General features: G+C 38.0%; 2 protein-coding genes and 1 pseudogene across 2 annotated transcripts; 1 reads left to right on the top strand and 2 right to left on the bottom strand.

The window, feature by feature from the left end:
* Window positions 1-1,350: 1,350 nt before the first annotated feature.
* LOC129250448 (uncharacterized) lies at window positions 1,351-11,515 on the top strand. The gene is made up of 3 exons (XM_054890069.1): window positions 1,351-1,428; window positions 4,569-5,028; window positions 10,029-11,515. Exons 1-3 carry the CDS (start codon window positions 1,351-1,353, stop codon window positions 11,513-11,515), a joined length of 2,025 nt encoding a protein of 674 aa, XP_054746044.1.
* A 35,740-nt stretch (window positions 11,516-47,255) lies between these two features.
* On the bottom strand, window positions 47,256-47,439 carry LOC129250999 (U2 spliceosomal RNA; annotated as a pseudogene).
* Window positions 47,440-58,542: 11,103 nt separating this feature from the next.
* LOC129250824 (E3 SUMO-protein ligase ZBED1-like) lies at window positions 58,543-134,972 on the bottom strand. The gene is made up of 2 exons (XM_054890407.1): window positions 134,659-134,972; window positions 58,543-59,706 (listed from the first exon to the last, which is right to left on the bottom strand). Exons 1-2 carry the CDS (start codon window positions 134,719-134,721, stop codon window positions 58,630-58,632), a joined length of 1,140 nt encoding a protein of 379 aa, XP_054746382.1. The 5' UTR covers window positions 134,722-134,972; the 3' UTR covers window positions 58,543-58,629.
* Window positions 134,973-144,179: the final 9,207 nt, after the last annotated feature.

The following is a 144,179-nucleotide window of genomic DNA, read 5'->3' as shown; positions in this document are numbered from 1 at the left end:
ACTATCTGAAATTGCAGTAATAACACAAGTTTATACTGAACTAAATAATATTAATTAATTTAGCAAAAAAAATTATAATTTTTTGTCTAACTCACTAAACCTAAACGATGTAAGAAGTATTATACGTCACGAAAAAACAGATGTAACTACAATAAATATTTTAGAATATTCAGATATATATTCAATATGAAAATAACATAATTCTGATGTCTAAATACCAAATAGTAGATAAAAATGTACAGGATATGAAATACCTACTCTATCTTCATATAAATGAAAAATATTAATGGACAAAAGAATCGCAAAATGTAAAACTAAGTTTATTAGAATAAAAAATTAGTCTCTCAAATAATATGTGAACAAAATTCAGAATATTCTTGCATTACTCAAATATTGGATAAAAGAAATGCTGAGTGTAAATTTATAAAGGAAAATAATGTACCGATACAGATATTTGAAAAAGGAAATATTCTAGTAACGGGAAAACATATAGTAGAAGGAAATGAAATAGAAGGTATAAAACTTATTCAATTTAACGAAAAAAATAACAATAGATAATATAATTTACAAAAATCAAGCCAAGATCCTATCTAGACTTATACATGAACAACATGAAGAAAAACTAACGGTATTAGAATTGTTAGAGTCAGTATCAATATACATATTTAATAATATAGAAGAATTATCTACAATATTTATACGTATTGAACCGCATCCTGTAAAATATACATTAATAATTACTATATTAACTACCACTTGTATAGGATTAGTATTCCTAACACTAAAAATAATCAAGATCAGGAACGAAATGGCAAGAACAAGAGTAACCGAAAGAATACAAAAAAGTTATGAAGCAGAACTTTTAAGATTACAAAGATTGTGAATCGAGGGCGATACATTTTTAATGAGGAGGGGGGTTAATAGTATACACTCACTGTATCCATGATAACGTATCACATTCCATAGAAAGTAAGTAGTAAACAGAAATAACAATGAGGCGATAAGTTAATCCTTGATAACGTATCACATTCATTGTTATGAAGTCATTATAAATAGATCTATTATTTAATAAATCGACAGTCGGGATACAACCGCTGTGTAGAATATAACTCAATGTACACTTTTGATACGAATAAAAAATATATTTTTATTAATACATTAAAGGTATATACATATTTAATTAACTTGTAAGGCTTGACTTGTAAGGCTTGACTTGTAAGGCGAGCACAAGCTAATGCATCGCAGCGTGAAGGTAATGCACGAAATAGATCTGTTGTACCTGAAATTATGCGTCCTGCTTTTAATTACAAAAGTCAAATTAATTACAGTATGTACGGATATATTGGAATAATGGACGCAATATGTCCACATTGTGATGCGGCTAAATTTCCAGGTGAAACGCCCGGCATGTGTTGTTCTAATGGCAAAGTGAGATTGCCACCATTAGAAACTCCACCCGAACCATTGTCTTCATTAATTTTAAGGACTTCTGAAAATTCGAAGCACTTTTTGAGTCATATTTAACAATACAATTCGGCATTTCAAATGACTTCTTTTGGTGCTACTAACATTATTAGAGATAATTTTATGCCGACGTTTAAGGTAAATACTTAAACAGGATTGTCCCAATCAATCTGAATCATAAAAGTATTCTATAGTTTTAACCCTAGAACACACACCCAGAAAATACCACGTAAACACACACCCGGGATACGTTTGTACCCGGGACCTTATTTTGCGGTTTTTTTAATGCTTATTCAACCGATTTCTATGATTTTTTTTTGTTTTGAAATGTATATTTTAATATATAACAAGTATTTTGTCTTTTGTTTCATTCGAATATTCCTACTGGTTCCAGCGATATGGGCAAATAAAGTCAGGACATGCAACAGTGGATTTTTGTTTTTGTTGTTGTCCTGATAAATGCAAAACAAAATAATATAATTTATAATAACATACTTGTAGAGTAACAACGAATACACATTTTGGTTTTTATTTCATTGAAATATTCTACCTGGTTCAAAAGATATGTGCGAAAAGGTCGCGCAAGGTATGGGTACGTAGGTAGCAAATACACTGGTATAACTGGTTTTTGTATTTTATATGCAGCTGCAAGGGTTGTTTTCACAAGAGGTGTTGTAATAAATGCTGCCTGTTGATATTTTCCTTATTGTATTGGTGCTCAAAAGTGTAAGAAGTGAAAATAAATATAACTGAAACTACAAATAACTGCATACGAAATGACTTCAAGAAGAAACGAATATTTATCAAGTGCAGCATATAGAAGGTAAAAAATGTAAAATAAGCAACAATGTAAACATATACTAATTTTTTTGCAGGCTAACTGAGGAACAGCGAGAATCATATATGCAATCTTTATTTGATGAAATTTTTGACGATGACGCTCCCTATGACTTTGACTCAGAAGATGAAGAAGAAATTCAATTCAATGACATTGAAATTGCTGATGACGATGCTGAAGTTTCGCAAAGTGCCGCAGAAGTATTACCTGATTATACGGACTATGAGGATGATGAAGAAGACGATGAAGAAGAAGAAGTAGAAGAAAATAATGAATTACCTGCTAGTGGCGAAAAATTTGTTGCACGTGATGGTACTGAGTGGATGAAAGAACCAAATGTAAGTCGTCAGGTACTCAGACAAAATATTATAAGAGAACGTTCTGGACCAGCTAGATGCACTGAAATGTTGTCAATAGAGCAAACATTCAAATGTTTCATTAACGTTGAAATGGCTGATATAATTATGCGCCACACAAATAAGTTAGCAAAAGAAACTTATAATGCTTACAACAATGCGCATCCAAACACAACTCCTAAGTCATGGACGCCTGTGTCAATAACATAGCTGTATGCATTTTTTGGCATACTTTTTATGACTGGTGCGAACCATAGCAATGGAGAACATGTTCGAGATTTATGGAGCGTCAAAAACTATCCTTTATATCGCGCCACAATGGGAGTCAACCGTTTCTGTTCGATATTGCGGTTCCTAAGATTTGACGATAAAAACACTCGTGCAACACGCTTACTAACTGATAAAGCAGCACCGATCAGTGAGTTGTGGACGATGATGAACAATAATCTTGCTGCACATTACAAGCCCAGCTCATGCTTGACGATTGATGAACAATTATTTCCTTACCGTGGACGCACACGGTTTACGCAGTACATACCGTCAAAACCTGCTAAATATGGTGTCAAGGTTTGGTGGATTTGCGATGCCACAAATGCATATCCACTGCATGGACAAATATATACTGGCCAAACAGAAACTGGTAGGGAAACGAACCAAGGCGAACGAGTGGTGAAGGATTTGTCTGCCAAATACCAAGGAAGTGACCGAAACATTACAATGGACAATTTTTTTACGACCTTGCCAGTTGCAGAACTGCTTCTCACCTGGAAACTCACGATCGTTGGAACTTTGCGCAAAAACAAATCATATATTCCTCAAGAAATGAAGCAGAACAAAAACAGGACAATTGGTTCAACGACATTTGGCTTCAAAAATAATGTGACAATGTGCTCTTATGTTCCCAAAAAAAAATAAAGCAGTAATTTTGCTTTCGACCATGCATAATGATGCTGAAATAGCTGACAGTGGGAAACCTGAAATAATTGAATATTATAATCGTACCAAAGGTGGTGTTGATCGAATGGACCAAATGTTTGCGGAATATCCAACACAAAGACAAACAAAACGATGGCCACTAGCGATGTTCTTCAACATGTTGGGCATTACAGCTCTTGCAGCCTACATTGTCTACGATTTGAATAACACTATGTTGCCTTGGAGAACAAACAACAAGCGTAAGCAGATCCTGCGCAGCTTGGCTGAAGCATTGTGTATGCCCATTATTGAAGCCAGAGCCATAAATCGTCAAGTGACGCGAAATTTTTCGACTAAAATTGCTATTGAAGCATATTTCAACCGACCGCTGGAATCAATGGTGTCAACAGCAGCATCAACATCTGCCGCAGCGGGCACGCCAAAACCTGTGCCCGGATCTTGCTATTTATGTTACGCACAAGAGGAAAAACGCCGTAGAAAAACCAGAAAGCTGTGCGCCAAATGTAAGAAGCCAATGTGTCTTGAACATTCGGTCACATCAACAAATTGCTCTATTTGCCATGATTTTCCTTAGATATAAGATGCATTTTTATAATTTTTATAATAAAAGTCAATAATATAATGTGTGAAATGAATATTTTTAATTTTTCAAATAAAAAAATTATATAAAAAATGTTTTTTTTTTGATTATTATGAGGATTTTTACTATTGGGGTACAAACGTATACCGGGTGTGTGTTTACGTATATAATGTGTTTGGAAGGCTCCTGAACCAATGGTCCGATCTGGTTCAAATTTGGAATTTGAACTCAAAACTAAATATTCTTCCTATATCCGAAGTAAGCGGTATAGAGGTATAGCGGTTCAAAAGTTACAACACTTCAAAGTTGAAGTGGATACATTTGTACCCGGGTGTGTGTTCTAGGGTTAAAAACTATTATGCAACATATACCTAAAATTGCATACATGTTGCAGATTCAGGTCCAAATTTGTCATCAAGCTGGTTCATTATTGCCATACGCCGACGCTGATTATCAATTTTTGCAAATTTATTTTATTGGTGATGAAAATCGAGAGTTGGATCAACGTTGTGCAATTGCTTTGAATACAAGACGAGAAATTATTTGTGAGCTACAAAGGTTTTTCCATCAGCATAACGCATTAGTTCAATTGTTCAAAATTGCTCTCGATCGTATGCCATCTGATAATAACAAAATCGTAATAAGGGCACCTTTTGGAGAGTATGATGAGGTTGCAATTGTAATTCGTGGTGATCAGTTTCAATCGCGTGATATTATACTTCATCGTAGAAATGAGCAATTGCAACGTGTTTCGGAACGTCCTCGTAGTTACGACGCATTAGAATACCCAATATTGCTTTGGAAAGGTGACGATGGCTACCATATCAATATACCAGTGATTGATCCACGAACAGGTAAATAATATTTTCAGTGTGTTGACATTTCATCATCTGTAGAAATTTCTTAAGGGGGAAGTCTACTGTGACAAGGGAAAAAACAGGCTTATTTTCCGGATTTTATTTCTAACAAAATATTGCTCGTACATAAAATCTATTTAAACTCTTATCTTTATTACATATTTAAGTTTTTGAAAAAAAAATTTTAAGTCAAAATATTCAAAATGGCCGCTGTGACACTTCTGCAAGCGCAGGTCCGCTTTTCTATACGGTGTACACGATATCTCGAGTTCTGATAAATTAATCAGCTTAAAAATTTAATTATATATTCTCTGTAATAGTGTCTCTCGTCTGACATAGGATTTTTTTGATATCGTTATTTGTTAAATTGTTATAAACAATAGTAACATCAATTTTAGGCAAAAAAAAAAGAAAAAAATTTCAAGAATTTTTTTTTCAACGCCAAAATTTTTTATCGACATAACCCTACCTAAAAAGTTTGTGCCATGAATTTTTATTCTTATCGATTGATGGTTCGCCCACAAGAACAAAATTATATCTTGAGATGTCGTAAACTATATCATCAGTACATCGTTGATATGTATGCCAAAATAGAAACAGCACGTCTTAATTTTATTCGTTTCAACCAAGCAAAATTAAGATCTGAACAATATATGCATTTACAAGATGCCATAGCGAATGATGCTAATATTAATGACATCGGACGTTTAACTATATTGCCATCTTCGTATATTGGTAGCCCACGGAATACGAACGAATATGCACAAGACGCAATGTGTTATGTACGAAAATACGGTCGACCGGATCTGTTCATTACATTTACATGTAATCCGCAGTGGGATCAGAGAATGTTAATGCAATGAGAAGGTGCAAATGTTACTGTAAGCTTTTTTTAGTACAATTGAGATCTGAAAGATTTGTAATAAGGTCATTTAGCACACCGAGTTTATAGACACCTCACTGACTTTTGCCCACACAAAAATTAGAAACACCACACATCTTTCACCTCAACACACAACACATTTCTCACCTCGACATTAAACCAATTAAATTTGTACTATTTTCGTATTTTTGAAATAATAAGCGAATACGTAAAATTTATTACATAATTTTTTTTTTTCAATTACATTAAAAAAAAAAAACGATTTTAAAAAATAAAATTTATAAAAAAAAGTTTGCACCGGGAATTGAACTCGAGTCTAACATGTGGCGAGGAAAAATAGGCGGTGCGTTTATTTCTTCGACTGTTTATTTTTTGACCATTTTGTTACTTTTGAAATGATAAGCGGATACATAAAATTTATTACAAATTTTTTTACGATTACATTAAAAAAATAAAAATTAAAAACGAAAAAAAAAATTCCACCGAGAATTGATGGCGAGTCACGTGGGGAGGATAAATACATTAAACTAATTAAATTTTTACTAATATATTTTCGTATATTTTTAAATAATAAGCGAATACGTAAAATTTATTACATAATTTTTTTTAATTACATAAAAAAAAAACGAATTTAAAAAAAAAAATTAATAAAAAAAGGTTTGCACTGGGAATTGAAATCGAGTCTAACATGTGGCGAGGAAAAATAGGCGGTGCATTTATTTCTTCGACTGCTTATTTTTTTACCATTTTGTTACTTTTGAAATGATAAGCGGATACATAAAATTTATTAAAAAATTTTTACGATTACATTAAAAAAAAACACATTAAAAAAAAAAAAAAAAAAAATTGGCGCCGAGAATTGATGCCGAGTCACATGGGGAGGATAAATACACAGTGCGTTTATTTCTGCGCCTGCGTTGTGAACCAAGGTTTTGTACATGCGTACATGCGTACATACATTCTGAAAGTAATTCATGAAGTTTTTCATTACATACATTCATAAATGAACGTATACTTTATATGTACATAAATGATGGTATATGACAATATACATACATAATATGTATGTACATGTCAATAGGAGGTATTTGCATTAAGAAAAAAAAAACGGTTTAAGATAAATCAACACTTATTTTATATTGTATGTCAATTTATAGTTTATGTATTCGACAGCATTTACATACATATGTAGGTATGTACATTTGTATATGAAAAACAATAATGCACAAGCGCAAGAACATCATCTTCCTTTCATACATATGTACATATGCATGTATGCCCAGTCCTCCAAACACCCCCGGCAGGCCGATTTGTATTCTCTTTGATCAGTGCGATGGCGCGTTATCATCATACAAGATCTGAGAATTGTTTGCTCACATTTCCGGCGGTTTGCAACACACAGCATCTCTCTAAGGTTTCAAAACGAATAAATAATATTCTCTATTGACTGTCTGGCCCGATGGAGGACTATGCCTTGGCAATCGAAGGAAGCAGTCAACATCACCTTCCCGGTTCTTTTTGCTCATAGGGTATACATATCCCATGTGTCAAGTGTGCGCAGAAGCTTGTGTTCTGGGTTTGTTAGAATGGTGGTAGTTTGTACATATATTTAAACACATATGTGAGTATGCGCGTTAGGCTTCCTGGATGGATATTAGAATATTTTCTCATCAATATGTGTATGTAAGTAGTTCAGATTTGACTGAAGAGATTCAATATAGGAATGCATATTCATATGATTGACTTTATGGCTGTTTTACATATAAATCAATTCTAATCAATAATGTTATATAGAAAATAAATTTCTAAATAAATTTCTAAATAACTGGTATTAGAAAAACCTGAATACACTATTTTAAATCAATTTCAATTAAACCAAATATAAAAAATGAAATAAAAATATTGAACAAAAAACTGTGCACAGGATTTGAACCTGAGTCAAATATGAGACGATGTACTGCATACGCGACGCGTCTTTCACGATTGCGCTAAACTACAATCATTAATGATCTTCTCTAAATCACTCATTTATTCGATTCGCAGTTTTATATGCACATATTCTGCGTTAGTTGAAAGTTTGTATGCGTAATTATATGAATATGCATGTGTGTATGCGCGTTTGGCTTTCTGGACGGATATTAGAATGATATTTTCTCATCAATATAATTTGGATTTGATGAAATAGATTATAGATATATGTACATATTTTCTGTTTTGATTGATTTATATAAAAGTTAGGTCATATCCAGTATGAACTATTTTATACCGAAAAGAAATTTCCATTTATAAAATACAAAAAAAACAGTATTTTAAAGAAATTTTAATTAAAATAAACTCAAAAATTTTACCAAACTTTCCTGGTTTGAATTGTAAAAAAAAAAAAAATGTGTAAGAAAAAAAAAATGTCTTCAGGACTCGAACCTGAATTATATACGTGCCAAAAAACAAAACGAATAATTCCGCCGACTTTAGCTTCTGCACCACAAACTAACTGCCGCGCGGCCTTCTTAATCGCAAATTTATTCGCTTCGATTTCCTTAGTAGTGTGCCGAAAAATCTTATGAACGTCCTCAGTAGTATGGTAAACGCAGAAAATATCTGAATTACTGTCCAAGCGTGGTAAGTAAATATAGAAACCCTCCACTCGCGTGGTAAATATCTGCAATTCCGACCTCTTCAGGAAAGTTGAATTTGAAATGACCTTATTATGAATCTATAAATTAGAACTCGAAAAAAGCTCTTTTAACATTTGCTCCTTCTCATTGCATTAACATTCTCTGGTGGGATGACATCAAAAACAATTTATTTGCAGGACAGTCGACAACCGATCATCATGACATTACTGCGCGTGCTTTTCGGCAAAAATGTAAAGCACTTATGGATTTAATTGTGAAATTATATGTATTTGGGGAGGTGCGTTGCCATATGTACTCCATCGAATGGCAGAAAAGGGGATTGCCGCACGCACATATACTAATTTGGCTGGTACATAAAATAACTCCGGATCAAATCGATAACCTTATATCAGCTGAAATTTCTAATCACACTGCTGATCCTGAGTTATTTCAAGTTGTCGTTAAAAACATGATACATGGACCGTGCGGTGAACTAAATGTGAATTCACCATGTATGATTGATGGAAAGTGTTCGAAACGATACCCAAGGCAATTTTCTTCAAACACAATAACGGGAAATGACGGATATCCGTTGTATCGACGTAGATCACCTAATGATAATGGCAAAACAGCAACCATTAGAATGCATAACCAGGAAGTTGAAGTTGATAATCGTTGGGTGGTTCCGTATTGTCCATTATTATCGAAAATATTCAACGCTCATATAAATGTGGAATATTGTAATTCTGTCAACTCCATTAAATATATTTGCAAGTATGTAAATAAAGGGAGCGATATGGCTATTTTCGGTGTTGCTGGTGATAATAGAAATGATGAAATTACTCAGTATCAAATGGGTCGCTAGCAATGAAGCTGTCTGGAAGATTATGTCGTTTCCAATGCACGAAAGACATCCTGTGGTTGTTCACTTGGCTGTACATCTTGAGAATGGCCAACATGTTTATATTAATGTAGCAAATTTATTGGAAAGAGCAGCGCAACCACCAGCAACTACGTTAACAGCTTTTTTCAAGTTATGCGAAACTGATACATTTGCGATAACTTTGTTATATTCTGAAGTGCCTCAGTATTACACATGGAATGTGTCATCGAAAAAATTTCAAAGACGTAAACAAGGAACAGCAGTTCATGGGCATTCTGGCATTTTCCAAACAGATGCAATTGGCAGAATATATACAGTACATCCAAACAATGTTGAGTGTTTTCATTTGAGATTGTTATTAGTTAACGTGAATGGCCCAAAATCATTTCAAGAATTGAGAACAGTCAACGGTCATTTGTGTGAAACATACCGTGAAGCATTCCAACTTTTGCATTTGTTGGAGGATGATGCACATTGGGATTCAACACTTCATGATGCATCTATTTCGGCTCATCCTCAATAAATACGAATGCTGTTTGCCGTTATATAATATTATCAACATGTATGAAATCAAATCCACTTGAATTATGGAACAAATATAAACATAATATTGCAGAAGATATTTTAATTCGTATGCGTTATCATGCAAGAAATCCTGATTTGTTGATAACTTTGGAAATGTACAACGAAGCTTTGATAATAATTGAAGATATGTGTCTACGGATTGCAAATAAAACATTAGTACAATTGGGTATGACCGCACCAAATCGTGACATGCATGATCTGTTTGATCGCGAATTGCAACGTGAGCAGGAATTCAATTCTAATGATTTGCGTTTATTTGTACAATCGAATATAACCAAAATGAATATTCAGCAAAAACATGTATATGACACAATCATGCAAGCCATTTCCAATAATGCAAGTGGGTTATATTTCTTGGATGCACCTGGTGGTACAGGCAAAACGTTCGTTATATCACTGATTTTAGCCACTATTCGATCGGGACAGAAAATTGCATTGGCACTTGCATCTTCGGGAATTGCTGTTATATTATTAGAAGGTGGTCGGACAGCACACTCTGCATTAAAATTGCCATTGAATGTACAGGTGATTGAAACTCCAACTTGCAATGTTTCAAGAAATTCTGCTATGGCAAAAGTTATGCGATTAACGTCAATTATTTTATGGGATGAGTGTACAATGGCGAATAAAAAATTACTAGAAGCATTTAATCGAACAATGCAAGATTTACGTGGTAACCAACAGCTTTTTGGTGGTGCTTTGATATTACTGTCAGAGGATTTTCGACAAACATTGCCTGTCATTCCTCGGTCAACTCCTGCTGATGAAATAAATGCCTGTTTGAAGTCATCAGTTCTTTGGAGATATGTACAAAAATTGACACTGAACATTAATATGCGTATTCACCTACAAAATGATCCAGCTGCCCATGAGTTTTCAAAACAATTGTTACAAATTGGTGATGGCAAAATACAAATCGACAGAACCAACGGATTGATCACTGTACCGAACAATTTTTGTACAATTACAAAATCGATAGATGAATTGATTGAATATGTTTTTCTAAATATTCTTCAGAATTACAGAAATCATGATTGGTTGAGAGAACGCGCCATTTTAGCACCGAAGAGCATTCATATCAATGCCATTAATTTTCAAATTCAAGCAAAACTCCCAGGTGTAGTCACGACATATAAATCAATTGACAGTGCTATGAATCAAGATGAGGCAATGAATTATCCAACTGAATTTTTAAATTCATTAGAACCAGCTGGTACTCGTATGCCACCGCATTGCTTGAATCTGAAAGTGGGTTCTTTGATTATATTATTGCGAAATATTAATCCACCAAAACTGTGTAATGGCACCAGATTGGCAGTGAAAAATTTATTGCCAAATTTAATTGAAGCTACGATCTTAACTGGTAAATCAAAAGGAGAAGTTTGTTTAATACCGCGTACCCCTATGATTCCAACTGATATGCCAGTTGAATTCAAACGATTACAATATCCTGTGCGTTTATCATTTGCGATGTCCATCGAAAAGTTCAAGGGCAAACACTTAACGTTTGTGGTGTGAATTTGGCGGAATCATGTTTTGCACATGGCCAACTTTATGTTGCCTGTTCCAGAGTCGGTACTCCCAGCCGTTTGTTTATTCATGCTCAAAATGGAAAAACAAAAAATATTGTTTATCCAAATGTTTTGGATTAAGTTTTAAATAGCTAGCAAATAATTAAATACATATTTTTGTTTTTATAAATGAGTTTGATTTAATATTTCACTTTATACGTAGCGAAGCACGTACCGGGACGCTAGTAGTTGAATAAAACTTAAAATTATATTTTTATTTTCCCTGAACCCTTGAACTTTTTATTTAAAAATTATCCATAAATATACTATATCTTGGCTGTTTTTTAAGAGGGGGAAATTTGTGAATTCTCAGCCGCGGACGCACTTGCGCATCGATGCCAACCAGAAGCAGCCGCTGACTCTTAATGACTACCTTCTAAGTAAAACCAACTCACCGTAAACTCCGATTATCAACAACTTTTTGGAGAAGACACACCTTCAGCGAAAACAGTGACGTCTCGCCGCACATCTAAAGGACCATTTTTGGAAACGATGAATAGGGGACACATAGACATACCAGGATAAGTGGTGCAAGATGACAAATGCTCTGCAGAAAGATTGCCTCATATTCATATGTGATTCCAATACATCTCGCCGTGACTGGTGCCGAGGCAAGGTGTACCGCTTCTATGCGAATGGTGAGGTCAGACGAGCTAACGTAAGCACTTCGGGGGATTAAAACGACGCGCCATCTCCAAATTGGCTGTTCTGGACGTTGATGGTGGTGAATCGAGTTTATTCAATTGTATCTGCAATAAAATCGCCATTACACAATCTTCTGACAGTATTTCTCATACTCGAGAAAACCGGCGTGTTCAAAACAATAGAGCCCACAATTTTTTGAAAAGATTTCAAAGTTATTTTGTAGTTAATTTATTATAAATCTTTAAAAGAATAGGACACAAAAGAATTGGTACCGAATCAAAAAAGAAAAACGAGGAAAATTCGAAAAGCAAATTTTTGAAAACAAACGAAAAATGTACTATAAAATTGTATGCACATGCTGTGGTCACACAATTTATTAGTACACCCTTCGTAGTACGTGAAAAATGTTAGCTATGCGCAAAATATTTGCTGGGGCAATATCTTACTTTTGGGTCACTGTAATAATTGAACATTCTCAATGAATTGCCGCAAACAAAACTCCCGTTATTACAACTCACACTGAAGGGTTCCAAGGAGAGCAGACAGACGTAGCAAAATGCTGCAAAGCATTTATTCGTACACTTTCAGGTAATGAAATCGGTTGTGATTTTACTAATATTACTTAAAACGAAATAAGATTGGCATTTCTTAGTTTTTATCATCGATTTAGTTTCAGTTAAAAATTATTAAATGGAACGAAGTGCGGATTTGCCACTAGAAATTTGTAAAATTCATCACCACCAAGCCGAAAAGCGAAAAATAGTGACTTCACGTGAGAAACGTTACAGAGTAGCATCAGTCGCGCAAAATCCAAAAATAGTCTCCACGATACTATGCCGAAATATTCAAAAGTCTTTGAGTGGTCTCAGAGTGGTACGCCGCATGCCCTACATTTCAGATATTAACAGAAAAACGAGATTGGAGTTGATTGTATAAATGAGATTCTTTTTGGGAATCGTCATATTCTGTAATGAGTCGAAATTTAATGTTTTCAGATCAGATAACCCTCGAAAAGTTTGACGAAAGACAATACAGAACTGAATAAAAAAATATTGTTCCTGCCGATAAGCATGGAGGAGAAAATGCAATGATTTAGGGGTGCGTAGTTGGACCTAGAGTAGAAAAAATGTTTTTTATTGATGATGAAATGGGCAAACATATGTATTTAAACATTTTGAAGAATAATTTGCATGATAGTGCCGTTAAACTTGAACTGGATGCAAAAGGGCTCTTGTTCCAATATGATAATGACCCAAAACACTCATCATATCTCGTGCAAGAATGGCTTATTTACTACTGGAAGCAGCTTAAAACTCCACCTCAATCATCGGATCTGAACCCAATTGAGCATGGCTGGGAGCTCTTAGAAAGGAGAATCAGAAAGCAAACAATAACATCAAAGGCGTCATTAAAGACAGTTTTAAGAGTTGCGTGGGAGAAAAGAGCCCTCTATTATTGGAATTACCTCGTGAAGCGCTGTCTCCGTAGATTGGCCGTTAAGGCATGCATGTTGTGCAGTTGATATATCAAAACTCTCCAATGAGCTTCTTAGGTGTACATCCCAAAGCCATTCAAAAGTTTTTAAAAACGGACGAAAGACTGATTGGTCTAAAATCCTTCGTTGATTCATAACCTTTTGGTTCGAAGACGACCTTAACTAGTCTCCAACTATCTAAAATAAGGCCTAAGTTAACACACGCTATGGAAATATCCACTAGCTTTGGAAGGCTACAGTCCCAGGTGTCCTGCCACATTTTAGGAAAGATCTGTGAATGCTGTAACTCTACTCTCAAGGCTTTCCGTGAATGTGATTTGGTTGATCAGATTTCTTCCTATCCTATAATTTACTGCATTTTTGAACCTCTTTCAATTTGTTCTTCATAGATTTCGATGCGGTAAAGGTGAGCAACTAGTACGCGTTATCAACCTCGCATTGCTTATCCTCCGGATTTGCAGAGCGGAATATCTTCGGTTGCGCATCTCAGTGGCTCTATGCTCTCCAACGAATCTTCAATTTGGTACTCGCAAAAAGCTCATTTAACATTTGCACCTTCTCATTTCATTAACATTCTCTGATATCAGTACAAAATAGCACTCACAGATAAATAAAGAGTGCTATTTTTTCTATTAAAATGGAAAAATTGATATTATTTTGAATATCCGAACTCATTCTTGACGTACTATATATAATATGAAAAACATTGTATGTCGAAGGCAAATTAGTTTAAAATGTATAAACATATGAATATTTATTTATTCATTTAATAGTCTAAAAATACAGTATTTTTCACAGACTATGAAAAGCAGATTAATGCCAAATAATTCAATCAAAAATAAATTACAACATAACACTTATAATTTACTTGTTTCTTTGTAATGAATCAAAGAAAAGATAACATTTCTTATAATTTACAGAGAAAGAATATAAGATAATATTAAGAATTTAGTTCAACAATTCATATGGTGTAAGTGGTTCTCTGTTGACGAAAACTCTACGCCAATATGATTTGAAAGCGAATTAAATTCTCTCAACGTTCTAGAAATCGGTTCATTGGAAGCATAAGTAGTTCTAATCATCCATAACTAGAAAATGAATGAGTGAAATTCAAAGAACGCACAAAAACTTTCTGGACAAGATCGATAATTTCACATATACCAAAACACTTCTAGGTTTTATGCATTCTCGCCTATTAGTTTTAACACAAAAAATTAGTAAATATCTTCATCAAATTTGTGTAAAGTTTAACATATATGTATATTTGTTTTTAATATACATATGTATCTTTGAATGTACATTTATGTACAATATGTTATTTTAAAATTGTAAATTTAACCTAATTTCGTTTGTCAAAGGCACATAGAAATGCTCATTCAAATGCCTTGCAAAATTCCGTCAGCTATTAGTCAATTTGATTTCATACAGAAGCCAAAAACAGTGCAGACCTCATGTACTTAGAGAGAATTCACTGTAATCAGCTCTTTTAAGAACTTCCCCGCTACCAAATTGGGCAAGGTGAAAAAGTCCTTGCGGTTAGAATTCTTTTTTGACAACTCACGCTATTCGTAGCCCGAGAGACTTCTGTATATCATTAACATTTTCTGCACTGAGCATGGATGCGTCTCAACATTATATTAAGGTCCTCTGTGCGCTGTTATAATCACCAGAGAACGTTGGTACATAGAGAAAGTTCAGTCCTGGCCCGTTCCTTAACTCAGAAATTTCTTTACCACAATAGAGAACGTAATATACGTTCTCTGACCACAATTTTACAGTAGGAGATTCATTAATATGGCTGCCGGACAAGAATGATAGAAACAAGATTGCGCCCATCAGAGAGCGCTTGACGTCACGTTTGCTAAATTGTGCAGTGTTGCCAAACAATTTGCTTTTCGCAATAAATTTACTGTTTTTTTATACCCAAAATGCGAACATTTTTAAGTTTGGTGTTTGTTTCTTTTTGTTTTTAATTTAAAGCTACCGAAACTATAAGTTAAAAAAACTGTATTATTAAACAAAAGATGGTTGAAAAAGGTCACTCTGAGAAGATTTTTGTGCTAATGCAAATTTGTTGATTCTTATAAAATTTGATATTTTGAAAGTGAAAATTTAATTTGTTGCTCCTTTTAATGTTATGTTAGAATATTAAATGTCCCTCTCTCAACTTTTCTTAACATTGAAAACCTTTTTACACGTTTTAAAAAGCGTTTAAATTACCGAATGCGAATTAAAACCGTAGAGGTGTAATCCTTTCTTCCGGTCCTCAATCCTTAGTGGGACATAAGGCATTAACAGGTGTATTCATAGTAAAAATAAGCAACAAAAACCAGAAAATACCGAAGAAACGATGACGACATTTTTACAAAAAGAGTACCTTATACCATAACCTGAAATATAGCAAAAACGTCGTTCTCTTAACACAAGAGTTTCTTTTAACTAAAAGCTCATAAATTAAACTGTACACAATCATAACACATTTATTTAAAAAAACGCACATTTAAAGACAATTTGTCACGCATACAAAGTTCTTTAAGCAGTTCAATGGAAATTTCGTATTTTATTTTCTTTAAATGGGCATTTGAGTGCGTTTCTATATCCAAAGCTAGGCAACACTGCAGCAGAGAGAGAGAGATTTGACTGCTGAAAACAGGAAAACACCAACAACAACTGCAATCGCGGGCAATGCGACCAGACGTTGAGAAAAGTAAAGCTAAATAAAACTGAGTGAATTATTGAACTAAAATGTATATTTTACAAAATTATAAACATTACTTTTAATCAGAACAGGCTAGAAAAATGTCATGAAGAAAGAATTAAGACTCTGAGATTAAAAAACCAAACAAAAATCCTTAATTAAGTTACGAAAATTGTAATCTGGCCATACATATACATATATAGGAATATAATTGGCACGCACACCCGTTTTGGGTGTTTGGTCGAGCTCCTCCTCCTATTTGTGGTGAGCGTGTTGATGTTGGTCCACAAATGGAGGGACCTACAGTTTCAAGCCGACTAAGAACGGCAGATATTTTTATGAGGAGATTTTTCAGGGCAGAAACACACTCGGAGGCTTGCCTTGCCTGCCGAGGGGCGACTGCTATTAGAAAAATGTTTTTCTTAATTTTGGTGTTTCACCGAAACTTGAACCTATGTTCTCTCTGTGGATTCCGAATGGTATCACGCACCAACCCATTCGGCTACGGCGGCCGCCATACTGTTGCTAAAACGCCGTAACTCATTATCAAATACGCTGAGAACAAAGTAACGGTACCACGATAGGCGCCATCTTATTATTCTTTCCATCATGGCTGCCGGATAGAAATGAGAGGGAGAAAGTGACACGCAAGAATAAAAAAATTTAGTTTTCATTAGGTCTGTTCATGTAAAAGTGTCCAGTAACTTGCCAGTAACTTAATTTTCGATAATTCTCTCTCATGGAGAAAAATGTAAAAACAGTACATGAACGCAAAACCAGTACCAATTTGCAAGTTGTACGAACAGCTGATTAAATTCTTGACAGGAAAAATCTGAAATATTAATATTTTTTCTCTTGAGCTACCTCGTACTAAATTAAAAAAAAATTAATAAATAATGTGAGTAAATTGCGAAATAACGAGCTTCGGAATCACGTGATTTCATTTTGTCCGGAATAATCTGTTCCATTTCATCTTCGCTTTCACATGAAGAGTATTCCATTAGCAATTGCAATACGCAAATTTTATTTCGTGTTTATTTTTACTTTGCAGCCAGCTGTTTATCTCACTTGCAAATTCTTACAAGTATAAATTTATTCAGTAAAAACTTGCAACTTCCCCTGAAAACAAAATGCCATTTTTCTCTCTCACTTTCCGCCACTTTGTAAGTTTAATGAACACATGAAAGTTTGCATGAACACGAAAACGTATTAATTTGTAATAATTTTTACAAACTATTTGCTTCATGAACAGACCTGTTATCACCTGCTTTTTGCATTAGCTTGCGTACATAATAGATGTGTTCATATTATGTACCTGATTTGTATGCATATTAGATTTGTTCTTTTGGGTTTTTATAAAAATTGCACCAAATATTGGGAAAATGTATGATTGTATGTATGCATTTTATATATTAGGCTGTTTATATATTGTATATAAGTATAAATCCTGATTATTTAAATTCCTTCAAGCAAATCAAATTCCTTCATAGTGAAATGATTGATTACCAGGCACTCGGGAAGATGGCATATGAAAATTGAAATACATATGTGAATTCATATACATACTATGTATGTACATACATATGCGACGGCGCGCACTTGGCACAGCAAAAATATTACGATTCGCACAAAATGCTTAAGTAATCCGGCGCACATTCAAAGACACAGCATTGTGTCGAAAATTATGAATTACGAAGCGCTAAAAAAATTCCATATGTGAATTTTAGTGTTCAAGAGGATAAGTATGTAATAAATTTCAGAAATAAAAAGTTTTAGTGATTTCTTCAGTATTAAATGTTCGGCACTTTCGGCTTCATCTAAAGGCTGCATGTATGTAGGTACAGTAGAGCGTATCACCAAAAAAAAGTCGGCCGTACCTCCCCTCATATGAAGTGTTTTTGAAAAACATTAAAAAAGAATTTTTTTTCTAGCAACCCCAGATATCGCCCAACTACATTTTTCTTCATATCTTCATCATCATATCTCATCATCAATTTTTTTGTCTCAAAGAGGAGGTTTTTCTCAAGAAAGTTAATTGAGCTCATGCGTTTCGTTGTGGTACTTACCCACCATATCTTAGTTTCTACCACCCTAATGTAACAACCTAATGTCAGTTAATTGAAGACCGTAAAAAATCATAAATCTTTTGCGAAAAAAGTATTTCGATTCAATTAGTAGAACCAGAAATATAAACAATTTATTTTTAGTCTAAAGCCATGCAAGAAAAAGTAAGTTTTATTTATTTTCCTCGCTCGCGAAACAGTTAGTGAATTGTTTGTCTTGTAACGGAAATTTTAGTCCACAAAATTTTGTCGGGATTCAAGCTTCCTGTATTTCTGCCGGCTCTCGAGCTTAGATAAAATGTGGCCCATGCGTTGTTCATCGGTGACCGCCATTGCAGATTCATGAACTGTATGAACAAATCGCTCGGTATTTTGGGAATGACAAGGATATGCTATGAAGAAGATCAGTGAAAATGCCGATAAAAGAAAAGCAAAGAAAAATTAATGGTTTTCGTTGTGCATACCTGGTGATTCAATTATTTCATTGGAATATTGTAATGCTTCGGGGTGATCTTTCGCGAAGAATTGCAAGCATGGTGGTTCAGCCGGTTCGAATCTATCCCAATCTATTACATTAAAATATTTGTCACTCTCGAAATTTATAAAATTATCCTCTTTCGGACCAAACATTTGACGAACACATCCATTAGCTTTTCTGCGGGCTGCTAAGATCTTCGTGTATCCATCTGAACGTACGAATGGATCTGTATCGGTTATCATCGATATCAAAATATTTTCTGGGTGCAGAAAGTATGAGTTATTTTTTATGACCGGACGGACAATATTTTGAATGTCTTGTAGTAATTGGCGAATCCATGTGATGTATTTGAAAACGTGACGCCATCCGTGAATTGCAAGTGGTTGGGTTTTAACCAGAAACCAGAAAGGAGCATAAACTTTTATAATAAAGTCAGCAAGCGTTTTTAGTGTTATTGAGGGTTGCTCGCACGTTATATAATAGCGAAGAATTCGAGACGCTGTTGTCAGCTAACGGGCTGTACTCAATGCACCGGGCTTCTCGCTTACTAAACTCTCGTCACACTCTTCTGTATGAACAGCCCGGACCATACAATATAAACGCCCCGAATATTGAAGTCCTCAATATTATCTGGCATCTCACCCATTGGAATGCGTTGGAAATGTTTTTTAACCTAACAAAACAAAACAAGTTAGAAAATATATTGATAACACTTGAAAAATCCAACAGACGTGGTATGGATCATTTCTATATCATTTCGATACGATGAATTCAATGGCTTTAAGCGGTCTGCAAAGTAAGCGAATAATAATAAATGTTTCCTTTGCGAATATTGAGGCGCCTCCATGCTTATAAGGAAAAAATATTTTGTTTGACCAAACTTTGCAAAACAAATACACCAATGAATTCAGCGCATCGATATGATATAGAAATGACCTATCGTCCGTCTGCGGACAAAAAAAGTCAAAAAACTATAACCGTGTAATTTTAATGGTCTTATACGAAACTAGTCAAAGAGATGATGAGTGTTGGAACGATTTTCCGTAATCCCTTGTCAAATTTGGTTTTGAGACAACACAGACAAGTCAAAGAGAGTTAAAAACAGAGGTTGTATAAACTTAGAGAATAAAGCATGGAGTTCTGAATGCAAGCTCTAATATTTCCCGGCCATACTCCAGGACCTTTTTGTTTTCACATCAAGGATCTCAATAGTGCATTACAAGGCAATTCGTTAAAATGAAAAAGACACACAAACCATGGCAACGGTCTCTGTAGATGACATTCCATTTTTGCAACTACCCCGCCGTTTGGCAGTTGGTTTTTTAAATCACAATCAACAAAACGCATTTTTAAAGTTTTTGCAGTTTTTAACACGCACCAAGTAAAATGCCAATTGATTATGATGTCAAGGGCAAAACATAAAACAGAAAAAAGTAGATAAACAATAGTTCAGTTAATTTATAAAAAATTAGGTGGAGCATGCCGAAAAATGTATAAAGAAAATAAGGCACCTAATGTATGGCTTTCAACTAAAAACCAAATTGGTTTTATTTCGAGTTCTACTGAATTAATTGAAGTACTTTTTTCGCAAAAGATTTATGATTTTTTACGGTCTTTAATTTGCTGTTATTAGATCGGTACATTAGGGTGGTAGCAACTGAGATATGGTGGGTAGGTACCACAACGGAGCCCCTGTGATCAATGAGCTTTTTTAGGAAAACCCACTCCTTGAGACAAAAAAATTGGTGTATCACACATTAAAATCCGACAATAAATACCGAAGATATGAAGAAAAATGCAATTGGGCGACATCTGGGGTTGCCCGAAAAAAAAAAAAATTTTTTTAATGTTTTTCAAAAACACTTCATATGAGGGGCGGTACCGGCGACTTTTTTTTTTGCCTTTAGGGCGATACGCTCTAATGTACAGTAACCTCCAAATAAGTCGCACTCTTGTTTCAGAGTAAGTTCCTAACTTTGCGTCTATGTACATATGTGTGCACTTTGTGTCAATTGTAGAAGTACATACGTAAAGGAACATACTAATTATTTATTTGCACTGTCATCATTGACAAAAATAGGCATATGGGCGGCTAGTTTTATGAATGAAAGTATTTTCTCCTAGAAGTATGGTTTCGGACTTATCAATGAATTTGTTTTTGTTGTGTTGTACAATATTTGAAACTGTTCAGCGCCATCGCGACTAAAAGAATCATGGCCGCTACGGTTGCGCCTATGAATGTATTTTGTTCTTTTAGTCGGTAGGCTACAAGGAACAAAATGAAGTATTTCCTGTCATCAAACAAACAGTCGGCGCACTCGCGTATCGGCACCCACGTCACTGTTGACAGTTATGATTTCGAAGTTGAAAAAGACTTCGTTTATTTAGGAATCAACATTTACACTGATAAGAATGTCAGCCTGGAAATCCAACGTATGATATAATCTCTCTGCCAACAAGTGCTACTTTGGAACGCCGAGCTGTATTAGCTTTACCACGTCATAGACATAGCATAGCGAATAAAGATCCAGCGGCTACGTTGGCTGGGTCATGCCGTCCGAATGGAAGTAGGAAGGGTAAGGAAGAGAAAGGTCTCCTTTGCTCTGGAAATATCAAGTGGAGAAGGACGTGTGGCGAGAAAGAAACGTGTGGCGAGCTTTGTTAAACTCGGCCAAAATCGTAAGCGGTTATCGCACCAATTAAGAAGAAGAAGAAGTCGCTAGGCTTAGAAATTTAGCTTTGGAAACATACGCATTTAGAGGAACTAAAGGGAGCGAGTATCATATGTTAGGCAAGAATTCGATCTTTCCGGTATTTACTCAATAATTATTGCATGTAGATATGAAAGTTATTTAAGTTAATATTTTATTTGGATATTTGGAAATAATTTTGATAGTATATTTAATATCAATACTATTTAGCTAATAAGATACTTAAAATTTCACATTCATGTATGCAAACTTATATACATACTTAAAGGAAATATGCCATTTGCGCATGCAAAATGCCATATGAAGATAAGGATGAAAGATAAATGTACAAGTCTGCTGTTATTTTATTTTGCCTAACACCAAATCATGGCATTTTACATTTCAATGCAAACGCTATATTTAATTCTGTTGACTACGCTCCGCTATGTTAACTCTCGCATGTTAACTTTTCCCTAGTCGTGTTGAAATACATAATACAATTTTCTTAGCCGCGTTTTGTTAGCATTTGATATTTAACCTGCTCATTCGTTTTTAAGCCTTCTCTATGTATCAACGGTATCTTTAATCACCATGATTAATCAGCAGATCTTCATTTATTTTGGGTAAAATTAAAGTTTTTATTTTCAATGGAGCTATTTAAGAATCGGCACAGAAATATGGGGGTGTATAGTACACACTTACATACACTTTACAAATAACGATACCAGTGGTGGTGTGATTATCCAACGGCAAGCGAAAAAAATATAAGCGCACAAGGTGAAAGAAGTGTTGCGCATCTGACAAAAGAGAGCATGAAAGGTTGTGGTCGTAGAAGGTATTGGTTGATTTGCTTGACCAATGAAATTATTTTGGAAGACTCACCCTTAACATTTAGTCACCCCTGATGCAGTCGAGACTACAATTAAGCCCATGAAGTTTCTTAATATATTTAGCAGGGTTCGTAAAATTGCAGAGATGAAAAATTTGTTGCTATGTCATATATAAAGTTCGACGATGTGACTAGGATAAAAAATAGAATACAAGATTAAGTCTTCCCAAGAGCCGTTATTTCAAAATAGAAAATAAAAAAACAGAAGAAGAAAAAATAAGCGAAAATGAGTGGGTTGTTTATTTTCTGTCCTGATGACCGTCAATTGCAAATTCTCCAAAAATAAAGTAGCGGTTTTCGAAAGGCGCCTCTGATGGGCAGGAAAATTTTTAACAGCTGCAAAGTTTGTGTTATTTCATTTTATGTGTTTGGAAATACACATACATGAAAGCTAAATTTAAGTTTTTTTTATAAAACCAAAGGAAACGTGAATTGAAAAAGAAAATATATACAATATATAATAGCAAAAAAATGTTCAAAAGACTAGTGAAAAAACAATCAATTTGGTATAAAAATAGAAAATATGAAACAGTTTTAAATAAAAGCTTTAACTCAAGAAATTTGGTGACACCTGTTAAAGATTTTCAGCACTCTTTTGAAGATTCCACTGCTCTAAAACTTAGTTAACACAAAAAATTCAAAAATTGGTTCCGCTTTCAGTAGTCGCATTACTGGGCAAAAAGCATACGGTTTCATTAAGAATCGTTTTTCCACGAAGTTATAACTACAATTAACACATTATGCTACGGAATAAGTGGTTCAAATGTTTCCAGCGTTTCCATAAGATCAATAGTTTTAAGGACACTAGAAGAATCTCATTGACGAGCTCAGGTTAAATGTCTACAAAGAAAAAAGCATTGTCTGGGCTATAATTGATCAGTAGTACTTGTGTCAAAGGCAATAGGAACTGACATTTGAGTAGTCGTAAATACGCAACATTAAGGTGGCCCTTATTTTGAGACACTCGTAACCAATAACCCACGTAAGAATTTACTAACAACAAATAAATTTAATATGTAGGTAGATATAAAAAATTTACTAACCTTCCGCATAAGGAGAGAAAGTTTTTATAATTCCAAAATCAAATCAGATATTCCTGTTGCTATTTAATATTACTCAAATGATCTTAAAAATGAATAGGTTTTATTGAAAATTATCAAGAGTATTCTGACCCTCTTCTCCTTCCTAACCGCCTAAGCGATTTTAGTAGAGCTTAACAGAGTGTGCCAGTCGTTTCCTTCTCATACTAATGGGCGCCAGTTGGACACACCAAGTGAAGCCAAGTCATTTTCCACCTGACCTTTCTTACACAAAAGAGGTCTTTCTTTTCCTCTGCTTTCAGAGATGGAGCTTCTATGCCCATTCGGACGACATGACCTAGCCAGTAGAGGCGCTGCATCTTTATTTGGTGCGCCATGTCTTTGACACCATAAAGCTTTTTGTTCCATCATATGCGGTGCTCGCATTTTCCAACGTAGAAAAACGTTCCGCAGAATCTTTCTCGCAAATACTCCAAAGGACGCTTAACTGAAAGTTGTCATCGTCCGGACTTCTGCACCAAACAATAGGAAGGGCATGATAAGAGCTCTAAAAACTGTTAGTTTTGTACGTCGAGAGAGGACTTTACTACTCAATTGCCTACTTAGTTTTTTTCTTTATCCAGACTAGAAAATACGGTACTAACTACACGGTTGTTAAATCCCATTCAATGTCATCCGCATACGCCAGCAATTGTACGCTTCTTCTTCTTCTTCTTAATTGGCGCGATAACCGTTTAGACGATTTTCGCCGAATTTAACACAGCGAAGTCGTTTCTTTCTCGTGCTAACTGGCGCCAGTTGGACACACCAACTGTAGTTAAGTCCTTCCCCACCTGCTTTTTGCAGCACAGAGGAGACCTTCCTCTTCCTATGCTACCAACAGCTGGTACTGTATCGAATACTTCCAGAGCCGGAGCATTTGTATCCATTCGGACGACATAACCCAGCCAGCGCAGCCGCTGGATCTATGTTCGCTGCGCTACGTCTATGTCATCGTAAAACTCATACGGCTCATCGTTCCATCGTCTGCGATATTCGCCGTTGCCAACGTGCAAAGATCCAAAAATCTTGCGCAGAAACTTTTTCTCAAACACTCCAAGCGTCGCTTCATCGGATGTTGTCATCGTCCGCGCTTCTACGCCATACAATAGGACGGGCATCATGAGAGCCTTGTAGAATTTAGTTTTGTTTATCGAGAGAAGACTTTACTACTCAGTTGCATACTTTGTCCAAAGTAGCACTTGTTGGCAGTCCGTCGGCGCCCGCGGCTTTGTTGTTCTTTAGTCGCGTTATCGCTTTGCTCACCTCGTCATGTTCGGGTAGCGGAACGACAGTTTCGTCGTCATTCTGGTAGAATTTTCGGGTTCCTATTAGCCAGCATCTAAAGCTCTTCGCACTCACGTATTGCGGCCTCTCGTTTTTTCTGTCTGATAATACAATACATCTCTCTTCCTGTTTTAGCTCTCGGTAGCGATCCCACACGGCTGGGGTTACGCCTAGAACACTAGAAGCGTGTCTTCCATCTATCACAACTTGATCGATCTGGTTTCGAGTTTTTTGATCAGGAGACAGTCAGGTAGCTTAGTGTGTCTTCTTAGGCTGTAATCTGTTGCTGCAGACTACCATTTTCGGGCTCCGACGAAGTCGATCAATTCCGACGCAGCTGTTTGTACTACTCAGTCCTATTAGTTTTGCAAGGATACCAAATTTGGAAATCCCGGCATATAGTCCTTTCCGTTCTGTAGAATGTAGCTTTAAAATCAACGCATATGTCGCGAATCTCTTTTTTTAGGTATTTTTCAAAACTACGCCAATTCTTATCTAATCAATAGTGGATTTTCCAGGTCAAAACCACACAATTGCGGTCCGATCAGTTGGTTGTTGGTACACTTCAGTCTTTCGCACAATACCCTCGATGGAACTTTGTACACGAGCTTAGAAGACTAAACCCAGTTGTTGGTAGTAACCCAGTCCAGTTAGTTGGCACAGATTGCAGGATCACGCTTCTTGTGGATTGGACAGGGTATACTTAAACTCCAATCAACAAGCATGCATTCATGCGACCGTATTTTGCGTTGGAGCTGATTCATGCACCTTACCAGCTCCTTGCCATCAGGTTTAAATAGCTCAGTTCATTTATATGATACTATTTTCCATAGTTATGACGACGACTAGATACTCACCGCAGACTAGACGCACCCCAGCAGAAATTAAGAAGTTTCATATCATATTATCCTTGATATGAATAACAAAACAGGGCGAAGTGGCCCACTGGTCTGAAGAACTTGCCATAAATAGTAAATTTGAGCTTAAAACTTTGTACATAAGCTTCTTTGATGAGTAAATTTAGTAAGTATCAATAAAAAATGTTAATATGATATGAACAAAATCTACCCACAAATACGTCCACCTCCCATTTAATGGAATTTTTAAATTACCATATTTTCGAAACTGCTTCGGTAGTATGCCTTACGTTGATATACTACTTGTATATAATGGCATCTTTAATATAATATAAATATAACCGCACGATGACTATAACTGAATAAATTTTTAATAGTTTGATCACTGACAAATAAGTAAATAAATATCGTCTTTAATTATATTTGAGGCTACTATCATATTAAGGGAACATATATGTGCCTGTCAACGGCCATATTTTCCCTGATTTTTATTAAAACTTTTTAAAATAAAGAAGTCAATATATTTTTTTCAAAATTGGCATACAGTTTATTTATACATTAAAATAATATAAAATTTTTGTTTTTTATTTTAATCTTTTAAAATCGCGGATGTACACTCAATTCTTCCAGGAAGGTCGCAGCGGGGCTTCTCAATCGGCGGGCATTGTGGCATCGGCGTCAGTGACCTGAATACAAAAAACCAAAAATTTTTTCGTTCAATAATGTCATAATTTCTATATGAATAAATGCTTATAAAAAAAAACAAAAAATGAATTTTGGAGCGAATTTTCCTACTATTTTTGCAAAAAAATATTTTTTCGAAATATTTTCGAAAAATTGTAAACTCACATAAAGTAATGTCATAAAAAAGAAAAAAAATATTTTTTTGAAAAATTTTCGAAAAATTGTAAATTCACATAGAGTAATATCATAAAAAAGATGTGTGCAAAATTTCAGGGAAATCGGTCAATAACTTTTCGAGTTATCGTGTACGCCAATTCGAAAAATATAGTTTTGAGAAAAACGCGTCTAAAGTCGGCAACGTATATTAGGTTAGGTTAAATGGCTGCCCTAGCTAAAGGGCTCACTTGGACAAATGTTAAGAAATTCGTCGGTTGTGGTGCCATACATGGGAGAGGAAAAAGGAGATGGGAAGGAAGAAGGAGCCTTGGGATTAGATACGATGATGACCATACATTTTACGACGGCGCCGACGGGGGCTGATTTGCGTTCGTAGTTAGCCGTAAGAAGCTACTAATGAACTTCACCAAATTTATGATATTTACACTGGCTATATCCGCAGGCGTAGCGAAAAAGTGAGAGCCCAGATTTCTAAGTCTTTGCCAGACGGGAGCAGGGCAGCTGAGAAGAAGGTGTTGAGATGATTCCACCTCGTCCTCCAGACAGTTTCTGCAGAACGGACTTGAGGCAATCCCAAGTCTTACGGCGTGAACACCTAACGGACAATGTCCGGTAAGGATGCCCATCAAATTTGAGAGCTGGGGCTTTGTTAGCCTTAGGAGTTCCCTTGAGCGTCCCCGATCTATACTATACTCGTACCTCTCCCAGCGCTCGAACGCAAAGAATAGATTTGTCACGGTGGACGATCTATAATATAAGAAATACTTAAATTTACGTTCTAAGAATTTTGTGACATATTCTTAAAGGATTCTATTAACATTTTATCAAAACATTTTTTTTTTTAGAAATTTTACAGGTATCTGTCCCCTTAATAAAGGCCCTGTTTTTGAAAACAGATCCGAAGAAACTTGGAGCCTTTAAAAATATGCTTCATTGTTTACTGACGGAAACTCTTTTTAGCATGCTTTTCGCAATATTTCTCTGTTTTTGGCTTCCTGGGAATAGATGAGTTTAGCCAGATCGGGTTTTTCATAAAAAATGAAACTGGTTTAGACTTTCTGTCGTTCATCTGAATGGATATTGTCATCATAGAAATTTTTTTTCCGAAATGCGAGTTTTTCTTCATGAATCGAATAGTGTTTTCTCCGCGTACTTCAAACATTTATTTTTGAGTGCACCTTATTTGAAACAGATGTGATCGTGCGATTCATTAATAGATATGTAATGCCTAATAAATAACCCTTTCCAGAAGAAGCGCAATGAAATAGTAGTTCCATACATCAGTATACTTTCCCTAACGACAATAAATTCATACCTCTACGATTTGTTCTGAAATATTTTTTATGAAACCATATAACGCAAAGTTTCAAATTGTTTACAACAAACTTCATCAAAACTTTCAACTCCTTAAGGGGTCCCGGTGGTCTAGAGCTCGAGAATTCAGAGTATTTTCAGGCACTTTTTTTACAATAAAAAAAATGAAAAACGATATTTAATTTTTTTAGGCTTTTTATTTAACTTCTTTTGCACACGAAAATGAAAAAAAAATTTAATTTTAATCAATTTAAAAATGGCACTGAAGTAGACCCTCCGGAAAAATTGGATTTGGACGGCGTTGTCCATTTTGGCTCTTTTATTTATCTGAAACACAAAAACCAAAAAAAGTATTAATCAGTATGACTGTAATTATGTCCCATACTAGAATTAAAACAAAAAATTGACAAAATGGCGCGGTTTTGAATTTGACACTCTAAAAACCTAATATGATTCTAGTACGGTCGATACCCATTGATGTTGTGAACAACATATTAACATTTCAGACGATTCGGTTGAATAGTTTTTTTTTGACAACACCAGATCGAAAAAAGTAGTTTGAGATAATTGAGTTTAAAGTTTTGAGAGTGGCGGCGTGACCAATCTGACTACATGCTAAAACGGCTGTAGAATCGAGAATACATGGAATAACCTTCCAAAACTTTGACAGTATGTATATTCTTAAAGGCCTCTACTTTCGAAATATAAAAAAAATCAATTTTTTGAAACTTCTATGCCACCTTAACTAAAATTTTCCCTAGTATGCGGCTGCCGTAGTCGAATAGGTTTGTGCAACATTTTTCTAAGAGCGGTCGCCCCTCGGCAGGCAATGGCAAACCTCCGAGTGTATTTCTGCCATGAAAAACCTCCTAAAAAACATATCTGCCGTTCGGAGTCGGCTTGAAACTGTAGGTCCCTCCATTTGTGGAACAACAACAAAGAAATAACCTCCACTCATTTAAAGAACCCACCGATTTTTTTTATATTTGTTTATTTATTCAAGGTGGGCCATATAGCGTTTGCTTTTTGAACCACCTATTTTTTTGAGAATGGTAACACAAATGACATGTCAAATGTGTTCATAATTTACTTAAAGGTTTGACATTTACGAAATGGGACGCTACACGCTTGAACGAAATTGGGAAATATTGAAAACCTATTTCCAAAGTGGTGGCTACGTCAATAAGCAAAATTGTCGGATTTGAGGCTCAGAAAATCCACACGTTACTGTAGAGAAGCAAATGCATCCACAACGAGTCACTGTTTGGTGCGGTTTTTGGTCTGGCGGCATCATCGGGCCATTTTTTTCGAAAATGAGCGAGGAGCCGCGGTTACAGTAAATGGCGAGTGTTACCGTGGTACATGCTCAACGAGTTGTTTCCAAAAATTGAAGAGGATTACATGGACGACATTTGGTTTCAACAGGACGGTGCATCTTGTCACACTGCCAAAGTTATACTCGAACTTTTGGCTACCGTTTTTGAAAACCGAATAATCAGCCGAAATTCTGATATCAATTGGCCGCCTCGGAGCTGTGATTTAAGCCCGTTGGACTATTTTTTGTGGGGAGCCGCTAAGGACAAATGCTATGCGAACCACCCAGAGACGATTGATGCTTTAAAACACGAAATCGAAGTTGCCATTCATGAAATTGGAGCCCAAACAATCAAAAATGTGCTTAAAAATTAGGTTGATCGAATGACCTACTGTAAAGCCAGTCGTGGCAGTCATTTGAACGATATTATATTTCATTCATAAATGACAATGTTCAATCTTCAAAATAAAAATAAAAGTTTGAAAAAAAATTGATTAGTTTTTTTGATAGCCAATTTAAAAAGCAAATTTTACATGGCCCACCCTATATAATAATATATATTAAGTACTACAATAATTAATAGTATTAACACTAACCGTACCGCGCCCGGTCAAATGATCGGTTACAAAATTGAATTCAAAAATATAAACTGACTATTTGCTCCTTGGTTAATTTAGCTTTATAAAATACATATAAAGGGTGATTTTTTAAGAGCTATAGGAAAGTTAAAAAAAACACGTAAAATTCAGGAAACTGTATGAAATTTTTATTTAAATCGATAGTACAGTCCATATAATTTAATGTTTGAGGATTATTTTATGCAAATGTTGACCGCGACTGCACTTCAAATGGTCCATCCGCTTAGTCCAATTTTGGCATACCCTTTCCAATGTTTCGGCCGGTATCTCACATATAAATGCTTTAATGTTGTCTTCCAATGCGTTAATTGAAGCAGGCTTGTCTGAATAGACGAATGAGCTTTAACATAGCCCCACAAAAAATAATCTAAAGGCGTTATATCGCACGGTCTGGGAGGCCAATTGACAGGTCCCGAACGTGAAATAAAATGTTCACCGAACTCGCTTCGCAACAAGTCCATTGTTACGCGTGCTGTGTGGCCGTATAGCTGAAACCACATGTCATGCAAGTCAAACTCTTGTATTTTGGTCAAAAAAAAGTTGGATATCATTTCACGGTAGCGCTCACAATTCACAGTTACGTTATGATTCGCAGTATCTTTGAAGAAGTACGGTCCAATGATACCTCCAGCCCATAAACCGCACCAAACTGTGACCTTTTCTGGATACATTGGTAGCTCTTGCAATTCTTCGGGCTGATCTTCACTCCAAAACCGACAATTCTGCTTATTTACGTACCCATTGATCCAAAAATGAGCTTCGTCGCTGAACACAATTTTTCGATAAAAAAGTGGATCTTCGGCCAACTTTCCAAGAGCCCATTCACCAAAAATTCTGAGTTGCGGTAGGTCGTTCGGCTTCAATTTTTGCACCAGCTGTATTTTGAAAGGCTTCACCCCTAAATCCTTTCGCAAAATTTTCCACGTCGTTGAGTAACAGATGCCCAATTGCTGCGAACGGCGAGGAATCGATAATTGATGGTCATCATTAACATTGGCCGATACAGCTGCGATATTTTCTTCAGTTTGCACTCTACGTAAGCGTGTTGGTGATTTAATGTCCAATAATGTAAATTTGGTTCTAAATTTAGTCACAATAGCTCGAATAGCCGCTTCAGTGGGTCGATTAAACTGACCGTAAAATGGAAGAAGCGCGCGATAAACTGTCTTAACAGAACACGCATTTTTATAATAAAACTAGCTTATACCCGTGGGTTTCACCCCACATTTCTATCAAAAAATATACTATGTAAATAAAACAACTTTAGCTTTTTTAAGTCAGTTTAGGTATTATTTAAAACGATCGGATATACGACATTTTTTCTTATATTATTTTGAGTATAAATAAAAAGGTTTTTCGGTGCGCCAATTCTGGAGCAGGCTACATATAATTGGCCATGAGTTGGTTAGATTGCTAGACTGTTTACTTACCGATAAAGCTTTACCAATAAGAGAATGCATTCAATTCAGCAATACCTCTATCATTGATAGTATAAATTCTGTTCTATATCAAATGGTCTAACCCCCATTTTTCTCTAAGCTCATATTTTTTCTAGGAGTACTAAATACTAACTTCATTAAACTTTTTACCATTTTTTGGTATTCTACCATAAATGCGTCCAGTGATATGCAGCATGAAAAATCCCATTTGTATAGGAGGTGTCACGCACTATTTCTAGCTATCACCAGTTTTCATGCAGGTGTTAGGTATTAACCTTATATAATCTCTTACCAAATTTCAGTTGTCTAGCCCAAATACTTCCGGAGATATGGACAATGAAAAATTGCATTTATATGGGAGGTGCTAAGCCCCCTTTATCGTTTTTCTCAGTTTTCTTGGAGGTGATAGGGATTAACCTCATATAACCCCTTACCAAATTTCATTGGCCTAGCCTAAATACTTCCAGAGATATGGACTATAAAAAATTCCAGTTGTATGGGAGGTGCCACGCCCTCTTTTTCGTTATACGCAGTTTTTCTGGATGTGGTAAGGATTAATGTCATATAACCCCTTACCAAATTTCAGTAGTCTAACGTAAATACTTCCAGAAATACGGGCTGTTAAAAATTCCATTTGTATGGGAGGTACCACGCCCCCTATATATATCAAAATATTTTTTAGCCCATGACCATCCCGGTAAGGTATCCAGTTAGTGATTCAAATTTGGTTACGATCGGTTTATGCGTTTAGGCGCAAGTCGATGTATATAAAAAAATCCCGTTGTATGGGAGGTGCCACGCCTCCTTTTTCGTTATACGCAGTTTTTCTGGATGTGGTAAGGATTAATTTCATATAACCCGTTACCAAATTTCATTAGTTTAACGTAAATCCTTCTAGAAATACGGACTGTTAAAAATTCCATTTGTATGGGAAGTGCCACGCCCCCTATATATATCAAAATATTTTTTAGCCCATGACCATCCAGGTAAGGTATCCAGTTCGTGTTTCAAATTTGGTTACGATCGGTTTATGCGTTTAGGACGCAAGTCGATCTATGTATATAAAAAATTCCAGTTGTATGGGAGGTGCCACGCCCCCTTTTTCGTTATACGCAGTTTTTCTGGATGTGGGAAGGATTAATGTCATATAACCTCTTACCAAATTTCAGTAGTCTAACGTAAATACTTACAGAAATACGGACTGTTAAAAATTCCAGTTGTATGGGGGGTACCACGGCCCCTTTTTCGTTATACACAGTTTTTGTAGATGTGGTAAGGATTAATGTCATATAACCCCTTACCAAATTTCAGTGGTCTAACGTAAATACTTTCAGAAATACGGACTGTTAAAAAATCCATTTGCATGGGAGGTGCCACGCCCCCTCTTTAGTTATACGCAGTTTTTGTGGATGTGGTAAGGATTAATGCCATATAACCCCTTACCAAATTTCAGTAGTCTAACGTAAATACTTCCGGAAATACGGACTCTTAAAAATTCCAGTTGTATGGGAGGTACCACGCCCCCTTTTTCGTTATACACAGTTTTTCTGGATGTGGTAAGGATTAATGTCATATAACCCCTTATCAAATTTCAGTAGTCTAACGTAAATACTTCCAGAAATACGGACTGTTAAAAAATCCATTTGCATGGGAGGTGCCACGCCCCCTCTTTAGTTATACACAGTTTTTGTGGATGTGGTAAGGATTAATGTCATATAACCCCTTACCAAATTTCAGTAGTCTAACGTAAATACTTCCAGAAATACGGACTGTTAAAAATTCTAGTTGTATGGGCGGTACCACGCCCCCTTTCTCGTTACACATAGTTTTTGTGGATGTGGTAAGGATTAATGTCATATAACCCCTTACCAAATTTCAGTGGTCTAACGTAAATACTTTCAGAAATACGGACTGTTAAAAACTCCATTTGTATGGGAGGTGCCACGCCCCCTATATATATCAAAATATTTTTTAGCCTATGACCATCCCGGTAAGAGATCCAGTTCGTGTTTCAAATTTGGTTACGATCGGTTTATGCGTTTAGGACGCAAGTCGATCTATAGATACATACATAATTTGAATTTTATATTTCTTCTAAATGAGCTTGGGGGCATTGGCCCTTCAATATCACTCTCATTCCATCTTTTTGTAAATCAAATTACTTATTGTCTAACGACAGGTGTAATATTTTATGGAAGAAATAAAAAAAAAAAAAATTTTCATTCGAATCATTTGAAATTTCTGTATACAATACATTTCTGTATCACAATACAAATACAAAAAATTCAAAAAAATGTACACATAAAATTACACATAAAATGAATGTCGATTCGAAACTTACTTTAATCTAACAATCGAGCAAGTTTTGTTTTGGACAATATTTTGATTTTTTCTTTTTTTTATATGAAGAAAATATTTAAAAGAAATTTATTTTTGCTAAAAACCTTCCCCTAGTGGATCCCTATAATATGAAAAAAGAACGAATAAAATTGGCCTCGTATCGGCCCAAAAAAATGCGGACAAACGAACATCATTTCATTTTTATATATATAGATTCAATGATTTGCAAGCGTTATTCGTTTGTACGACGATTCATGGTTAAATTATAGACCAAACTGAAGATGTTTGAGAGTGAAACAAAACACGAAACGTGCGTCAGCTGTTTAAACCAACTGTTAAAAAAGATAATAGCTAAAAAATCACCCGTTATATAATACAAAAAAACGAAAGTGTATGATTTTTTGTTTTATTTTATTTGAAAATATTAATTATGTATTAGAAAAAATTAAAAATTTGTTTGGAAAAACAATTATTTTATAACCGGTCAAATGACCGGTTGCGGTAAGAATAGGTATACGTAATACACCGGTACGGTTAGTGTTAATATAGTAATGATGTGTCGTACAATGACTCTCGACGAGCTCTCAAGTACCTATGTTATCTGATGTAGTAGTAAAAGAAGGTAGTCAGACTAGAAAGGTGGTGTGAGTTATTGTTGCGTGCCATTTGTTGACCACCATCAATTTTTTCGCAGCTTGAAATGTATGTATCAAAACTTTGATTATTTACGATAAGTGTTTTTTATGTGGCTATTTTATTGTTCGCTCTTCTGAATATGTGATATATTATTGGCGTGTGGTTTTCATTTTGTATAAAGCCTTTTCTGTCGAGGTATAAGGATTCGGGAGACGCAAATCCATTAGCTAGTGAGAAATAATTGTCGCTTTCGTAGTAAAAGGCTCCTATTAATATATTATTGGTATTGTACAGGCAACTCCGGATATGTTTTCTTATTAAATTTATAATACGACCATCAATTCTGGGCATTTTCGCCGTATTATAAAGCTTTGAATTCGAGATGTAAATGGTATAGTTACTATTATGTGATCTGTATAAGGAAGTACATGATCGTAGTATTCTTCTCTTAATCTTCCTTAGCTGTTCTACATATAGTACATATGTATGAGGGGGAAATGTTGTACCAAATTGAGCAACCATATGTGAGTATCGGTTTTGAAAACGTTTGACACATTAATATTTTGACTTAATTGTGCAGTAGTTTTGATGAAAACATTTTTTTGTACGTATGGAAAGCTCTTGCCGTCTTCTCGACTTGGAGGTTAATATGATCGTTATAGTATAAAAATGTATCAAGGTGACTAAGATACCCTATTTGACTTTCTCAATGGCTTGAATAGGGATTATGGTTTCGTCCGATGTTATATTTAGATTTTTCCAGTATTTTCTGATATTTGAGTTGAATTTTTGTATGGGTGGACCAATTGTTCTGCTCGGATGGTAAATGACAATATCATCACGATATTGACTATTTTATGCAGTATGTCAAGTATGTATAAAGAGATTGAAAAGAATTGGGGCATTTACTGTCCCTTGTTGCAAACCATTTGTTATATTGATTTCGCGACTACTATTTATGTGACTATTTCTTCTAGGTAGTGTAATTTTTTTTTGACAACATTGAGAGTGGACGTGCCTGACTTGTGCTCTAGATAAAATTAATATTTAAAACAATATTAAAGTGTTAAATTAAACAAAAAGTTACCGTGACTAGGTGCTAGCGATTGGAGAATCGTCCTGGACATCATATTGGGAGCGGTGATCAGCAAAGAACCAAATAGATAGGTAAAATAAAAAAACCAAAACAAATACAAAAACAAACAAACAAACAGAAACATTTTCGGCATAACAAGGAGAGCGGCCACCAGCTGATCTTGTAAATCAAAATAAATTACTGGTGTGGTGCGCCATCTATGCGCTATCAAATCAGTAAATATTATCAAACTGCATTATCGACGCCAATTGGAATAGGGCTGCCATTTAGATAAAAATGAGTTTACAAAGAACGCCTCCACCAGGCGGTGGAAATACGTCACAAAATCGAGCCACTATAAATGAACTCACCAAAAAATTAGAAAAAATGGAAGAAATGTGTGAAAACCTTTCAAAAGAAATAATCGAGCTAAAAGCTGAAAATTCGAAACTTAAATCCGTCCAATCAAAGGATTTCCAAACGAGTGATATAGCACACTTCTCAACTGATGAGGAAGAACTTTCTCGCGAAACTGACTGGATTTTGAAGAAGAGACCAGCAAAGAAGAGAAAGGCAGAGTCATCTCCGGAACTTTCTAAAGCAAATGATGAAGACCTCTTGCCGTCTAAACCAACTAAAGGAAACACTCGCCCACCACCTATTATGGTATCTGGAGACTGTAATTACCAACAGTTATATACGTTAACAAAAACTGAGTCGAAAGAAAATTTTACGATAAAACTCTTGAATAATGGAGTATATAAAGTCAACACCTTTTCAATTGAAGACTATAGAAAATTATCAAAAACTTTTTCCACTAAAAATATTTCCTGGTACAGTTTTGAGAACAAACAAACGCGGCCAATTAAAGTCGTAGTTAAAAAACTACACCATTCTTGTGAAGCCAAAGCAATCATAGAAGATTTAAGAAAACAAGGTCTTAATGCACTAAGCGCTCACAATAAACTAAAATAGAAACCAAGGAGCCTTTAGATATGTTTCTGTTAACATTCGACTCCATGGAAAATGTAAAAAAGATATACAAAATCATCAAATTTGATACCACAATGCAAACTATGTCAATCCTACGGTCATACACAAAACTATTGTGGTAAACAGCCAAGATGTGTTAAGTGTGCAGGAAAACATAAAAGCATTGACTGCAATAAACCCGAAAAAGAAAAACCAAAATGCTGTAACTGCGGAGAAGCCCATGCAGCCAGTTATAGAGGGTGTGTAGTACCAAAAGAACTACAAAAAATGCGCAGTCAAAAAGTTAGACAGGAAAAAAAAAGAACTTTCAGCTCCCTATACAACGAAATCCAACCAAATTAATGAAGAAAATTCTGAGAAATCAATGGCTTGCAACTATACATTAAAAAAACAGACCCCACAACAGCTTACTTACGCACATGTTCTAAAACAAAACACTACTAATACTGCTTGCTCTGGAGATGCACTAGCACAGATACTACAGAAACTAAATGAGCAAATGGATTTCAATAAAGCACTGGAAACACGCTTATCTAAGCTTGACATATTATTATCCGGATCTAACCATGTCTAAAACCCTACAAATACTTTTATGGAACTCGAATGGACTACTAAAGCACAAAAATGAGTTGGAGATTGTACTCAATTCGGAAAATGTTGATGTCTGTATGATATCTGAAACGCATTTCACAACGCAATCATACATAAAAATTAAAAACTATGAAACCTATCATGTGATTCATCCAAGCAATTGTGCCCGAGGTGGTAGTGCAATAATAATAAAAAGCTGCATGAAGCACTTCGAAGAAGAAAAAGTTTCTGATGATGAGTTCCAAGTTACAGCAGTAACCATTAATGAAGATCAAAACTCCCTTTCGCTTATCGCACTATACAGCCCCCCAAGATACCAGATCAAATGTGAACAATATTATAAACTATTAAAAAGATATAAAAATAGATTCATCATGGGTGGAGACTTTAACGCTAAAAACGTATACTGGGGTTCGAGACTAACTACAACGAAAGGAAGAGAATTACATAAGGCAATGCAACTTGCTGGATGTGATGCAGTCACAACATGCAAACCAACGTACTGGCCAACTGATTCCAAAAAAATGCCTGACCTAATCGATTTCTTCATAGTTAACAAAATATCTCGAAACTTTCTAGAAATTGAAGATAGTGATTATCTAAACTCGGATCACTCACCAATATTTTTGTCTCTCAGCGAGCATATAATTTTTAAAGGACATATGGACAAATTGAGTAACCGATTCACAGATTGGCATTACTTCAAGAAAATTCTACAAAATTGCAAAAATAATGCAGCACAAATAGTTAATGAGGAACAATTAGATAGTGAAGTTCAAAATTTTACGTCCAACGTGCAACTTGCCGCATGGAAAAGTACTCCAACTATTAAAAAAACCGCAGTCATTACTCAATACCCAAAGGACATCAGAGATCTTATTTCACTAAAGAGAAAACTTCGCAGTAAGTGGCATCAAACACGAGCACCAATAGATAAAACTAGGCTAAACAAAATGACCAAAGACCTCAGTCGGAAAATAAAGAAGTTTAAAAACAATGGGTTTTCTCGTTACTTGCATTCATTGTTCAACGATCGTCGTGTGGATTACTCTTTATGGAAATGCACAAAGTACTTAAAAAGGCCACAAATGCACTGTCCTCCACTCAAGATAAAAGAAGGAAAATGGGCTAATAACAATTCCCAGAAAGCAGAACTATATGCGGATTATCTAGCTGATATTTTTACACCTCAACATCCGAAAACCTGTCTACATCCGTACTCCAAGAGTTTGAAGAAATTCCACGAGTCACGAGCGCCGAAATAAAAAGAGAAATTAAAATGCTAAAAAATAAAAAATCCCCTGGTTTCGATATAATCACTGCAGAAATACTCAAGCAGCTTCCCCCTAAAAGCATTCAAATTCTCACTAGCATAATGAATGCATCTTTTAAGTTTCATTACGTTCCTATTCTCTGGAAAACTGCGGAGGTTATTATGCTCCAAAAACCAGGCAAACCTGGACACGAAGTCTCATCGTATAGACCTATATCACTCCTACCAGTGATCTCAAAACTGTTTGAAAAGCTGTTGATTAAAAGACTCAATAAAATAATAGAACGAAAAAAAATAATTCCAACTCATCAGCTTGGCTTTCGAAGTAAACATTCTACAATCGACCAGGTACACAGGATCACGCACGAAATAGAAAAAGCACTCGAAAATAAAAAAGTATGTTCTGGCGTATTCCTCGATGTGGCAAAGGCATTCAATAAAGTTTATCACACAGGTTTGCTTTTTAAACTAAAATTAATACTTCCTAAGCAATACTACGAAAGCTTGGAGTCGTACTTATCAGATCGCTATTTTCGAGTCAAGCAAGATGATGCTTATTCAAGTCTTCGACAAATAAATGCAGGAGTACCTCAAGGCAGCGTTCTTGGGCCTCTGCTATACCTTATCTTTACACATGACCTACCGTCTGATCCTAATTACGTCACAGCAACGTTTGCAGATGACACCGCATTGATTGCAGTTGGTAAAACTGAAAACGAATCGACAGCCACATTACAAACCGCGTTAAATAAGATCTGCCAGTGGACTAATACATGGAAAATTAAACTTAACCAAACAAAATCTGTACACGTAGTTTTCACAAACACTAAAATACAACATATACCACTATACATAGATGATCAACAAGTCCCATACTCAAACTATGCGAAATACCTAGGTATGACACTTGACTGCAAACTTCGATGGAAAGAGCATGTCAAGAAAAAGAGGCAAGAATTGGACATCAAACTCAAAAACATGCAATGGCTCATGGGTAGCAGATCAGCTCTCACGATAGAAAATAAGCTGTTAATTTACAAGCAGATACTAAGGCCAGTATGGAGTTATGGTGCGCAGCTATGGGGGTGCGCCAGTCAAAGTACGAAAAACGAAATCCAACACTTCCAAAATAAGGTCCTTAGGTGCATTGTCAAAGCACCATGGTACTGTAGAAGTTCCGACATTGAGCGCGACCTTAAAATAAACTCCGTTAACACTGAAATCGCAAAGATTGCAGTTACCCACAAAGAAAGACTATTAAACCACATCAATGAAGAAGCACTTAATTTAATTGAAACCAACGGATTAATACGAAGGCTCAGACGCACTAAACCTAGCGATCGCATACCTCCATAGAAATGCTTTATGTCATTTAGAGTGTAAATTGTGTAATGTTATCATAATTAAGTTGCTTGTTAGTCATTTGTAAATATTTATGAACTAGTCGCAATAATATAAAAAAAAAAAAAAAAAAAAAAAAAAAAAAAAAAAATATTGATTTCGCGACTACTATTTATGTGACTATTTCTTCTAGGTAGTGAAATTTTTTTTTGACAACATGTTATAAATGAGAATGGTGAGGTGAATCGGCCAATGAGTTTATTTATCAGGCCTTCAATCCACACTTGGTCGAAAGCTTTTTCAATGCCCAAGAATCAATCTTCTGTGACATGTTTTTATTCCAACTCCAGTTAATTTCGGAGATCAAAAGGTTAATTGCATGTATAGTTGAATGTCTCTATTTAAAACCGAGTGGTTTATAATTCACTAAGTTGTTGGTTTTAGTGACCCTGTTTATATTTAAGTTGATTAAGACCTCGATGACTTTGCTAATGTTTGGTAACAAGCTAATTGGTCGGAGAGAACGAATAAAAAAGTTGCCTGTTTGGTATTCGATTAAATTATTGGCTTGTTTGGTGGCATCAAAACTCGTTTTGGTTGCTCGAAAGCTGTCGAATAAAGTTTTTGTTTCTAAAAACTTAATGAAGCATTCTTGCTTGCAAGTGAACGAGATTGTCAAGTTTGCACTGTTTTGAAGAATGAATTAAGAATGAAATGAATGTATATTATTTATCCGTTTTGAAGCGTTTGAGAGATGCTGCACGTCGCAAACGGCTGGGAATGTGGGCAAACAATTCTTGGATTATTTGACCAAACACCTCGTAAATACCATGGTGCAAGCACCGTATTCACCTGATGTGGCCCCGTGCGACTTCTTTTTGTTTCCCAAGTTGAAGTTACCACTTCGTGCAAGGAGATTTCAGTCGGCCTTCCAGGGGTGCATGGAGGACTGGGTTAAACGTTGGCACATGCGTGTTGCTTCCGACGGGTCATATTTTGAAGGAGATAAAATAAATTCGCCTGAAATTTAACTCTGTTTTGTTTTATTTAAACATTCTCGGTCCTTTCTGATCATAGGGTATGTGACAAGATGTGTTGTTGTCGTTTTATAGAAATGTTCGATTAATTACTGAAAATTTTGAGGGGTTCTAAGAGGGGGATATTCTTAAGGGAAATACGTGTGTGTTCGAGTTGATTATTAAATTGAATATTTATATTGTCATTGATTAGTTTTTTGATAAGTTCTAGTTCTGCTTTTTCTAGTTGGATAATGTTAGGGGGGATGTATATTTGTAGACGGCTGTGGTTTTTATTAAATTGTTTCTTTCAGTAGTGTTTTTACAATAGGTAAGTTTACAAGAATATTGGTAAGACTTTTTGACTTTACTTTTAGTGCATTGTTTTCTATGGGTGCTAAAATAATGGTCGCTATCATAGTCAATGCATTTTACACAGTTAATTGTATCGTTCGCCTTTTGAATATCTATTCTATGATCAGCAATACAAACATCTAGAAAGAAGTGGGCCCTTTCATAAGATGGGGTTACGGAGGCATACATATTACATCTAAATTCTATAGCATTTGTAGTAAGCCAATCTTTTAAAGCGTTGCGTTTAGTATTGTTTTGCATGTTTCCTGAGTCCGAGTGTTTACTATTAAAGACGCTTGCTAATATGGTATAAAATAGTTTTAATTTGTTTCAATTCGTTAACATCCTTTCTGGACTTATTTAAATCATAAAAAATTTGCAGTTTATTTTTTTTTTTTGTGTTGAGTTTTTAGTAGAGTATTGTGTTACCTTGAGGATTTCAAGGTTATCGTTTTGATAGTTGCAAAGTTCACTTAAAATGTCTATGGAGTCGGTGTTACCGTTTAGCCCTTTCATTAATATGGTTTTTGTTTTCAAACGTTTAGGCTATATGAGTAGAATTTCATTTTGGATTTTTCTAAGTATCTTCGAACACTTTTATAGTCGCTGATATTTCTTCGGTAAATTACTAATTTGTTTTGTTTATATTCTTTTGTTGTAAATTGTGTTATCATTAAACCATCTTTTATTAGTTCTATAATTTGTTTCGATAAAGAATCAAATGTATTTATAGGGGGAATATTTTTACTATTGTTTTTGTGTTTGTTTTTGTTTCACTGCTATTGTTTACATTAGTAGAGGAAACTCGATTTGTAATTGACTTTGCACTTGCTGGTGTATTGGTGATATTATTTGTTGTATCATAAGTTTTTATTTGTTCATTTATTTGGTGGCTTAGATTGTTGTTATGCAAGTACTGCTCAAATTTTTCTATCACTTCATTACACTCGTCTAGTTCATTGTCCAGAATAGCATAGTAATTGCTTTTGATATGTTTTGACTCTGTGTCCTCTATCACGTTGTCATTTTTTCTTTTTCTATTTAAGACACTGCTTGCAGAGTTTTTCGCATTTTTAAATGCAACTTCAAGCGCATTGCGCTCACACATCATTTAAGAAACCACTTACGGATGGTTTTAGTTCACATCTAGCACTTCCGAAAACAAAGTAATCAAATCAATATAATACTTAGAAATTCGCTCGGGCTACTATGAATATTTTTCTCAGCAGTGCGTGTTGATCGTGAGAGGGCACTCGGCAAAGCAAGAACCCACCGATTTATGTTAAACAGTACGTGGATACCCTTGTAGGAGCGAACTGTTCAACTAAATGAGTATCAACGTGGAACTAAAATACACACACCTCCTTTTGTTTGGTGTTATGGCGAAATTCTAATAAGCTGAAGATCCCAATAAATTTCACTGAATTAAATGAATTATTGCGATTTTCTGCTATCGAAAAAATTGGATTAAAGAAGTTGCATCAAATTTTGTGTTAAAAATAGAATTAAGTGCTCAAAAACACTTGAAATGTTGACAGTGGCATTCGGTGAGAGTACTCTGGTCAAACAAATGTTTACAAGTGGTACAAGCTTTTCACAGAAGGTCGAGAAGATGTGAATGACGACGCTTGCTTCGGACGCCCCAGCACATCAACTGAGAAAGTGCAGAAAATTGTTAAGGAGAATCGTCGATTCACAATTAGAGAAGTTGCCGAGGATGTTGGCATATCGGTTGGCTCATAGCATGCCATCTTTTCGGAAATTTTGGGCATATAGCGCGTGGCTGTTAAGTTTGTTCCAAAATTTCCGAATTTTGACCAAAAGCACTCATGAGTATATGGTTATGACATCGAAACCAAAGACCAATCATCCCAATGGAAGAGTTCAGAACAGCGAAGACCAAAAAAAGCACGCCAAGTTCGATGAAATGTCAAGGTTTTGCTCACTGTTTTCTCCGATTACCATGTCGTAGTGCATCAGGAGTTCTTACCACAAGGTCATACCTTGAAGTTATGCGCCGTTTTCGTGAAGCATTACGAAAAAACGCCCAGAATTGTGGAAAAAATGCCTTTTGGATCACGATACTGCACTTCCTCACTCGTCGTTGATTGTGACAGATTATTTTGCCAAAAACAACACCGTTATTATGCACAGTATTCCTTAGATTTGGCCCCCTGTGACTTTTTCCTGTTCTCAAGATTGAAAAGACCCATGAAAGGACGGCGTTTTGCGACTTTTGAGGAGATAAAAACCGAATCGCTGAGAGAGCTCAAGGACATACAAAAACATATCACAACTGCTTCGAGCATTGAAAAAAAAAAAACGCTGAGGGACTACTTTGAAGGAGATAAAATAGAATGAAATGATGAATAAATAAATATTTTTTGAGAAAAATTAAAATTCACCTTATTTTTTGAACACACCTTGAATGTCGTATTCGAGAGAGATTATTTTCGCCCGGGTAAAATGCCTACATATATGACTCCAGCGTTTTTTATATAAAAACGTTTAATTTCGAGGGAAGTCGGGCGGCTTGTTTCCGATCTTCGTGCTTGCCAAAAAACAAACATTCATTTTTATATCTATATACTTGCATATGTGTATGCATATGTATTTATAAGTTAAAAGCATCTGACACTAGCGTTGCGTTGTATCCTATAGGTACATACCTAGGTTCATATTACGTTTATTAGGGTAAACTTTGTTTATCAGCTTGGTAATCAGTTTGGTAATAACAATTTGCACTTGGCACGGTTACATTCCCTGCCTCGTAAGTTTACGAGTCAAAATCAATGCGTAAACTTACGAATACTCGATCCGACGGTTTTCGGTATTATGGTAAAAGATCAACAATACAGCGCGCAGTTGAAATAAAAAAAGTAGTATCGCCGAAAACGCATTCGATATATTCTTCGAATACATATATCCGATTGTCGTCAGCAGTTCAATGTATTGCGGATATTTATTAAACAACGGAACAATACAATTTAAGAAAACAATTTTTTCTTTGTCGTTTTAAGTAATATGGTAGTAAGAATTGCATATTTATTTTTATAAAAAGCGTACAACGAGCACGGATCAATTCGAATGTCTAATTCCCGAAGAAAGGAGGATAGCAACATTGCAAAAAATTGTACAAAGAGGTTTAACTATAGGCTTGGTCAGACTATAAATCCGCAATAAAGAAAAGGTTCACGCACAATAAAAATATAGCAAGTGACACAAAACAAAATACACACATTCTCAAAACACAATAGAAATAAGCTGAGTATAAAGCACATGAATAAGTAAAAACTCAAAAGTTAAGATCTGCTGCAGTTGGAGGAAATCCGTAAACGACATTACCTCAGGTTTCAAAAAATTATGGCAGCAATACGCATTCGAAATTCGATATTATATTTTATAATAAGTGGTAAGAGCACGTTTATGGTCACACGATTTTTTCTGTTATATGAATGCATATTTAATAATACCAAACAAAAATTTTATTAGAATTATGTATACAAACCTGATTTCTTTGCAGGTATCCATTTTATTTAGTTTTTCTTTTCAGGTTTTTACGATCTATTACACAAAAAAGACATTGTTGTATGCCAAAAAGTATGGTATTATTTTATAATCTCAGATTTTGGGAGAGAAATTTTGTAGATCATCTACTTATAAGTCACATCATTTGTTTTATGTTTTTTTCTTTGGTAGGTTGCTACATCTGATTAACATTCTTACCAAAACTGTCTATGTTTTAGCGTCAATGCGGACGCTTAACGAACGACTACGCTAAGTAAAACTGCTAAAGTGCATTAAATCACGAAAACAAAATCAAATACGCAAACACAAAAACATAAAGTAAACTAGAAATACAAATAAATATAGCAAGTGACACTAAACAAAAAACACATATTCTCAAAACAACCTACAACAAAAATCACACTTCACAACCGTTGCTCAAATCAGTTTTGCTGCTTAAATCAGTCAACCAACATGAATAAATCTACAGACAATAAAACTATGATAGAAAAAAGATTGAGATGGTGCCTATCGTGGTACCGTTACTTTACTCTCAGCAAATATGACAATGAGTGACGTCGTATTAGCACCAGTATGGTCAGATTACCATTTTCGTAACTTGATTTGACATTTTTTGTGTTATTTAGTCTCGATGTTTTAGTTTTTTCTTCATCACATTTTTCTAGCTTGTTCTAATTAAAATGTAATGTTTATAACTTTGTAAAATATACATTTTTTAAAAACTGGTTCAATAATTCATTCAGTTTTTTTAGCTTTACTTTTAACATCTGGTCCCATTGAACGCGATTGCTGTTATTGTTCTTCTCCTTTCAACAATCAAATCTCTCTCTTGCTACTGCAGTGTTGCCTAGCTTTGGATATAAAAACGCACTCCAATGCCCATTTAAAGAATATAAAATACCAAATTTTATTGAACTACTTAAAGAACTTTGTATGCGTGAGAAATTTTCTTTAAAATGTGTTATGGTTATGTACAGTTTAATTTATGAGTTTTTTGTTAAGAGAACCACTTTTTTGCTATATTTCAGGTTATTTAAAAAGATGAGGTACTCTTTTTTTAATAATATCCTGATGGTTTCTTCAGTGTTTTCTGGTATTTTTTTGCTTATTTTTACTACGAATACATAACTTGATGCCCTTTGTCCCACTAAGGATTGAGGACCGGAAGAAACGATTACACCTCTATGGTTTCAATTCGCATTCAGTAAATTTACATGCTTTCTAAAATGTGTTAATTAAAATATTGTCAATGTTAAGAAGAGTTAAGGAAGAAGATTTAATATTCTCACATAACCTTAAAAGGAACAAAAAATTAGATTTTCACTTTCAAAATATCAAATTTTAAAAGACTGACCATTTTCAACATTATTTTGTTTAATAAAGGAAACACACACCAAACTTAAAAGTTTTCGCATTTTGGGTATAAAAAAGCAGTAAATTTATTGCGAAGAGCACATGGTTGACAATACTGCACAACTCAACTAATGCGACGTCACTCTCTGTTTCTTGCACAATCTTGTTTCTTGCAATTAAACAATACCATTACCGAATATCGCGTTGTTGCGTTGGAATCCATCAAAAGCATATCCTCTTACTTCAAGTGATTCAATCAATTTGTTAATTACGAGAACAAATTTTACAGAAACACTCAAAAACGTATCACCATTCCTCTCACAAAAAGCCATCACCGCTACATGGGGCGAAATATTAAAATTTAAAAAGATCATCAGTGGGCAAATTCTATTAGAAACGAAAAATAGCAAACAAACTAACCACACTGATCGCGTTATCCAATACGATTACAATTGAAATCACCCTACAAACCTTATTCGCCAACGGGGTTACATATTGCAAGGATTTAAGAAATATTCCCGAAGAAAAAGTTTTAAACTGTCTACCCAAAATGTATCTGACATAAAAAAAAAAATACCAGTCTAACGGTTAGACTTGATAGAAGTGAAACCTTCCGTAAAACAAACTGAGAGAGAATAAGACGAAAGCAGCATTAGGAGCGGGATAATTATAGGTTCATTATAATATTGCTATAAAGTTCATATTTTATTTTCTTCATTTCATCATTATTCATCCTCAATGTTTTCAATTTCAACAAATGATACGAGTGGCTTATGATAGATAAAATATGATACAAATGCTTTGGTTTCGATGTTGTCAAAAAAAAAATACCCAAACGGACCGAAGAAACAGACTTACAAATTTCTTCCATTTTCGTCTACTTGTATTCATATAAAAATTTATGTCTCTTCCCACCAAAGCTAAATGTATTAGTATATTTTTTCTTGTATTTATTCAAGGCTGAAATCCAAAAAACTGTTTTCAATAAATAATCAGAAATGTCCTACAATGCAAATTTCAAAAAAAAAAAAAATTTTATTTCTTGTGATTCGAACCAAGAACTTTGGATCGGAAGCTCACATTGCTAGCCGCTCGGCAATCGCGCCGTACTGTCTGTGTTGGCCTAAAAGTTATTTAGTTCGTCGCTACGTTTATATGTAATTCGTTTCACTTTTTCCCAAATCACTCCCAACGATTCTAAAGAAGTTTTCACTTCAAAAATTAATGTACGAAATATTTATACCGATTCACTTAAACTGACTTTCAGTATCTAAACCAAAAATAGAAAAGCCAAAAAACTGTTTTCAATAAATAATCAGAAATGTCTTACAATGCAAATTTCAAAAAAAAAAAATTCCATTTTCGTCTACATGTATTCATATAAAAATTTATGGCTCTTCCCACCAAAGCTAAATGTATTAGTATATTTTTTCTTGTATTTATTCAAGGCTGAAATCCCGGCGGTACTGCAATACCGGGTCAACCCGTGGCAGAGGCGGAGCAAGCCCATAAAACACTCCGCGCATTTCCAAAAATTAGTTTAACATTTGTTGTCCTCCGATGGAGGATCTATCAGATGTTAAGCTGATAACCACACTACCTAGTCAATACATTTTAAATAATAAACCTAATAAAACTTTTGAGAATTACACGCTCACAAAAATTATTTATATCAACATATAATATAACGCTTCGTAACTAAATAACTTTTAGGCCAGCGACGACAGCATGGCGCGGTAGCCGAGCGACTAGCAATGTGAGCTTCCGATCCAAAATCCTTGGTTCAAATCACAAGAAAAAATAAAAGTTATTTTTATTTATTTCGTCGCTACTTTTATATCAACATATAATATAACGCTTCGTAGCCAAGTTGGTCGCTTTTTTCGTTTCACTTTTCCTCAAATCACTCCCAACGATTCTAAAGAAGTTTTCACTTCAAAAATTTGCAGAAAAGTGGAAAATCAGTAATACTAAAAATTAACACCACTGCCCTACCAACTAAAATCAATATCGGATACCTCAAAGTATCAGTTGGCCCATATATTCCACCTTCCATGCACTGCAAAAGTTGCATGAGATATAACCACTTAGCTAAATACTGTAATAACCCAACAACGTGCCCAACTTGTGCAAATAAATACCATCTTTGCCATATAGAACCACTGTAAAATGCAAAGAAAACAAAAAAAAGGGTAAATTATATCACAAATAAATATCCCAACCCAAATCAAAAAACCCTTCGATAAAAAATGCCCAATCTTCATCAAGGAAAAAAGGAATCCAAATAATTAAGGTAACATCAAAAGTTGATAACGGAACGGAAAAAGCATTGTTTAAGCAAAAACATCCACTCAGCAATCAACCCAGCCACAAGCACTAGTGAAGAAAATTCTCAATTCTCAATTCTCAAATCACAACGATCAGACACTCGGAACCAAGTAACAACAAACCAAGGATGATAAAATATTAGGTTTGGCCAAAACCTATGGTGAAAAACAAAACGTCACGAAAGTGGTTCGCCAGCCGAATTCTGCACAACCATTTCACATGTGTGTGAATAAGTCGTTGTTCATTAGCAACGAAGCAACATGAGTGATGCTGAAAACAGTGAACACCGTAAACACAAATGAAAAATTCCTTCCTTCCGTATCGTAGTACCGTAGATTTTATTTCACGATTTTTAAAAAATCCCGTAATCCCCTTTCAGCTGATTGCTCTCTCACCGCACAGTGTTGCCAAGCAGTACATTTCGAAATCATTTACAAAATAAACTTAGAAAAATTATAACTTTTATTAAAATAACTTAAAAACACTGTTGAATAATGTTAATTATAGATAAAGGAACTATTTGCATATGTTGGTTTTTGGCTTTGGTTTATTGAACAATGAAAAATTGTGACTGATAACGCGGATGTGTGAAAAAGTGTGTAAGCAAAAATATCAATGGCAACATTGTATAGATACAACCAAACACATACACACACAAACCGATGTATTGTGTAAATATGTAATTAAAAGAACGCAGTTGTTCTCGGGGGTGAGTTTTTGTGCACGGTAAGGGACTGCGGTAAGGGACTGCGTACGGTGTTCACTGTTTTCAGCATGAAGACTGTGATGATTTTTTTCACAGATTACTAACACAATTATTCTCCAGCCAAAATCTGCACGATAATTTCACACACTCGTCCAATGAGCCGTTGTTCAGACGGCAAAGATATGACATTGTGTTAACTTTTTTCATATATCACTAACACATTCTTATTTTTTTATAAACAAACCGATTCGTAACTCATGCTACGTCAACCCATTAGTTGATTGTGTCAAATTCGCTGAGAGCCGACTAACTGTCTGATATTGGCCACACCATTAAATCTTTTCACCATGACAATAAACCACGAAACGTCTGCATCTCAACAAACCATTGTTAAACTCAAACCTTCACGCACATAGACCTCTTACTTTGCTCTCCGGACATTGCACTTAACTGTCATTGAAAAACATTAGATGATCCCTACGGGAGCGTCCTAATAGCTATCTCTCTATTTCCTCAAAATGTAGGAAGAACACTCAAAAAACCACAATTTAAAATTAAATGTGCAGATTGCAACTTATACAGCAATTGCAATTATCAAATAAAATTTCTGCAAGCTCTAGCTTCAATAAAGAAGCGGCCAACTTAAATAAAATAATATTATAAAGCGCACATAAAACATTCCCACAAACGACACTAAACCTCCAGAATCGTGCTGTACCCTTGTGGAGTAAAAAGTTATCAGACTTAAAACACTTAAAAAATCGGGCATGGCAAAACTTAAAGCATATCATCAACGAAGAGAATATAGTACAATTTAAAAAAGCAAATGTCATTTTCCGTTTTAAACTCAATCAAAGTAAAAGACAATACACAACTACTTTCATAATAGAAATCAAGCCCTCCCCCCTATATCGAAAATTTGGGCAAATATTATAACATTCTGTGGCTTCGCAAATAACACCTCGATTCTCTGCATAAAATACTCTCTAACAGGACGAAACATTAAATCAAAGATCGACATAGCTAACACTTTCACACAACATTGGTCACAAATTTCCTGCGACTCATCTTTCTCACAAAAATTCATAACTAATAAATATAAGCAATAACAACAAACTGCAATCCTTCAGCTTTAGCCAGACAAATTGAAACCGACATCATACACATCGAAACACTATCTGTTTTATACACCCTAAAGGGCTGGGGTGTTCCCCTTGTTTGATCGAATATCGTATAGTCCGGGAGCCAGATTTTGATTTTGGACTGCGTTTTTATACCGTTAAATTCTTGATTATACTTGTGATTTAGATTTCATGAATAACGAAAGTGAACGTCAGTTGGCGCACCCGCGGTGGGTGTGATTGTGGGAGGGTACGAAACGTGTCGAAAAAAAATTTCTACCAACTCATTTTATACCGGCTGAAATTTTTTTCATGTATTGTTGGCATTTAGTAGAATAAAAAAAAATAGTTAGCTGCGCGGTAGAGAGAGAAAAACACGTCAGCTGAACAGGTGAACTTGTAAAAAAAATTGAAAAGTAAAACTACTTTATGCCGATTGAAATATTTTTACATAATTTTCAGTCCGGGAGCCAAGGGTCATTTTAAACCTCATCATTTCCTGCCGACTGATTTTAATACTGAAGGCAGACGCCATCCAATGAATGACGAAACCAACCGTCAGCTGGTCCAGTAGCAGTGGGTACGTGCGTGGGATGCTGCGAAACGTGTCGAAAAAAAATTTTAACAACTCATTTAACACCGGCTGAAATTTTTTTTGTGTATTGTTGACATATCTTATATATAAAATAAAGTCAACTTTTTGTGTGTGTTCGCTAACCGGCCGTGTCTTTGCACCGAATTAAACCAAACTTACACACATTGTTAAGTAGGTATTGAAGATGGTTTACATATAGTTTGGATGTCTATTGGTGGATAGGGCTCGAGATATAGCTCAAAACGTGGACCCGGGTAACCTTCGGATGTGTATGTACATAATGGGTATCAAATGGAAGCTGTTGGTGAATGCTTTAGTTCAAAGTATTTTTCATGCCGCTCCGTGACTAGGGTCTCGAGATAGAGACCAAAACGTGGAGCCTAGAATGTGTTTGTACAATATGGATATCAGATGGAAGCTGTTGGTGAATGCTTTAGTTCAGAGTATTTTTCATGCCGCTCCGTGACTAGGGTCTCGATATAGAGACCAAAACGTGGAACCTAGAATGTGTTTGTACAATATGGATATCAAATTGAAGCTGTTGGTGAATGCTTTAGTACAGAGTATTTTTCATGCCGCTCCGTGACTGGGGTCTCGAGATATATGTAGGTCACATCGAATGAAAGCTGTCGATAAGTACTTTAATTGGCAAATTCAAGAATGAAGACGTTCTAATACCGAGAATTCCAATGATTCCACCTGAATTGCCATTTGAATTCAAGCGTTTGCAACTGCACATTCGTTTAGCATTTGCAATAACTATCAATAAATCACAAGGGCAAACTTTAGAAATATGCGAGATGAATTTAGAAGAACCAGTATTCACCCATGGTCAACTATACGTTGGCTGTTCAAGTGTTGGGAAGCCAACAACATTATATATTTACTCAAAAACAAATAGAAAAACAAAAAATATTGTTTATGCCAAAGCGCTTGAATAAAGAATAAAGAAATAAATAATATGAAAACCATATATTTTCTGTTCTAAACCATATCTATTCTATTTTAGTGTGCCCAGCGAAGCGGGCGGGGTTTGCTAGTAGTAGAATAAAAATAAATAGTAAGTTGCGCCTATAGGGGGGAAAATACGTCAGCTGAACAGGCAACTTGTAAAATAAATTAAAAAGTAAAACTACTTTATGCCTATTGAAATTTTTTTACATAATTTTGGACACATATGAAAATATAATAATGATGGTCAGCTGCGTTTATAGCGGTGGGAAGACCGTCAGCCGAAGCAAGAATGTATCATTGCGTTCATACATCCCGGCGGCGCGCGGAATTTTCAATGCTTTGATAGCGGTTTTTATAGCGTCTGCTTTCAGTATTAAAATCAGTCGGCATGAAATGATGAGGTCCAAATGACCCCTCGCTCCCGGGCTAGTACCAAATGATCAAAAGTGCATCACACACAACCAAGCATCATATCATACAACATTTCAATAACATTCTGAATATCCACATTCCTCAGTTATACAAATCAAGCTTCATAATACCAATATTAAAATCTAATAAAAACACTAAATGATAACACGTTCTGCCGACTAATATTTCTCAATCCGTGCATAGCAAAACTACTAGATGAAATCATTGCAACGCGAGTTGGTTCGTAACCAAAAACAATTACATAAACCCCAACCAATTGGAATTTAAAAGAGAGAAATCAGTTGCTGGCTGTCTGATATACGCAGACCATTTTATAACTGTATTTCTCTCAAAAAAGAGCCAGACATCCATCATCTCCCTCGATTTTTCGAGGGCTTTTGATAGGATTGGAGTCCACGGAATAATCGATCAATTGCAAACATGGAAAACCGGACCTAGAATAACAAATTACGTTACTAATTTCATGACAAACCGAAGAATTTTAGTTCGTGTCGGGCTCCAAACCTCCAACGTGCACCTACTTTTTAATGGGAGCACCTAAGGATCGCCGATTTATGTCACTTTATTTCTAGTAGCGTATAACAAACTCGCTAAAATAATCGAAATCGAAAAAAGAATCAACTTCACTCCACCTAATAATAAAACTCAGCAAGCAAAAGAAATCAAACTTTCAATCTAAACACACTATTACATAGCATAGACGATTAGAACTCCTATTCCGGAGCTATTCTATCGCCTGATAAATGTAAGCATATACATACATATATGTATGTTGAAAACATAACTGCACTACAAATATATGATCACGCAATACCATTATACCACTGCTAATAATTATAGATAGAATTGCCATATGAACGAACTGGCTGCGGCACTGTCAAAAAGACTGAACATCATTAAATGCCTCGCTGGCACAAAATTCAACACTAACACTCATACGCTACTCGACATAACTAGAGCAATAGGAAATGCACCGAAGCCTATACTTAACAAGCTTAAAACTTAACTTCAATCAGCTATACGTACATCCCTTCAAGCGTTTCACATCACCCCAAATAAAAACATGCTACTAAATAGAACCAAACATATGTACAGGTACGCACTATAGGAAACAGAGAAATAACAACATTTTTCAAGACATTACTGCATGTGTACGGCACACACCTTTCCAAATTAATAAAAAAACTAAGAACGGACCCAAAAAATTAAGAAAAAAATTGATTCAATACTAGACAGAACAGTTTCAGAAAGCACATACATACTTGAACCTTCCTTTTCATTAACAAAAAAATAATAGTCTAAAACTATCCTGGAACGTCCCTCCTAACCTTATAAATATTGATCTCAGCACCAGCATTAAATCCGAAATACCTAAATCAGAATACAAACAAAAATTCCTTAAAATATATATTTATCTACACAGATGGCTCACAAGTTAACAAAGTCTCCATCTACGCTATTACTACTGACTAGAGCAGTGGTCGCCAACCCGTCGATCGTTGCAAAAAATCCAAAAGTCTGAAAATCATACCAGTATTAGCAAATCTCAGCAACACTGCGGTAAGCGATTTCGCGCCGACAAACACGACGCGAAGTCCGTTCTAGGATCGGCTGGAACCGATTAGCGTGTTCGAGAATTTTTTGGCTTTATATATACGCAATGCACGTCGACATTGCGCTTACTTTAATACTGAACGGCATTATCAACGTTCTGCGTGCAGCGGTTAGGTTAGAGTTCGAAACATTATGGCAAGCAGTAGTAAGAAGGCGAAGACATACCATTTCCATTCGGAATGGGAAGAACAACACTTCTTCACAGAAGTTAAAGGCAAAAGTGTTTGTTTGTTATGTAATACATCTGTGTCAGTTCCTAAAAAAGGAAATATTGAGAGGCATCATAAAACTGTACATTCGAATTTTGAGAAGGCATTCCCGTTAAATTCTGCCACCAGAAAAGAAAAACTGAAGCATTTAAAAATCCAGTTAATTGGACAACAGTCAATATTTTTGAAAACAATCGACAAAAATAAGGCTGCAACTGAAGCATCTTATCGTGTTTCCCAGATAATTGCACAAAAGAAAAAACCTTATGAAGACGGGGAAATCATAAAGCAAGCATTTTTGGAAACTGCAGATTCTTTATTCGCCAACTTTAGAAATAAAGACGAAATAGTGTCTGCTATAAAATGTATGCAACTTTCTACTAATACAGTGGTGAGGCGAGTAGAAGTAATGAGCAATGATATTTTTTTACAGTTAAGAAGTGACTTAGATAACTGTATTTATTTTTCACTGCAACTGGAAGAATCAACAGATGTACTTGACACCTCACAGATGGCCATATTTGTCAGGATGGCTTTTAGTGATTTTACAATTAAAAAAGATCTTTTGAAGTTTATTCCACTCAAAGGACATACTACTGGACTAGAGCTGTTTTCTTATTTAAAAAATCTCATCTCTTCTGAGAAAATTCCATTATCAAAAATGGTAGGCCTGACAAGTGACGGTGCTCCAGCTATGGTGGGTTGTGATAAGGGGCTCGTGGCGCTATGTCATAAAGATGAAAGTTTTCCACAATTTCTTAGTTACCACTGTATTATACATCAGCAAGCATTATGTGGCAATTTTCTAAACTTGAACAACGTTATGAAACTGGTGGTGAAAATTGTGAACAAGATTAGAGCTCAAGCGTTACAAAGAAGATTATTTAAAACCTTGGCTGATGAAATTGACTGTCAATACGGAGAGCTACTTCTTCACTCTGAAGTGCGATGGTTAAGCAGAGGACGAGTGCTCAAACGTTTCAATGATGTTCTGCTTACTATACTCCAATTTTTCAAAGAACGCGATGAACCGATTCCTGAACTGGAAAATTCGACTTGGCTCAGAGATTTTGGTTTTCTTGTGGACATTACAGAGAAATTAAATGAGCTTAACTTGCAGCTTCAAGGCAGGGATAAAGAATTAGCGCAAATGATTTCTGATATAGATGCATTTATTACAAAACTTAAATTTTGGGAACAAAACCTAAAAAACCGCGATACTAAGCATTTTCCTATTCTTTCCGAAAAGATATCCAAAAATCTATTAGAGCCCTATGACAATAAATATCATATGGAAATAGTTTCTAACTTAAAGGAAAACTTCAAAAATCGTTTCAAGGATTTCAGCAAAATTGCTTTAGTGACGCAATTTGTTGTTTCACCCTTCATGGACATTGATATACAACAGTTTGCAACTTGTGTTGTGAACAACTTTGGCGAAGACATTGCTGTGACAGAACTGGAACTGATTGCTTTTCAAAGTGACTTGACTTTAAAATCTTTAGGTTCAAATACAAAATGTGTATGGACTTTAGTAAGTAAAGATAAGTATTCAGTTTTATGTCGTGTTGCGTTGAAAGTGAAAGCGTTATTCAGTTCAACTTATTTGTGTGAATCTTCTTTTTCCAGTACGAAATTTATTGAAAATAAATACCGCAATCGGCTTACAGATATACATTTGGATAACTGTATTCGAATGACTGTATGAAATTATACTGCAAATATTAAAAAAATTAGAAAACCAAAATCTCTGAGCCAAGTCGAATTTTCCAGTTCAGGAATCGGTTCATCGCGTTCTTTGAAAAATTGGAGTATAGCAGGCAGAACATCATTGAAACGTTTGAGCACTCGTCCTCTGCTTAACCATCGCACTTCAGAGTGAAGAAGTAGCTCTCCGTATTGACAGTCAATTACATCAGCCAAGGTTTTAAATAATCTTCTTTGTAACGCTTGAGCTCTAATCTTGTTCACAATTTTCACCACCAGTTTCATAACGTTGTTAAAAAAATTATCGATGAGTCAGAATGTCAACCTTCTCATTAAATATGCTCTTTTTATCTGCCCATATTTTATTTATATAATAATGTACTATTACTGTTTTGTTGTTTTTTTAAGTCGCTTGTGATTTGCCATTATGACTGCAAAAGATTTTGTTACGATTGATAGGTGTGAACATGGATGTAATTATGCATAAATATAAGCACTATAAGTCATAAGTTTATTATATATAGAACGTATATTAGTAAAATAAATACATGTATTGTATGTCGAATATAACTGTGTATTATTTAATTTATGTTGGCTTGTGCAAGTAGCTAGCTGTTTATTTCAAAATCTTGAAAGTAGCTCAACACATTGAAAAGGTTGGCGACCACTGGTCTACGCTATACTGGCAACTCTTCAACTGGGCATTCTTTACATGTGATTTTTAGCAACTGCTGGATGGTTTTTACCTTAGGGCTGGAGCGCAATCCTGCGAGATCCAACGCTCTCCATTGATGAGAGTACTGCTTAACTGCTTCGCCACGTCTCCTACGTCGTCCTCCTGGTACACTTTTGCCCCGGTCTTCACATCCTTTCCGCAGAAATAAAGAGATGTAACGCCTTTACAAGACACTACCTCGAAACCATTACAGAGGTTGTATGGTGGCCACGCTTACCCCTTGGAACTACATTTTTTGCGTCGTTAGAAGTTTTAGCTTAGACTTTGTCGTTTTGCTTATTAAAAACTTGTTCAACAGTGAAAATTTTCTCATCTGTGAAAATAATATTTTCATGGTCATTGATCGCGTGCCACCGAAGAAGCTGCTTGCATCTGTCGAGTCTAATTTTCTTGAAGCGCGTTATCAAAAGATGACCCGTTGAGCAACGCTTTCAGCGGAAGGCTTTCAGAGATCATCTCTAATTAGTCTTGACATGGATCTGGTCAATACATTCAAATCCCTAGACATGAGGGGGGATTTCTGCGAATTATTTCTCGAACGCCTTTAATGGCTGGACTTGTTCGAACCACGCGAGGACGACCACTTCTATTTCTGTCTGTCACTTCAGACGTTTAGGAAAAACAATTGATGGTGCGGCAAACAACCTTCTCGAAACATTAAGTTTTTTCAGCAATTCGTAAATCTCACTTGCACTTTTACCAATGCAATCACTGCAATGCGATTATCCTTATCTCCCCATTCCATTGTTAAAAGCGAAATTTGCCACGAAACTTAGTATAATTCATGAGTAGACAATGCACACGCATAAAAGCAAAAAGAACTGAACTTTTTTCTACAAATTTTTTCTCGCCGAATGCATTGTAAAATTTGTCGCAAAATTTATGGCAAGACTAAGTTACAACCACCCTTGGGGGAACCTGTTATTCCTATAGGGCGCGTCCCCAGGTGGTTGATAGGGGAACGCCTCCCAGATATGGAAGGTAGGAGAGTAGGTCTCCCGGGAACCACACAGGTCGAAGACGTTAACTTCGTTAAAAAAAAACTCCCTCAACCCAGAGTGTATCGCGACCGGTGCCTATTGGGTGGATTTGACAGCCGGGGGATAAAATTAGGCTGTCTCTTAACGGAGCCTGTCTAGGCGGACCGTTTATTTCCCCTATATCCCCATTGGTCACCGCACATGGCGACAATGACAGCCCTCTGGAAGGGCAGGTAACCGTAAGAAACAGATAAAGGGTTTTTCAATAAGGGCGGGTAGGTGTTGAAATGGAATAAAACAAGCTGTGTGTGAGTTATTGGCAAAATTATTGTTTTATTTGAAAGGCGCATATATGTCATTAAGTGTGGAATATGACATTATTCAAATGCCCGCCTCGGCTTCTTATGGTGGAACGGATCCGAGTGATCCAATTTTCAATGACTCTTCCGCATAGATCTGGCTGAATTTGAGTGATGGCCTGTGTTATGTTCACCTGTAGAGCATCGGTCGATTGTGGTTTATTTGCGTAGACCTGAGACTTCAAGAAACCCCACAGGAAAAAGTCTAGCGGGGTCAAATCGCATGACCTTGGTGGCCAATTCACATCACCCCTGCGAGAGATAACCTTACCCACAAATCATTCATGCAGAATGTCAATCGTGGCGTTTGCTGTGTGGCACGTAGCGCCGTCCTGCTGGAACCAGGTCCATATGGTTCAATACGGGCCATAAGAAATTGGTTGTCATCGTTGTGTAGCGCTCGCTGTTGACGGTGACCGCCTCACCAACGTCGTTTTCAAAAAAGTACGAACCAATGACGCCGTCGTCCCAAAATAAACACCAAACGGTAACTTTTTGAGGATGCATTATCGCCTGGTGAACCTCGTGTGGTTTGGTGTCGTCCCATATACGACAATTTTGTTTGTTAACACAGCCATTCATCCAAAAATGCGCCTCGTCACTAAAGATGATTTTTCGCCCAAAACTGGGGTTGTCTTCTAGGGGTGTGCGAATCCCATTCGATTCGATTCGAAGAGATTCGATATTCGAGTCGAATATCGAATAGTTCGAAATATTCGAATAATTCGAAATATTCGAATAGTTCGAAATACTCGAATAATTCGAAATATTCGAATAGTTCGGAATTTCCGAATAGTTTGAAATATTCGAATAATTCGAGCGATTTGAATTATCCGAAGAAATAAAATCCTAAACAGGTTATTCTATTATAGTAATTCTACATAATAAAAATAAAATAAATTTTCTATTTAATTATCGTTGAATATAACATTTATCAATAACATTTTGAACAATATAAATAATTATAAGCTAATAAACTTTTCTAATTAAAAATTTCTTTCTAAGAATACGTTTGCTCGCGTGTCTAAATAGAATAGCGTTATTTTATTTAAAATTTCGATATAATATTCAATCAAACATAACGAGTTATATTTTTATTTAAAAATAACAACCGAGCAACATTATCAGGTGATAATGAATTGCGCTTTTCAGTCACAATGTCTCCAGCAGTAGAAAACAGCCTCTCACTCTCAACAGACGTAGATGGAATTGGCAAATAACGTCGAGCCAGCATTGATAAGAGAGGATATTTAACTGATTCTTTTTTCCACCAATGAATAGGATCATCCCAAGGATCAATATCTGATGAATACAAATATTGAATAAGTTCTTGATCAATGTCTTTCTCAAGGCGCAAGGTTACTGTTTCTTCTCTATTAGCTCGTCGCTGTTTCATGAAGTCCCAAAACTTGGTGGGTTTGATTACAAGAGGTTCAGCAACAGTTTCATGTTCGTTTTCAAAAACATTGTTCGAATATTTATAGGCAATAATCTCTTCTTTTATATCTTTCTTTATGTCATCTTTCACCTTATCATCGGTTAAAAAGTAATCCTGATAACGAGGATCGAGAAAAGTACATTTACGATACAACTTATCTTCCTCAATCTCACAAAACCTAATTTTTAAATTCCGGATTATATTTTTTGAAAAGTTATAACCCATAGGCATCTGAGACTCGTTATCAATCGTTGGAAGTCCCATCTGAACATCATCACTATTATCATCGTCATCACTATCTTCGCTATCAATATTATTCAGACCAACGCTTGTCTCGTCATCGAAAGCAAGATTTTCGAAAGCTTCCTCCACCCCTCGAAGTATTGGCTCAATCATGGAGATGGTAGGGTATTTTGACCCACAAGCAATTTTAGTGGCCTCGTTCAATGGTTCTAAAACCTTGATAATATCACTAAGTTTCTTCCAGGCGGTGCCAGACAATCCAGTTACACTAGTAGTTCGCGAAAGCACATCTGACAATGGTTGCTGTAATCTCTTCATGCGCTCGAGCATGTCATACTCCCAGTTCCAGCGAGTTGGTACTGATTGAATTAATTTTAAGGAAGATCGATGACTAGACGCTTTTTGAGCATTTTCAAAGTCTCGCCGAGCCGGGTCAGAGTGGTGGAAGTGTGTGGCTATACGTCGTGCCTAAAAATAAATAGAATTGTGTTAAAAAAATTATTATTTTGAATAATTTGATTGAAATACATTAAAAAATACAAAAAATTGAGCTTCATAATTATTTCTAAGTTTAAAACCATTCTAATTGAAAATTAAATGTACAAATTCCAATAAAAACAACTATAGAGCTTTAAAAAAACAATAGTACGAGAATCTTTACTTTTTTCAATAAATTAGTGATTCCTTTGGTGTATTTTTGGCAATCTTTTATAACCAACTGGAGTGTGTGTGCAAAGCAATAGATGTGATTCCAACCACCTTGACGGATAGCATTGTAGATATTAGCACCATTGTCAGTGGTAAAATAAATGGGAACATTAGGAACATCTAATAAATTCCATTCCAATAACATTTTTTCAAGTTTCATTTTGATATAACTCCCAGTGTGACGATCTTCAAGTTGGGTTAGGCCAATCATAATATTTTTCAGTTCAAAATTACTTGTCATATAATGTACAGTTAATGATAAGTAATGATGTCCAGTTCTCGACTTCCAGCCATCAGTAGTGAAAGATAAACTCATTAAGCCTGATGCTATATCGTTTTGCAATTCGTCCATTACTTTTTGTTTTATTTCTTCATATAATTTGGGACAGAGACTGCGCGAGCAAGTAGTACGTGATGGCGGATCATACGTAGTATCGAGTCTTTTTAATAATCTTCAAAACCTTTATCTTCAACACTTGAGAAAGGTTTCATATCGATTGCGATCATCTCGATACACAGTTGATCTATCTCGGCTTTAGTTGGTGGCCCGAGTTTCTGGCGTTTTAGCGACTCTTCATTATTTTTATTTTCATCCGCGGTCATACGCTTTTTTCCGATTTCAACACATTGCTGATATGAAATAGGATGTTTCGACATTAAATGCTTTAACATAGGTGATGTAGTAGCTATAAAAAACATAATAATTAATATATATTTTAATATATATCCCTGATTCAAAAACCGAATTAAAAACAATGGAAACAGAATTAAAAAATGAATTCTGTTTCCATTGTTTTTAATTTGGTTCTTAAATCCGGGATATATATATATATATTATATATCGGAAAATAATTGAAAATAATAAATAATTAACATCATACATGTCGGTAATTTTAATACTTTCGAACAAGTATTACATATTGCTTTCCGGTATCCTTCAGTACACAGTCTAAAAAACTTCCAAGCAGGACTTCGATGTGTTGAAGTCACAACCTCATTTGCATCTTCGACATCAGTTTCTAATTCTTCTTCTAGAGCCATATTTTCATCTCCAGAATTTTGAGAAGACATTTTATTTAATTAAAGAAAAATTTTCAACGCTTGACGTTCGAATATTTAAAACGAGAATGACAGATGTGCGATAGATAAGTGTGATTTAGTAACTATTGGCGCTAGTGTCTCGATCTCAGTTTAAAAAAATTAAAGCTTCATGTAAATATCGAACTTTGATATTGACCGTCGGTATAGAACTTGATTCTTAGTGCAATTTCAGCATTAAATAATTTAACAGCTTGACAGTTGAGTTAATTTTAAGAATTTATGAATTATAATAAAAATTGTTGAGTATAAATTTTTCCAGGACGTTACAAAATCAAAATTAAAATTGAGTTGAAGAAAATGGAAAGTGGTTAAGAATGCTGTAAAATTTGTTTTTTAATATGATGTATAACATCTTAAAAATTTCATCATAAATATCGAAAGTAATATTTAATATTTTTATTGAGTTTTGTGTCAGTTATAATAATTAGTTATATACAATATTATTTGTAAGTTTTATTGATGAGAAGTATTCAAATATTAACTTAAACCTATCACATTATTTATTTCATAAATATTTTTCCAACTTCAATACATAACCTTCAATTTTCTTATTTGTTCTAGACGTACATCTTAATCTGTAAATTAATAATAGATTTTATTAATGTTTAAGATAAATTCATAGCAAATTATTTACGGTTGAATTTACATTTATACATTGCTTTAATTGATAATTAAAAAGATTTAAATATACTTAACTTGTTTATTTGGGACAGGAAGTAGATATGGAATAGATATGTATGATATTAATAAATATTTTTCATTTTTACTTTTTTGAAAATAGTTTGTTTCATTTTGAATTTTTTATACACCGAGAAGATTTGAAAGAACAACGATATGTTTGCTCTTTATCAACAAATATATTTTCACACATATTCACTAAAGTAATACATGATCAGTAGCTGTGGATACTATTCACAGACTTGATAATTCTAGTCCTTGGAGTCCGGGACAAAGTTAGGACTCCAAGTATAGTTGCCATCAACCACCAAATAGTTCGTTGATAGTGGCTGTAGATACACTTGTCATGTAAAATAATACTACTATATATGTTTGGAAAAGCCAATTGCATTCGGCATTTTTTTGATATGAAATTAATGGTATTTTATTCATGAACTTTAGTATTATTTTTTCCTTTCCTAAGCAGATATATGTAGCTTCCAAGTAATATATAAACTTGAATGTACACTCATTAAAATTAGAAAACAGGTTTAAGGACAATACTGTAGTGGAGAATTGTAATATGCATAAGAGATTAGTGATTAACCATTCATCTAAGATAGAAATCATTTCATGTGTCGATCGATACGTACGATTAGAAGAATCGATATCATTTAAAAACCTATATCAAGTTATTTAAAACTACTAATTCTATAAAAATAATGATATCCTAACCGAAGATTAAACACTGAACTTTAAGCCATGTTAATTTTGCTTTTATTAGACCTGAAATCTTCAGAAAAATCGTTTAAAAAAATGAAAAAAACCATGCACTCAGTTAAATATTCGAATTATCTGAATTATTTAAACTATTCGAATTATTCGAATAGTTCGAACTATTTTAACCATTCGAATAATTCGAATAGTTCGAACTATTCGAATAGTTCAAACCATTCGAATAGTTCGAACCATTCGAATATTTGAGTCGAATCTCGGATCGAATAATTCGGTTCGATTCGCTTCGAATAGCTCGAAATTTCGAATATTCGCACACCCCTATTGTCTTCTAAACGATTCGAAGCCCAGTCATCAAACAAACGGCGTTGTCTATGGTCATCAACTTTGACCTCCTGGGTCAGTTGGATCTTGTACGGGTGTAGGCCCAAGTCCCGACGCAAAATTCGCCAAGTTGGAGTCTGCGAAAGGCCAAGTTCTTGTGCGTGGCGAGGAATAGACTACCTCGGGTTCTGCTGTACACTTTCACGGAGCGCGGCAATGTTCTCGGCTGGTCTTGCGTTCCTTGAACGTACGGGTGTTGGCTAATTGTTTACTGACCCGGTCGTCTCAAATTTGGCCACCAAACGTTGAAGAGTCAACTTTGAAGGGCCATCACGTCTACCGAAAAATGGGCACAATGCGCGCAACGTTTGCGTTAATGAACACTCATTTTGATAATAAAGTTTTATCATTTGAACGTGCTGTTCAATCGTGTAACTTGCCATGATGATTTGGCATAAACAACTGAATAATAAACAAAAGATTTGACAGATGTCACCAAAACAAAATGGCTGCCACAGGGCACCAAAATCGACCCGCGCCAATTGAAAAGCCCTTTAAATGAACAAACAACAAAAAAAAAAAAATCGGAAAACGCCACCAAATGGACAGACAAGCAAGCGGACAAACGGACTGACACAAAGACAAAACGAACGGACAGTCGGACAGACAAGCGAACGGACCCAATGACAAAACGGACAGACAAACGGACGGACACAATCGAGCTGAGGAAGTTCTGCCTTAAAAAAGGCCCGTCTAGGTACAAGCTTTACCAGAGGTCTCTCGCTATTCTCGGCAGAATAAGCAAAAATGAAGCCGAAGGTAAAACTCATTCCAAAGATGCGGCCGATAAGGCAAGGTGCCAAAAGGTGCTCAATGAGTACCTGGCGTTCCAGGCCACACAGAAGGCAGAAGCCGTAAAACACACAGGACGAGGGCGCTAAAACTGCAAAAAAACATAAGACGTCGTACACTGCTTTGACGCCCAAACCAGCCAATCGCGCGGTAAACCTGCGTTAGAAAGGTGGTCCGAAATCGAGGCACGGCTGTCTCTTATTGTCGTTGATCACGTCATGGCAAGCCCAGAGGGTCAAGTGCCAGGATATGATTCAATGGAGGTAGTATGTGGATACGGTGATTAAGTGCGCCGATCAGTTCTCTGCTGATTTCCTTCAAAACGCTATTAGCAAAATCCAGAGCGACTGGGAAGGTTTGAGGCACAAACTAATGCCAGCCAGTGAGATCCCACGACTCCCAGGGCTCGTATTTGGATACCGAACATGGAGTTCGAAGCTAAGCAGTTAATACCATATCTACAAGCATACAACCGCACTCTTCCAATGGATATCTGGAGCATGATCAAAACGGAGGCTCCGCAAAAGAACAGTGTGTCCTTCCTTCTCCAAATCCCGGAGGAGAGTATTGAGCCACTGGGAAAAGTGGACAACAAACTTCGGTTTGGCGTGACGAAATCGCATCTAAAGTTATTCTGTTCTGTTCAGGACGAGGTTGACGACGCTAATGAGTTGCTTATGTGCATGCAACTGGAAGAAGCCGGGTATACCAAAAACCACGGCGCTAATGAGCAGCATACGGGCATGCAGCTTGACGCCCCTAAAAACGACCAATAAAGATGAGTCTCAAGGTTGTCCAGTTCAATCTGCAGCACTCCAGGACTGCAAAGAACAACCTAACCGTTCTCCTAACGGAGGAGGACGTAGGCATCGCACTGATACAGGAACCCAGAGTGCGGAGCATTAAGGTAAGCGGAGTCTCTCTCAAAATCTACAACTTGTACTATAAGCGGATCCAGGGAAACCCCAGGGCATGTATTGTAGCAAAAAAACATTTAAACATATTTTTAATCCTATCCTACAGCTCGTCGGATGTGACCGTCGTCGAAATGAAGGCTGCTGACGGCGTCAGAATCAAAATTACCTCCATCTACATGGCACACGATCAACCAGCACCGACGGACGAGGCTCGTAGGCTTGTTCTTGACAACAAAAACCATACCCTGCTACTAGGATGTGACGCCAATGCGAGGCATACCCTATGGGGGAGTACCGAAACGAATGATCGAGGTGAGTCCCTATATGAATTTATCATTAATACTAACTTGACAGTATGTAATAGGGGTAATACCTCGACTTTCACCTTTCCAAGCACGGAAAGCTTTAGAGGATGGGCGGAAGTAATAGATATAATATTACTGTCTGAAAATACTTCAGTGAAGGTAGAAAATTCGGGGGTCTCAAGCAAAAAGTCTTTTTCGGACCATAGCTGGATAGACGTAGGGGTGGAAAATTGTATCAGGAATTGGATCATGCTAGAAACCAGGATCATCAAAGCTAACATAGGTAATATCAACATAACTAAGAGAGTCCATAGGGGTACTCCACAGAGGGGAGTATTATCTCCACTTCTTTGGTTATGTGTGATTAGCAAAATTTAATAAAACTTAATAGAGGTGAGGTAAAAGCGGTGACGTACGCTGGTGATGTGGTGCTAATGGCGTCAGGACTGTGTCCTAATACGATCAGTGAGATCATTCGAAGGGCATTAGGCGAGCTTAATTCTTGGGCGACAGGCTCTGGCCTAAGTTTAAACCCGCGTTCAACAGAACTCATGCTCTTTACCACCAGATATAAGGTACCAATCTTTACCCTACCAAATGTTATCGGACAAACCCTCTCACTTTCACCCAGTGCAAAGTACTTAGGGATAATTTTGGACTCCAAACTTAGCTGGTAATTAAACGTCGAAGAACGGGTAAGGAAATCTGAACTTGCTTTATATGCCTGTAAACGTATGCTTGGAAGAAGATGGGGTCTTCAACATACATCATGGTTGTATAAGGCGGTTATACGACCAATATTATCGTAAGGTTCGGTAGTTTGGTGGAAAGCTCTAGGGAGATATTACAATACCAAATTACTCGGCAGAATACAAAGATCAGCCTGTGCAATAACGCCCGGTGCAATCAGATCATGTCCTAAGGAGGCTCTCAACGCACTGACACACGTTAATCCAATAGACCTACACATTAAGAAGACGGCAACCATGAGTGGATTTGGGTTGAACGAAGCGGGTCGCTGGAAAGAAAAAACGTATGGTCATGCCAGTCTACTATTGCGACAAGCTCAGTCAACCTCGGAGAGGACTGACCACATCATCCCGACGGTAACATTTAATAGGAATTTTTACACTCTCCTTCCATCTAAGGAGGAATATAATAAGGGATTCTCACTAAACAACCTCGACACTACAGTCTATACAGATGGTTCTAAAATGGATTGTGACATAGACTTAAAATTAAAAAACCTGTGCGTCTCCCCAATGCCTGCACTGTCTACCAGGCGGAACTACTGACAATTGGGGAAGCTTGTAGGCTACTAATAGCAGATTTGTATTTTAAGGGCAATATCGTTATTCTTCGGGTAGCCAAGCTGCAATCCAGGCACTGGATTCAGCTACTACAAACTCTATGGTGGAGGAACAAAGTAGGAATAGCCTCACCACCTTGAGTCTAAACCATAAAGTTACCTTAATCTAGGTGCCGGGACATAGGAATATTGAAGGTATCGAAAAAGCCGATGAACTGGCAAGAGGGGGATCTGCCAAGAATCTTGCAGAACCGGTATTCATACCATTAGGTGCAGTCAAGAGTACAATTTCCCTGAAATACCTTTGAATCGCGGATTGTAGATGGAGAGACCAGACGAAATGCAAAATCAGCAGAACGTTCTGGCCCACCTACAACCTCAAACAATCGTCAATATTGTTAAATATGAAACGACGGGATGCCTGGAGACTAACGGCAGTCATAACTGGCTTTTGGTCTGCCGAGAACAAGCAGCCAAAATGGGCAACCCTCACAACATATACTGACATAGTTGTAAACAACTGGAGAAAAAAGGAACAATCTTCCACTTCCTCTGTGAATGCCCTGCCCTATGGAAGGACAGAATGTTAACCCTGGGCAGACCGCTGTTCGAGAGTCTCGAACAACTGTCTGGCCTAGATGTCAACAACCTAATAAGGTACTTAAACCGCACAGACTGGATATAGTCATGCCGTAAATTACTGGTTAACAAGATGGTAACGATGATGTGGCAACAAAATGGTGCGGAAGCGCTAGTTGGATTCTGGAAGAATCACCACAAAACCCACCAACCAACCCAAGTTACTACCAACGGTCCACCGTAGCCGGATGGGTTGGTGCGTTTTTACCATTCGGAATTCGGAGAGAACGTAAATTCGAATCTCGGTGAAACACTAAAATGAAGAAAAAGATTTTCTAATAGCGATTGCCTCTCGACAGACAATGGCAAGCTTCCAAGTGTATTTGTGCCATGAAAAAGGTCTTCACAGAAAATATCTGCCGTTCGGAGTCGGCTTAAAACTGTAGGTCCTTCCATTTGTGGAACAACATCAAAACGCACGCCACAAATAGGAGAAAGAGCTCTGCCAAACACCCAAAAACGGTGTAAGTGCCAATTATATATAATATATATACTCGTAGGTATATATTGTGTTTTAAAATACCTTCATGTATGGTATGAACGGAAAAAGTTTTTCTCTTATATAACAGTTACCAGAATAAATTGACGGTGAGATACAACTCTGATTCACGAAACAAAAAATATTTTTCATCTAATAACTGTTACGAGGCAAAGTGCTTGCAATATAATTTATAGCTGCTCTGTCCCTGCTATTTGCTATATCTTCACTTTGGAGGAAGCCTTAAGATTTGGTTAGAGTCGATAAGAACGTCCGACTCGTTTGGCAGTTCGACACATTATCTCCTTTACTTCAACAACATGGGGGTTTTCTGAAACGCTTCCGATTTGTACAACCACATGTACAATAAAAGGGCTAACAACATTAGTTAAGGTCTAAACAATATATTTCCATCGCTTAAGTGCTAATTCCTCTAATACATCTTAATGCTTACAAGGTATATTTTTTACAAACTTTTTGTACTCATATATTAAGCTGGCAACACTAACACAGCCAAAGTTACTATCACAATTTCGCTTCGGTTGACCAAATCTTATAATCTATCATTCTTGCGCACGATGTACAAAGCACAAAGGTCTGGCCAACATCAAAACGTTAGGCGGTTCATCTTCTAGTCGAATTTAGCGGAATCAACTGATTTGCTGAGGTACTGATGGCTATGACAGGGGTTTGTTTACAACAGAGGCCCAGAAAGTCTGAGATTGTGTTAGCAGATTAACAGCTTATAGACGAAATGACGGGCTACCAGAAATAAGGCGAGAAAAGTAAGTGATAACAGCTCATTTTTACATTAATGGAAAATTATAGCGATTTAAATATTTATAAATATTTGTTTTAAAATAAAATATATATATTTTCTTCGTTATAACATGTTTTTATGAGAGCACTGTCAAATTCAATCACACTTTGCTGAACCCATTTTCAAGACTGATCGTTGATTTGGTGGAGGATGGATCCATACGTAGAAGTCCACGTGAGTGTGGAAAGTTACTGATCGCCACTTACTTGGGAGTGGCCAGGACGACTCTTCTGCATATGGTTCAAGCAGCTCACAACTTCCGGGATTAGCCCAAGTATCCTCTGAGTAGCTTCCGAACACCCATTTAGGAGTGAGCTAACGTGAGAAGGCGAAGTATTCCAGGATAGCTGGTTGTGTGCTGGGTTTGGGACCCGCCAAAGGATATAGAATTTATGATCCAATCAGAAGACCGATTACAACCAGTAGAGATGTTGTGATTAAGGAAAAACCAAAGAAAGAAGAAATAGTTACAGTTTCTATAGAGAACACAGATTCAGTGGGGGATTCAATGGTTGAATCTGTGGTGAAATTAGATTATCACAGTGAATCAAGCTCTAGTGACTTAGAATTCCGGGATGCAGAGAGTGTAGAATATAATAATGACTTGCAAAAAATCAGTAATACACCTGAAAAAACAAACGATTCGCAATCCAATAATACACAACAAGCCCCTCAAATAGTTGATGAAATAAAAGAGAAAAGACAGAAGAAAAAGCCTTCAAGATACGGTATTGCTACTATTTGTACTAGATCCACAGGGGAGGACGAGCCGACATATGAAGATGCTATCAGTGGTCCAGAGAAGCAGCAGTGGCTGCAGGCGATGGCAGAAGAGTTGGAGTCGTTCGAAGACAACCAAGTATGGGAGATTGTTGATGCTCCAGAAAATGCTAGTGTAGTGCAGTGTAAGTGGGTTCTAAAAAGAAAATATGATTGCGATGGTAATGTAAGGTATCGGGCAAGGTTAGTGGCCAAAGGTTATACGCAGAAAGCTGGTGTGGACTACCAAGAGACATTCTCGCCGGTCATTAGACATTCAACCTTGCGTTTATTATTTGCATTAAGCGTTCAGTTCAATATGGACATTACTCACTTAGACGTTACTACAGCTTTTCTTAACGGATATTTAACAGAAAGTATGTATATGCATTTACCTGAAGGTTTTCCTGTTAAAGATTCCAGTAAAGTGTTAAAGTTAAAAAAGGATGTGTATGGTTTAAAACAATCTGCACTGGCCTGGTATCAGAGAGTCGAAGAAACATTGTATAATTTAGAATTTAGCAAAAGTAAATTTGAACCTTGCGTGTTTATAAAAAATCATAGTAGTGGTAAGAAAACTTTTGTTGGAATTTATGTTGATGATTTCATAATATTTTCAAATGATAAGTCAGAAACTGATATTTTAATTGAAGCCTTGGAACAAAAATTTGAGATTAAAAATTTAGGTCAGGTAAAGCAATATTTAGGTATGACGATTAATATTGATAAACATTCAAATGTATGACAGTAAATTTCATATGGAAATAGTTTCTAACTTGAAGGAAAACTTCAAAAATCGTTTCAAGGATTTCAGCAAAATTGCTTTAGTGACGCAATTTGTTTTTTCACCCTTCATGGACATTGATTTACAACAGTTTGCAACTTGTGTTATGAACAACTTTGGCGAAGACATTGCGGTGACAGAACTGGAACTGATTGCTTTTCAAAGTGACTTGACTTTAAAATCTTTAGGTTCAAATACAAAATGTGTATGGACTTTAGTAAGTAAAGATAAGTATTCAGTTTTATGTCGTGTTGCGTTGAAAGTGAAAGCGTTATTCAGTTCAACTTATTTGTGTGAATCTTCTTTTTCCAATATGAAATTTATTAAAAATAAGTACAGCAATCCGCTTACAGATATACATTTGGATAACTGTATTCGAATGACTGTATCAAATTATACTGCAAATATTAAAAAAATTATCGATGAGTCAGAATGTCAACCTTCTCATTAAATATGCTCTTTTTATCTGCCCATATTTTATTTATATAATAATGTACTATTACTGTTTTGTTGTTTTTTTAAGTCGCTTGTGATTTGCCATTATGACTGCAAAAAATTTTGTTACGATTGATAGGTGTGAACATGGATGTAGTTATGCATAATTATAAGCACTATAAGTCATAAGTTTATTATATATAGAACGTATATTAGTATTGTGTGTCGAATATAACTGTGTATTATTTAATTTATGTTGGCTTGTGCAAGTAGCTCGCGTTTTATTTCAAAATCTTGAAAGTAGCTCAACACATTGAAAAGGTTGGCGACCACTGGCGTACAGTATTCCTTTTTTTCGAATACTTTTCTAGGGAATTTGCCCACTCTTAACTTGCTCTACTGTGGAGTGATGTTTGCGGAATCCAAATTGGTGTGTTGGAATAAGATTTTTTTGCTCAATTACCCGGTAAGTCGGTTTCAAAACGTTTAGAAACAATGGACAGTAGACTTATTGACCTATAGTTGGAGACAACGTTCGGGGGCTTCCCAGGCTTTAGAATAAGTATAATTTCAGCAACTTTCCACTGAATGTGAAAATACTCGTTTTTGATCGGCGCATTAAATATGTAAATGATGTATTTATAGCCACATGTGGGTAACCTACTTGTTATGAGTTCGTATCCCGGCGCCTTTTTTGTTTTGAGACCTTTTCTTGTTGTGTCTTTTAAATCTTTCCAAGTAAATCGTGGAACTGGGAAATCCACTTAAAATGACACTGAGAAACAATTTTCAATTTTATGTACATTCAACGAGAATTTTTGTTGACTGCTTTATGCAAAAGAAGAAAAACCCTATATCGACTCAAGGAAATACAATTTATTTTGTATTTAGTACAAGTAAGTACAAAGTTACTGCAGGCGAGCTGAAACTAGTCCGCGCGATATGGTATATGATCAAATTGCGACTGGTTATTGCCCTGCAGTTGGGCACAGATATATTCTTGCCGGAATCGGGACATAAGGCGAAGAATCAACAAACACAGATGAATTAATAGTATGTTCTAATTTACATACGCAAGTTAACAGTTTTGATGCGCACACTGACCAACGTATCTTAGTCCCTTACCGCTGCCCCTAGAGAGCACCAAATTGAGCAAAATTCATCCCGTAGAGAAAAACTGCGTTCTTTTAGTTACATATTTACACAATACATCGGTTTTTGTGTGCTTGTGTTTGGTTGCATCTACACAATGTTGCCATTGATATTTTTGCATACACACTTTTTCACACATTATCAGTTACAATTTTTCATTGTTTAATAAACTAAAGCCAAAAACCACCAGATCCAAATAGTTCATTTATCTATAATTAACATTATTCAACATTGTTTTTATGTTATTTTAATAAAAACTAGAATTTTTTTAAGTTGATTTTGTAAATGGTTTCGAAATGTACTCTTTGGCAACACTGTGTGGTGAGAAAGCAATCAGCTGACACGGTTCTACTCAAAATCCTGCGATAAAATCTATGATACTACCATACGGAATGGAAGTAATTTTTTATTTACATGGGGCTCTCATTAGTTTCATCGTAACAGCTGACAGCGGCCTGCGTTTTCATCGGTGGGTGCTGGCACCATTTGTTCTTTGTGATTTGTTGCGTAGAGCAATTTACAAAAGTTTGTATTTTTTTATTTTTTTTTTTACGAGGATGAAGCATCGAAAGCCTACCCCCGTCAGTGTGCGACTTTAACCTGAACTAAACGTCCTACCGTCAAAGTACCGATCCCCCCGGTACAACCGTTAAGTATTCGTCGGGAGGCGGTTTGAGCAATGTCCGTTATTGTCCTGATGCAATGCGTCGAAAGTAGCATCTGCTTGTTACCACCCACTGTTTAGGTCATCTGATGAGAGAGCCACCCCTGTCATAACAGTACTCCCCCACCCACCATGTCTTTGTCCATACCACAGAAACGTAAGTTTCTATGTCTGGTATCGTCAGTTTACCTGCATCCAAATAAATGTATCTAGCAAGTGGTCCTACAGCACAACCATAAGTTACTAAATCTACTACTACAGGAAAAGTTACTACATCTACTACTACAGGAAAAGGTACTACATCTACTACTATGGAATTTCAGCTATTGCTGTGCTTTCGCTTTTTCGCCTTCTCTCCATTTGTCTCAAATCATTGAGTACGAACGCTGAAAAATTTTTGATACCATCCCACACTTCTTTAGATTGTAGCATATGTGGAACAACATTGTCCGGTGTTATTCTTTCTGCTACTTGGTTCTCCAACAACTCTCGTTCTTTACTATATTTTTGGCAGTGAAAGAAAATATGCTCCGCATTTTCATTAGCCTTGGCACAAAATGAGCATATAACTCCATCATCATGGCCATATTTATGGAGGTACTCTCTAAAACAACCATGTCCTGTCAGGAATTGCGTCATATAAAAGTCGACATTACCGTGTTTTCTATCAACCCATGCCTGCACATCACTAATGAGTCGGTGTGTCCATCTCCCTTTGGTTGTTATATCCCAGCGTCTTTGCCATTTAGATAGACTCTCGTATCTGATTTCTTTGCGCTCCTCAGCTATTAACGGCCTGCCAAGGCTTCGGCTCTTGTCATATATTCTCTTTCTTTCCAGAGCCATTATATCTGGGGGCATTATGCCAGGGATTACCCCAATAGCTTCATGGGATACAGTGCGAAAAGCGCTTGCGACTCTAATAGCGCTCAGTCGAAACAGAGATTTTGTACTCTTGCCGTATGTTTCGTATTTTAGCGCTTGCCCCCATACCGGTGCAGCATACATTACGATGGATTGGGTAACTTTTGCCAGTAGTAGCCTTCTGTTCTGGCTTGGCCCGCCTATGTTAGCCATTATTCGAGATAGCGCCGTGTTTACCCGTGCTGCTTTCTCACAAGCTTTTTAAATGTGCACTTTGAAGTTTAGGCGAGCATCAATCATGACTCCCAAGTATTTCAGGTACGGTTGGGTGTTGATGTTAAGCCCGTCTATGCTTAGTGTGATGTTCTCAATTTTTTTCCTGCTTGTAATCAAAACTGCTTCAGTTTTTTGGCCCGCAAGCTATAGGTTTGACGATGTAAGCCAGTTTTTTAGTTTGTGAACTGTCGCACTGCATATAGTCTTGATTTGATGAAGCTCCTTTGCAACTATTGCCAACGCAATATCATCCGCGTATCCGATTAATTGGACTGCTTTTGGTATAGGGATGCGGATGATTCCATCGTAGAGCACATTCCACAACAGAGGGCCCAGCACAGAGCCTTGCGGTACTCCCCCAGTTACTCTATATTGCTTAACTCCTTCGTCTGTGTCATAGAGTAGTATTCTATCTGACAGGTAGCTTCTTATCAAACGCAATAGATATGGTGGCGTGTCCAGGTTCCCTAAAGCTTGCATAATGTGGGACCAGCATGCAGAGTTAAAAGCATTTTTTACGTCCAATGTTATGACGGCGCAATGCTCCTTGGTACCATGCATCCATCTTGTTCCTTCAATGGCATTTTCCGCTATTGATGTAAGTTTTTTTATTGCATCAATTGTCGAGCGCCCCCTGCGGAAACCATATTGGTTGTCGGACAAGCCTTCTTTTTCAGTAACGTGCTGCTCCAAACGATTAGCAATAAGCCGTTCTAAGATTTTGCCCATCGTATCAATCATACAGAGGGGTCGATACGAGCTTGGTTGACCCGGCGTCTTATTAGGTTTCGGCAAAAGGAGAAGTCGTTGCTGTTTCCAGATTTTTGGGAAGACACCATCTCGAAAGCACTTTTGATATGTCTCCGTGAAGGGTTTTGCATCATCTTTCAGTGCGAGTTTAAGAGCTCCGTTTGGTATTCTGTCTAGTCCTGGAGCTTTAGTGTTTCCAAAACGACCCAAGGCTGTATTTACCTCTGTTTCCGTAACAGTAGGTATATCTGTAATAAAAGATGCGTCTGCTGTTAGTCGGTATTCTTGCTCATCTTCTTGTCTTGGAAAAAGGATTTCCACAACCTTTTTTAAGATAATAGGACAAGTCGGCGCTTTTCCTTTGCAACCACTGATCTTAGACATCACCAACTTATACGCTCCTCCCCACGGATTTTCATCAGCTTTGGCATAAAGTTCTTTGAAGCAGGACGCCTTGCTTTTTTTAATCGCATTTTTTGAGGCCCTTGCGTTTCATTTTGAAGATTTCCCGCAGCCTTTCTTTTTCACTTGTTCCTCTGCTGCTTTGGTATTGACGTCTAGCTTTGTGGCAAGCGCCTCTGAGTTCAGCTATATCGCTGTTCCACCAGTATGTCGGTTTCCGTATGTAAGTGTGTTTTTTTCTGATCATTGCAGCATCACAGGCTTTGGTCAGGCGTGTTACCAGTAGTTGAGCTTGCTCATTCGCGTCGTTTATGTTAGTTGGATGAGCGTTTAGCATAAGCTTAAAAATCTCTTCGTCCATGGTTTCGATCTTCCACCCTTTTGTCTGGGCTTTTTTAGCAGGCTTGTTCTTTCCTTTATTTTGTCTCGGATGCATTATTTCGATCATTATGGCCAAGTGGTCGCTGTTGGCATAAATGTCGCAAATCTGCCATTTCGTCCTTAAAGCTAAAGATCTGCTTATAAAAGCTATGTCAATAACGGAGCCACGACCATTTTTCTCGAAAGTGTTTTTTCTTCCAGTGTTTAATAACACAACGTCAAGTAAGGAGAAGGCTTTGAGAAGTGCTTTCCCTAGTTGGTTTGTACACTTACTTCCCCATTCTAAGGCCCATGCATTGAAGTCTCCAGCTATTAAGTTTGGCGTTGTTGTCAGTGCTTCTCTGACCAGTTCGTCAAGAATCTTTTCAAATGCTGCATGAGGTAGGCTCGGCGGTATATAGCAGCCATATAACAGTACACCAGAAATTTTTGCTCTAGTGTAGCTGGTTTTGTCTGCAATTTGCACCTCTTGGATAGTCTTATCTCCTAGGGCCCATATGGCTGCCTTCCTTGTTGCATCCGAAACCCACATTCCAGCGTCTGACTTGTTGTATTGTTCACATATTACCACCACGTCTGCGTGCTGTTCGTACATTGTTTGCGTTAGAAGATCTTGCGCTTCCCTGCAGTGATTTAAATTTATTTGGATCACTCTCAATTTCTTTTTGTTTTACATGCTGTCTGGTAAATGGGGCAGTTTTTGCTACCCATTTGGTGCTTGAAGTTTGACCTTCCGGCTTTATTGCACACAATACAAAAAGGTTCCCTTTCACACGTTTTTGCGAAATGACCTTTCCCACCACATTTCATACAGCACTCACTCCTGTCTTCAGGATTTGTACATTTAGTTGCAGTATGTCCATATTCTAGGCATCTATAACACTTCGTAAGATTTAGTTTTTCAGCTCCTTGACTTGTGAGTGGATGGCATCGACTATATCATCCTTCGTAGTTATTTCGTATAGATCCCGTATTTCTAGTGACTGCTCGTGTGTCAGCGCTTTTATTTCCGCCTGATCTCCCAGTAACTATGCAATCCCTTCTTTGTATTCTCGGGCATGCCCTGTCTGTGCTCTTATAAGTTGCAGCAGTATCTCTCCTTTGGCTGTCTTTCTGATTCGAGACACGTTTTCACCAAGCTGCTGGAGACCATCATCTTTTTTGACCGCCCTCAATATGTCACTATATGACATGTTGCCAATTTTTGTGATAACTATCGCGTCAGGTCTCGGAGTGGGATTCCTCTTCTTCTTGCTCTTATCTTTGCTCTTTCGCATCTTGTACTTAACTTTCACCCAGTTCTCGTCTCTTGGAGTTTCCACTCTCGCAGTTTTAGCTGGACTCTTATCCGTTTCACAGGGCGTACTAACGTCAGCTTTTCTGGCCAGTTCTTGGGATATTCTCCTCCTTTTTGGGGGCGTCTTTCGCCGTGTAGAGTTATCCTTACGTGGCCTCTTTGGTGTTGCTTCCACCATTTTTCTGGACACCAGGTTTTGGCTAGCTTTCTTCCTTAGCTCTGCGTTTTCCACTTTAGCACATGCATACAGCTTCGTCATAGTGCTAAGAAGGTCCCGCATACTATTATTTATCGAGCGTTGAGGATGTCGCATCAATTCGGAGAGTTTGTTAATGCTCTCTCCTAGTTTAGCAAGGTAGTCCCGTTCGGCTTGGGCTGGTGTCTCTGCAGGTCTATTTTCGCTTAAGGCGGGTGGAGATGACCTTGATCTTTTATCACGCACCATAGGTGATGTCTTCTCTGGGGTCCGTGCCAGCTTTGATGCCCGTTGTAAGGGATTTATAGCTGGGCTATCCATTTTCCTTGTAGTATTATCTGATACGTTAGCCAAGTGCACCACCATCGTATCATTGCAGTCGTTGGATATCGACGGCCGGGAGCCTGCTTGCTCACTCCTCAAAACCGCCGGCACTGGGCTTTTTACTCCCTGCACCGTAACTTTAACATCTTTCCTATAAACATCCATGTTTTATTATTCAGGGATCCTACCCATATCATTTTAGACCTACTGACAGGTGCTCGTTCAGCCGCTCCTAAGAAGCCGCTCAATTTGAGTCAGACGCTTTACGATTTTATTTCTGGACGGTATCGACTCGCCCCGCGACAGAGATTTCACCGAGCAGTATAGCCTTTTCAACTATGCCCTCCATTTCTGCCGCTTTTGGTCGGGGACTGCTTATTAAGTATTCGCAGCTAACCTACATATCTATAGGCCGTTCAGCTATCCGCCACCTTGCTGACCCCCACAGTAGCCTAAGCTCAGCCCTATGTAAGTTTGTATGTATGTATATACATGTGTTAGAGTGCATGAGAGAGGGCAAGTGCCGCGTTTATGTCGGTTGCGCTGGCTGCGCTGCTTTTGATTCCTGCATAGCCAAACAGGTCTTTTTCCGCATTTTGACTCGGAAATGGTACAAAAACCTTTGAAAGGTGTTTCGCAAACTCGATAGCTTTTTCCTTGTGAATAGTCCATAGCTTGCGTAGGCGAGAGGTTGGTTAAGTACTCTTGAAATTTTGCATTCTTTGCGTTTTTAGTGCGGGTTTTAATTCATTTGTGAGCTTGTTTAGCTGTTTCATGTAATTTTTGTTTATTTTTTTTACCGTACGGCAAATGCCGTAGCTTGCGTTTTTCATTTATTAAAGTCTTAATTCGATCGTCAATGTGTGTGGCACCGTAGTTGCAATCTATTTCCGACGTTGCCGTCCATGTTGCACTTTGTTGAAAAACTCGACGACAATATATAAAATGGGGCTAGTTTTGGCGGAATATTTAGTAATAGCGAGTCCTCGTCTAATTCTTTAAAGTATACTCAGTTTGCCCGTTTGTGGTGCAACCTTGCCTGAGTTTTATTTTCGTAAAGACGAGAACTTAAAGTTAGAATCAGTGGCGAATGGTCCGGCGAGAGCTCGGGTCATGTATATATGGTGACTCTATTTTGGATACGCCTTTGCTTATGCAGAAAACGACAACGTCTGGTATTTTATATGGGTCGCTTGGCCAGTAGGTAGGATATTCGCCTGCATGGCTCTGAAGGGTTCGCGTCCTCTTGGAGTTATTAGGCGTGAACCCCATTGTATATGTTTGTCACTATAGTCGCCATCTGCTGTAAATCCGGGTCCTAGCGTTTTAAAATAAGTTTGGTATTCTTCGCTTTTAATTGAATGATTTGGAGGGTAATACACAGATGCAATGACTCCATCTGTAACTGTTAGATCCCGCTCCAGCGCATAAGGCAAAATCAGTTGCTAAAAAACAGTATTCCTAGATTCATAGCCGCAGAAGATTGGCCGTTCAGATCTGAATCAGTTGGACTACAGTTTGTGGTCAGAATTTTAGAACATGGCCTGTCGAAGACCTCTCAAAAACTTGGAACCGTGCAAACCGTGAAAACCGTGCATGCTGCAAAAATTATGTTGCCTAATATAAACATGATTAAACGAATATAATATAAATATTTAAAAGTAGTAATAATATATTAATATAATATTTAAAAGTAGTAATAATTTGAAAACATTGAACCTAAAAGAAAAAATAGTGTTTTGGAAAGAAAAATAATTATAAAATTGGGGAAAGATGGAAATAAAGTAGTTTCCGAAATATTGACAAAGCTATTTTGGAGAGCGTATCTCTTTATTCAACGCAAAGTAACAAATACAAGCAAACGGGGATTTTAACATCTTAGCTCAGGTGTGGGCGTCCAAGAACAATAACGGAAACCAAAAATTTAAAAAACATGTTTGAACGGAAACTGCTAGAAAAGTTTTATGTGATGTTGGATACTATAGATGTTATCATAGGTAGATTTGATTTGAGGTTTGCACATCGACGTCATAGTCGTTTGTGCCCTCTACTCATCACAGTACCTCATCATCACCGTACCTCATAAAACTTAAGACAGAGCTGAGTTGGGCTGATCTTATATGCCCTTCTTCTGGCTGCAATTGGCCGAAATCTCTCAACCTTTTCCACGCTATAGCGCTGAATTCAAGGAGAAACTGTATTGGAGTCTCCGGAAACTTTTCGTAAAATCGACAATTCTCAGTGAACCATACCCCAAAAGAGCCCAAAATACCGCCATAGTCGCCTGATCTCATTCCTAATGAGTATCTTGGGGTTTATTAGAAACATTTATTCGACAGCATATAATAACAAGTAAGGTGAGCTTGCGAACTGTTATGCGGCCAGTATAAAGCAGAGAAGTAGGAAGTTCAAACAGAGAATTTAGTAAAGTCAATGTCAAATTGCGTGAAGTCCGAAAACGTCGTGGATATTCAACAAAATATTCATTTCTGTTTTTGTATATAAATAATTTATGAATAAGCTTTTTCCGTGTCTTTTAGAAGTGAACACAGACTTTTTGGCTCCTGTATTTATAGGATGCTATACTATACTTAGGAACCAGCATTAACACCGATAACAATGTCAGCCTTGAAATCCAACGTAGAATCTCTCTTGCAAACAAGTGCTACTTTGTACTAAGTAGGCAATTGAGTAGTAAAGTCCTCTCTCGACGAACAAAACTAAGACTCTACAAGACTCTTATCATGCCCATCCTAACGTATGACGCAGAAGCGTGGATGATGACAACATCCGATGAAGCGACGCTTGGACTGTTTGAGAGAAAGATTCTGCGCAAGATTTTTGGACCTTTGCACGTTGGCAATGTCGAATATCGCAGGCGATTTAACGATGAGCTATATGAGCTTTACGACGACATAGACATAGCGTAGGTAGGTAGGTAGGTATAGTGGTTGTCGGTTGACACACCTAGGCCTGCTGTAGGCCCATTGTGATACCACCTGGGCTGTCCCCTCTCCTCACTCTACATTGTCCTCATTGAACCAACCTGTGGCTTTAATATATTTAACAAGACTTGTTATTTTTACATTGGCTACTTCTGCCAAGTTATTCAGGGAACTTTTTCCTAAAATATTGAACCTTCTTCCATCCAGAGCCATGCACCCGCATAGAAAGTGTTCTATAGTCTCTTCTTCTTCAATATCGTTACAGCTTCTGCAGTAGTCGTTATAGGGCGCTCCCAGCCTACTGGCATGTCTGCCAATCAGACAATGCCCTGTTAGGACCCCTAGTAGATTTCTCATATTTTTCCTGTTTAGTTTTAACAGTCGGTTTGTGCGGCCCATGTTCCATTCCGGCCACGTCATTTTACTAGTTCTACAGGTCAAGGTCTGAGACCACAGCCTGTTGGCAGCACTGATAGTGTGTTTATCTATAAGCATCTTACAAGTTGCTAAGGGTATAGGAATGTCCGCTTTGTCTGGTTGGATCGGTAACGTGGTCCCCAATCTCGCTAATACATCTGCTTTGCAGTTGCCTTCTATGTCTCTATGACCCGGCACCCAGAGCAGGTTTATTGCAAAGTACTGTGATAGTTCTGTCAAAACGTCGATACATTCTTTTACTGTCTTCGAGTTAATATTGGGCGATTTTAAAGCTTTCAGGGCCGATTGGCTATCTGAAAATATGTTTATATCCCTTGTGGTGAGGACTCTTTTATTTAGGGCTAGCAGGCCCTCCCTGATAGCCAAAATTTCAGCTTGAAATACACTGCAGTGATCCGGTAACCGGAATGAGGTGTTGGCATACATTCCTTCAGAATAAATGCCTCCGCCTACTTGATCATTTAGCTTGGAACCGTCAGTATAGATGCTGATTCCGCTTTTATTGTCCATTATCCCATTGTCCCAATCTTCCCTCGTTGGGAAAGTTATGGTAAAGGATGTGTTTAAGTGCAACTCTACTGAGCTACAAAAGTCTGTCGCTTGATGTAGGAAGGGATATTCGTCTAGTATTCTAGCGTGACCCCTTCTGTTAGTGGCTAAGTTAGAAGATTCTCTTAGCCTAAGTGCCGATTTCGCCGCCAGCTGCTTGCTGTAGGCCTCAATCGGTAATAAATGCAGCATGACATTCATCGCTGCCGTGGGTGTGGTCTTTAGTGCCCCGCTTATGCAGAGACTAGCACCTCTTTGAATACTTTCTAGGCGTTTTACTGTTGTTCTTTTCTCGAGTATTGACCACCAGACCAATGCACCGTATGTCATGATAGGCCGTACCACTGCTGTATATAGCCAGTGTACTATTTTTGGGGTTAGGCCCCATTTTGCCCCTACAATTCTTTTGCATGTATAGAGTGCTGTGGCTGCTTTTTTTACTCTATCACTAATCGTTTGTTTCCACGAGAGCTTCCTATCTAATATCAGTCCTAGGTAGCTCGCCTCTTCCCCAATTGATAGTGTGATACCCTCAAGAGTAGGGGGGTTTAGGACAGGTAACCTGTATTTCCTGGTGAACATAATTAGTTCTGTTTTGCTGGGATTTACCCCAAGACCACTCGATGCAGCCCACCGGCTTACATCGTTCAAAGCATTTTGCATTATATTGCGGAGGGTATCTGGGAATTTCCCTCTTATTAATATTGCAACATCGTCTGCGTAGGCCACTACGTGTATTCTCCTTTCCTCTAGATTCTTTAACAATTGATTCATTGCCAGAATCCACAGCAGAGGAGAAAGTACACCGCCCTGAGGGGTGCCCCTCCTGACGGATCTGCGTATCGTCGAGGGGCCCAACGTCGAAATTACTAACCTGCCTAGTAGCAACTGTTTAGTAAATTTCACAAGGCCCTCGGCGACACCCAAGTCAGTCATTGCGCTTGTTATGGCCTCCGGTAGGATGTTGTTGAAAGCGCCTTCTATGTCTAGGAAGGCTACCAGAGAATACTCTTTGTCCTCTATTGATTTCTCTATCTCTGAAACTAGTGAATTTAATGCTGTCTCTGTGGATCTACCTTTACAGTAAGCGTGTTGTGATCTCGCCAGTAGCGACGGGGTCAAGTTTTCCCTTATAAAGGCGTCTATTAATCGCTCTAGCGTCTTTAATAGGAATGAGGAAAGGCTAATAGGTCTGAAGTCTTTAGGCTTTGTATGCGAGCTCCTACCAGCCTTTGGTATGAAAACTACTTTGACTTCCCTCCATCTTAGGGGGACGTAGTTTAGTCGTAATGCTGCTCTGAATATGGTTATCAGCCATTGCATAATGTTGTCCAATGTTTGTTGTAATTGCGCAGGGATTATCCCGTCTGGTCCCGGTGTTTTATATGGATGGAAATTTCCTACAGCCCAAGTTATCTTGGCTTCTGTGACAATGTTGGGGATGTCGGTACCTAGTACCGCATCCGAAGTTGGAGTATTGGCGGTAATCGCTTCCTCTAAATTACCTGGGAAGTGGGTGTTTAGTAATAGGTCTAATGATTCTTCGCTGGATTCTGTCCAGCTGGAGTCTGGCTTCTGAAGATACCCTATGGGTTGAGCAGACTTGGTTAGGATTTTCCTCAGTCGAGATGCCTCCACCGTAGTCTCGATCTCCCCACAAAAAGTTCTCCATGAAGACCTTTTTGCTTTTCTTATTTCTTTCTTATATATTTTTAATTTGTCATAGTATAGGTCCCATTCACATTCGCTGTGGGAGAGTTTGGCTCTGTTGAATTGTTTCCTGCAATTCTTTTGTAGCTTTTTCAGTTCGGGTGTCCACCAGGGTGGCTTATTCTTCCCTCTATACCTGGCTGCCGGACAAGCCTTATGCAGGGCTTGGTTGCAGCAATTAGTCAGTCTATTGACCATATTGTCTAATGCCTCTATGCTAGAGGGGTTAAAGGGGGGATCCATGGGCAAACGTTCTGCTAGTTCTTGGGAATATCTTAGCCAGTTTGTTTTCCTATGGTTCCTAAATTTTTGTGCTTTAGGATGAATGACCTCTTCTTGGAGCGTGCATTCTATATATCTGTGATCAGAGAATGAATGTGCATTAAGTACCCTCCAATTCACTATTCTATCTATAATTGAGTCTGAGACTAACGTAATGTCAAGAACTTCCCGACGATTACGTACAATAAAGGTAGGCTCATTACCGCGATTGCAGAGCAGTAATTTGGTACTCATAATAAAATTAAAGAGTGACTCACCTCGCTCGTTAATATCTGAACTACCCCAGGTAGTGTGATGGGCGTTTGCGTCGCCTCCCATAAGTAATATCTTGCCGCAGGCTTCGCTGTCCAGTATTAGCTCTTTTAACAGCTGCGATGGGACTGGTTCCCCGTGTGCCATATAGAAGGACGATAGCCGGTACTTGTTACCATCTGTCTCCCAGCTTATCGTAGTTGTGTCTTTATTGCTATATTTATAAATCATAAATGTGGTTAGTTCTGTTTTTGCCATAATACAAGACCTTGATTTACCTTCACAGTCTGCTGTATACAGCTTATATTTTGGTGTCCTCAACCCGCAGATGCGCCCTCCATTGATCCATGGCTCCTGAATGAGGACAAAATCAGGGTTGTCTGCTGCCATGCGATCAATTAGGGCTTGTGATGCTAGCTTACTGTGATGTAAATTTATTTGTAGAAGACGCATGGTTAACACTCTCTGAATCTTCCTGTGAGTCGCTCAAGAGCTCTTTTTCTGAGTATGTTGTACTCAAACCAGCTTTAAGCTCAGTTGTCGTACTTGTACTCATTTTCTTGAGTCTAGCTGTGAGCTCAGACCCTGACGAGCAGTATCCTTCCATGTCGATGCTTTCGACATCGCTTGAGGACTCCATAGGATCTTCCTCAGCGTCATTGGCCTCAATTTCTGAGGCCAATTGGTCGATGGCATCGGCATCTGTTTATAGGTTCTGACCTTAACCTTGCCAAAACCATAGTTTATCATACTTTCGCTTTTCGCCAAAGGTTCTAGAGAGTCGTTTGTTAGTAACAGCATTACTTGCGTTGTGGCACGTTTCGTCACCACACCGTCTACTGTTACGGTATTGTCAAAGGCCTTGACAAATTTCCAGCTCCCCGTAGGAAGGCCTGGGTTGCATGTACTTATTATCTGCATGACTTGCTGTGGGTCAGAGGGTGTAGGGACCCAAACTCGTGCCCTCGGTCGAGACGGGATGTCTTTTTTGTCTACTACCACGAGCTTCGCTCCAGGGTAGACTACCCCGATCTTCGCTATTGCAGTCTTGTATAGCTCCACCGATCTTTCGTCGTCGCAGGCTATAATTTTAATCTGGCCTTGGTACCAGCCAGCGTCAGTACATGATGGGGGCGGACCTGGATTGCTTAGTAGCACTTCCAGCGTTACGTTGGTCAGAGCGGCCTGCACCCATTTCCATTGGGCTCTGGGAATTCTTCCTTCGGGATCACCCTCATCCAGGACACCAATGATGATGCGATTGCGGGCCACCTCCGCAAACGTTTTATTAGGCGCTATGCCTCGATTTTTCGGTCTTTTCGCTGACGGTTTAACCTCTTCAGTAGACCTCTGTCTTTTGGTGGCAGCTGACGATGTGGTTGGCCTTTCGAGGGTGAAGTTAGGAAGAACCTTCTTCGCCCACTCTGTCGACTCCCTTACCTCCTTCGTCAGCTCCTCCGTTGTTGGGGGAGAATCGTGCAGCCTTTTGAGTATCCTGGCGGCATTACGCCTCTCCAGGTACCCTGCTTTAGTTGGATCAGTGATCCTTACTGTCAGCCATTTTCCGGCAGGAGCACTGGCCTCGGTGCTACCTGTGGCAGTCTCTTCACCAGCTCTCCGCATAGCCACAGGACGTCGACTAATTGGTCTGGTTCCGATAACCACCGCAGGAGGTGCCGATGTCCTGGGGCTAGGCTTAACCTCAGTCCCAGTGTCAGCGCTTGCCGCCGGTCCACTCTGACTAAGTTTGACTACAGTCATCGTGGTGGCAGATTGAGAGCTCGTTTTGAACGCTGCTCGCTTCTCGGAGCTTGCTGCCCCTTCTGATTTGTTTGTTTCTTTTGATTGTTTTGATTTTAAATTGTTCATTTGTTGGTCCCACGAGTGTCGGAGAAGAGATGTCCACCTGTGCATAGCTCCGAACTACACAGGCAAGGCTAGTTATTACGGAGGGCGCCAGGTATCCGTAAGCTCACGTTAGCGACTGGGCTATTTTTGAAAAGGGCCCCCAGCCAGGCTGATCCTCGGCACGGGTCGCATGACACCTTGATCCGGCCCTTTACCTCACACCATGGTAAAACTCCATTTACAAATGCTGTACTATTAAGGAGTAACGAACACTTATCCGTGGAGTCTTACCTTAGCTAGCTACCTCTCAACTGAGTGCAGGATGAGAACTGTGGTACCTATTTCCAGTCGGCACCCTCGGGGAGGGTGCAGTGGAGGGGTTTTGCCGACCTAGACATAGCGTAGCGAATAAAGATCCAGCGGCTACGTTGGCTGGGTCATGTCGTCCGAATGGATACAAACGCTCCGGCTTTGAAAGTATTCGATGCGGTACCAGCTGGTGGTAGTAGAGGAGGAGGAAGGAGGAGGCCTTTGGAAAGATCAAGTGGAGAAGGACTTGGCTTCACTTGGTGTGTCCAATTGGCGCCGGTTAGCACGAGAAAGAAACGACTGGCGCGCTTTGTTAAACCCGGCCAAAATCCCGTAAGCGGTTATCGCGCCAATCAAGAAGAAGAATATTTACAGGGTGCTGCAATGGCTTACCGATATAAAAAAAAAAAAAATGAAGTGAAGAATTTCGTTAATTTGTTTTACTTTTGTAACTTAAGAATTTGATGAAGAAATAAGTAAAACATATTTAGCACAATAAGTTGATATTCTGTTTTTAATCAACATAAAAATATTTGTAAGGTGAACACATACTTTGTGGGCTATGTGTATGTAGTATTGTATGTTTACCACTTGGATAAGGTCTTGGGAGGAGACAAATTGGTACATGCTTCACCACGTCGCACAGTGCTTTCTGAGTGAACAAAAACTAATAAAATTGTTGGTTGCCTCACATCATCTTGTTAGCCTTCATTGAAAATATGAAAGCTATGAAAACACAGATTTGGTTTTCGGCTTTAGTGTATCCTAATCCACTAAGAAACACACTGTTTGGGAACGACATAACAATATATACATGCATACATTGGAACACTCTCCCTTTCACTCTCTCTAAGAAATTTTTGTTGAGAACTTTTATATAAGCATACTGTTAGTTTAATTTACTTTTCCATTCTTATTTATGTGTTTTCATATATACTTATACATCAGTCATCGACTGCCACTAGACGTATACGGTTGTGCTCTCAGTGTTATTCTGTTCTAAAAAAGTTTTAAAATAGTGACACATATATAGTACACACCCTCTTCTCTTCCATATTTTTTACCTAAAAAGTTTCCATATTTCTAACCTATTAAATAAAAACAAACTCGTGAAAATGTCCGCCTGGGACACCCCACTAGAGAATAATAGGTTCGCCCTGTTATCCTCTAGCCCCCAAGCTAAAAGAAAAAAAAAAAACAAAACATTCAAATAACAAAATACGAACTCTTCCCCGCTTTACCGACAACAACCAAAAAAAGCCCTAAATAGATAGTGGTAAGTTCAGCTGATGTAAAAAAACCTACGAACAAGTTTTCTTGCTGCGCTTTTTATAAAGTACCGAAAAATATTAGCTCTGACATAATAAAAGTCACTGACCTTACAGACGGCAATTTTGTGAAAATGGTGTTATCGCTAAGAAATTTACAACAACTAAACACCTTTTCGGAATTTGTAGCGTGAAAATTGACCGCAAAAGAATTTAAATTCTACAAAAGGTCCAATTTACACCTCATGCTTAAATGAAATAAAAAAAAATTTAATAGAACAGGGTGTGATAGAAATGTTAAAATTCCTAAAACTGTAAATGGTCAACCAACTCTAGGTGGCGTTGTCCTTCTAAGTTTTGACCGCTATTACCTTCCGAAAAAATGGATTTTTTGTGGTACATGACTACGGTAAGACCGTACCACCCAAACCCCATGAGCTGTAAGAGCTGTCAATTTCTTGGCCACACAAAAACACGCTATAATAAGATCCATGTATCGCAAGGGTTCTTCCACCCCACAACCCCCAACCATGCACTCGCAATCATTACGTTAACTGCTCTGCTAACCACTCATCTCAAAGTTTGTGCCCGAAATTCGTGCAAATGAAAATAATAATAACCCTACAAAGAGACAATAAATGATCATTTCGTGAAACAGTCAATATTCACAAAGCACAAATACCACCAACTTTCAACTCTTGATCAGCCTCATTCGCCAGCATAGCTAACAATTCAACTAACAAAGAGACCGTAAATAAATATCAAATAAACTATCCAAACTGAATAATCAAACTGAATATCAAATAAAGTATCCGCTCTCTTTCTCCATCAAACGCAATAATAAAGTACATGAACAGCAAAGCAAAAGAAAACGAAACTACCACAATAAATACATGGTAAACCTCCTAAACGAAACCGTCTTGAAGGTGAACGTCTACGTAGAGGTACTCAGCGAGCATAACAAGCCAAAAGCATCACACTGGCTGCAAGAACCGGAGGAAAATCAGTTATCTGATGTTGCAAAAATCAGACAAACACCATGACTTACGATATTAGATAAACGGGATTTATCTGCGCTTAAGTAAGCGCCCTATATATCTAAAGTGTCTATATACCACCCAGTGCTCCGATTGACACCTACGCGGAGCTGTTTTGAAGATTGTCATCGATACTGAGAGTAGGAATAAATTCCTTATTGCTAGCGACTTTAATGCCTGGGCGCAGGAGTGAGGATGCCCTAGAACAAGTCCTAGAGGAAAAACCCTTCTCGAAAGTTTAGTATATTAAGACGTAGCCCTACTCAATACTGGAGCTCAGCACACCTTAAGCCGCAACGGATTTGGCTTAGTCATCGTCCAAAATTTGTTAGTTCATGTATAGCTAGATTATGCCAATGCGACGTAAAAGATGTCTACACCCACAGTGATTATTGCGATAATTTGCGACATAAAAACTAACAACAAACATTCAGTCTCTACTTGAAAGCCATCTGATTTGAAGATCAGCACAGTTGATTCTGAAGCGTTCAAGATAATGCTCCAAAACGCTTCCTGTTCGGGTTTCGCCAACAACATGGAATGGGTGAAAAGGAAAACTGCATATAAATCGCAAAATGCTGTTTACCGGTAAAATGAGTGAAATTTCATGCTTCGTAAGAATTACCTAAAGGCACGAAGGAAACTCCAAAGGTCTAGAGGGAGAGTAAGCTTTCTACAAAGTAGGGTAAATTTTAAATCAGCAAGAACAGCTTTTAAAAACTCCATAAAAGACAGCAAGCAAAACCGCTTTTCGGAACTTTGCGGTGACGCCGAATGAAACCCTTGGGGTTCCGCATATAGTGCATTAGTGTAACCGAAAGCTTAAGAGCAAGAAAACCGCAGTATCTACATGCTCGTCTTTCATGTCTAAACTCGTGAATACGCTATTTCCGAAACATAAACGTTTGGTGTCCTCAATTCCCAACCTAACTCGACTTCATTACAGAAGATGAAATACTAAGTGATCGAAGCAGCTTAGGAGATACAAAAACCCCTGGACCGGACGGAGTGCCAAATAAATGCTTGAAGCTAGCGATCATGCAACAAACCAAAGTGTTTAGCAACTTATTTAATAGCTGCCTTTCGGAGAGCACCTTTTGAACAATTTGAAAACGCCAAAATTTAATTTTGCTTCCAAAGCCAGATAAATCAACGGAGGAGCCGTCTAGCTACAGATCAATATGTCTAACTGACTCTGCGGGTAAGGTGCTCGAACAAATTTTATACGAAAGACTAGATGCAGAAATCAGATCCCGTATCTGAAAATCAATTCTGATTTAGAAAGGTGAAGTCAACGCTACCATAGATGCGGTCTCTTCAGCAATCCAGCATGCACATTACTCATGGTATCTCTCTTTTGTTCTAGCATGTAAGAAAAAGGTTTTAGCAATAAACGACAGAATGCCGATCCCAAAAGTTCAGTTCGGTGGCGGTTCGGGTTCCATAAAAAAAGCCGAACTTTGGCCGAACATTTCCTTTAATTTTTATAAAATTTAAAAGTTTTATCAATATTGTCAAAAGATACGATTTTAGTTGTTGTCTCTAACAGTTTTCGAATAATGTTATCAAACCAAAATGTTTTTTTTAATTGCTTTAATCTGCTTCTCCTTCGAGTGGGGCTAGCAAAGAATTATCCAGTGCGGCAAGTCAACTTTATATCGATTGAGGCTGCCGCTAACAAGATTGAAAATGCCTCTTACAGTATTAAATTGTTCAACTATAAGTATTATTAATTACATTAAATATTTTATTATTATATTAAACGATGGATTAAAAATGAAAGAGGGGGTTGGCGCTGACATATAATATATTGTGATGAACTAAGCATCAAATAGCCATTTCAACTCCATAAATATTAAACTTAGATCCCTGCTTTATAGACAAGCGGCTATAAAAGCAATAATATCATACTGTCTATCATCCAAAAACCAGCGGAATAAAGGCATAGACGGAAATGAGATAGTGGACAAAGGCACGAGATTTGCAGACACGCCCTAGAGCGAATTGGGGTCTCCATGTTTTTTTTTTTTGCCGGGACAGACTAGCAAGTACAGCACTCAGGCACAATTAAATCCATTGTACAGCACTCGGATCCCCTTTTTCATTTTCTTTAAATCTACTCGACTTCCGAAGAAATCTAAGTAGATCTTGTTGTTCCAAGGAGCCAAGGTGGTCGCTTCTTAACACATTAGTGCCGAAGACCCCAAGCTTGATTCGAGCAAAGGCGGGGCAGACGCACAGAAAGTGGTCCGCCGTCTCATCCTCCTCTCCAAATGCTGGCAGAGCGCACTGTCTGAGATGCCCAACTTTTCCATGTGCTTTGCCCATAGAAAGTGGTCCGTCATCAGTTCAACCAGCCTCCTACAGTCCCCTCTGATTAGTGACAGGAGGGTTTGCGACAGTTGGTCGGACATGACAGGTAACATCCGTTTTGTCCATCTACAGCCTCTCTCAGCCAAAATTTGGCTGCAGAGCCCATTCTGGCTAAAGAGTACCAGATCTAGTTACCCGCGATACCCACGTGGCCCGGGACCCATGTTAGTATCAGGCTATTATGTCTACCGACATAATTCAGCATGGATTCATATGACTCGACTACCCTTGAAGTGGTTGGGAATGTCTAAGGCCATGAGCGCAGCTTGGCTGTCGCTGCTGACACATATAGACCTGCCTTTCCATCTGTTTTCCACAACAAAGTTCATCCCATCTTGAACAGCATGCACCTCCGCTTGAAACACAGATTCCAAGCGCAAAGTGCAGTTTTGCCCGGATTCCACATAGACCCCAGAGCCGGAGGCGTGCTCGGTCCTGGAGCCATCTGTGAAAGTTCGAAAACAGTGTTTGCCGGGCTCATTTTCTGAGTTTGATCACAATTGAGCATCTGGTAGCACCACACTCTATCTCTTGTCAAGCACGACTCTGGATGGCATGGAGTCAAGGGGCATGGAGAATCGTTGGATCGAAGTCCATGCCTACCCTGTTGTCCAATGCTGTACAGGGGCTATACCAATTCCCATTGTGTTTCAGCCTGCAGATGGTCTTCAAGGCCTCTCCTTGGATGAAAACATCAAGTGGTGGTAGACTAATCAGAGCATCTAATGACGGGCCTGAAGTAGTCAGAAAAGCTCCGTTGTAGTCTCGATAAGGTTCTTCTGACTCCCGCGAGAGGGAGTCTACTCAACCAGACCACCGATGCATAGGTTATAATAGGTCTTATTATAATATAACCGTTTAGATCTATAGGACCTTGCTAGGACAAAGACTCCACGTTTTTCCAAAAACACCCTTGCATTGCCAGAAAGCTGTCAGTGCTTTGGATATCTTTGTTTCAACGTGTGATTTCCAGAGGAGCTTACTATCGAGGACTTCTCCAAGATATTTAATTTCCTTGGATAGCTGGATTGTGACTCCTTTTATCTTGGGCAGAACGAGTCCATCAAGTTTCCTCCTTCTGGTAAAGAGGACAATGACTATCTTGATGGGATTTGCCGATAGTTTTGGTGAGATTTGCCGATAGCCCATTCGCACAGCACCAAGTGTCAATCATATCCAGAGTTTTCGGCATTTTCCTGCAGATGTTCATAACCGAAGGGACTATTACCCCGGATGACAACAACAGATGTTCCTATGCGCGCACCGAGACGATTCTTTGGGCCAGCGCCGAACGAATACAATTCACTAGCAACCGGTCTACGCCGTGTCTATTAACAGAGCTGCACATACTGTCAAAAGTGACATTTTTAAACGCCCCCTCTACGTCTAAAAAGATGCCCACAGCGTAGTCCCTCCTGTCGATGGCCAGCTTTACCCTAGCAACGAGGTTTTGCCGTGCCGACTCGCAGGATTTTCCACTTTGAAAGGCATGCTGAAATAGAGACAGAGGGGGATCCTTCAGCAAATTCTGACGTATGCGCAACACCACCAGTCGTTCAAGACTTTTCAGCATGAAAGAAGTCATGCTGATGGGTCGAAAGCTTTTGGGGCTGGTGTAGTCATCTCTTCCAGCCTTTGGAATCAAGGCGATCCTCACCATCCTCCAAGAGCGTAGTATATGGGCCAGTGCCAGGCACGCAGGGAAGATTTTCTTCAGAGCTGCTGTCACTGACTCTGCGCCTTCTTTCAGCATGACAGGATATATGCCATCTGGTCCGGACGACTTGGAGCCGCCAAAAGATTTGATGGCAAATCGAATGGCGGCCTCATTCCCCACAGATCTTTGAACGTATCAGACATGCCGAGAAGATGTAGCAGCTCTGACAATCGCCTCTATCAATAAAGGCTATTCCCCTACGCCCTCCTAAACTTCTGTCAGTCTGTTTTCTGGGGTTTCTAGAGGGTAATGTCATTTGTGCCTCCTCGCCACCCTGAAACTCAATGTACCTGTAGTCTGAGCACGAATCTTTGACAAGGACTCTTCGGTTTTTGATTGACCACCCATGTTTTAGTCCGATAGGGTGAGATCAATCACCTCCTGCCTTCTAGCAGTTACAAACGTAGGCTGTGCGCCTCTGTTATATATTTGTAGCAAGAGGACGCAATAAATTCGAATAGCCGAAAGTCCAGTTCATTGAACTTGCTGCTGCCCCAGATGGTATGCTGAGCATTAGCCTCGCAACAGAGGATAAGGCTTAGATTGCGCCGCTCACAAAACCTCACGAGACTAGTGGCTTTCCCAGGTGGTGACTCTTCCAGAGCATCGTAAGGAAAATAAGCAGATGTAATCACAAACTTCGACCATCCGCGTCTATCCCTATAACACACCTCAGCCGCTACCAGGTCTTGACAACAGACGAAGATAAATAGCACAGCCATAGGCTCGAATTGACGAATCACAAAAACCATGAATTTGTAAAGAGTTGTGATTTGTTCATCCAGAATACCTTGGAACTGAGAGCGCACTGAGATGAGCTATGTCCTTGAGAAATTGTTCCCAAGCCGTTTGTAGGTTCTGCGGCACCGACTCGTCCCAATTCAGCTTCAAAAGCCATATTTATTGTAATATGATATTTGCAGTAATAATAACGGGAGCGAGAAGTCCTAAAGGATCGAAAAGCGCTGATGCAATAGATAAGATTGATCTCTTAGTTCCACGTCCATTCACAGGTTGTTTCGACTGAAAAGAAAATATAAAAATATCTCGTAGTTGGTCCCCTTTTTATACCTTAAGTGCCCGTTGTAAAACTTTCGTCTATATTTAAATCTTTCATGGTGTCATCTTCTCGAAATTTATGGTGATTTGAATGCCACTTCACCAAAGGGAAACAACCACGCCTCAGTATCTCCGTGACTTCGTATTTGATTCGCGATAGCTCTGCCAGGGTATCGGCACCATATAAAAGATCATCAACGTAGAATGACGTTTTAATTGTGCTGGCACCCAGAGCATAATCCGATTCGTATGCATCAGCAATGTAGTTGAGGCTGTGTACAGCGAGATAAGGGGCGGACGCCGTACCACATGGTGCCGTGTTTAACTGGTAAGTGCGTATTTCATCGTGGGGCGTACTTCTCCATAAGATGTATTAGAATTTGCGATCGCTTTTATCCACCAAAATTTGTTTGTACATCTTTACGATATCAGCAGTAAGTGTGTAACGATATAATCGAAACCGTAGTAGCAAGATGTATAGATCGTTCTGCAGAGTATGCCCCACAGCAAGAATATCGTTGAGTGATCTTTGTGGATTATCGAAATCCATAATTTTAACGATGCTCATATGTCCAAGGCGGGAATACTCTTCCATAAATGCGATGTATTGTTGGTGAAGGTCAGGACAGTGCGTTATACGCCGCTCCTGAGCAATAAATTTCGAAGTTCAGTTGCGTACGACTGGCCAAGACAATGAGGGACCTCTTTAAATGGTAGCTTGACAACAACTCTCCTCTCGTTCTTTCTCTACACGGTTTGCATGTAACTTTGTTCACAATTCCTTTGCTCAGTGGTCGACATGTCTGCCTTTGATGGTTCATCCAGCTTCCAGAGACGTTGCAAATTGGCATCCACTGACTCCTCAACCGAAAGTAGGCAAATTGATGATGAATTCTCTGTAGGTCGTTTACATCGGCCAGAGACGACCCAACCTAATAAAGCCTTCTGTAGTGACGGTAACCCAGGTGCTAACTTTATTTGCCCCATAGACAGAATGTCGGAAAAGATTTCTGTGCCGGTAATAAAATTTACTTGGGAGCAGGAGTCGAGTAGCGCTCTACCCAATTGAAAACAGCCAGACGCATCTCGGATGAGCACCACTGCAGTTGCTAGTATGACTTGGTCTTGTAGCGTTTTTTCTCGATGTGTGTGCGCTGCTGGAGTACTTACAGGTTACGTTGGTTGCTCAAGGGATTATGTAGAAAGCAATACTGCCTGCATTTCGTTTGAAGTAGGAGCACGATGTAGTAGTAGTGTGATGAGAACGAACACGATGTTTACATCTGAATGCGGACGAGAAATGTGCTAGTTGGTGTTTATTAGACAAACAATTAAGCCACAGTCCTAAGCTTTTTACCTCTTTGAAGTGGTCAGCAATCTCCATTTGCTTGAAGCGAGAGCAACTGCCAATCAAATGGTCTGAATTAGAACATAATGCGCAAGAGCGACGAAAAAACGAATAGCCCTTACGTGGCGGCTTATTCCTGTTTGTTGCTGGATTTACCAGAATCACCAAACGAGAGGGAGCCCGATGCTGACTCTAAAAACTGACAGCGTTGTTCAAGGACCTTTGCGCACTGTTCCCAACATGGTAGCGATGTGAAGTCTAACGACTCCTTCCACTTTTTTTGCGTTTCTTCATCAACCTTGTCCATTACAAGGGGAATGAGCAGTAAATGCGAACAATTTTTTTTTTTTAGAGGTCTTCCAGGCGAAAGTATTTTCCCAGTTTTGCTTTCACTTGTCTCCACTATTGTCCTTATGCGGGACATATTTTTCCGGGTTAGTAAGCGGTGCTGCTTGACTTCTTCCAGCGCTATGATTCACCAAACAAATTTAGCGAAAAGGTATGGATATGTGATTTGCGAAACGACAAAAGGATGAAAATGGTGAGCCGAAAATTATTTCGTGGTTGGTGAATCACTGCAGCAAAACTTAAGTTTTATGCTAAACAGAAGAAGTTGACAAAAATCCACTGTTACGAAAAATTTATTTGCTGAAGCAATATTTAATCCGTTTATCAGCGATTGTCAGTAAAAAATTAAAAAGCACTATATGTCGTGCCTCACGTTGGGCGCCAAAAAATGTACGGACAAACTCGTTTGTTTGTCCGTCGGCAATGCTGAGAAAAACTTTTTAAATCAACGAACTCCAAAAGTATACTGTTCTATTTAGCATATAGATCTGCATGCTTATATACAAACACACATAATTAATTCTAAAAGAAGGGGACCAAATCACCTGATGTTCATGATTGCGGGAACTGCAATGCAGGGGCGAATCAAAAGGGCGCACATAATATGACCAAACATTTGCAGGGGCAGATCAAATGATGCGGACCAAAGGGGCGCATATAATATGACCAAACAACTAGTAAAGAATAAGAAAATAGCTGAAAGCTTCATTGCTTTAAAACAACTTCCTGGAATTTGTAATATTAAAGCCAAATACCACGAAACCCTAAACTGCACGAAAGGCACAGTATTCGCCCCTTTCTTAGCGACAGCGAAACTGAAATAGTGAATGACCTTAGTTCGCAAGGCATAGTCGCGGCATATAAGGTTCAAAGAAAAAATGAAAATAACCAATTAACCACAACCGGAGTCGTGCTGCTAGCGTTCGACTCATACAATTTACCCAACCAACTCGACATTGCCTGGCGCAAGGTTAACGTTAGACAATACATTTCCAACCCCATGCGCTGCAAAAATTGCCAACTTCTGGGGCATACTATCAAATATTGTAAAGGGAAAGCAGCCTGCAACAATTGCAATTTGCCTCCCCACAACCCAGAGACATGTACACGAGTTACATACTCTCTTACTTCTAAGAGTATGTACAGTTAATAATAAATATATCTACTTAGCCCCCAATCTGAATTTAATTGTAATTTTCCGTCTTTTCCGGAAAATTGTTGTGGTTTTATTAGCTACTAATAAAGGCGATTACTAATTAATCGAATATCATCAAATACTTTTAAAAAAGTATACTTTGTGCTAAAACATTGTGCGGAATATGTAGAACGTATTCCGTTTGTGGCGCAGTCGGTAGGATAGAAATTTTCAGACATTGAAAATAGTACCGTTTGCTCCGTTATAAGAAAAAAAATATATATATAAAGCCACCAAAAAGCAAAAACAATTGATTTACTTTTGCAAGCACAATACATATGTGTTTATGAACAAAACGCGACAAAGTTGTTCGACGAAAATAGAGAATTAATAAAAATAGATAAAATGATGGACGAATTAAATCAAAAGCTAGCTGCAATGGAATTAGCTATGAAACAACAACAAACTGTAATTATGGAACCACAACAACAAATAAGTATGCACAGACAAGAAGAAGTGGTGCAAAATCAATTTCTTCAACTAAGTACTACACCCGTTTTACAACAATTTCGTCACATTAGACCGTTAGATGGCACAAAACCATTATGTTCTTTTTTCAAGTCCGTTGAAAATGTACTACAGCTTTGTGGAAGCAATGTGGATTTGACACGTTTTGGAATTCAAATTATAAGAAACGAAAAAATTATGGGTGATGCTGGCAGGAGTATACAAGAGTTAGAAGATGCTGCTGATTGGAACCTTATCAAATCGCAATTGAAGCAGCATTTCAGACCACGACCAAGATATGGAGAAATTTTCAACAGTTGCAGAATTGTAAAGGTAATCACCCTTGACATGTCGGTCTCCTTGCCGGGGGGATGAGGCTTAAGTGGTGATTTAACTTAACACGAACTAAGAGGGCAGCTCCATATAGGAACTGGATATCCACCCATGCGCGGAAGGGCGGAATTGGTGGCCACCCAAGTACTATGTGGAGAGGACCGTACCGACAACCTGGTAGGAGCTATAAAATGCATTTTTCTACAATGTGGAGATTAACGACGGAGGTTTCTGCACGAGGTAACCCACTTTCGGGAAATCCTCCCGTCGAGCAATCGACGGCTCGGGCATCGGATGTGCAGGACCGAACCCCACACCCCCTATGACCGGAACTGACACCCAGGGTTCCGGAGGAAGCGAACTACTAGTGGTGAAACATGGTACATTGGCTATGCAATGGAGAGCCGAGTGAGTGTGAGCGATACACCGTCTCCGAAACGATCCGTAGCAACTGAACAAGTTGTGGAGGATGTGGAGATGGCAGACAATCTCTCAGTAGACTCATATGGATCTCTGGTACCGAGTAAGTCTTTGACAACGAATCAGGTAAGTACCGGTAAAAAGACTGAAGTTATTGGAGATACGAAAGCAGGTGTTGGTTTATCCGCAAGGCAGATAAACGAAGAAGACAGAAGGTGAAGAAAGCCGAAGCATCAGCTAAGGTAAGTACTCAAGCTTCGTCAACTTTAACACGGGAAAGCGTGGCAGAACAGAGGATTCCTCTGTGACGTTGCGCTCTTCCGGAAACGAAACGGGGTCTGTGCCAACGACCGAGAAGAGGAAAAAGGCAAAGAAGAGGAAAGTCGAGAGACGGAATTGGGAAATGCTTGCATCCTCGACCCAATCCAAGGCAGATAAACCTTTACCTGACAAGGCAAAGGCTAAGGGACCTCAAATGTCGAATGACACTCCTCCGACAACGTCTGGCGAATCATTCGCGAGAATGACAGCAAAGGCAATGACGGTGGAGATACATACCGACAAACAAGACGGTCGACCGTTTTAAAGGCAACAAGACTATCTTGATAGCTATCTTTGCAAAGCTATCGGTGAGTCGAAAGACGCGCCGACTTTCGAGGGCAAAAGCGGGGTGGACGGCATCGTAAAGGAGCACTGTTCCAATGCTTTTTCCCGTGAATGGCTCAAAAAAGTGATAGAAAAAATTGCAGCCTGCGAAAACAACAATCATTCTTGTTGAGAGTAGCAAAGAAAGGCTGGTACGAGCGAGTGTCTGGATTCCGGGTTCTTCCTGTAGTCCAGCAGAACTCCTCATCCACATCCGTGCTCAGAACAAAGATCTTGACACGACTCTATGGAGAGTATACTCGTGCACCAGGCAGAAATCCGCTACCACTTCGGAGGCGGGTTCCCACCTGGTGCTGGGTATCGATCTTGGGTTCCTCAAGGTTCTTAAGTCGAAGTACGGGTGCCGTCCTCACCTACATCTGGGGCGGATCCACTTCCGTGTCCAGGATAAGGTGGAGGACAAAGCGCAAACATACTCAGTCTCATGACTGAAGTAATATACACAGATAAATCTGCAGCATAGCAAAGCGTCTACGGCTCTCTTGTGCCGTAGGCATGCAAAACTGCAAACAAACCCACACATAATACTTATACAAGAACCATGGGTATGTCACAAGCGTATCTGTGGTCTAGGTGCTATGTCGTGGGGACAAATACTTCATTGTGAAGGGAATGTGAGACCGCGAGAATGTATTATCATGCCGAGAATGATCGAATTTAACGATGTTAAAAGAGCTGTGCTCCGGAAATATCGTTGTTGCAAAGATGAAGTACTTGAATAGTGGGAACAGTGTCGAAGCTATCATAGTTCCGGCCTACCTACCCTACGACTCTTTACAGCTACCTTCTTCGAGGGAGCTAAGAGAAGTGGTCAAGTATGCAGAATCCAATAATCTGGGGCTAATAGTGGGCTGTGATGCAAATTCACAGAACAATGTGTGGGGAAGCAGCAAATGCAACCCCAGAGGTCTCAAGTTACTGGATTTTATCCTGTCATCCGATTTGGTCATTCAAAACACTGGTAACAAACCAACTTTTGTGACCAGAAGGAGACAAGAGGTGATTGATTTAACACTTACTAATAGGTCAGTTGGAAATCAAATCAACCGATGGCGAGTTTTGGAAGAGGAATCTCTTTCTGACCATCGCCTTATCGAATTCCGACTGGGAATTGACACAATATCAATACCTTCCGGTAGGAATCCTTGAAATGTGGACTGGGACAGGTATGGTGAGCTTGTAACAGAGCGATTACCAAACCTGAAAAAACTCAAATCAGCAGAAATGATTGAAGATGCTACCAAGAAATTAGAAGGTACTTTAATCAATTGCTTTGAGGAACTGTGCCCACTCAGGCAAAGCAGACAGGGGAAAGCGGTTCCTTTGTGGAACCCTGAACTGTCGAAGCTTCGTGTACGGTCCAGAAAACTTCTTAATAAGGCCTTAAAGACCCAAACAGAAGAGGACTGGGCTAATCATCGACTTATACAGAGATAATATAAGAAAAAAGTACGACAAGCCAAACTTGAATCCTATAGAAATTTCTGCAGTAATGTCGAAGAAATGAGGGAAACAGCGACACTTTGTAAGGTCCTTCATCTAGACCGCTCAGTAAGGCTGGATTCAATTCGAAAACCTGATGGTTCATACAAATCGGAAACGTTTAATGCTCTACTCGAAACCCATTTTCCGGGTAGTAGAACTCTCTCTGAAGTAGAGAGTGGCATGAACAATAACGGTAGCAACGGTGGAACCTCTAGGTACAGTTGGTATATTGCTAGTCAGATAGTGACAAAATAATCGATAGGGTTTTCCTTGTCTTCCTTTGAGAACTTTAAGTCCCATGGACCTGACGGAATATATCCAGCAATGCTTAAAAAAGGAGGAGACAGGCTGATTGAGGCCCTGAAAAGGATCTTCACAGCCTGTCTTGCATTTGGTTATATACCATCCCAATGGCGACGCGTAAGAGTAGTATTTATTCCGAAACCAGGAAAAGATGACTATTCCCTAGCAAAAAGTTTTAGACCAATCAGTTTGACATCGTTCATGTTGAAAAGTCTAGAACGAGTGGTGGAGAAATATATTCGAGTAGGGGTATTGCCGAGAAGTCCATTTGGTAGAAATCAACACGCTTACCAGAGTGAAAAATCATGTGAATCAGCCTTACACGATCTTGTTAGCAAGATTGAAGCCGGGCTGGAAGCTGACGATTACACAATGGGCGTGTTCGTGGACATTGAGGGGGCTTTTGATAATGCCACTTGCGGCTCGATATGTTCTTCTGCCGAACGACACGGAGTTAATCAAACCATTGTAAAGTGGATATATTTCATGCTCTCTAAGAGGCTGTTAACCGCTGGTGGGAGCGGTGACGAACAAATCACAGTCAGTGCCAGGCAAGGATGTCCCCAAGGGGGTGTTCTTTCTCCGCTGCTGTGGTGCTTCGTCGTAGACTCTCTATTAGCTGAGATGTAGGAACTCTGTTTTCATGTCCAAGCATATGCGGACGATGTCTGTGCGCTAACATAGGATAAATCCCTAAGAAGGCTTTGCACGAGAGTGCAGAGGATTCTTGACAAAATCGATGACTGGTGCATGAGACAAGGTCTTTTCCTTAATCTGAACAAAACAGCCATAGTCTTGTTTACGAGAAAACGGTAATTGGATGGACTCAGTCTTCCAACACTGAAAGGCGTGACACTTGGTCTTTCCAACGAAGTTAAATATCTAGGAGTAATCTTGGATAAGAAGCTGATTGGGAGACACACGTTTCACTGAAGGTGAATCGTGCATAGGCAAAACCTGGGGTCTGAAACCTGCTGTGGTCCTATGGATATACACAGCACTTATCAGACCAATCATCACTTACGCTTCTGTGGTCTGGTGGCGACTGAGCATGGTTAAGTCCACAATCCGGGAACTAAACAGGCTGCAAAGAAGTGTATGTTTATGCATCACGGGTGCCATGAGTACAACCTCTGGTGATGCCCTAAATGCTATGCTTGATTTGCTCCCCCTGGATCTTAAGATACAACAAGAAACAATAAAAGCAATGTGTAGACTCCATAAATATGGTTTCTGGCACGAAGATGGAACTTCGGGGCACAGAGAAATCTTTAAGTTGCTGTCGGAGCAGTATACACTGTTTTTTGGCACCTAAAGATGACCTGATACCCACAGTTTCATTTGGAAGGAAATTTAATGTCAGATTTCCATTGCGTGAGCAATGGAGCAATCCAGAATGCAGGGAGGTTGGACGGATATTTTCTTTACCGATGGGTCCAAGACTAAAATAGGGTCTAAAGCCGGATGGTACTTAAACGATAGTAATAAGTATCACTATGCTATGGGGGGAATGGCAACTGTTTTCCAAACAGAAGTTTTCGCCATCCTAAAAGTAGCCGAATGGATAATCGAGAGGAGATGGAGCGGGAGACAGATTGGAGTCTTCAGTGACAGTCAGGCTGCATTGAAGGCCCTGGAGAACGCAAAGCAAACCTCAAAGATTGTTCAAGCATGTAAGAACAAGTTTAATTCTGTTGCAAGGCAAAGCAGGCTTGTACTTATATGGGTTCCAGGACACTCCGGTGTTCAAGGAAACGAAATTGCCGACGAATTCGCCAACCGAATTGCGGTGCCCCCACAAGGGCCAGAGCCAATAATCGGAATCAGTTCTGCAGGAATCATGAATTGTATCAGCGATTATGTAAGCAATCTGCATAAAGAACGATGGTCCGGTCTAGAACGCTGCAGAACTGCAAAGTGTTTTGTGACAAGTCCGAACAGAAAACTGTCAAACTTTCTACAAAAACTTAGAAGGAAAGACATTCGAGTGATGGTCGGTATCATTACAGGACACAACCCATGGGGTCAGCATATGACCACCATTGGAATCATTGAGAGACCCAGTGTGCCTGTCATGCTTGGAGGAGGCGGATAGCACTGAGCACTTTCTCTGTGAATGTCTTGCCTTTGCTAGAGCACGGCTATGAGTTTTGGGTTCCGATGTCATGAGAATGAGTAATATTTGTTCTCTAAAACTAAAGGATATTTACAGATTTGCCAAAAAATCTGCAAAATTCTCACAGGACTAACTATCTCTATCTCTGTATCTATTCTTTCCTTTCTCTTTCTCTGATACTTTTCTTCTTCCCTCTCTGACTATCAACCCCCTTTGCAGAGCTTTAAGTACAATGGGCTTTTTAGCCTGAGTGTTTTAGGAGCCATCAAATCTCCTAGGGCACCTTGGCTCGACCTTTTCAAATTTCAATTTCAATCTCATTAAGAGAATTATCTTGTTTTTTTGAAAAGACCAAGTCAACACTTTTACCTCCTCAATGTATTAATAGGGATTTAGTTGATATTTTACTCGATACCCCTATTAGACCACATATTATAGAGAGCAATAATTTGAATGATAACAATATTGTAAGGTACACAAATTTAAAACTGCTGGACGATACCAGATGCATAGATTGTAGGCATAGAAGGCAACAAACAAAAATTAAAAGCAATTCGAATTTAAATCAGCAATATGAGGGAGAAAATGTTAAACAATCGTTTATAATAATAGTAATATGTATACATTTCCTGTAAATAAAAGTGAATTACAAAAACGCGATGCTCAAGTTAGAAACTATAAATATAAGCAACAAGATAGTCCAGCACAACAACACCATAAAAACACGAGTAAATTATATGATAATAGCAATTTTTCGTGGTTCAGGAATAGGGACTATTCAACCATTAATAGCAATAATCGTAATAATGGGGTTGAACCCATGGATATTGCTAATATAGTCGAGGCTGTAAATTTTTGCGATGGCCTCGATATCCAAACTTACCCACACAGGGTTTGATTGAAAAGTAATGAGCCTCATTTTTTTTAAGCAGTTTTATAAAACCTTTTGGCTTATGCAACTATTATTTTTCAAAATAGGGCCCTTGAGCGTCAATACACCGCTGCTAGCGGTCCTTCCGCTGCAGGAAACATTTTTTAAACTCATCCGCCGGAGTCGCGTTCAATTCGGCTGTCACGGTTTTTAGGATCACTTCGATGGAGTCGAAACGCGTTTTCCGGTCACGATTTCCCGCACATTGTTATAAGTTAAATTAAACTCTTCACTAATCTCACGTAGACTAGCACGACGGTTAATGTTCAAAATTTCACGAGCCCGGTTCACATCTTCGTCTGTTTGCGTCGTCGAAGGCCTTCCAGATCGCTGTTCGTCTTCGACGTCCTCCCGGCCTTCCTTGAACGACTTGTGCCACCGTTTTATCTGGGCACTGGACAGAGATTGGTCCCCTACGTCGCAGAGGCGCCTGCGAAATAAACATATTGCTATCTCTTTTTATTAGGCGCGCGTATTAACTTGTCGTTCTCAGTCAGCTCAGTCGTCAGTCTACCCTGCCGCGGGACGGTTGTGTCTACGCTGTAAGTACCATAGTTCAGCGGCTATGACTAGTTGATGCGCTCGCGAGGTGTATGGTTATCTTTTATTTTATGGTTATTTTTCTGTTTTTCTGGTGGCACTATAAGATCTAATAAACGCGAGATCCCTGAGGAGTTGAAAAACACTCGATCTCGACCAATAGGCACATCAATGTTCTGTTACGATGAATGTTTGACACTAGTGTCATACAAGCCGAAGCCCTCGAAGGTGGTTTATCTGTTATTATCGTGTGATGAAGAAGGTGTCATCAACCCAACAACCGGCAAGCCTGAAATAATAATGTATTACAATTAGACTAAGGGCGGCGTTGACATATTTGGTCAAATGTGCTCAACATCGTCCTGTTCGAGAAAAACGAATAGATGGCCAATGTCCATGTTTTATGGCATACTAAATAGAGCATTTATCAATTCATTTGTCATTTACTGTTACAATGTTCTAACAAAACGTGATAAGACTTTGAATCGGAGAGAATTCATGAAAAAACTCAGTACTCAAATGACTGCACCGTGGATGACGCAAAGACTGGAAGCACTCACTTTGCCAAGGCATGTGCGAAGCAACATTGAAAATATTCTTCCAAAATCTGCTGTACAGGCTTCCACAGATGATGAAGAAGAACCCTCAGCCATAAAAAGGCGTTATTGCAGTCTTTGCACGTCTAGAAAGAAAAGAATGTCAAAGATGACCTGTGCCAAATGCAAAAAGACAGTTTGTGGTGAACACAAGAAAGACGTTTGCCATGACTGTCTCTAAAGAAATTTTTTATAATATTATAGTTTTTTTTAAAGGGTTATTATAGTCTACTAGTTTGTAAGGATAAAACACTATTTTTTGTGATATTTTTCGGGATTTGGTCCCATAAACCGAAGACTGTTGATTTTTGTTAATTTTTCATAGAGGTCTAGTGATTTAAGTTTAAAATTACTTAAATTATAAAAAAAATATAATATAAAAGCATTTTATTTTTACAATAATGCCAAACCTTTAACATGATGAAATAAATATCCATTGTTAGTATAAAATTGATGCCTTAGAAAAGCATGCGCCTCTGAAGCGTATGATTATCTTTTACGTAAGTTGTCATATGGTTATCTTTCTACGGTTAAGATACAGATGAATAAATGTAATTTTTTATCTAAAGAAACAGAGTATTTAGGCCATATCCTAAGTCATGAAGGAGTGAAACCTAATGACAACAAAATTGATGTAATTCGAAACCTTAAATTACCAACTACTGAGAAACAGATTAGGTTATTCTTAGGTATTGCCGTAAATTTGTAAAAGATTACGCGAAAGTAGCGTATCCGATGATTTATTATCTGAAGAAAGGAAGAAAAATAAATCCTAATGATTCAAATTATGTCTCAGCGTTTGAGAAATTGAAAATTTTAATAACAGACCATTCTATTTTACGCTACCCCAATTTCAATAAAAGGTTTAAAGTAACTACCAATGCAAGTAACTTTGCTCTTGGAGCTGTTTTATCCCAGGATGGCCACCCTGTGTGCTTTGCTTCGAGGACACTTAATGATCATGAGAAACATTATTCGACGGTCGAGAAAGAGTTACTTAGTATAGTTTGGGTGGTTCACTATTTTAGGCTGATTGTTTTCGGTAAAGAATTCGATCTGCAAACGGATCATCACTCGCTTAAGTGGTTACAAGTGAAGTATAGGGGTAAGGATATTAATCCACGTCTGCAAAGGTGGCTAGTCCTATTAGGAGAATACGACGCGAAAATCGAATATATTCAGGGAAAAGATAATAAAATTGCCGATTTTCTCAGCCGAATAAATTCCAACACCAACGAAATTAATATGCTTAGTGAAGAAAATGACAATGGCAACCATACATCCCCAAGACCACTTCCCAATATTAGACACGGTTGTGAACCGCTTTAAAACACAAATTATTTTATTAAAAGAAAAATAAATCGAGAAAGAGTACATGCTCGGAAATAAGCGAATATATAGTATATTCAAGAAAGTGATATCCCTGATTTATATCCGACATAGTTAGGCGAAGCGTGCTATCGGGTAAAGTAGGAATAATATATTATATATTGCGAGCTCAGTGATTCAGTTTAGAGCACCGTCCAGTTAAAGTTAATCGAATTATTGGAAAATAGGAAAACTTCATACATGGCTAAAGATGTAAAAAACTGAAGAAGAAGCCATACAGCAAATATCCATTTTTCATACTAAAGAATCTGGCCATTCGGGCATAATCCCTAATTACGAAAGTTTAAAGCGAAAAATGTGTTACCCAAATTTAAAGAATATTATCAGTAAAGTAATAAATAATTGCGATATTTGCGCAGCATCAAAGTATGACCGAAATCCCATAAAGAAAAAATTTCATATCACGGAAACGCCTTCCGATAAAAGAGAAATACACATAGATACCTACGTTAATTCCAAACATTCGTTTATAATTTCCCTTGATAAATTTTCAAACCATGCTGTAGCTTTTTTCCTTGAAGACAGAATAGTCTTACTGTTGTAGAAAAAATAAGATTGCACATTTCGGCCTTTGGTAAAATGAAAAAAATCGTTTGCGATAACGAATTTAACTCTATTAACGTAAAACAATTTTGTAAAGAGGAAAATATAGAATTACATTTATCGAAGCTAAACAGCCATACAGGCAATTCTGATGTGGAAAGGCTTTAGAACACTTTAACTGAAAGAATTAGAGCCTTAAATTTAGAAAGAGAGATGCCAATAAAAGACCAAGTAAGTAAAGCAATAAAGCTTTACAACAGCACTTTCCATTCAACGATTGAAAATACGCCCAACAATGTCCACAACAACAAAGCGAACACGAATAAAGTAAAGGAGAAAACTGAACAAAAAAAATTAAAGAAAATATCCAAAACAAATGAAAAAAGAGAGGAGTATGTAAATAATGGAAGTGAGGGTTTTGTCAAAAATTATTTAAATGTTCGACACAAAGAACAACCAAAATTTAGAAAAATGAAATTAACGAATGTTCACGAATCAAACGGCCGTTTAAGCGAAGTGCAAGCCGATAAACGAAAAGCCTTTCAATCAATTTTTTTTATTACATATTTAAATTTTTTTTTGATCATTACAACTATTTTTTTTTCTGCCCGTAAATATAGTGCTGGTATAATTATTGAATTGCTATTTTTATTTAAAGTATCCCATATTTGACTATTTTGCACACAAATCGTTATATATTATACTAAGTGCATATGTACATTTTACATATTCATATATTGCGTAGAAATACATGCCTATTTCCCTTAAATATATCTATACGGTATACTAAAAATTCATAGAGCTAGGTGAAATCAAACATACATAAATACAAAAATTAGAATAAAGAAAAGTAAAAAGACTAAACGTAAAATCGCGGAGTATTTTGAAGTCATGAGAGGGAGGTCTTACATACTCTCTTACTTCTAAGAGTATGTCCAGTTAATAATAAATATACCTACTTTGCCCCCAATCTGAATTTTATTGTAATTTTCCGTCTTTTGTTACTCTTGCTCTAACTAACTTAAGCTAGCCAATATTTATTCGATTAATTAGTAAGAGCATTATTAAGAGAACTTCCGCTGTTAAATACAAAGATTAGTCTAGCTGTAAGTGTGTTAATATATAACATCGAATTTGAAATATTAGCTAACGCAACTTATAATTAGATCTTAAGTTTCAGTTTTAGTAGACACACCTATTAAAACAGTTCAACACACAAATAAACGCAATTAGGAAAATTGTTGTGGTTTTACTAGCTACAAATAAAGGCGATTAATAATTAATCGAATATCATCAAATACTTTTTAAAAAGTATACTTTGTGCTAAAACATTGTGCGGAATATGTAAAACGTATTCCGTTTGTCACGCACCTTCTGCGCTAGCTGCTACGCCGATCACCCAGCCTATTTCAACAAATGCCCCAAATATATTGAAGCAAAAAAAATTCAAACAATAAAAACAACAAAAAAATGCAAATGCAAATGTTATTAAGATAACCAATTCAACAGCATCGTTGCCCTAGAACCACCCATCTTTCTCCCGCACTGTTTCTCGCCCCGCAAACAAACATAATAGACTAGATTATTCAGCTCCAAGTGACATTCATTCCGTTCCTAATTCATCAAACTCATTTACATCTCTCAACACTCAAGATAACTTAGCTCCAAGCGACATTCATTGAGTTTCTAATTCATCAAATTCCTTTATCTCTTTCAATACTCAAGATAACTCAGCTGCAAGTGGCTTTCATTCCGTTCCTAATTCATCAAATTCAGTTACATCTGTCAACACTCAAGATAACTCAGCTCCAAGTGAAATTCATTCAGTTTTTAATTCATCAAACTCATTTACATCTCTCAACACTGAAGATAACTCAGCTCCAAATGACATTCAATTAGTTTCCAATTCATCAAATTCCTTTATGTCTCTCAATTCTGAAGAATACTGTAATATTAACACACAAACTGCCATTAACTTTCACCACATTAATTAACGAATCAGCGACTCAAAATACCAAGCCTTACTCGCATTCTCTCAGTACGCCTCAGCCCCGTGAACAAGAACCGAACTACTACTCTCTCACTCAATTTCAACAAACCTTTCCTCCCACACTCAACAATACACTCTTAGACTCCAGGTTAAACTCAGCGCCAAATACCGCTATCGAACTCTCGAATAACAACACCACTAATCCAATAAGCTCAAGTTGTGATAACACTTCTCAACACACTGACGATAATGTAATGTCAACAGAAGTTTACCCAGGTATGTCTTCTGATGACGAGTAACTCCACAATAAACTAGAAAATGTATAAACTAAAGTAATACAAACTTCCCAACTCTCATTCGATTATTTAAAATGTATTAAAAATCATGATTTCAATTTTACAATGAAACTTGAAAGGATTTTATAAGCTTCGGGGTCCGCTCCTTTGGTAAGCCTTTCTTGCAGCAAATTAATGAGAACAAAAAAAAATACCAGTCTAACGGTTAGACGCGATAGAAGTGAAACCTTCCGTAAAACAAACTGAGAGAGAATGAGACGAAAGCAGCATTAGGAGTGGGATAATTATAGGTTCATTATAATATTACTATAAAGTTCATATTTGATTTTCTTCATTTTATTATTATTCATCCTCAATGTTTTCAATTTCAACAAATGATACGAGTGGCTTATGATAGCTAAAATATGATACAAATGCTTTGGTTTCGATGTTGTCAACATATCTTTGAAATACCGCGTCAATTGTTGTTTTTGATCGTGTTGTCGATTAGGTGCGATTGTTACACATTTTTAAATTGAATATTGTATTGAGAAAGTCAATTAAAGGAACCGCTGTGCCCAAAGCAAAATTTACGTTAAAATCGCCACTTAAAATCATTGGAACTTTATCGTAATCTTTTCTAAGTATCCGCGATACTTCTGGTGTAGACTTTATTAAATTTTCGTGAATGAATTCCGTCATGCTATTTATTGATTGATTCGGTGAAATATAAATTGCCACAATTAAAACTGTTTTTCCATTGCTCAATCTGGTTTCGCATTCACATATTTCTCCCACTTTAGAGAGCTGAACAGACAGTGATTCTAGTTGCTGTGCATTCAGATCTATCTGTGGAGTTACAATACGAGCACCGTCATTTTGATTGTGGTATATTGCAACACCGCCTCCAATTGCGGTAAATATTTAAAAATGAAAATATTTACGAATATAAAAATACGGACGCAATACAGCACACGCGGTTGCTATTATAAGCGTCGTAACGCGTATATTACACAGACGTACTAACATACACACAAACATTCGTAGGACGCTTGGTCTAAGCAAGTATTAGGTAGTGTAGTATAGGCACATGATGGAAAGAATAATGAGATGGCGCCTATCGTGGTCCCGTTACTTTGCGCTCAGCGAATTTGACAACTAGTTACGTGATTTTAGCTCCAGTATGGCCAGATTACCATTTTCGTAACTTGATTTAGCATTTTTTTTTGTTATATAGTCTCGGAGTTTTAGTTCTTTCTTCATGACATTTTTCTAGCTGTTCTAATTAAAATGTCATGTTTATAATTTTGTAAAATATGCATTTTTTAATAATTATTTAAATAATTCACTCAGTTTTATTTAGCTTTACTTTTTTTTAACATCAGGTGGCATTGCCCGCGATTGCAGTTGTTGTTGGTGTTCTTCTGCTTTCGGCAGTCAAATCTCTCTCTCGCTAATGTGTTATGCTTATGTACAATTTAATTTATGAGTTTTTTTGTTAAGCGAGACTCTTTTGTTTAGGGAACGACTTTTTTGCTATATTTGAAGTTATGTAACTAGATAAGGTACTCTTTTTGTAAAAATGTCAGTATGGTTTCATTAGTATTTTTTGGTATTTTGTGGCTTATTTTTACAATGAATACAACTCGTAATGTCCTATGTCTGGAAGAAACGATTACATCTCTATGGTTTTAATTAGCATTCAGTAAGTTCAAACGCTTTTTAAAACGTGTAAGAAGGTTTTCAATCTTAAGAAGAGTTGAGAGAAGATGATTTAATTTATTTTTTTTTATTTATATAAAATTAGCTTACAACATAAATCTTATAAGCTATTTAAGGCCTCGCTGCTATAGCTCCTAACTTAAAATAGATTTAATATTTTTGCATAACCTTAAATGGAGCCCAAAATTAAATTTTCACTTTCAAATTATCAAATTTTATAGGAGGAAAAAAAATTTCATTAGCACTAAAATCTTCTCAAAGTGACATTTTTTTGGTTAATAATAATATAGTTTGTTTTTTAACTTAAAATTTCGGTAGCTTTAAATTAAAAAAAGAAACAAACACGAAACTTCAAAATTTTCGCATTTTCGGTATAAAAAAGCACTAAATTTATTGCGAAGAGCAAATGGTTGCCAATACTGCACAACTCAGCAAACGTGACGTCACGTACGCTCTGATGGGCGCAATCTTCTTTCAATCATTCTTGGTATAGGTATACATAATGCCTTCCCGCTCACCGTGGCTCCGTAATACGCAGGCGCGCACACATACGTACTAGCATACATACAAACATACATACGTATGACGCTTGAACTAAACACCAAATCAAGTAATAGGCAGTGTAGTATACATACTACAATACTCACTATACTAGCGTGGCTCAGCAGTGCGCAGCCACATACATATACGTATCTATTAGAGGTGGAGAAATATCGATAGTGGACGCCATCGATAGTGGGTGATAGTTTTTTCGAAACCATCGATAGTGACGATAGTACTATCGATAGTGGATCGATGGTGGATCGATAGTCAAAAAAAAAAACAGTGCAACAGTTGTTTGATTTGATGCTAAGAAAAATCTAATATTTTGTTAGATTATTTTATTAATTTTTTGTTAATAACAAGATAATTTGCTTAGGAATCCTTTTTAAGTTTTCATACATATTTTCATGTACATATATACATATAAAGATTGTTTCATTTAAGAATATTACTTAATCCAAAGATTTTGATTTAAAAATAAAAGAACGTTTATGTTCTCTTCCTTAAGTCGCGTTCTTCTGTCAGAAACAATTTGTCCCGCCTTGCTAAACGCCCTTTCGGACTCGACAGTTGTTGCGGGGATGCACAAATATCTTGAAATTAACTTAATCATACATGGAAAGTCCATCTGGTTAACCTGTAAAAAAATTTAATGTTAAAAATTAGATGTTGTTTATCAATAATAAATTATTTAATTTCACCTTAATCCACCTTAAGCCGCTTGACGATTATGGCATTAGAGCGCGCATTTCCACGTTTATCGTTGGCACGATGATCTAAGAAATCAAGGAAGGAGTCCTGCGTCTTGGTGCTGAGGTCCAAATCGGCGTTGATGGGGATTTCCTCACTAGTGCAATTCACCAATTCATTTTCCAAAAGTTTTTCTGCTTCCTCAGCATTCACAATTTGCTGAAATCCATCTCTTTTAAACCTCGGATCTATTATTGTTGCTATTCTCGTCACAATTCGTTCCTCGTACGTAGACAGCCGTTTTGAAATGGACTCCAATAATATATTTTTCATTGTCTCTCCTTCCTGAGTTTGCAATTGTGGTGATAGACTTAGTATTTTTCGGTACAGGCCATATGTCAAAGATATAATTAATGAAATTGTCACATACGTTCCGCCACAAATTCTTTCACTAATTTGATGGAAAAATGACAATATTTTTTCAATATCTTTTAGAATATTTATTTCTTCTGCCGTAAATGGAAGAGGTGCATGCTTAGTGGACAGTAGAACCGTTGCAATAGCTTCGTGCGTTGCCAGGATTCGTTGTATCATGTAATAGAAACTGTTCCACCTTGTAGGCATTTCTTGTAAAAGGGTGTAAGCAAATTTAAATATCTTGAACCATTTTGAATTTTTCATTTACTATGGAACTTTTCTTAAAAAATTTCACTATCACCTTACATTTTGTAAATAAAGCCTTAAATGCTTCGTCTTTATCCAATTTGAGTCCATCTTGGACAACCAAATTTAAGGTATGAGCAAAGCATGGAAGATTCCGTATATTTAATAATTCGCACGCTTTTAGCATTGCACTGGCATTGTCTGTAACGATGCAAATAGTTTTTTCGTAAACATTCCAAAAGTTTAGAATTTCTCGCAAGGTGTTTGCAATATTTTGAGCCGAGTGATTAGTTGGGTCAATTAACTTGCGTGTGGCTAACGATGCTGTTTTCATGGTATACTCATGAAGAAAGTGGCATGTTACGGTTATAAAGTTTACATTTTCACTTGAGGTCCACAAGTCGCATGTGACGGCAATATTTGAAATACTCTCCAACATCGCGGACAATTTGGCCGAAGTTTCTCGAAACAAATTATGCATCAGCACATCTCTTAATTGCGTTCGACTTGGAAGCTTGTACCTTGGATCCAAGACTTGCGTGTACTTTATAAAGCCTTCATTTTCGATGACACTGTATGGCTGCACATCTTTGGTTATCATCTCGGTTAGGGGTCTGTCAATATCATTCTTTCGCTTACTGTTTGCATCGTAGAAAACGGCTCTTTTCAAATACGAGTCTATAGAGCGCATACTGGACCTGCAACTGCTGCTTGTAGATGCTGTGTTGTCGTTATCAGCAAGTGTAGCTGTTGTGCTAGAATCCGGTGCGTGGTCTTTTAAATCTGGATGAAATCTTTTTAAATGGTCCCGCAAATTCGAAGTGTTTCCGCTTGTTTTATATTCTTTTGCGCAGTTTAGGCACTTTGCAAATTTTTTGTCGTCGGACCGCTTAAAATATTTCCAAACTTCAAATATTTTATTTTTTGTGTTTGTTTCTCGGACACAACATCCTTTTCGGAGTCTGAGGAGGTGCAGTGGCAAACCGGAGTAGAGCCGCGACGTTTACCTTGTATTTGACAAAAATTTGGTTAAAATGGCTTAAAAAATTCGTCATGATAATTACCTTTCTGAATGAAGCGATCCATTTCTTTGAAATTTATCAACTTTTAAATTTAATCACTTTAATATTCACAAAGAAAATTTATATTTATAGTATAAGTGCAAACGACGCCACAAATAAATGCGGCAAATTGTATTGCAGTGATGTGAAACCAAACTATCGATGAACTATCGGCACTATCGGTAATGCAGCGCCATCGATAGTATGACAGCTCGATAGTGCCAAACCATCGATAGTGACGATAGTGCCATCGATAGTTCTCCACCTCTAGTATCTATACTAATATTATTAAGAGGAAAACTTTGTTTGTTTGTTTGTTTGTTTGTAACGAATAGGCTCAAAAACTACTGGACCGATTTTAAAAATTCTTTCACCATTCGAAAACTACATTATCCAAGAGTAACATGGATTACATTTTATTTTGGAAAAAATAGGGTTCCGTAAGATATTTGGATTTTTCGGACACAAACTGAAAAAAATCTTATATATAAAATAAAGTCAACTTTTTGTGTGTGTTCGCCAACCGGCCGTGTCTGCACCGAATTAAACCAAACTTACACACATTGTTAAGAAGGTATTGAAGATGGTTTCCGTATAGTTTGGATACCTATTGGTGGATAGGGCTCGAGATATAGGTCAAAACGTGGACCCGGGTAACCTTCGGATGTGTATGTACAATATGGGTATCAACTGGAAGGTGTTGGTGAATGCTTTAGTTCAGAGTATTTTTCATGCCGCTCCGTGACTAGGGTCTCGAGATAGAGACCAAAACGTGGACCCTAGAATGTGTATGTACAATATGGATATCAAATGAAAGCTGTTGATAAGTGCTTTAATACGGGGTAATTTTCATACCTATTGATGACTAGGGTCTCGAGACATAGGTCAAAACGTGGACCCGGGTAACCTTCGGACGTGTATGTACAATATGGGTATCAAATGGAAGCTGTTGGTGAATGCTTTAGTTCAGAGTATTTCCATTCGCCCCGTGACTAGGGTCTCGAGATAGAGACCAAAACGTGGACCCTAGAATGTGTTTGTACAATATGGATATCAAATGAAAGCTGTTGATAAGTGCTTTAATACGGGGTAATATTCATACCTATTGATGACTAGGGTCTCGAGATATAGGTCAAAACGTGGACCCGGGTAACCTTCGGACGTGTATGTACAATATGGGTATCAAATGGAAGCTGTTGGGGAATGCTTTAGTTCAGAGTATTTCCATTCGCTCCGTGACTAGGGTCTCGAGATAGAGACCAAAACGTGGACCCGGGTAACCTTCGGACGTGTATGTACAATATGGGTATCAAATGGAAGCTGTTGGTGAATGCTTTAGTTCAGAGTATTTCCATTCGCCCCGTGACTAGGGTCTCGAGATAGAGACCAAAACGTGGACCCTAGAATGTGTTTGTACAATATGGATATCAAATGAAAGCTGTTGATAAGTGCTTTAATACGGGGTAATTTTCATACCTATTGATGACTAGGGTCCCGAGACATAGGTCAAAACGTGGACCCGGGTAACCTTCGGACATGTATGTACAATATGGGTATCAAATGGAAGCTGTTGGTGAACGCTTTAGTTCAGAGTATTTCCATTCGCTCCGTGACTAGGGTCTCGAGATAGAGACCAAAACGTGGACCCCAGAATGTGTTTGTACAATATGGATATCAAATGAAAGCTGTTGATAAGTGCTTTAATACGGGGTAATTTTCATACCTATTGATGACTAGGGTCTCGAGACATAGGTCAAAACGTGGACCCGGGTAACCTTCGGACGTGTATGTACAATATGGGTATCAAATGGAAGCTGTTGATAAGTGCTTCAATACGGGGTAATTTTCATACCTATTGATGACTAGGGTCTGGAAATATATGCCAAAACGTGGACCCGCCGTGTCTTTGCACCGAATTAAACCAAACTTACACACATTGTTAAGGAGGTATTGAAGATGGTTTCCGTATAGTTTGGATACCTATTGGTAGATAGGGTCTCGAGATATAAGTAAAAACGTGGACCCGGGTAACCTTCGGATGTGTATGTACAATATGGGTATCAAATGGAAGCTGTTGGTGAATGCTTTAGTTGAGAGTAATTCCATCCGCTCCGTGACTAGGGTCTCGAGATAGAGACCAAATCGTGGACCCTAGAATGTGTTTGTACAATATGGGTATCAAATGAAAGCTGTTGATAAGTGCTTTAATACGGGGTAATTTTCATACCTATTGATCACTAGGGTCTCGAGACATAGGTCAAAACGTGGACCCGGGTAACCTTCGGACGTGTATGTACAATATGGGTATCAAATGGAAGCTGTTAGTGAATGCTTTAGTTCAGAGTATTTCCATTCGCTCCGTGACTAGGGTCTCTAGATAGAGACCAAAACGTGGACCCCAGAATGTGTTTGTACAATATGGATATCAAATGAAAGCTGTTGATAAGTGCTTTAATACGGGGTAATATTCATACCTATTGATGACTAGGGTCTCGAGATATAGGTCAAAACGTGGACCCGGGTAACCTTCGGACGTGTATGTACAATATGGGTATCAAATGGAAGCTGTTGAAAAGTGCTTCAATACGGGGTAATTTTCATACCTATTGATGACTCGGGTCTGGAAATATATGCCAAAACGTGGACCCGCCGTGTCTTTGCACCGAATTAAACCAAACTTACACAAGGAGGATCGTTCCATGTGTAGAAGTCCACGCAAGTGGGGAAAGTTACTGATCGCCATTCACTTGGGAATGGCCAGGACGATTCTTCTGCATATGGTTCAAGCAGCTCACAACGGCCGGGATTAGCCCACGTATCCTCTGGGTAGCTTCCGAACACCCGTTCGGGAGTGAGCTAAAGTGAGAAGGCGAAACACTCCAGGATAGCTGGTTGTGCGTTGGGTTTGGGACCCGCCACTTAAAAATCCCCCCCAATGAAAACTTTAAAAAAGCCTCGGATGAGACCTCCCTATACTGATGACGACCCCTGCAAACGAACTAAGGAATACGATTTGAGGGCATGCACCTTGAATGTCCGGTCCCTTAATGGGGAAGGTGCCTCTGCCCGGCTGGTTGATGTCCTCGTGAGAGTAAAGGCTGACATCACTGCCATCCAAGAGATGCGATGGACGGGGCAAGGAAAGAAAACCATAGGACCTTGCGACGTCTACTACAGCTGCCATGTAAAGGAGCGCAAATTCGGTGTCGGATTTGTTGTGGGAGAGAGACTTCGTCGCCAAGTACTGTCGTTCACTCCGGTGGACGAGCGTCTCGCAACAATCCGCATCAAAGCCAGATTTTTCAACATATCGCTAATTTGCGCCCACGCCCCGACGGAAGAGAAGGACGATGCGACCAAAGATTCCTTCTATGAGCGCCTGGAACGTTCCTATGAGCGCTGCCCCCGCCACGACATAAAAATCGTGCTTGGCGACTTCAACGCCAGGGTGGGCAAGGAGGGAATTTTTGGTCCAACAGTCGGAAAATTCAGCCTGCACAACGAAACATCCGGTAACGGACAGAGGCTGATCGATTTCGCCGGGGCCCGAAACATGGTAGTCTGCAGCACCAGATTCCAGCATAAGAAGATTCACCAAGCCACCTGGCTGTCTCCTGATCGAAAAACACGAAACCAGATCGATCATGTTGTGATAGATGGAAGACACGCTTCTAGTGTATTAGATGTACGTACGATCCGAGGACCCAACATTGACTCGGATCACTACCTTGTTGCAGCCAAACTGCGCATACGCCTCTGTGCAGCAAAAAACGTGCATCTACCTACGCAAAGAATGTTCGGCATCGAAAAGCTGCAATCACAACAGACAGCCAGAAGATTCGCCACTCGACTCTCACTCCTGCTCTCAGAGAGTACTGCCCAACAAACCGGCATCCACGAACAATGGAGCAACATTTCTCGTTCTCTACGTACCGCCGCCGAAGAAGAAATCGGATTCCGGCGAGCCCGAAAAAACAACTGGTATGACGAGGAATGTCATGCTGCCGCAGAAAGAAAGGATGCCGCCTATAGAGCCACGCTGCGATCGGGCGCAACGCGAGCCATGTGGGATCGCTACAGAGAACTGAAAAAGGAAGAGAGACGTATTATCCGACAGAAGAAACGAGAGGCCGAAATACGTGAGTGCGAAGAGCTTGAGATGCTGGCCAACAGGAACAACGCCCGAAAATTCTACCAGAAAGTTCGGCGGCTTACAGAAGGTTTCAAGACCGGGGCGTTTTCCTGTAAGAACAAAGACGGCGAACTGGTGACTGACGTACAGAGCAATCTTAGATTATGGAGGGAACACTTCTCGAACCTATTAAACAGTGACAGCTGCGCATGTCACCGAGAAAGTGAAGATCCCGATACCCCAATCGTTGACGACGGAATTGTCGTTCCGCTACCCGATCATGACGAGGTGAGAATAGCGATAACGCGGCTAAAGAACAACAAAGCCGCGGGCGCCGACGGACTGCCGGCTGAGCTATTCAAACATGGCGGCGAGGAGCTGGTAAGGTGCATGCATCAGCTCCTATGCAAAATATGGTCGGATGAAAGCATGCCTGCCGATTGGAATTTAAGTGTGCTCTGCCCAATCCATAAGAAGGGTGATCCTGCAATTTGTGCCAATTACCGCGGGATTAGTCTTCTAAATATCGCCTATAAGGTTCTAGCGAGCGTATTGTGTGAAAGGCTGAAGCCCACCGTCAACCAACTGATTGGACCTTATCAGTGTGGCTTCAGACCTGGAAAGTCTACCATCGACCAAATATTCTCAATACGCCAAATCTTGGAAAAGACTCATGAAAGGAGAATCGTCACACACCATCTTTTCGTCGACTTCAAAGCTGCATTCGACAGTACGGAAAGGAGTTACCTGTATGCCGCGATGTCTGAATTTGGTATCCCCGCAAAACTAACACGGCTATGTAAGATGACGTTGCTCAACACCAGCAGCGCCGTCAGAATTGGGAAGGACCTCTCCGAGCCGTTTGATACCAAACGAGGTTTCAGACAGGGTGACTCGCTGTCGTGTGACTTCTTTAACCTGATGTTGGAGAGCATCGTACGAGCCGCAGAACTTAATCGCTCGGGCACAATTTTTTATAAGAGCGTTAAATCGCTGGCGTATGCCGATGATATTGACATCATCGGCCTTAACAACCGCGCTGTTAGTTCTGCCTTCTCCAAACTGGATAAAGAGGCAAAGCGAATGGGTCTGGTGGTGAACGAGGACAAAACGAAGTACCTCCTGTCTTCAAACAAACAGTCGGCGCACTCGCGTATCGGCACCCACGTCACTGTAGACAGTTATAATTTCGAGGTTGTAAAAGACTTCGTCTATTTAGGAACCAGCATTAACACCGATAACAATGTCAGCCTTGAAATCCAACGTAGAATCTCTCTTGCCAACAAGTGCTACTTTGGACTAAGTAGGCAATTGAGTAGTAAAGTCCTCTCTCGACGAACAAAACTAACACTCTACAAGACTCTGATCATGCCCGTCCTAACGTATGGCGCAGAAGCTTGGACGATGACAACATCCGATGAAGCGACGCTTGGAGTGTTCGAGAGAAAGATTCTGCGTAAGATTTTTGGACCTTTGCACGTTGGCAACGGCGAATATCGCAGACGATGGAACGATCAGCTGTATGAGCTTTACGACGACATAGACATAGCGCAGCGAATAAAGATCCAGCGGCTACGTTGGCTGGGTCATGTCGTCCGAATGGATACAAACGCTCCGGCTTTGAAAGTATTCGATGCGGTACCAGCTGGTGGTAGCAGAGGAAGAGGGCGGCCTCCACTGCGTTGGAAAGATCAGGTGGAGAAGGACTTGGCTTCACTTGGTGTGTCCAACTGGCGCCGGTTAGCACGAGAAAGAAACGACTGGCGCGCTTTGTTAAACTCGGCCAAAATCGCGTAAGCGGTTATAGCGCCAATAAAGAGAAGAAGAACACACATTGTTAAGGAGGTATTGAAGATGGTTTCCGTATAGTTTGGATACCTATTGGTATATAGGGTCTCGAGATATAGGTCAAAACGTGGACCCGGGTAACCTTCGGATGTGTATGTACAATATGGGTATCAAATGGAAGCTGTTGGTGAATGCTTTAGTTCAGAGTATTTTTCATGCCGCTCCGTGACTAGGATCTCGAGATAGAGACCAAAACGTGGAGCCTAGAATGTGTTTGTACAATATGGATACCAAACTGAAACTGTTGGTGAATGCCTTAGTACAGAGTATTTTTCATGCCGCTACGTGACTGGGGTCTCCAGATATAGGTCAAAACGTGGACCCGGGTAACCTTTGGTTGTGTATGCACAATATAGGTATCAAATGAAAGCTGTGCTTTAGTACGGGGTAATTTTCATACCTATTGATGACTAGGGTCTCGAAATATATGCCAAAACGTGGACCCGCCGTGTCTTTGCACCGAATTAAACCAAACTTATGCACATTGTTAAGTAAGTATTGAAAATGGGTTTCGTAAAGTTTGGTTGTAATTCGGAGCAGTGGCAACGGGTACAGCGTTCTTTTGAGCCAGCCATAATGTCGCTTACTTTTTTAACGCTTGGGGCGGAACTGAACTGTCAAATTGACAGTGTTAGTTACAATGTGTCAATATTTCTTTCTGATTTGGATGCCATAAGGAAAAAACGTAAGTGCAACATGTAAAAATTGTTTGTGAATTTTTTTGGAGTGGATTTTGGAACAGTGAATAATTTCTTACGAAATTTGAGAATTTAATGTGAAATCCGAATGAAATTATGTGTTCGTGGAAAAAACAATTTTTTTCGTTTTTTCTTTTTTGAAAAATATAAGTGGATAATGGTTAAAAAAGCTCCAATTCTTAATAAAACATATAAATTGAAACGAAAAATTCATGGATGATCAGGAAAAAAGACGATTGTTTATTCATATGCGTTGATTTGAAATTTAAAAACAATCTTCTTTTTTCCTGATTTTCAATTTATATTTATATTTACTCAAAAACAAATAGAAAAACAAAAAATATTGTTTATGCCAAAGCGCTTGAATAAAGAATAAAGAAATAAATAACATGAAAACCATATATTTTCTGTTCTAAACCATATCTATTCTATTTTAGTGTGCCCAGCGAAGGGGGCCGGGTTTGCTAGTATCAACATATAACGCTTCGTAGTGTCGCTTTTTCGTTTCATCGAGTCTCAAATCACTCCCAAAAAAACAACATCATTATACGAAGACGGTGGTAGTAAAACGGTGATGGTCACTAATTACGATTATTTCAGGCGAACCACTCAACCACTTCAACAACAACCATGGGCTTCAGCTCTTAGAGCAATCCATTTCGCCTTCAATAATCTTACTAAGTGAAACCCATTTAGCGAGTATCACAACTGCATTCCACTTCAAAGCCTATGTCAGCGTATTTCATAACCTCCCAAACATAATTTTAAGTAAGCAAGGTGTTGCTATTCTGATCAAGAAAAGCTTACCTTTTAAAAGGATCGCCATACATTCTAATATATCAGCTATTGGTATTGAAGTCAATCTTAATTTAAAATTGAATATAATATGCGCCCCCACATTATCCTTGGAGGTAATCTTAACGCTTGGAGCCAAATAACAGAGGAATACATGTTGAAGACGCATTGCTATCTTCAGATCCTATATGTCTTAACAATGGTAGTGGAACACACTTGCTGCAACAAATATGGGATATGATAAAAAAGCCTTCTCAGGAGGAAATAAACAGTATAGAATCGACTTTATTCACTCTGCAGAAGGACCTATCTAAAATCCACAAGACATTGCGGAAAACTTTTCTTCTAAGTTGTTTGGAAATTGTAAATCCAATATGACTGGAAAAATACCCGGTTAAGATGATATATCATATCATATCCTCTCCAAAAAACCTAAAATCCAGGCTTACAAATCTATATAATAGTATACTAGACCAAGCCGTATTTCCTCAAAACTGGAAAAGCATTCTCATCCCTATTCCAAAATCTAATAAATCCAATTCCTTTGTCCAAAATTTAGACCTATGCCCTTAATACCCTGTGTGTCTAAAATTCTTGAAAAAATTGTTTCCAAGAGGATCATTTGGTATGCCAAACAAAAAAGACTGATCAGTCCCAACCAATTCTCATTTAAACGGGGTTTAGGTATTATCAAATCATTGCTCTACTTTGAATACTGCGGTATAGACACAAAATCTGCCAAAAACCACTTATCCGTTCTTAGTCTCGACTTTGAGAGAGCTTTCTATAGAATAGGAGCCCATGTAGTACTACAGGAATTAAGAAATGGAGCATTGGGAATAAAAATTATAGTTTTATCAAAGCATTCCTTTCTAACCGAAAACTCTCTGTAAGTGTGAACAATCACAACTCCACCACCTAAACCCTTCTCTCGATAACACTTTTATAGCGTTTATCAGCCAGCTACTTACTACCCTCAAATCCATATGTATTTACGCTGACGATGTTTTAATTTTCTCATCTTTGAAAGACTTGACCCAAGTTAAAGCTGTTTTTATTGTCAATATTGTCGATTGGTCTAAGACATTAGGGACCCAAATTTCCGCAAATAAAACCGCACCTTCCACATTTGCAAGAAAAGAAACTGTACCTTACCTAACCTCTTCGTTGACAACACATAAATCCCACACACTAACTCATTAAGAATACTAAGTATCATCTATATATATAAAAATGAAATGATGTTCGTTTGTACGCATTTTTTTGGGCCGATACGAGGCCAATTTTATTCGTTCTTTTTTCATATTATAGGGATCCACTAGGGGAAGGTTTTTAGCAAAAAAAAATTTCTTTTAGATATTTTCTTCATATAAAAAAAAGAAAAAATCAAAATATTGTCCAAAACAAAACTTGCTCGATTGTTAGATTAAAGTAAGTTTCGAATCGACATTCATTTTATGTGTACAACTTTTTTTGAATTTTTCGTTATTGTATACAGAAATTTCAAATGATTCGAATGAAATTTTTTTTTTTTTTTTATTTCTTCCAAAAAATATTACACCTGTCGTTAGACAATAAGTAATTTGATTTACAAAAAGATGGAATGAGAGTGATATTGAAGGGCCAATGCCCCCAAGCTCATTTAGAAGAAATATAAAATTCAAATTATGTATGTATCTATAGATCGACTTGCGTCCTAAACGCATAAACCGATCGTAACCAAATTTGAAACACGAACTGGATCTCTTACCGGGATGGTCATAGGCTAAAAAATATTTTGATATATATAGGGGGCGTGGCACCTCCCATACAAATGGAGTTTTTAACAGTCCGTATTTCTGAAAGTATTTACGTTAGACCACTGAAATTTGGTAAGGGGTTATATGACATTAATCCTTACCACATCCACAAAAACTATGTGTAACGAAAAAGGGGGCGTGGTACTCTACGCAACGACGAACTTGCATATGGTCGCTTGCTTTCTTCTACAATATGTTAGATATTGCTTGTGTTGCTGTTTACGTCATTTATTATGAAAATAATAACATACTTTCTAACAAAAGCAATCGACGCAGAATCTTTTTGCGCCGGATTTCAGAAAAGTTAGCTATGCCGGTGATTCAAGAGCGAGCTTCTAACCAGACGTTATACGAAACCACGCAATGAGGCTTGCAGACGAAAGTTACTTCGAAAAACCAGTAGCGATGGTGGTACCTGCTGACAACCGAAAAGTTGTAGTTGAGTCATGCTACATTTGCAACGAAGCAGCCTATTCGTAAACGAAAGAAGACAAGGAAGTGTTGTTCCGAGTGCGAGTAGCCCGTTTGTGATGAGCACTCAGTAAAGATCAACATTGCGCTCAGTAATTTTGAACTACGCTAAAGAATAATCATTAAGATTTAATTCTTTATATTATATGTATTTCTCTATTTATTACTTTTATTGATTTTTCACGTATTACTGACTGTGCAAATAGTGCAATGTCGGTGTTTCTTTTTCGTAACAATCACATTACAAAATGTAATAATAATTATTATATACAGTATATTTATTCAATAAACAATTTAATAAGAATATAATTTATAATTAATAAATAATAATACTTATATACTTTTTATTTGCATAAATAAAGACATTTTCATGACATAATACATGAATCTCGTGTTTTCTGTATAGAGGGTTTCGGGTACCCGGGTAAATTATACGTTTACTTTTTTTTTCAAATGCAAAAATTATAAAGTCAAACAATTTTTCAAAATATGTTTAATACATATTTTGATACAAAGTAAGTCAATTCACGTTGGGCACCCGAGTACCTAGGTGGCAACACAAGGGTTAAATATTCATTTCACATAAAAGTAGATAATTTTATACGTACCATACATTACCATTTGACGCCCCATGCTCCAACTAGGAGTATATATATAGATGGAGGAAGGTTCCATGTGCAGAAGTCCACGCAAGTGTGGAAAGTTACTGATCGCCATTCACTTGGTGGTGGCCAGGACGATTCTTCTGCATATGGTTCAAGCAGCTCATAAAGTCTGGGATTAGCCCACGTATCCTCTGCATAGCTTTCGAACACCCGTTAGGGAGTGAGCTAACGTGAGAAGGCGAAGCATTCCAGGATAGCTGGTTGCGCGCTGGGTTTGGGACCCGCCACTTAAAAATCCCCCCCAATGACAATATATACAAAACCTCGCATGAGAACTACATTTACTGATGACGACCGTGCAAACAAAATAGGGCATGCACCTGCAATGTCCGGTCCTTTAATAGGGAAGGTGCCTCTGCCCGGCTGGTTGATGTCCTCGTGAGAGTAAAGGCTGACATCACTGTGATTCAAGAAATGCGATGGACGGGATAAGGCAAGAAAAACAAAGGTCCTTGCGACGTCTACTACAGCTGCCATGTAAAGGAGCGCAAATTCGGCGTCGGATTTGTTGTGAGAGAGAGACTTTGTCGCCAAGTACTGTCGTTCACTCAGGTGGACGGGTGCCTCGCAATAATCCGCATTAAAGCGCGATTTTTTAACATCTCGCTCCTTTACGCCCACGCCCCGAAGGAAGAGAAGGACGATGCGACCAAAGATTCCGTCTATGAGCGCCTGGAACGTTCCTATGAGCGCTGCCCCCGCCACGACATAAAAATCGTGCTTGGCGACTTCAACGCCAGGGTGGGCAAGGAGGGAATTTTTGGTCCCACAGTCGGAAAATTCAGCCTGCACAACGAAACATCCGGTAACGGGCAGACTCTGATCGATTTCGCCGGGGCCCGAAACATGGTGGTCTGCAGCACCAGATTCCAGCATAAAAAGATACACCAAGCTACCGGACTGTCTCCTGATCGCAAAACGCGAAACCAGATCGATAATGTTGTGATAGATGGAAGACATGCTTCTAGCTTATTAGATGTACGTACGATCCGAGGACCCAACATCGACTCGGATCATTACCAGCAAAAAACGTACATCTACCTACGCAAAGAATGTTCGACATCGAAAAGCTGCAATCACAACAGACAGCCAGGAGATTCGCCACTCGACTCTCACTGCTGCTCTCAGAGAGCACTGCCCAACAAACCGGCATGCACAAGCAATGGAGCAAGAAATCGGACTCCGGCGAGCCCGGAAAAAAAACAATTGGTACGACGAGGAATGTCATGCTGCCGCAGAAAAAAAGGATGCCGCCTATAGATCCACGCTGCGATCGGGCGCAACGCGAACCATGTGGGATCGCTACCGAAAGATAAGAAAAGAAGAGAGACGTATTATCCGAAAGAAGAAACGAGAGGCCGAAATTCGTGAGTGTGAGGAGCTTGAGATGCTGGCCAACAAGAACAACGCCCGAAATTTTTATCAGAAAGTTCGGCGGCTTACAGAAGGTCTTAAGACCGGGGCGTTTTCCTGTAAGAACAAAGACGGCGAACTGGTGGCTGACATCCAGACGAATCTTAATTTATAGAGCGAACCTCTCGAACCTGATAAAAAGTGATAGCTGCGAATGTCACAGAGAGTGTGAAGATCCCGATACCCCGATCGTTGACGACGGAGTTGTCGTTCCGCTACCCGACCATGACGAGGTGAGAATAGCGATAACGTGGCTAAAGAACAACAAAGCCACGGGCGCCGACGGACTCCCAACTGAGCTATTCAAACATGGCGGCAAGGAGCGGGTAAGGTACATGCATCAGCTTCTATGCAAAATATTGTCGAATGAAAGCATGCTTGCCGATTGGAACTTAACTGTGCTCTGCCGAATCCATAAGAAGGATTAGTATTCTAAATATCAGCTATAAGGTTCTAGCGAGCGTATTGTGTGAAAGGCTGAAGCTTTAGACCTTGAAAGGCCACCATCGACCAAATATTCACCATACGCCAAATATTGGAAAAGACCCATGAAAGGACAATCGACATACACCACCTTTTAGTCTGTTTCAAAGCTGCATTCGACAGTATGAAAAGGAGTTTCCTGTATGAAGCGATGTCTGAATTTGGTATCTCCACAAAACTAATACGGCTATGCAAGAGGACGTTGGTCAACACCAGCAGCGCCATCATAATTGGGAAGGACCTCTCCGAGCTGTTTGATACCACATATGTATATTATCTATATATATAAAAATTAAATGATGTTCGTTTGTCCGCATTTTTTTGGGCCGATACGAGGCCAATTTTATTCGTTCTTTTTTCATATTATAGGGATCCACTAGGGGAAGGTTTTTAGCAAAAAAAAATTTCTTTTAAATATTTTCTTCATATAAAAAAGAGAAAAAATCAAAATATTGTCCAAAACAAAACTTGCTCGATTGTTAGATTAAAGTAAGTTTCGAATCGACATTCATTTTATGTGTAATTTTATGTGTACAACTTTTTTTGAATTTTTTGTATTTGTATTGTGATACAGAAATGTATTGTATACAGAAATTTCAAATGATTCGAATGAAAATTTTTTTTTTTTTTTTTATTTCTTCCATAAAATATTACACCTGTCGTTAGACAATAAGTAATTTGATTTACAAAAAGATGGAATGAGAGTGATATTGAAGGGTCAATGCCCCCAAGCTCATTTAGAAGAAATATATACATATTATTTAAAAACAAGTGGTTAACAAACAATGACATATACGATTAGTTGACAATTGATTACAAGGATTTTGCAAGATCTGTTGGTGTTTGACGGTTAAGCCGACTTTGGGTAGATTTTTCTTTATTTGGTAGTCTTCTCATCATAGGATTTGTATGCGTTAATAGTCTATTTATGTGTCTTCTGCTTGCGCTTTGTATTGTTTCATCAATAGTATCGATGTCAAGGTCGCGATGAATATCTGCGTTAGGTATGTACCAAGGAGCATTAGTTAAGGTCCTAAGTATTTATGAAAATAATGTTTCAATTCAATTGAGCAATGCTTTCTTTGACCAATTCTATATGGAAATGAATGCGTTTGCAAACGATGTTTTCGGCTATGAACAAATGTTGGGATCGAATGAAAAAGGAAAGAAACGCGAAATGATAAAAAAAATTCTTGGAAAATTTAAAATGAATGGTACTTCATTGGAAAAATTCAAAGGTAATAAGAACATACACAAGATAAAGTCAGAATTCGAATTTTTAGATTTATTTAGTTTATTTCTCATTTTTTCAGAAGTACACCACACAACAACTCATTCCAACTCTGATTTTGAAATCCTGTTGGAATTGGTGATCGATAATTTTGTCACTATAATGGTCAATGGAAATTTGCGTATATCAGACCCTGCATATTATTTACCATATCAACTTTTTATGGAACATATGGACCAAATGAACACAAAAAAATAATTTCGTTTTGTTTTGATTTTTTGCAACATTTTGGTTTTCAGTTAATATAATACAACAAAAACAATACTGTTTTTTCGTGAACACAAAATTCTAAATTTATTACGTTGTTTGTTTAGAATTTTTTTAGAAAAAAAGTAAATTTTTTGGTTTTAAGGAAATTTGTTTATTGTTGCTATTTGTGAAAGCGTAGATATTTGTAAGTATTTGACTATAATCCTAAAAGTTAATGGAATACCACTATGACACATAGAAAACATTTTTCCAAAGGGGTGTTTTTCGAAAATTATAAAAAAAATTGTTTTCAAAAATTTTGAAGAAATAAAGTAAAATAAAAAAATTTCGAAAGCATGAAATTTTCTCAAAACCAAATTTTCCTCAAAAAGATAAAAGAAATTTCTTCGAAGAGGTGTTTTTCTAAAATTACAAAAAAAAAAAATTTCAAAAATTTTAAACAAATAAAATAAAATAAAACTTTTTCAAGGGTATGAAATTTTTTCAAAACAAAATTTTCTGAAAACCAAACAAGATTAAAAAAAAGGTGTTTTCAAAGCATTTCATATTCCACTATTAATAGAGAATACATTTTTTCGAGGGGGTGTTTTTCAAAGCGGAAAAAAATCTTTTTTAAGAAATCAATTTAAACTTTTACAAAAGTATGAAATTTTTTCAAGAACAAAATTTTCTCAAAAATGTTAAATTAAAAAAAAATAGTTTTTTCAAAATATTTAATAATTTTCAGCAATTAACTGAGAAGAAATTTGTTAGAGCGAAGTGTTTTTCAAAACTTCAAAAAACACTTTTTAACCAAAAAAATAAACCTTTTTTCAAAAAAAAACAGGAATGATAACAATGCCTAACAATTTCTGCACTTTTGCACAGTCTAAAGAGGCATTGATACAGAGTGTATTTCCAAACATAGTTCAACATTCCAAAAACCATGATTGACTCAGCGAAAGAGCAATTTTAGCTGGGAAAAATAAGGACGTCAATGATATAAATTCAGCTATTTTAGATCAAATACCTGGTGACATAGTTGCGTATAAGTCAATGGACACTATTACTGATCAAGATGAGGTCGTAAATTATCCAACTGAATTCTTAAACTCACTCGATTTGCCAGGCTTACCACCTCATAATTTACGATTAAAAATTGGAGCACCGATTATTATGCTGCGCAATAGTAATGTGCCCCGACTTTGCAACGGTACGAGACTCGCTGTGAAGAAGCTAATGGGTAACGTTATCGAAGCAACAATTTTGAAAGGGAAGTACAAAGGAGAAGACATTTTGATACCCTGAATTCCACTGATTCCGACGGATTTACCATTCGATTTCAAACGTTTGCAGTTCCCTATTCGCCTTGCCTCCGCTATGACAAATAATAAGGCGCAAGGACAGTCTCTACAAATGTGCGGTATTAATTTAGAATACCCAATTTTTTCTCATGGACAATTGTATGTAGCTTGCTCACGAGTTGGCAAACCATCGTCATTATTCACGCGAAAGATGAAAAAACCAAAAACGTTGTCTACCAAAAAGTGTTACAATAAAGTTCGAATGAAATTGTATCAAAGAATTTGCTTTGTTTCGTATTAATTTTATTCTCTTTCAGCAAATCATTGAATTTATCGTCTAGCGAAGCGGGCGAGGGTACGCTAGTTTTTAATAAAAAAACTCACATATAAAAACCATTGCAAACATCTTAGAATAAGCGTACTCACTAGACTTAGTTTTAAAAGATATCTTTCGTCAAAACATTGATGTTATCTAAAATTTACTTTGGCTTTACAATGTACAGGGTGGCGCACGAATCGTGCTACAAAAACAAAACGTAATAACTTTTTTTCTAATCAATGTATTTAACTTTTTGTTTTTTTATTGTATAGATAATTCAATTTTATTTTATGTAACTAATTAGTTTTGAAAATAATAGAACGTAAATGACCTCCATGCTCATTCACGCATATGCGACACCTGATGAGAAAATTGTTCATTGCGCACTGAAGGGTTGAAGTCGGGATCGCCTCAATTATTGTTGTGATGGACTGCTTCAATTCAGTCAAATTACTTGGTTTTGCTTTATACACCTCTTGTTTGAGATAACCCTATAAAAAAAATCTGGTGCAGTGAGGTCAGGTGACCTTGGGGGCCAGCGGAAATTGGAATTTCTGGATATCAATTTATTTCTAAATTTTCGTTGTAGCTCCTCCATAACCGGTCTGGCTATATGTGCAGTTGCTCCATCTTGCTGGAACCAAATGCTGTTAAAAGGGATACGTCTTCGCCGCAGTTCTGGATAAAAAAACTCCTTCAACATGTTTAAGTAACGGTCCCCATTTACAGTCGCTGTTACACCGTTTTCTTCGAAGAAGTATGGCCCGACAATGCACCTTGATGAAACTGCGCACCACACTGTGACTCGTTCTGGGTGCAGTTCCATCTCATGGAGTATTTGCGGATTTAATTGACTCCATATACGGCAATTTTGCTTGTTTACATTGCCGTTTAGATCAAAATGGGCCTCATCAGACATAAACAAGCAATTTATGAAGTTGTTGTCTTCTTCGGCCATTTCAATAATTTTTTGGCAAAATTCCAGGCGAATAGGCAAATCCAGAGGGTTTAATTTGCTTGTGATTTGAACTTTGTACGGAAACAAGTTTAAGTCTTCATGAACTATCCGCTGCAATGACCGTCTGCTAACTCCAATTTGCGCCGACAAGTTACGAGTCGAAACTCTTGGATTTGCCTGAATTGACGATGCTACAGCCGCGATTGTGGCTTCGACCCGAACATGGGGATCTCGATGGTACGGTCTGCGTGCGATGCTTCCAGATTCAGCAAACATGTTCACCAGCCTCATAATGGTCCATCTGCTCGGGGGAGTGCCGCCAAACTCCCGCCTAAATTCCCTTTGGACGGAAATGATGGACTGCAAAGCATGGTACCGCTGCACTATCCAAATCCTCTTTTCGGTATCCCAAGCCTCCATTTTTTGTAAATCTAAATACTAATCTGCAAAATAAAAATAAAAAGCCGATTACTCACACAGAAAAAAGTTATTACGTTTTGTTTTTGTAGCACGATTCGTGCGCCACCCTGTATAAACACTGCGCTAAACCACACATCGCGTTAATTCAAGCACCTCACCACACAGCTGCAAGAAGATGTATGTATTCGCGCATTTTATACATCTCCAACTAAAAGAGTGTTAAGCGAAGCAGGCCTACCAGACATCCATAACAGAACAACACACAACACAATGATGCTTACTAATAAAATCCTTCAATGTAATATTAAACTCCTGTTTGATACAATGAAAGTACCACAACATGCAACAAACACGCCATCAGCAATCATGAGATGCTCCATCGTAGATAGTCTCTATTGAGACTTATAAGCAAAAGGAATCATCTACACCCATGGATCAAAATCAGACACCCACACAATGTTTGCAAAGCAGTGCTTTTTGCCTCACAAATTGGAAAGAAGTAAGTCGGCCGCCGTAACCGAATGGGTTGGTGCGTGAGTACCATTCGGAATTCATAGAGAACGTGGGTTCGAATCTCGGTGAAACACCAAAATTAAGAAAAACATTTTTCTAATAGCAGTCGCCCTTCAGCAGGCAATGGCAAGCCTCCGAGTGTATTTCTGCCATGAAAAAGCTCCTCATAGAAATATCTGCCGTTCGGAGTCGGCTTGAAACTGTAGGTCCCTCCATTTGTGGAACAACATCAAGACGCACGTCACAAATAGGAGGAGCTCGGCCAAAAACCTGAAAAGGGTGTACGCGCCAATTATATATGCATATTCAATGAATTTGAGCCACGAACATCGTTAAGAAAGGAATTTGACGTATATATATATAACGGGTGGTTTTTTAGCTATTATCTTTTTCAACAGTTGGTTTAAACAGCTAACGCACGTTTCGTGTTTTGTTTCACTACCAAACGTCTTCAGTTTGGTCTATAATTTTACCAGGATTCGTCTTACAAACGAACAACGCTTGCAAATCATTGAATTTTATTATAAAAATCCGTGTTCTGTTAAGAAAGTTTAAGATCCACTTTTTTATCGAAAAATTGTGTTCAATGACGAAGCTCATTTTTGGATCAAAGGGTACGTAAATAAGCTGAATTGTCGATTTTGGAGTGAAGATCAGCCAGAAGAATTGCGAGTTCGGTGAACATTTTATTTCACGTTCGGGGCCTGTCAATTGGCCACCCAAATCATGCGATATAACGCCTTTAGATTATTGTTTGTGGGGATATGTTAAAGCTCATTCGTCTATTCAGACAAGCCTGCTTCAAACGTGTGTTTTTTTGAAAAACTTTTCTATGGCTCTTACAAAATCACCAGTTACGTGCGCAACTAAGTTCTCGCCGTTGATGAAAACACAACTTTATGCTTGAGAAATGTTTACAAGTGAATCATTCAACGTATTACTATCTTTCTGGTAGATCTCGCATACCGTCGCGGTAAAACTGTTCATCTTTTAAGGTTATCCACGCATCAAACCATTTTTTAATGCGTTCATATGAATGGAACTGCTGGTCAGCCAGACCATGTGCCATCGATCGAATCAGGTGATAATCGGACGGCGCAATATCTGGAGAATATGGCGGGTGGGGTAGGGTTTCCAGGTAGGTTCTAACGGGTTTGGCAACGTGAGGCCGAGCATTATCTGCTGTAGAATCACTTTTTCATGCCTCTCCGCGTACTGCAGCCGCTTTCCTCGCAGTGCTCGGCTCAATCGCATCAATTGAAGTCGTACCGATACCCAGTGACGATTTCGCTTGGTTTTAACTGTTCATAATAAATAACACCAACTTGGTCCCACCAAATACATAGCATAACCTTCGCAGCGTGAGTACTCGGCCGAGGGGAAGACGTAGAAACATGACCGGGCAGTCCCATGACTTTCTTTTGTTTGGAGTGCTGTAAAGAATCCATTTTTCATCACCCGTACCGATGCGATGAAGAAAACCCTTCCTTTTTTGCCGCTGGAGCAGTTGTTCATAGGCGAAAAAACGACGTTCAACATTCATTGGTTTTAACTCATAAGGAGCCCAAGTCACATGTTTCTAAATCACGCCCTAAAGCATGCAATCGCATGGAAATGGATTGGCGGGTAACTCCTAATACTGAAGAAAGCTCTTCTTGCATTTGACACGGATCCTCATTGAGTAATGCCTCCAATTCATCGTCTTCGAAGGTTTTTGGCCTTCCTTCACGCGGACGGTCGTCAACATTAAAATCACCGTCTTTGAAGCGACGGAACCAATCTCAGCACATTGCTTCACCTAAAACAGCATCTCCATAAACTTTTTGTAGCTCTCGATGCGCTTCAGGCGCAGTTTTTTTCGAATGAAAGAGGAAAATCAACACTTCCCGCAAATGACGATTGTTCGACAAAAATCAGACATTTTCACAAAACCAAAAGTAGTCGAAACAGTTTGTTTACCATATGTCTAAGCTTGGTTTATGACGTGTAGGTTATGTTAGAATCGACTAGCACACACTGCTGGCGGCATCTTTTAACAACCACCGAGAACTTCGTTGCGCACCTAATATATACATATATAGGAAGTCGACAATTGATTCGTTATTGAACATAAACAATAATACGGATTTGATCAATCGTATAAAGGAAAATTTGCACCAACATAGAAACATAATCAAAATCATGTAGATAGCTGGTCACGCTAGAATAAAAATTAACGAATTTGCAGATGCATACGCTAAAGAAGTAGGAATTTAGCCAAAAATATTATAAAGGGTGGTTAAGTTTCAAGGACCGGTGTTGATTTTGAATAAAATACAATGACCGCCGCGGCCTCGGCGGCACACCTCCATCCGATGGTCCAAATTTTCGATGACGCTGAGGCATAATTGAGGTTCTATGCCGTTAGTGTGCCGAATTATCTCTTCTTTAGCTCTTGTATTGTTGCTGGCTTATCGATGTACACCTTTTCTTTCAAATAACACCAAAAACCAAAAGTCTAACGGTGTCAAATCACATGATCTTGGCGGCCAATTGACATCTCCGCGATGGGAGATTATTCGGCCATCAAATTTTTCGCGCAAAAGAGCCATTGTTTCGTTAGCTGTGTGACAAGTGGCACCGTCTTGTTGAAACCACATATTGTCCACATCCATATCTTCCAATTCGGGTCATAAAAAGTTCATTATCATCTCACGACAGCGAACACTATTCACAGTAACTGCCTGACCGACCTCATTTAGGAAAAAATACGGCCCAATGATGCCGCCCGCCCATAAACCGCACCAAACAGTCTCCCAGGTATTTCGGTAATCACTCTTGGATTATCATTCGCCCAAATGCGGCAATTCTGCCTATTGACGAATCCACTGAGGTGAAAATGTGCCTCATCACTGAAAATGATTTTCTTCGATATGCATTTTGATTTGAACGCCCGTTTTCATAATAAGCCTGAATAATTTTAACGCTTTGCTCGATTGTGTATCTTTCCTTGGTTCAAATTGAGTTAGTCTGAATTTGAAAAGTGTCAAATGAAATGCAGAAAAAAATTTGACATTTTGGTGTGGTTCATATTCAACATCGACTCTTTAAATTTAACCACCCTTTATTTCCACTTCCCTAAAAATGTCACACGCCATTTAGTGAAAATAGTTTTTAACGCGTCAATTGTTAGAGAGTGGACAAACTACCCCCATCACTATAAAGATCAAATCCTACCGGTATGAAACCAAATTACCTACCAGTCTGCTTTAGTCAAGACCTCAAAAAGTTCGTACGCTTTAGAATAGGCCACACTTAAAGAGCACTCTCTCACTTCCTGAAAAATTCCAACAAACCAAGCTGTGCGCATTGCAATTCAGCCAACATGTCCGCCAAATGCCCTGCTTTACACCTAAACAGGGAAATCACATTTCGTAACATGAAGTCGACCAACCTACTGAAGACACCGAACATTGCTAACATCAGTGCTATGAACAAATTCTTAAAACTGTGTAATATCTTTGGCATATAAATATTATACATTTAGCAGCATACAAAAGTAAACTATGTATGTAGATGTAAGATATTATAGTTTGTAGTAACACTTATGTTTATTTAAATTTGTAGTAACATGAGCTGAAAGCCCTAGTAGCTAGCGCTATTGTAAATAAATAAATAAAAAATTTGGTAAATGTACTTATACATATAGACACTTTACGCGCTTACAATATCGTGATATAAAACAACTATGTAACGAATAAAAAATTATTGTGTGGGCGAAGATATGCGGAACCTTGCTGCAGTCATGGTCGAGAGGTGCCTGGCGGGAACCGGTGAAGAAGAAAAAACTTGTGGCGAAGCATCCTCGTACACATGCAGCTCCAGAAAATCCTACTGATTAAGTGAAGCCATCCGATTGGACACATGATGACAGATCAGTGGATGAAGGTAGATGAAAAACTGCTGCAAGCCATTGTTGCACGGATCGTAAACGAGCCGGATAAATTCTCACCCTCATTCGAAGGAGCGGGATGGTTCAAGGGCTTAAAAATCTTGAAGTGCAATCATGATGCGACGCTAAAATGGCTCACTGCGACACTAGAGGGTTTATGGAACGGCGCAAAACTGGAGATAGTGGATAGGGAAACATTCTTATGCGAACCGAGAGCTACTGTCCCGGTATCTAGCACTGATAATCCAGAAGTTGAATCACTGCCTTTCTAACGCCAAAATCACTGACATTCCGACGGCAGACTTGAAACTTTTCCATGCAGGGAAACCAGATGCCAACAAAGATCGTGATCTGGGCATTCAAAGAAATGACCAGATAACAAGAGAAGCTAATGCAAAGTTTCTGTGGTGACACAAACAACGCTTCTAAAGCATCAGAACTCAGGAAGATTCTTACCAAATCTCCTACGATTCCAACATTAATCAGCAAAGATACAGGAAAATGGGCACTAGATTCCAATGAAGCACTAGAAGTACAAATAAATACCCATTCTCCGAGCCGCAGCGCCATTCCTAATGATTATACAGTTACGCACAGTACAAACAGTTAAGAGAACTTCGAAGACCTGATCTCAACAACTAGATTGGACTGGGCACTGAAGTCTTTTGAACCCTTTGAATCCCCGGGTTCGTACGGAATCTTCCCAGCGCTGCTGCAGAAAGAAGTCTCTGTACTGATACCGAGGCTGGAAAAATTATTCGTTTAGTGTTTGAGACTAAATTACGTCTCTAGAAGCTGGAGATTAGTAAGGGTTGTTTGTATGCCTTGACCCGGCAAAAACAGTCGCTTATATCAAAAAGAATTTAAGCTAATAAGCACAACATCGTTCGTATTGAAAACGTTCGAAAGACTGCTAGATTCGTACATTAAGGAAAGGACTGAACCTAGCCTACTATCAGCAAATCAGCATGCGTAGACGAAGGGGAAATCCACTGAAAGAGCTTCATGAACATGCCTAATGACTACAAGGTATAAAATTTGCTATAAAGACGTTTTATATCATTTAATAAAAACATGCATACGAACAGTTGGCGAATTACCCCGAGATGTTGTATTTGTTCGTCAAACATAATCGCTTACTTGAAGCTGCCGAATTACCCCACGAAATGATTAGCGCAATTATGGTAGCTGGAAATTGAATGCTAATTCAGCAGTGCGATTCACTAATTTTCAACGATTCGAAAATTGTTATCTTTGTCTACAGTACTTGCCGTTTGCACTAACGATTTGGCTATTCACGTACTTATGTTAACTCACACTGAACAGCTGTCTTCTTCTATTTATTCAAACTGAAATTGAGTGGCATCTTTGACAAATTAGATATCAAAATGAGCGAATAGTTGTGTGTTTGAGCGCATTTATATTTGCACAAAGTAAGTCAAATAAAATAATTCTTTATTTATAATTAAAATTTACTTAATACTTTTTGTACATATGTATATCCATCAAAAAACCGACTTCGCAGCAGAGCAACTTAATGAAAAAATTATTTTGCCGCTTGCCGATCCACTTGGGTCGTAGAAAACCTCACCCTTGCGCAAAACATGGAGCGGTTGATTGCATATGTTGCTTTATTTAGGCTTCGGCTCATGGATAACTCCTATTGCTCACCTGCGGGACGTTGATAACATCTAGTTTTAAAAAATCGAGCCAAATGGAAAGTGTTGTCCACATCCCAGAACAAAGTTCGATGCACTGTTTAAGGGTTCACTATCTCCTCTCCACGTGATAAATCACAGGCCAAATACTCCAAATACATACACGCGATGTTTTAATAAGTTTTGTTAATATAATTTCATAGTTTTAATTCAAGCTACTAATTATTGTTTTCTCGTTTAATTTAAACACTCCGAAATTGTTGTCGTTTAGTTTGCGATAATCGACAAGTTAATCAAAGACCTGATTTTTTTTATCAATTATTCTTATGAAATGGGTTACCGAATGCACAATCGATAAAATTGAGTCAGTGAATCGCACTACAGATATCGAGTATAAGACGGGGTGCATAACAATAATTATAATAATAGGTATGAAAAATCATTTGCATTTTGTATCATAGGTGCTCACAGATTTAAAGGACATCATATAGACCTACATATGTCGATACGGCACAGCGCACAGCAATGATAAACTCCAAATGGATTAAATAAAATTTAAAATCTTGTGTTCTTAAAAATTAAGTTTTTCTTACATCTATAAAAAATAAAAATCCTCCGTCATCTTCGATTCGGAAATCAACTTTTTATAAATATTCATGAATTGAGCAACGAGGGCTTCTTTTATATATGTATGTTTAGCGCCGTTTTGCATGCGACGTTCATACAACTAAAACTTATAAACAACTACTAGCTATCGCCACACTAGCATTCCCATGATGTTTAAACAAGAATTTTAAACTGTTTCAACAGAGATCTCAATAAATGTAAAAATATGCATTTTTTTCTTTTATACGTATTTAATAAAGTATAATTATTGAAATGACTAAATGATTTACTATATGCATTCTATTTATATTTTTAACGAAAAAACTTGAAACAAAAATTTATTTATACAATATGGTATGCGCATCTCAACAGTATTTACATAAAATTATCATAGCCATCTGCATAGTCTTTACCGTATTTCGGATAGCCATCAGTATCCTATGAAAATAGAGAATTACATAGGTAATGCAAATTCAAAATCAGTGTATTTGTATACACTTGAGCTCTTTATTACATACATTAGTTTCTGTACGCAGTGAGACTTTTATTTTGCCCTTGTTTGGAAGTTTTTTTGCATTTTGTTTCTCCATTTTAAACATTTCCGTGTCCAATCTTCATTCCCCACATTCATTTTCACCTTCTTAATGTCCACGGTATATACTGAAATAAGTATTAATAATTAAAATACCGCAAACGTAGATGTATTGTTTATCTAAATTTTTTTTCATATTTACAAGAATTGTACGTCACACATATGCTACGTACTAAACGTGGGAAATGTCCTTACTTTTTGTATTGTGACAACTTGCAGCGTAGTTTTTCAGCTAACTTTTCTTCAGGTAGTAAATTAGCTAAACGTTTCTCCTCATTTTCTTCTGCTAATCGCTATAAGTATGGACAACAATAAGGGGATGATAATGAAAATATATTTGAAGCTATGTCGTTGCTTGCTTTAGGTAGGTAGGTGAAATGGTTGAAGTGCAGGTCTGGCACTCCTAATGCGCCGTTTTGATACCATTATGAGACCTCCAACAGACAGATATCTACAGGCAGCCAGAGCTGTTGATATAATGGAGGAGATTGATTGGATTTAGGTTGGCGCACTGGCCCAGGCTGTCGAAGAAAGGAGCGCCCAGTGACTTTCGTCGCCTAGCTGCCAAACCCGGACATTTACAGAGAAAATGTTCTACAGTTTCTTTCTATGAAAGGTCCCCACAGCTTCTGCAATGGGGTTAAGTAGCAACCCTAGCTTTCCCGCGTGTGAGCCGATCGTCCAATGATCGGTAAACACAGCTACGAGTTTGGAATTGAATGGCGGAAAGTACTTGGCCAAGTCGTAACCCCTCCACCCTGCCTTGGGTATGAAAACAACCCTAGTTTTCTTCCAGTTGGCGGGAACGTGATTAAGAGTGATACACTCCAAGTATATTCCTTCCAGGATAAGAACCACCGAGGTACTTGTTATCTGAAGCATCACAGAAAGATATCGTCAGAACCAGGAGATTTAAAAGATGAAAAACTATTTATTGCCCCCGTGATTCTGTCAACTGGCAGGATAGATTCCATGGAAACATCGAGTATCCCTAACCGGTAATCGAATTTTCGGGAAAGTTAATATTCACCAGGATAGTCAAAGATTCTTCTGCAGGTTCAGCCCACTCCCCGTCTTCCCTTTTTACAAGAGTTCTGCAGGAGTGGTCTCTCGAAAGGATCTTGCTTAGCCTGGCAGAATCCTTCACGGATTCTATGGAATCGCAGTACTCCTTCCAGGAGTTGCGTTTCGCATATTTAATGGCTTTTTTGTATACATTCAAAATTACACGGTAATTTTAAAATTTTTTAGGCGAGCGTTTCTAATGTCCATTGGTGCTTCTGATAATAAAACGAAATAAAGCTGAATACCTATAACTTGTCATTGCCTTCAGGGAAAATTAAATATATACCTATGTGATAAATACAAGTTTCAGCGCTGAGTATGAGATGGTTTTACCGCGCATGCGCCCCTTGAAATCGGCTGTAATTGATGCACAACATAAGGATTATTTTCGAATCTAAGAATTGATATCAAAATTAGAACATATAATACAATACATAGAAAGTACACATACATATGTATATCTTTTTGCAAAATTAGTTTAGCACTTACACTATACTTTACAAATTCGCCTTGTATGCAAAGGACACGTTACCAGAGTTAGGCTTGTGGGGTCGGTTCCCCAGTACGTTTATATCATCCATATAAATAATACTGTTGCGAACGTTGAAGTTTTGTGATCGAACTCAGAGGAATTATTGTGAGAGATTTTTTTGAATTTTAACGCAACAAAATTCGTAACAATACAATACAAATAAACACAATCAGTATAAAATAAAAAAAATAGGCAAAAATTAAAAATTAAAACCTAAATGAAACCATCAAATACTAGAACACAAAAATAATCAAATTATATAATTATAAAAATATATAAAAAATTTTGCAATTTTTGAGTATAAAATAAAAAGTGGGAAGGAACAACATAATAAAAAATGGTTAACAAAAAGTATGTTTCTAAAATATCACGAACTAAAAAGCTCACAATTCAAATAAAATTTATTTCTCCACGTTTTTTAAGAGTTTCTGGGCTTAATAGGATAAAATTGTTTGCATCATTTTTTTTATTATAATCTGTTAGATAATTTCATCAGTATACGAAGTTCCCATCCAAGGCCTTGTACAACTTTTCATTGGGGGGATTTTTTCAGGGGCGGGTCCCAAGCCCATTGCACAACCAGCTATACTGGGATGATTTGCCTTCTCACGTTGACCCACTCCCAAACGGGTGTTCGGAAGCTACCCAGAGGATACTTGGGCTAATCCCGGAAGTTGTGAGCTGCTTGTTCCATATGAACCATATTGAACCTGGAGTGTCCAGGACAAGTGAATGGCGATCAGTAACTTTCCCCAATTGCGTGGGCTTCAACGTATGGCACCATCCTCCAGGTAAGAAAAACATAGGACCTTGCGACGTCTACTACAGCTGACATGTAAAGAAGCGCAAATTCGGTGTCGGATTTGTTCTGGGAGAGAGACTTCGTCGCCACGAGCGCCTCGTAAAAATCTGCCTCAGGCGCGGTTTTTTAACATCTCACTCATTTGCGCTTACGCTCCGTCGGAAGGGAACGCTGATGCGACCAAAGATTCGATCTATGAGCGCTGCGCCCGCCACGACATAAAAATCGTGCTTGGCGTCTTCAACGCCAGGGTGAGCAAGGAGGGAATTTTTGGTCCCACAGTCGGAAAATTCAGTCTTATCTACGAAGTATCCGCTAACGGACAGAGTCTGATCGACGTACATCTACCTACGCAAAGAATGTTCAAAATCGAAAAGTTGCAATCACAACAGTCAGAAAATTTGCCACTCGACTCCCACTCCCGGTCTCAGAAAGTACTGCCCAACAATCCGGCACGAACGAAAAAAAAATTGGTACGACGAAGAATGTCATGGTGCCGCAGAAAGAAAAGATGCTGCCTATAGAGCCACGCTGCGATAGGGCGCAACGCGAGCCATGTGGGATCGCTACCGAGAGCTAAAAAAAGAAGAGAGACGTATTACCGTATAAGAACAACACCCGAAAATTCTACCAGAAAGTTCAGCGGCTTACAGAAGGTTTTAAGACAGTGGCGTAAGAACAAGGACGGCGATCTGGTGACTGCGTCCAGAGCATACTTAATATATGGAGGGAACACTTCTCGAACCTGTAAAATAGTGATAGCTGCGCATGTCACAGATAATGTGATGATCCCGATACCCCAATCGTTGACGACGGAATTGTCGTTCCGCTACCCGACCATGATGAGGATAGAATAGCTACAACGCAGGTAAAGAACAATAAAGCCACGGGCGCAGACGGGCTGGCGGCTGAACTATTCAAACATGGCGGCGAGGAGCTGGTAAGTGTGCTCTGCCCAATCCATAAGAAGGGTAATTCTGCAATCTGTGCCAATTACCGCGGAATTAGTCTAGCGAGCGTATTGTGTGAAAGGCTGAAACTCACCATCAGCCAACTGACCCAATCAGTATGGCTTCAGACCTGGAAAGTCTACCATCGACCAAATATTCACAATACGCCAAATCTTGGAAAAAACCCATGAAAGGAGAATCGACACACACCATCTTTTCGTCGATTTCAAAGCTGCATTCGACAGTACGAAAGGGAGTTATCTGTATGCCACGATGTCTGAATTTGAAATCCCCGCAAAACTAATACGGCTATGCAAGATGACGTTGCTCAATACGAGCAGCGCCGTCAGTATTGGGAACCACCTCTCCGAGCTGTTTGATACCAAACGCGGTTTTAGATAGGGTGATTCGCTGTAGTGTGTCTTTTTTAACCTGATTTTGGAGAGCATCGTACGAGCCGCAGAGCTTAATCGCTCAGGCACAACATTTTATAAGAGCGTACAATTGTTGGCGTATGCCGATGATATTGACATCATCGGCCTTAACAACCGCGCAACCGCGCTGTGAGTTCTACCTTCTCCAAACTGAATAAAGAGGCAAAACGAATGGGTCTGGTGGTGAACGCGGACAAAACGTCCCGTATCGGCACCCACGTCACTGTTGAGAGTTATGATTTTGAGGTTGTAAAAGACTTCGTTTATTTAGGAACCAGCATTAACACCGATAACAATGTTAGCCTTGAAATCCAACGTAGAGTCTCTCTTGCCAACAATTGCAACTTTGAACTAAGTAGGCAACTGAGCAGTAAATTCTTCTCATCATGCCCGTCTTAACGTATGGCGCAGAAGCGTGGACGATGACAACGTCCGATGAAGCGACTTGCAGTGTTTGAGAGAAAGATCATGCGCAAGATTTTTGGACCTTTGCAAGTTGGCAGCGGCGAATATCGCAGGCGATGGAACGATGAGCTCTATTGGCTTTACGACGACTTAGACATAGCGTAGCGAATAAACATCCAGCGGCTACGCTGGCTGGGTGATATGGTCCGAATGTATACAAACGCTCCGGCTCTGAAAGTATTCAATGCGGTACCAGCTGGTGGTAACAGAGGAAGAGGAAGGCGTTAGAAGGATCATATGTCAAAGGACTTGGCTTCACTTGATGTGTCCAACTGGCCCCGGTTAGCACGGCCAAAATGGTGTAAGCGGTTATCGCGCCAATTAAGAAGAAGAAGAAGATAATTTGAAGGCATTGTTTTTTTAATATGATATCCGGCATATGTCCTCCTAGGCTACGAGGTACACTTGACTACTGTTTCTGAGGAGATTTTCCTGACAGAAATAAATTCGGAAGGCAATACAATGCAGTGGTAGTCGGTGGCCGTCATGCTTATGTCGGTATTTAGTTGATTAAGTTTTGGAAAAAAAAAATTTAGTTAGCATGGTTCGATAGCGCTCGTCATTCACCGTAACGGTAGCTCCTTCTTCATTTCGAAAGAAATAAGGACCCATGATGACGACAGGGCTCTATGAACTTCGCGAAAAGATTTTCATTTATATAATATTTTTTCAACCATAGTTCTCATGTAGCTTAAAAAACGTCCGACACAAACTACATATTTATATATAATATAATACATACAGTCACTCACACCTTATTTAATACAGATACGATTGCTTTGTAAAGTGTTCTATATTTCATAATATTATATTTTGTGAAAATGGAAAAGAGAGCATGCAAGTATTTTATTTATTTTGTTTTATTTCATTTTGCAACTTTCCATTACAAAGTAAAATAAATTGTGCTTAAGTTGAAAAATCACAGTATCACTTTGAACGAAAAGGAGCACAAATTTGTTGATTTCCAAATGCGACATGATAATAAGTAATTCCATTTCTGCCAAGTACGGCAGATTTATTATTATTATTATTATAAAGGGTGGTTAAATTTCAAGAGCCGATGTTGAATGTGAACCACACCTAAATGTTAAGTTTTTTTCTACATTTCATTTGACATTTTTCAATTTCAGACTAATTCAATTTGAACCAAGGAAAGATACAAAATCGAGCAACGCGTTAAAGTTATTCAGGCTTATTATGAAAACGGGTGTTAAAATCAAAATGCATATCGCGCACTTCGTGATTTCAGTGATGAGGCACATTTTCACCTCTGTGGATTCGTTAATAAGCAGAATTGCCGCATTTGGGCGAATGATAATCCAAGAGTGATTGCCGAAATACCTGGGTGATTGTTTGGTGCGGTTTATGGGCCGGCGGCATCATTGAAAAGGTGCACGTCGATAAGCCAGCAACAATTCAAGAGCTAAAGGATGAGATAATTTGGCACATTAACGGCATAGAACCTCAATTATGCCTCAGCGACATCGAAAATTTGGACCATCTGATGGAGGTGTGCCCCCGAGGCCACGGGGGTCATTTGGCCGATATTTTGATCCATACGTAATTGAGCCATACTAAAATTATATTTTATTCAAAATCAACACCGGCCCTTGAAACTTAACCACGCTTTATTAGGAAGAATGCATAAATATTAAACCTAATTTCATATAGGAGTGAAAGCTGCAATGGATAACATTAAGGCATTCAAATTATATTTTATTGCGCAAGTTACGCAAATTATTAATTCTCAAAATATTTACATAAGGTGATGTTCTTAGTAATTTTTGATACTGTTTAATAATTAAATGTTTTTGCCTAATATTCTATAAAATATACAAGTCTTGATTTATATAATCGGCAGACACAATATTGATGTAAAAGTGGCATGTTAGTTTTGAACTTCCGGTGAGAAGATGTTGGTGAGTTATTTGAGTATGCCCGATCCTTAGGCGTGTGAAAATGGTTTCTTGTAGATGAGTGATATTGCTGGGATATAAAACTTGCGAGTCGAGTTAAATTTGGAGTATCGAGACTGGTAATTTTTCCATTCTGTGTCTCTTTTGGTGGGAACGCTGTTATAACTAAAAGACTTTCATTACTGGTGTTGGACTTCTTTACAGAGTGCAGAGACGTTTCTATTATGAATTCACTTATCAGCCCCCCTGGTTTCATATATACCTATATTCTTTATATTTATGCGGTATATTTACGTCAAAAAGCTTGCAATACCTTATACATCGTCGAAGTGTAAACTCTAGTTTTTTGTTTCTTCTGCGTTTAGTAGTTTGGGTATCAGTTGGATCGTTGCGTCGTATATCCTTTCCCATAATGAAGTTTAACCAGTTTCGTTCAAAAGGGATCTCCCGGGTAATGTAGGAGCATCGAACCGCACCATGATATTAGTATGTAGACAAGTTCTAGTTGATTGATATTTGTGTTTGCCCATCAACTAAAAATAGGAAGCCTATAGTTGATCTTGGAGAGTATAATGGCTTTTGTGATGTTTATGAGAGTATTGGAGCGCATAAAAAATCTATTACTACATAAATAGTTATTAAATAATGTTGAGTCTCTTGCAGAGACTATTTCTAAGGCTGTTACATTGTTACATTGTTACTTAAAACTAAGCTTATTGTCGAACAACATACCTAAAATCTTTAAGTTATTGACAGATTCAATTATCGTATTATTAAACACTAGTTAAGGATATACATATACATTTTTTCTTTCACAAACATGTAATCATTTTCATTTTGGGATGCAACTGATTTTAATCTCTATTTTTGAACTTTATTGGAAGGTTTCGTTAACCGGTTGTGGATCTTTCGAATTGGTGTAAACAATGGCATCATCCGCATACAGTGTAAGTTTGATGGTCTTTATTTCTATATTACTTGTATATAATAAATAAAATTATTGAAAGCGAAGAGCCTTGGGGTATCCCATTTTGAAGAGCATTAGATAAAACATTATTGGCGCGGACTCGAAACTGTCGGAGTGTTATAAAAGCTTTTAAAAACTTTCGGACCAATTTTCCATAATGCGAATTGGCTTTAAACCCCGTCAGCTCCTATACGATCAGTAGCCAGAATTGTGGCATGGATTTTAGTGGCAAGAGAGTCAGACACGTGATGTTGGACTTGAATAAGCGAGTTCATTGCACTATGCTTATTCTTAAAGGCGATTTGGTTCTGTTTTATAAGATTTTTTTGTTTGTTGCCGTTTAGCAATATTCTTTTCAAATGTCTTCCTAAGACAAGAAAGCAAAGAAAATGGTATATAGGACGAAGCCAAGCTAATATAGTAGGTTTACTTGCTTTGATTATAGGGATAATTGTGGCTATACGCCAAAGATGCGGGTATGAACTTTTGAAAACTATAGCTTATTAAAGAGAAATTAAACTTTGTTTTGCTGCTACCTATGCTCTCTAATAGGATACGATCCATGTCGAGAATTTTGCCTCTGGTATGTTTAAGTGCTGATTCCAATTCACAAAAACTTATTTTATTTTGCTGACTGCGGTAAGGCGTGGAAAGCAATTGCTATTTTTCTGTGATGTATTTGCGAGAGAAATTATTATCCTCAGGAAGTTAAAACCAAAAATGGGCGAAAGTGGCTGCTATATCTTCGGAGTTAGTGATCAGCGTATTGAGTACACTTACTCGGACCAGGTCATTTTAGGCGTAGAAAACGGTGACATTTTTGAGGTAACAATCTCAAAACTCTTAGCCATTTTAAGCGCTCTTTTGAAAATATCATTTGATTTTGTATAGAACATGAAATTAGTATTTGACATTTTTTTGATAATTTTCCACTGTTCATTTTTTTAGGATCGAATTTGTTGTAGGTATTGATTCCACCAATACCAATTATTTTACACTTTTTGTTTGTTTTTGGGAATTGACTTATTTGCTGCAGAGCGTATTAGCTTTGTATTATAATATTTTAGGTTTCTTGGTTTATATTCTGCAGGGCTAAATTATTCAAGTTGTTTGCAATTTCTGATTGAAATTTATCCGACTTAGCGAAATCGGTTTTGAACTTAAGGAGGTGGCTATATTTTGATGTGTGGATATTAGTTTGAACA

Source organism: Anastrepha obliqua, chromosome 6 (genome assembly GCF_027943255.1).
Source record: "Anastrepha obliqua isolate idAnaObli1 chromosome 6, idAnaObli1_1.0, whole genome shotgun sequence".
Classification (NCBI taxonomy): domain Eukaryota; kingdom Metazoa; phylum Arthropoda; class Insecta; order Diptera; family Tephritidae; genus Anastrepha; species Anastrepha obliqua.
Note: the sequence above shows the minus strand (reverse complement) of the source record. Positions and strands in the feature narration are given on the sequence as shown.

What these genes read in the sequence shown, in the direction of transcription:
- LOC129250448 (XM_054890069.1), top strand. Translation starts at nt 1,351, where the DNA reads ATGGACGCAATATGTCCACATTGTGATGCGGCTAAATTTCCAGGTGAA. An exon ending in TGTGTTGTTCTAATGGCAAA is followed by an intron (nt 1,429 to 4,568) that starts GTGAGATTGCCA and finishes TACATGTTGCAG; the next exon opens with ATTCAGGTCCAAATTTGTCA. An exon ending in AGTGATTGATCCACGAACAG is followed by an intron (nt 5,029 to 10,028) that starts GTAAATAATATT and finishes ATAATATTGCAG; the next exon opens with AAGATATTTTAATTCGTATG.
- LOC129250824 (XM_054890407.1), bottom strand. Translation starts at nt 134,721, where the DNA reads ATGTGGACAACACTTTCCATTTGGCTCGATTTTTTAAAACTAGATGTT. An exon ending in ATGTTATCAACGTCCCGCAG is followed by an intron (nt 59,707 to 134,658) that starts GTGAGCAATAGG and finishes ATTTATTTTTAG; the next exon opens with GCACGACGTATAGCCACACA.